Genomic DNA, 125450 nt, shown 5'->3' on the forward strand with positions numbered 1-125450 from the left:
ACATCGAATGACAGTGACATATTCGGGAAGTGTAAGTCATACATGAATCTAAAAATATGTGTATCAGTCCAGTGTGTTCATATTTGTCTGAGTCATGATTGATTTTTGTCACGTGTTGCGATGATCGAGCACGAGGGGTTTTCAAGTTGCCTACCTTAATTGCCTCCATGTCACCGTCGCTGCTGCTGCTGCTGCTGGTGGTGTGGATCAACGGCCGAACAACAACAACAACAACAACAACAATACGTCCGGTTGTTTTTACAACACCTGCACGCACCTGTCCCTTTCACCTCACACAGAGTCTTTGTCTCATGTAGAAGCTCAAACAACCCACCCAAACTAATTTTACCCGACCATTTCTTTCAAAGTGGCCCACGCACACACACACACACACACACACACACACACACACACACACACACACACACACCGACCGGACCCAACTTCGCGCTAAAGACTTGAGGTGTCCCCTCATAACTAACTCGATTGTTTCATTAAACAATGACATTAGTTCCTAGATTGACGTAAACGTCACAACATAAAGATTTTATGAGTTAATGATCACGTCAGCAAAATGATACAATACCAGCCGTTGTGGAAAGTAACTAAATACATTTATTCAAGTACTTTTCTTAAGTTCAATTTCAGGGGAACTTGTAGCTACTTTACTTAAGTTTTTTTTTTTCTCTATCTTTTTTCTGCAACTTTAAGGCCCATAGGTTACTCCTCTACATTCATTTGATAGAATTATCAAATAAATTATAAGGTAGCCTGTTGTTGCTGGTTAAGATAAAACTTTATTGATCTTCAGGGAGAGAAATCAGACGCTACCAATTCAAAATTACCCCCATTTTATTAGATGCAACATTAAAAGGATGTTTGATCAATGAATCAATAATTACAGTATAATCCAAAAATATAATATACATTTATTCTGAAATGGGTCATTCTGCACACTGACTACTTTCTCTTTTTTACTTTGAGTATATTTTGATGTTTAGACTTGTATACTTTAATTTAAGTAATATTTTCATAAAATTTTACTTAAGTAGATTTTTGTTACATTGTTGTTGTTGTATATGTTGTTTATATGGGGTATTTCTATTTTTACTGAAGTAAAAGATCTGTCATAGCCAACTTATGATCTCTCTAATTATGATGCAGATTTAGCTTTAGTGAATGCTCTTTTATTGAGAAGTGTTTTTTATTCTGACTTTTATTACACAGTTGATATTTATTTTTCAGGGTCTACTAAAATGCTCTCTTAATGCAGTAATTTCATTTTAACTGGTTTGTTTTAAATAAATTAGGGATGGCCCAGAGCCCCACAGTGGGAAGCTGGCTGTGTCCTTAACATTGTTTTTTCACATAAATACTTGTGAACATCTGGTGGGGTAATAGAGCTGCTTCACAACATATTCCTGAAGAATCTGCCAGCGGAGCCATAATGAGCCCGTTTATTCTGAGTGCTGCTGGTGAGCTATTTGAACTGGCTGATCTTTTGAACAATGATTCCTTTTGGACTGTCACTTTCCTTAAATAAGACATCTATGATCCTCTGACCCCCTACCCCCATTATCCCCCCACAGAGTGATACACACACACACACACACACACACACACACACACATACACACACACCAAAACTAAACATACATTAAATTCTGCTTGTGCTTTTTTTTTTTGCATTCATGTATTAACTGCTTTAAGCCCTTATACCATCCTATCTTTGTTTTCTCTCTTTGTACCCCAATTATGTTTTCACTGTAGGAATCCATTCAAATGACTTGGCCAGTGGTTCACAACCTGGGGGCCGGGACCCCATAAGGGGTCACAAGAAAATGCTGAGGGGTCAGGAGATGATTAACAAGACATGGGAGCAGAAAAATCCTTTTATGCTACCAACATGCAGTTCTATTGTTTTTTCTGACTTCCTTTTAAACTTATCTTTTTTTCTCATGAATTACTGGAAAAGTTTCCCTCTTCTAGTCTCTCAGAATAAAACAAGAATAAATAAACTACTTTGTCAATTTGGTCATAAACATATGCACCAACCACTATGATCGGTTACAAGTATGTTCCTTTGTTTTAAGGGGTAACATCAAAAAGGTGGGGAGCCACTTAAAAAGCTTGTAGTATCTACCATGTAGGCCTGGTGCTGATGTCTCAAACATTAAAATGATGTAAACAAATGTTTAATTGTGTGAATGCATATCAAACATTTTTAACAAACATTTTTTGTTGAACTTACAGTAAAAAGTTGTATATATATACACATGAAATGCTGTGGATCGATAGATGACAAGGCATAAAAATATACATAATTGATTATTGTGCAGTCCCTCTATGTTGTAGTAATGCACACAAAATGCTAATGATGTAAAACATAATCTAAGAAAAAACCCCCACTAAAACCTGAGTTTCACATTAAAGCAAGATGGTTTCAAGTATCAACTTGTTACCACTACAGGAGAGCAACAGTGTGAAATGCAGCTACAACAGACATGATTTGGTTTGAAAATGGTTCTGAAATGTTCAGAAAATTAGTAATTCTGCCATCGAGAACAGATTAACACTTGAATAATTGTGAATAATTACTCGGACACAACATCGTCCTGTAAGTAGTTATTTGATGGTGCACACAAAAACTATTTCAGGCAGAAAAAATTTGATTACACTTACGCTTGATACAGGTTGATACACTTTGAAACAGTACAAAATGATATCAAAAAACAACCTTTTGGCTTGACTTTATACAAAACAGTTTCTCCCCCATTTACTCTTTCAGGAGCACTTTAACTCTCTGTACAGCACTCAAACTTGACAGTTAATGACCTTACTTTTATTTTAATGTCAAAACACTTACAGTATTCCAGTCATTGTACGTGTACGTCTCGCGTGTGTGCGCGAGGTCTGTCAGAGCATAATACAATCATGTAGCCACATCATTGCTCGAGCTGAAACCGTCCAGCTCGAATGTCTTCCATCACACGAAACAGACACAAAGAAAAGAGAGAAAACTCTTCAGTAACTGATTCTCTACATCTGCGGCCTGCGCTGCAGAATCGCAACTGATGAAAGTCGTGATTCTACTTTCTTCCAAAGTAAGATATCCACCATTTAAATAAAAGTGGTGCCCACTCTGCCAAAGTTAATTTATGATCTTTGTCAGTAACAAGTGAATTGATTGACGACATGAATCATTTATGCGATGACTGACTCCAGGGAACAAGACGTCTTCTCCAACATTTTCAAATGACACCCTTCAACACTCCTCATTCACATAACTGAGCATTCCTGCTGTTGAGTACCTGTCAGTAATAATGCTCACGACTGCATACATTCACTGGCTTGTATTTGACAGCCTGTAACAGACGCAGTCATTCAGAAACTTTTATTGCATTGTTAGAAACGACGCAGTGAGACGTTCACTGCCAGTACCTGAACTAACTTTCCCGAACATGAGTGCAGAGCATCCTGAAATTCTGACCAGGGAAAAAATACTTAACAGCCAAACATCTGAGGAGACAAAACCTACAGTGTATTTGTGTGTTTTAAAACTGGCAATGTAGAGGTAACTTAAATGATAAATTATGGCCTCCAGTTCATAATAAGGCAAAAAAAAAAAAGAATACTAACATGAACAAAAATCATCTGCTCAGATATCTGATGCTACTTAGACATATGGAAATTATGAATTCATGTACTGTGTTTCTGTTTTTATGTAAAAGGAAACTGTGGTCTGTTAATTAAAAATAAAAGTGTCCAGCTCAGGGCTGTTGCAAATACTTTTCTCATCTCTTATTTTTTAAATTCATGGTTTATACTTAATGCAGAATTTCTTTCCCAAGATCTGAGGTCTAAATGCTGTTTCAAAGGCTTCTGCTTTCTCCACACTGTCAAACTCTGAGGAAAATGCTGAAATCTTTATCGATGTATCTATTTGTCGGCCTTAAAGTATTCAAATCAGCTTATAAAATACCCACCATGTGTTTAAGTTACGTTTGCAACTCCCTGCAGGTAGATAAAATCCCCAAATTCACTCAAAGTACAGAGGACACAAGCTCGTTGTCCTCTGTGGTGGCTACGACACCGGCTAAGGTGGATTTACACTGCACCTACATCCCTGTAGAATAACACGAGTTTGTATGTGTTTGGTTGCCAGTGAGAAAAGAGCGTCTTTATCCTCTATTGTTTGGTCTGTTTCAGCTTCTCGATGTGATGACAGAGTTTGAGCGCCGGGCCAAGCTTCAGTCCCATGTACTTCATGATGACGTCGCTGCGCAGCAGCATCAGAGCCTTGCCGTCGATCTCCTGTAAAGAAAGGAGCACGCTGTCAGCAGGGGAACTCATCATGAGCACTTCCTCTCACTGTATTTCCATCAAAATGACATGACTTGATTAAGGTGTTGAATGGTGGGAATTAGAGTCTGATTTTCCTTGAGTATAAAGGGTAAAAGCTCAGGAAGAGGTTATTTAACCAAGCTACTGCTTGATACAACACAATGGGTGAAAACCAGTGTAGCTGACCATTAAACAAAACGAAGAAGAAAACTCATATAAATGAAATACTCACATGTTTTCTGAACAGTTCGACGTGTGGGCCGAGAGTTTGGGGATCAGCCTCTTGGACAAACCGTATGACATCGTCAACTGACCAGGAAGAAGCATCATTCCCTGAACCTTCCTTGTCCTGTTTCAAGTGATCTGGGCCTGTTGTTGAGCTAGCTGTTTCAGGGTGGGAGGGCAAGAGAAAGGAAAGTCCAATCAAACTCATACCTAATACCTTTATCAAAGACTGATTTTATTTATCAGTCTTACAGTCGGGTGTTAATAAGACCATGGGTCACAAATGTTTGAAATTTGTGAAATTTAGGCCGTCCTCCAAAATGACACTGTGTCGTGTGGAGAAAAAAAAAGTTGAATCTGGTTCAGCTACAACACAGTGCGTTGTCATCATCATTTACCACGAGGCCCTGTTGCTTTCTGCAGTTTACCTAGAAACTCACTGCCGCCATGGTGACCCCCACAGGAACTCTGCATTTTATCAGTGTTCAAGGCAGAATTTCTGGTTCGTATTTTCTCCTTGCTGGCTAACCAGAACATTATGGAGACTTCTTTGCATGTTTCATTCAGTCACACTCACATTTGGCCCCATACAGCAGCTCTCAACACACGCCCATGTCACATGCCCCATTCTACCCTGGTGACTGAGTGTGTATGTGTGTGTGTATTTAATCCTACCCTCCACTCGTCTGTGTGTACACATTGGACCAAGTTCAGCCGGGTTGGAGCTGACGCGTCGTAGGGGTGGCGGTGTGTGTGTGTGTCCAGGATAATATGGCCGCTCCTTCTTTGTTGCCCTGTAGTCTGATGCGGTGTGAATGGAGCGGGTGCTGGGAGCGGGATCCTTTGTGGAATCGTCAGTGGACAGGCCATTCTCAGTGTGGGACGGCGGTTCTGTTTCAAGAAAGGGCGAGAGCGTAATTAACATATTGTGAACACAAACAGAAAACAGAAAAACTGCTGTACTGTACTGGACCATACACAACTACTGTCAGTTTAGCACATATGCAAGGGTCAGTCCGTTTTTCTTTTTTATCTAATGGATGTACAGTACAGTCAGTCGTCATGTCTCCCATTCTATAATTAGTTAAAGCTAAATCTAAGAAATTAAAAGCTGAGATTGTCTTTCACTCAACTTCCATCTTTTGACTTTGGAGAAGAGGTAACATTATTTGTTTAATGATGCTATTCCTCATAGCAAGTAGGCCTTAAGCTTTTTTTCTGTTAGTACGAAACAAAAGGCAGAACTATTGGGGGCAGTTTGGACCTAGAAGACAACACAAATAGGACAAAGGAGTTTACAGTAAGCTTCCTCCATCCACACATTTGCCACTCTGACCTGACTTGGTCTTATTGTAGAAGCGTGTGTTGATGTTGTAGGGGCTGAAGGGCTGTGAGCTGAATAGACTGTCACTCTCCAGATGTTGGCACATGTTCTCCAGGAACCGCAGCACAGAGGAGGCACTGGAGGCGGAGGGCAGCTTCACATAGCGGATACCATGCTCTGACCGCACTAGGGGGCAGAACATAAACTGCTTTTAGTCTGTGTGCTGCATGTACACACACCTGCACACACACGCACACACACACCTGCACACACACACACACACCTGCACACACACACACACCTGCACACACACACAGACACACAGACACACACACACACACACACACACACACACACACACACACACACACACACACAGACACAGACACACACAGTATGAATTCACAGCTAAAGAAAAACAGCAGATGGTTCAGGGTTAGCACCCTCCCTTTATAAGCGCGCACATACACACACACACACACACACACACACACACACACAGATTTTTCACCCAATCCCACACTGCACTACACCCTCCTACCCAAGCCAAGCCTGCACAAATCCACAAATTAAAACCCCCCTCCCTACCCAACCTCACCCACAGCCTTCCCAATCTGGCCCCCCAAGGGAGACCCAATCCCAGAATCCCAAACCAGGTTAGACGCACATGTCACTTTTGATTACAGAAACAGTGCTCACATCAGCTGCCGCCACAGGCACTCTTTTATTCCTCCTCTCTTTCTGTTCACACACACACACACACACACACACACACACACACACACACACACACACACACACACACACACACACACAACATTCATGACCCATGAGTGTGAGCTTAAACCAATTTCACCTGGCTGATTGCCTATCCAGGTTATATGGAGTTAGGAATACATTAGAATTTATCCACCGGTGCTCATTAAAAGTGACTTTTAAAGGAATAGTTCAACATTTTGGGAACTACACTTATTTGCTTACTTGCCAAGAGTTAGATGTCGGTATGGCAAATATGAAGCTTCTACCAGCAGTAGGTTCGCTTAGTTTAGCATTGAGACTGGAAATGGGGGGGGGGGGGGTTATAAACAGCTAGCATGGCTCTGTTTATTGCATTTACCTCTGATGACCTCTCCACCTGTGTGGGACTGGCTCTGCAGGAACGACAGCAGCACAGACGGCTGGTACGTACAGTCCACGCAGGCCTGAACAGCTTGCTGAAGCACAGCGTTGACTGGAGCTGGGCCGAAGTGATCCGGGAGCTGCTGCACTAGTTTTCGGTCTAGATTCGGGCCATAGTCACCGTGCTTGTTCACATAGACACAAACTGGGATGTCACAAAGAGAAGGAAACATCAGCAAAGAACAAAGACAACTAGACTTTTTTCAAAACAATAAAATAAGTTGAGTTGCTTCAGCACATACTGTATATATATATAAGTGTACATCCAAGCATCCAGTTTACCTGTGCAAACTACATTTGAGCTGTTGCTATGGTTGTTGTCCACTGAGACATGGCTGGAGCTCAGTCTGGTCTCTGGAGGCGGAGCTGTAACTGATGATGACCCCAGGGACTGCACCACCCGAGGCTTCTTCTGAGGCAAAAAACAAACAAACCCTATCTTTTTAACTCTCCATAACCTACAGAGGCTGTTAGTTAATGATTTATTAAGAGGTGTGTCGTAAATCTTTCACGACTACACATCAACTGCACAGCAGCACACACAGCAGTGCATTTTTACCACGCATAAACATGCACAAAAACTCCTCCCTTCTTTCCTCAAATAGTCCACCTCTGACCTTGTCTCCTCTTTATCAAAACCATTTCTGCCATTATACATAAAACATAAAATGGCAGGGTCACTGGCCCACAGCATAACAGATTACAACTCTTGTGACATCTCACCTTATTCCTCGGCTTGGGTCCTCTCTTCCTGTGTGGTCTGGGGGCCAGTTGAGCCTCAGAGCTAGTTCTGGCAGGGCTCTGTGACGCTCCATTTACTGCTGCTGCCGCCGCTGCCGCCGCAGCCGCCTCAGCCGCTGCCTTCAACAAAGCAATAGTCTGGGATTTGGGACGACGACCTCGGACACCCTTGCGGACGGGGAGGGGTGGCAAGGGGTTGGGCAGTCGGTACGAGGTCTGCATGGAGGAGGTGGAGTTGGATGAGGAGCGACGTGTAGTGAGGGAGGCTGAGGTGGAGGAAACGGGGGCAAGGAGCGCACCAGGGAGGGTAACTGGAAAAATAGGGTGTGGGTTAGACAGAAAGGGAGAAAGACAGAAAGGCAGAGATGAATAATATATTGTTATTCCTCTTGCAAGATGTCCCTGCACTGAAGATGATAAGAGAGAATGATAATATGGCAGTAATTTGGCCATTGAAAGTGTGATATATATTTGAATGTAAATAAATTGTAAAACTGCAGCACAAAATGTCATCCTGTAAACAAACATGCACACAAACAAGATCTTAATTATATTTGGCCTCCATTCATACACAGAGGCTCCAAACAAAGACATTAGAATCAACAGGCATAGTTTGTACCACACACTTCAAAACCACCTTAAGGACAGTACTTTGTTTTGTCCAGTTTTGCCAAAAATGGTGAATATACATTTAGGAGAGAAAACAAAACGCAGAGGAAACATGACTAACCGAGTGGTCCTGCAGAGGAGATTTGTTTTTGATTTCGAGATTGGCAGGTCCTTTGTATTGAGCCCCTCCCTTCACTGAAATCAGAGTCAGAAGTCAGGAGCCCCCAGAGACGTGCGTGTTAGACGATTCATCGAACCAGCAATATAACAAATATAGTGATTATGGTGATCGGATTTAAACTCTTCTCCATTAACAGCACCAGATATTGGATTCTCGGGGCTGATGCCAACGGGATATTAAAAAAAAATCTGTCAACAGTATTTCAGCAAATACTCCCTTTTGAAACATAAACATTTACCATAACATAATATCCTTTGAATTTAGTTATTAAAGAGCTGTGAACTAGGTGTGTTATGACTGGATGGGGAAACAATAACATCAAGTATAAATGTAAAACCTATACTGAGCTTTAATAAACGTTAGATGAAGAAATGTTTGGTTTATACAGCCTGTTTATGGTGATTGACGGTGGAAACTGACAATATATTTTTATCATACTGATATAATAAAATAGCTCAAATCTAGCCAATCAAACTGTATGGGCTCTGGTTCTGTGCTGAGCTACAACCTGCTGATAATATCAGCTGGTTAAAATCCTGGAACATCCTGGTGGCTTGTGCGTTCTTAAACATTGATCAAAATGTCCCAGGTTCAAGTCTAGCTGGAGACCTTTGCTGCAAACTATCCCTCCTTTTGTTCCCCTTGTTTCCCTGCTTCTGCTTCACTATCCAAATAAAAGAAAAAATGCCCCAAACCAATCTAGCAGGCTACTTGAAGGTACTCTGTTGATTACAGATAACCTCCAACTTAAAGACTCCACTCAGGGAATTAATACTATTAAACGTCAATCAGCTTAAGTGTTAAAATATAAAGAAAGTGAGAATTAAGTGTGAAAAAAAAAGCAATCACCACTTTTAGGAAGAAAAACAAAAAACACAAAGCCGTGGCACTGCCTCCCCGCTTCTGTCTTCATTATCCTGCGCGTGACTGTGTGTGATATGATCACATAATCATCATAGGGTATGTGTGGAAGACAGAGAGCAAAAATGAGAGAGTAAGAAAGAAAGGGCGGAAAAGAGAAAGATAAGCATCTCCTCTTTCAATACAAACATATTGTCTGGTGAGAGCAGGGGCCTGAGAGTGCATATGGAAACTCTCAAGGGGCTGAGGCTTTCATTAGAGCCTCCTTCACTGAGGCGATATAGAGCGGCTATGGAAGGTTTACAGTATTCTCTGAGGGCCAGCCGGGGCACCCTGAAAGCTGCTTAATTGGGAAATGAGTGAAAGTGGGCGTAGAATAGAGCAGTGTTTTGTTTCAGAAGGTGAGAGTTCATTTGCTCACCAGGAGCGGTCGCACAAAGCGCACAGAGGAACAGCGACACCAACCTGCACGCACAGTGGCCCGCTTATTCACACTGAGCTAGCAGCCATAAGCCCTACAAAGAAGATCAAAATTTGCTTTGCAGGGTACCAATCAGTATCAGTGGGTTTTAATTCACCGTAGGAAATCTGAGTCAGGGGCCTTCTTTGATCTTTGCCTGATGTAAAACAGAAAATATAATCCATTCACATTATGCGACAGCCACCAAAGCAACATGTACCATTTTTACACTACTGATTAATGTCATATTCTACGATGTACTAGTTTATCATCAAATTTTGCTTTTTTTTTTTTAAACTAATCACCTCTGCATTTCAACTTCAACTTTCAAAGAGAATCTGCTTATAAAGTCATTTCATTCCACACTGTCTGAAAGTATCACATATATTCGGTATAAGCTTGTTCAAGCTCTTCATTTAAGCTGTATGATGTTTACACTGAGTGAAATATATAATCCCAGAATGCTGTGTTTCTTGTGGTTGACCCACTTCATCAAATGGAAATATTCAAAATGTCTTGTGCATCATTTTATACACTACTTCCCCAAAAATTTAGTATCCATGGAAACTTTCTCCACATGCGTTTAAATTAAAACCCAGCGGGTCTGAACAATGTTTGGCTGCACAGACTTAATGATTGAGCTGCAGATGGGAGGCTGCTTGTAAAAGGGTTAATGACCAAACCAGTAGCAACATTCTGCTGCAATTTTAGCTCCTTCACTGCAAATCATGTTTATTTTACATTTTTGTTGACCACTTTTTAAATGCATGATATTAGTGCTGCAAATAACTCTCATTATCAATGAATCCACCATTTACTTTCCCAATTAACTACTGGGCCAATAAAAGGTTAGAAAAAAACTTAGTTTCTTAGAGCCCAAAGTTACTTTTCCAAATATCTTGTTTTTTCCAAACAGCACTCCAAAAAAATCAAAAATGAATCACTTAAAAATCACATCAAATAGAGAAAAGCAGCAAATCTTCACATTTGAAAAGCTAAAACCAGCAAACATCTGGTATTTTTCTCAAAAAATGAGTTTACAATTAATTATCAAAACACAGCAAAATGGTTTGCATGGTGGTTAGATTTTATGTAAAATGTGATTTGTTGAAAATTGACTAAAACGTGCAAAACCATTAAAGTAAACACATCTGTAAAAATCAAGCCACAATAATTAGTCCTAAAAAAAACGTCATCTTTAGCATGCATACAGTGCAACAAAACAAAGACATATGGTACTGATCATGACTATATAATTCCAACTCGACCCATTGACCTGTGAAAGCCGCAGCCTGAGGAAACGTGCATGTGCGTGGATGTGAGTGTGTGTGTTTGTCTTCTGCGCGCATGAGAACAGGGTCGTTGAGAAGTGTGTCTGCTGTCTGGGGGGCGTGGGGGGAGGGGCACCCCAGAGTTGCCTCTCATCTAATTACACCCCCCCCCCCCCCCCCCACACACACACACACACACACACACACGCACACGAAAACACACACACACAACATCCCTACATGCCGAGCACTCTCAGTGGAAACAATCTATTCAGTCACACACACATAAACACACACAGGATGTTCTTTTGAGTGAATTTGTGGCAGTATGAAACTCTTGAACTGCAGATTCAGGTGTGTGTAACTGTGCATAGACAGCAGAGCAGGGGAAGTAACTTAAATAGCTTCAGGCAACAAAGTGTAACCACAACAACAACGTTCTCCTGCACAAATTCTCAAGCTTCAACAACACACACAGAAAAATAATAATACATCACAGTTGCTCTACCGTGACGTGTGTGGACGTTCACCTTTGACAGGTGCATAAAATCAGTGTACTGAAAATATTTGATATCCCTTCCTGGGCCTTTTGCAAACTAATTCCCAAAGCTTTACAAACACGAAAAAAGAGAAACGCATGATCAAAAACACATGCACCTTCAAACTTAATTACAGCCAACAATACTGTTAAATCTCCAGACTCTCAGTCTGTCTGACTAGCAATGGCCACTAGTCTCTTACTCGGAATCTGAGTGAATGCAAGTCATCCCAAAAGACAAAGAGAACTGTGTGAAACAGCGGCTTTAATCATTTACAAGGAGGCTGCTGTGCATGTGAGATGTCACACAACTTTTATCTGAACAGCAGGTTTGTCCTTCACTTCCCTTTTTATTTTACCAAGACAATGAAAGAGTGTGCTTTTTGGTAAAAAAAAAAAAAAAAAAAAAAAAAAAAAACTTCGGGGACAGATTTATCAAATCTAAACAAGCAACACTTAAGGCTCTACGACCGCTTCCTGAATTGACTGAATTCATTTGAATGGGTGCAGCAGTCATTAATGTCAATTAGGCACATTTTTGGAATCTTTCATATGTTAAAATAGAAACAGAAAATATAGTCTCATGAAAGTTTACCACATCTAAAATATAATTATACATTATTTTTTAAAACACAACGCAGGTAATTTAAACTGTGAGCTTAACAAGAAGTTTTTTTTCTTATTGCATTTATCTAAAAGAACAACTTTGTAAACATATCAGACTCACCAGGAAATCCCCACCAAAAAAGCAGAACTTCACTGCTGCCGTTGGGGGTTTTGCAGTAGTAGCAGTACTACTACTAGTACTAGTAGTGAAAGCAGCAGTGGTGGTAGTAATGTCCGTAACAATACTAGTCACTCAGTACAGTTGCTTCCTGGTTCTGTCTCTCTCTTTTAGTCGGTGTTGATTTGTTTTGCCCTCTGTCCACGTCTTTTTTTCCTCTTCTTGACTTTCTTTAAAATAGTCACCTCATCTATACTTGATCGTCTATATTTTCTGTCTCTCTCGGCTGCTTTCTCTCTGCTGTCTCTTCCTTCTCTTTTCTCCCGGCAGCAGTCCACAACAAAGCCCACGCTGCTGCTGCTGCTGCTGCTGCTTCTGCTGCTGGTTGAAACACGCAAAGCTTCCCTCCCAATGAATGAGCAGGAGGAGGAGGAGGAGGGTGTGTGAGTTTGGATTTGCATAGAGGCTGGGAGAGGGGTAAAGTGAGGGAGGGAGAGAGGGAAGGAAGGAAGAGTGGGTGGGTGAGTGGGTGTGGTGGGTAGGGAGGAGGGGAGTTGAGCCCTTTATTCATGTTATCTGTAGGCCATATCGACAGTCTACATCAGTCACCTGCTTCTCAGCAAGCCTCTGGGGGAGGGGGAGATGACTGGGGATAGGGGTTAACGGTGGGGCTCCAAGAGCGGATTGGGGGATGGGAAGAGGGGTGGGTGGGGTAAAAGGTTAAACTGGATCAGAAGGGTCCTGATTGAAACGGGTGAAAAGGTTCAAACTCTTGGAGTTGGTGCACACATAAGCAAGCTTTCTCTCAACACACACGCGCACACACACACACACACACACACACACACACACACACACACACACACACACACACACACACACACACACACACACACACACACACACACACATAGCCTGTCACGGCCCAGAAGGAGGTCCCCCTCAGTGTAACCCTAGCCTATTCAGACATTCCCTGATGAAAGATGGCCAGGTTCAGCGTCAGGAAACAGTGGCATAGTCGGATATCACCCCAGCTCTGGAACAATGTGGAGCAGAGCAGTGCGAGGAAGCCTGCATGGGAAAAGTCCCTTCAGTCAAAGACATCTTAATCTGCTTCTGAGCGGACAAACGGGAGCGCTAACGTTGCACACTCAAGAAGTAAAATAAACTCTTTGATATAAATGAGTTAATAAAAGAGATATCCAGTGGTTTATGGATATATAATTATTTGATATATCTTGTCAGGGCCCCCACAGAGAATTTGATTTGTTTAGCCTTTTACGACCAAAATTCACAGACGGTCGATGATGTTGAAATAAAAGAAGGCAATACATTAATACATTTGATATTTTAGAAAAGAACACACTGATATACTTTGTAGTATTTTTGTTAAATGCATTACTAACCACCTTGTTTTTGTCAACATTAATCAAGTATCTAGAAAATTAAATGCATGTCTGAAAGGTAATTTTAAAATGCAGAATATAAGCTACAAAATGTTTTATTCTGCCTTAAATAACCAAAAAACACCATCCACTGTGCGTCTGTGTCTGCTAACAGAGGCATGCTGCATCCTTCATGCATTATTCAGAAAGCATTATCCTGCATTTTGACCCAATTTAACAAAGACATATCACACCAAAAATAAAAAACGATTCTTACACTTACTGTACAAAAAGGAAAATAATTAGACAACCAATCTTGGCTTCCTCAGTAGCTTCTTACAAAACTGTGTAGCAGGGTCACAACAGGGCAATCTTGATGAAAGCTAATTAGAAATTTTAAATGTAGTAGTAATTACAGAGTCTCTCACTCCTTCTCTCACATGCACAGCTGATTATCAGCTCATTAACACCTTACCCAAGCCCTACTTATTCACTTACATGCATACAAACATTGTTGTCTGGTAATTTACATTAAGCTTTCTTCCTGTTGTTTTTTTTTTCTCTCCAAACTGCACTCTCACACAGGGTAAATCTGCAAGCACAGACCTAACGCTGGTTTCATGACAGACTTTGACTGTAGCTTAGTCAGACTTTAGACGTCTAAATGTGTCTGTTGTATAGTTCCTGGGGAATTGAAGACTTAAAAAAAAAAAAAAACAACGCTGACTGAGAAACCAAGTCAAAACCATTCAGCTCTGTTTACTCCAGCAGAAAATGTTTGTCTACTGGAAGATTTCAACAAGGACATTTCACAGGGAAAATGTATTGAAGAGTTTAACGATACAAAAAACTTCCAGATGTATAAAACCTCAGGGCAGAACAGACCTGAGCTGCTGCGGCTTCTTATTGTGGCGGGACTCTGTACTTCTGTTTACTCGCCAGTCAGGCTCAGGATGGTTTACAAATTAAACTAATGTTGTTCACAACAGCATTTCCATTCAATTTAGGCTTAATTACTTTGAACGACAATCTTCGGCTGATGTGAAGCATCCATGTTTGTTTGGTTTTCAGGTTCAGAGTGAGCCTGCTGCTAGGGTGGCTGTGCAGTCATAAAAAAAAAAAAGTGAGCCATTGTTTTTGTGAAACTTTCCAACTAGCATTACACAAATCTAAGAGCTAAATTATGAATGGTATGACAATATAGATCAGTCTAAAATATCTTCATAAAACTGGCCCCTGGTGAGCTCTTAAGAAGATACAAGGACGTCACATCGTGGCAGCTGCTCTCACCCACAAGGACTAGTGTTTCATTGGCCGGACAGTCTTGTATGGAGCTACATTTGAACTTTAATGTCTTTCTGGTGCATTGAGATATAAACACCGAGTGGACGCTTTGGCTACGTTCACACTACTACGTTTTCGTCTTAAAACGCATCTCTCTTGCTATACTTTTTTTCGCCTCCGATCCACGTTACTCCTGCGCTTTCGAGCACCGAAAACGGAGACTTTTGTTGGCCCCGTTTTAGTTTGAAAAAATCCGGGTTTTGCTGCGTCGTCTGCTGGACGGGCGTAAACAGAGACCTTTGGAGGCGATGACGTAGACACCCGTGGTCGCTCCCCCATTGGGTCTCAACAGCCTTGACTACAAGTGGTGAAAGCGACATGGATCGCGAATTACAAGCGCTACTGACCTTGTTGTTTTTGCTAGCAGCTGTTGTGCAGTTACATTCTGCATTTTAACACTGCAGCTGTCTTTGCGGTTCCTCGTCCGTAGTGTTTATTGCAACAAATCTACTGCAGAGTTTACGCTCTGCTTCCTGTTTACACTGCGCATGCCCAGTGTACATGATTGCTCAGGTATGTATGCGTTTTGAGTTGTGATAGTCGTTTCTGATACGGAGCTAAAACGCTCGTCTGGACACACATTGTTTTTGTGTGAAAACGCCTTTTGAAAATGAAAATGTAGTAGTGTGGACGTAGTCATAACATGACTGCCTCACAGCCTGAGGACTGACAACATGCTCTGACAGACATGTAACTGCTGTCATCCATCAACTAAGAGGAGAAACCCCAGACAAACACACACACACGTGCACACACCTCAGATTGATGAAGCTTGGTGTTCTGGGAACTTTAAGGCCACATGTTGCTCAACCAACAACAGGGTGAAGGGGAGGAAAATGCTGGATGGTGAATTGATGTAACATAACAGCGAACATGAGAATGATTGCTGTTTATTACACCTGCTAAACTTTATCAAAACCTCCAGTTTCAGAATGAAAAGACTCACTCCACAGCCATTTGTCAAAGTGATTTTGATGGATGGCGAATGTCTAAATATCTGCCAAAGAAACTAAACAGCCAAACCTTGAACATTAAGCTTCAGCGTTAGAGCAAATCACATAGCGACATACTCCTGTAACTGCTGAGCGTAATTACCATATAATTACATCCTGATTGATAATTAATAGTTCAGTGCTGCCTGCACGCTTTAACAATATCAATTAAAGCTCTAATTTCCATAGACACATACAGGAAATGTTTTGTGTGAGTGATGTTCGGGGGTCCCGCATGGTGTCCCTGGAAAAATTAGGACGATATAAAAACACACAGAAGGAAGTGGTACAATGTTTTGTTATCTCAAGAGGTCTCAGACAAATTTGCACTTACATTATATTAGGTTATTAATATTTCAAAAGCAGCTATTTTAAAAGCATTTAAACACCAAATGCCACAGTGGACTTCAGCAGCAAAAGCAGAAGAATCTCCTGCAAATGAGTTTTAATGAAAAAGTATTTATGTCACAGATCCAATAAATACATTTAACATAAACTAACATTAATTAAAAAGCTAAATGGAAATAGGTTAACTGAAAAGTTATCGCTTCATCTGTGTCATTTAGGATGACAGCAGCACGTCTTGTTTGTTTTTCAGTGTTTGAAGTTTTTACCACGTCTGACATTTTACTCGTGCAGTTTCTTATCTAATTTAAGCACCAGTGCGTTGGCTTTAGCGGCATCTAGTGGTGAGGTTGCGGCTCGTAGCCAACTAAATACCACTCCCATTCCCAGTGCGTAGGAGAACTATGGTGGCCTTCAGGTAATGGAAAAATGTGAAAGGCCCTCTCTAGAGCCAGTGTTTGGTTTGTCCGTTGTGGGCTACTGTAGAAACATGGCCGTGCAACATGGCAGGCTCCATGGAAGAGGGCCTTCCCCCTATGTAGATGTGAAGGGCTCATTGAAAGCTAACGAAGAAATCACAATAATTTTATTTTTAGTTTCAGGTGATTATACTTAATGAAAAAATAATTAGGAATATTAAATTGCATTTCTGAAAACAAAGCTCACTAAATCCCACACTCTGGTCCTTTAAATATCTTCAGTACTATTTTCTGTTCTTACTATTATTTCATCCAATGCCTGATTTTCTGTTGCTTTGTTTTCATGCTGCCATCTTAGACAAGTTCCCCTTTTTTAAGAGGTTCCCAACCTCAATGGGACCTGATCAAATAAGGATTTATTCAACAAAAATACAAATAAAATAATATTCATGTTTCCAAACTTGGTCAAAGAACAGCCGTCTTCTACAAAGGCACCGGCAAATAAAATAGCTTATTTGAAAAGTCCAAACTAATACTCCAACTGTACAGGCAACATAACAAACATTTTTCCTGGTAATAAAATTGGTAAGGTAATAAAAAAAATTTATGATGATTGATTTTGGGAGCCTGCTTACACTTACTGCTTGCACGTGAGTTATTCTTGTTTGTGGATAATTCATTAAGGATACATTACTAAGCTAACAAGAATCTGAGGTTTTTATAAGATTTTAAAGTTTATAATAACATTACAATACTTTCCTAAAATAAAATGACCAAAAAAACACGTGAGAACAATGCGTAGATTTATTTTGGCAACTGGTGGTATTTCCCTGCACGTCTCAAGAGATATAAGATATATTTTTCAATGAAAAACACAATTATTTTTCTCCAAATAAACTGCATTATAAGAAAAAAGGTCACATCTTAAATATCTTAAATATGTAATTAATTCACAATGAAAAAAATGCCTTTAGATACAAAATAGGACAAATAAGATGTCCCTACAGAAGACTGAAGTATTTCTTGGTTATATTAGATGACGTACGTCCTATGACTCTGGGAATGTGCTACTATCTTTGTGGAAAAATCAGCAATTGTTGTTTTTCTCCAACTGCCAAGCTGCTTTGTCACATCTATCAAAAGAGCAAAATGGAGCCAAGAACAGCTCAAACTATCACACATAAAAAAAACTGCCTGAGGTTATGTTAAGCAGCACTAATATATGAGAACAAGAACTGAATCTGGAATCTATTCAAGCGACTCTGCAGACTGCAGAGTGGAGGTCAGAGCTGCGGGTCACAACCCCACCAGCAAAGCCAGACAAGTCAACACGCAGCAGAGGAAAAAACACACACAGGACGCACAAATGAAATTCAGCCCTCAGCAGTCGCAAACTCACTTGGTTTTTCCTAATTTCTTCTACTTTTTACCCAAACCGGACAATAGAGCAAACATATTCAGGTGTTGACAAAACTTAGGGTCCTGGTCCAGTAAATGTCCAGTAAAATCACTTCCACTGCTCAGCACTCACTGGAATAATTAATGCATAATAACCCTAAAATATAATTAACTGCTAACTAATTAATGAATGTCACACAATGGTATTATAATGTAGTATTCATCATATTATAAGAATAAAATAACAAACACTGACACAGTTAATAATTATGTCATAATTACTACATTTTTTTTTACTTCTGTAAGATTCCAAATGTATATAAAATGGAATATTATTGATTACAATTATTAGTTAGTGCATTAAATATTTTACATAATCAGTGGTGAATGTAACATAAAAAAGTAAATTCATTTACAGTGCAGTTTTTTCATTTTATGCTACTTTATACTTCAACTTTACAACATTTCAGAGACCATTATTGTAATTTTTACCCCACTACACCGATTTAACAGCAATAGCTACAAGTTACTCTGGAGATAAATATTTTACATACAAAACAAAGATGCATATTTTCAGATCAAACGACACAGATGTATATGAAGCAATTAAAATTAGCTCCAGCTACAACGATAAAATGCTGTTTATCTTTTCTTTGGTTCACTGATGTAACATCCTGTTTATATAATAAGGATAATTCTCATTTTAAAAAGTTTAATATTTAAGACATACGGTACTATTAAAAACATTACTGTTTATTATTTACCTATGAAAATGTTTTTATTTCTCTGACTTTGATCAAATTTGTTGCTCTCAAATAGTGACCTGTTACCACTGAAGATGTTAACTCAGGGTCTAGGATCATATGAAAATCACACACACACACATACAAGCCCTTCTGGGAACTATGAAGTCTTTTTTTTATTACTTGTGCTTTTAAATAAACAAACTAAACTCAACTAAACTAAACATTCATGCGTGTAGAAACAAACAAACAAACAAAGAAGTGTGAGAGGGGCATCTTATCTGATCAAGAGTGTCTGAGACATATTCTGATACGAGGTGCAAACTGTGACCCACTTCAATGAGACCTCGTCACAACAAGGCTTCCTGGATTCAAGAAGCTCTGAACAAGGCTTCTCTGTCTCGACAACAGCTCTAGTCTGGCTCCCACTGCCTAACACAGCTGAGGAGAAATATGACCCCCAGTGCCAAGGCTGATGAAGGAGTGCAGGAGGTCAGAGCACAGAACAATCAAGATGGATTTTGGCTTCTCAGTCTTTGCTTCACTCGAAAAGTCAAGAGCTGAGATGTCAGTGGCCAAAACTCAACATACAGCCTGTAATGATGGTGGGGATACATCAGCGTTTGTGCTTGTGCTGCTCTCTAGTGGTGAGAATTGGATAATGTCCTTTTAATATCAGTGATGCAACACAAATCTACAATCAAAACAAGAACAATAAAATAGTTTCTATTGACACAAACAAGCTTTTAACTTCTGATAGGACAATAACTTAAAAGTAATCTGTAGGACTGAACAACCATATTCTGAAAATTAAATGAGTCTCAGTCAAGCAGCACCTGAGCAGTAATGTCCTTTTCTATTCTTTATGTTATGTTAAGCATAATTATTTATAGCTAATTAGACTATTTATTCGATTTTTCACAAAATAGGGCACATACGGGCAGAATTATAGCAGTTTTGTCTTTTTCTGGATCCATATTTATGCATGATCCAAATTATAATGATATTATCAACTTTATAGTACCTGTGATACCTGTGGTATCAGCGCCAGTTCTATCATCTAATGTTCGTGAGACACAAAACTGCTCACAGCACGTGGAACTCACAATCTCTCCACAATAACTCCACACAATGCACAACAAGAAAAACACTACAGGCAGAGGAGCACTTACAGAAGTTTCCGGGCGGCTGCAGGCTGTGTTTCGTCAGGGCGCACCAGCCGACGGGGAAGATGTCTCTGGAGTCGAAGGGGCACCAGTAGTCAAAGGCGCCTCGCCAGCCGTCAAACATGACGAAAATCTCCTGACCTCTGACCTCTCCCACTGTGGCGGGACAAATCAGGTAGGGGTTCTTTCTGTCCACCGCCTCCAGCTTCATACCAGGCTGGAAGTAGTTTTTAGCAGGGCTGGCTGGTTCCTAAACACACAAACATATGTATACATATAAGTGAGCAAATAAATACTGTGATGTGAAAAATCTCTGTTTTAAAGTCAAACAAAAAGCAAAAAGCAAAGTAAACTCTGAACTGAGTCAATCGCATTTTATAGAATGTCCTTTTTAAAAAAAAAATCAATATTAAGTCAGTAATCATGAAAAAAAATATTGAAAGCAATTTAACTTAATGTACAAATGACAAAAAAATTCATTACATTTTTATTGAACTAAACAGCAACATAAACAAACTGTTTTTCTGCCTCTGCTGGCAAAACACTGTGATAAATAAATACTATACATTTTCACTGGGACTGTGGCTGAACTGTATGGGGTGTGATTTGTGAGTGGCTCCCTCTTGTGTCTGTGCTGGTTACTGCAATAATAATTTTCACTGAAAAATTTAAAGATAAACTCTAAATGCTGTTTCGCTCTTTTTCACAAAATCTAAAAATTTAAAGCTAATAACCCTCAGTGCAAAGTTATGGCACCTTTTAGAGTATCGGCCTTTAAGTCATCATTACCTTCTTAAAAGCAGAGGCAGGAGCCATCTCTGCTCCGCTCAGCGTCCGCAGGAGGAACATGGGCCACGAGGAGGCATTCATCCTGAAACCTGCATACGTCACAACAGCACCATTAATAACAAGATATCTAACCCTTTCACATTTCTTGGTGTATCAGTCCATTGTGGGTAATGATGCAAATCATTGAGCCTCATCTCTTTATGTTAATACTGGATTTCTATAAGAGTTTTGGATAACACTTTATTTTACAGGTCTGTAAATTTCAATTTATTTCCAAATAATCTCCTCAAAAGTTTACTGGAAAGAATCAGATAATTTGTAATTTGTAATTTCTACCTGCTAAACAAGCACAACCTTGAGACCTTTATTCAGAGTACAGAGAGTAGGTCTTGGTTCTTTCTAGGGAACTTAAAAGAAAGTAAGTCATTAGGAAATAGTGGACCTGTAAAATACATAAATAAATAATAAATCATTCTTATTTTTTCCATCATTGTGATGAAGCACTTTGACTTGTTGGGTATTTGTCAGGTATTCCATTTGTACAACAACTATAAATTTGTACACATTAATATTAAATACATTCACCATTACATAATTAGAATCTCACTAATCTCTACTTAACACTAGTTACAGCTACATCTAAACAGGCTGATCAGATCTCTACTCCAGTTTAAATCGAGTATACAGTAGCCATGCCAACAAAGTCCATGTGTAAAACTTTTCAACAGAAGAAACTTTGATACGTCACAGTAGGAAAAACACAGGTGTAAATATTAAAATCAATGATGGCTGAATGACACCTGTGCTTTTTCTACTATAGATGCCGGGGTATAAAAAGACTGCCACCAAGTCGGACACTTTCTACTTCCCGTAGCAGCAGTGAGTTCACAATAGTCAGTTTTGGGCATATAAATATGTATGTATATATATCTATTAGTCCACACTTTCTACTTCCCGCTACGGGAAGTAGAAAGTGTGGACTAATAGAGAAACACAGAACACCTGTTCTATTGCAAAATTGTATCATCAATAAGCAAAATGCAAACACATTGTACACTTGTGTCACAAGAGCACTGCGCAGCTGTTCTGCTTTTCTTTTTTTTTTTTTATCTAAAACTGACCCTCAATATTTCTGACTGTTCTGCAAAACCTATACACACTGTTATGTTGTTCCAAAACATTTTCAGGCCAGACACACGTTTATATTAGTCTTCTGAAACTCGTGAAATTGAATCTAAGTAATGTTTTATGAAAACATCAATGGCGTTGGGTTAAGGTGTATGTGAGAAAAATCACACATTTAATACCTGCTATAGAGCAACACTTTCAGAGACCAGATTTTTATCTCTTTCTGCTTTAATTGAACCATACACTTGAGAATACTATGAAAAAAACAAGGGCCACCATATTAACAGGGGAGTGAAAAGAAAAGAAATCTGAAGGATAGAAATATGACCTATAAGGGCTTTATGATAAACTCCTGAGCTTCACTGTTTTTACAGCTTTCTTGCTGGAAATGAAAACTATAGTGTTCGGTGCCCTCATGTAAAAGATAAGCTGTGAAGAAGGAGGAAATCAAATAAATTGCATCTCCTTTGTGAGAGAGAACCATAGGAGATAACGGATCAGACGATCTTAACACAAATGGGATGGAAAAACACATCACACGTCATGTGTGTCAGTGAAGCTTTAAGCCAATCAGCCAATCACGTTCTGTCGTCACAGATTTGGTTCACAGTTGGTGCAACCGCAGGAGAGAAACTGCAGCCGCTTTTCTCCTGCAAGGTTTTAATGTAACCTGACATGGTGAAAGCACCAGAGAAAGTCAGACAAAATTTAAAACCAGTGCATTTATCATACAATGATTAAGACTTTTGTTTGAGAACTGTAATTATTCAAATGTTCCACTTCTCAAACAAACTCTGAATTGAAAAAGTCAGATGAAAAAACATGAATGTCTCAGCGTTGGCCAGTGACCAGTTGAAAGACGCTCACCCAGTGGTGGCTGCAGCATGTCTCCGTTCCTCTCGCAGGTTCCTATTGGCTGGATGTCCGACGAGTCGACCAGCCGCCAGAAGTCGTTTGTGTTGTCGCTACCATCCAGACGCAGGCGTAGACGAGTACCCATCATGCCCATCACCGTTGCAATGCACACTGAGTTAGAGTTGCGAGGGTCCCGTGCTTCAAGTTTCATACCTGCTTTGAAGTCGTTGGAGGGGGGGATTCTGGACTGTAGAGGGACACAAAGACCATCGTTCACTGTGACGCAGTTTGTATTGTGAAGAAATTTTACTCTACTTAAATACCAGTATGATCAAATATCGAAGGAGACATTGTTAAATTGGGATTTCATTTGAGTTGCTCAATTAAAAACACCACAGTAAAAACACTGGACATGGTCTTCACCGTGTCAGATCACTTATCAGTTTTCCCAGTGAGAAGGATTGTTATAATCTGACAGGTTAGTTTACTATGCACACTGGGACTTCTAATTCTAATTTACAGTAAATAAAGGATAAGGCTGGTAATTCTTTCTAAACAAATCCCACAAACAGACCAAAACCAGCCATATATTAGTGCTTTTCTCAGTGCTTGTGTGTCTGTGGTACTCAGCCCATTTGTTCCTTCTGCACACGTAAATCTTTAAAATTGACTGAATGAATTTCCAGCCATAGACCAACAGAACCTGTTTATTGTATCTTATTTTAAAATACACTTCCATGCCCATGTTCATTATAAAGAAGGAAAATGTCACTTTTTTAATATTTTTTGGACAATAAGAGACTAAGATATCTCCAGCTTTGGCTGCACAGACAACATTTTTTAGATGAATCCATTTATTGTTGGTTTTGGTCTTTGCTCACAATAAGAAAAACATAGAATAACACCACACATATCCTTTGAACAGCACCTTCAACTAAGCAACACCTATTTACACAACATCAAAATGAACAGGCTTGTCATATGCCAGACTGCATTTAACAACTTGCATCTAAGGAAACAATACAAAGGAAATAAATGATATGGAGCCTTAAAAATGCATGTCAATGATCAGCTACCTGTTTGAAGCAGGTAGGCGACGCTGCAATGGAGGAAGTTTCTCTCAGGTAATCTTCCCAGCTGAACGGCTCTAGCGGCAGAAACAACAGAAGCAAACAGGGTTAAGCTACAGATTACTGAAGAATTGTTACAGTAAAATGAGAGAGAGAGAGAGAGAGAGAGAGAGAGAGAGAGAGAGAGAGAGCACAGTAGAGACAACCATTTACTACAAGTGCTAAAACGTACTTCAATGAATTAACCAAAACACAGTTTACAAAACATTTTGTTGCTTAAAAAAACACTTTTTATGAAGAAATTAAGCCACAAAGCAGTAACCAGAGTTTCATCATTTTACAAAAAAAGGGGGAAAATGCTCATTTTATGTTTGTTTATGCTACAGATGCTAAATCTGCACAGTTTATGGAGATTTATAAGAAAAGTGCTTTTTGTTAACCCATTCAAGAATTTACAGAAAAGCTGATCACTGTTAATGAAAGCATTGACACAGAACCAGCTGACTGAAAAAAGAAGCTATTAACTCAAAAAGTTTTGTATCAGACTATAATGAAAGGATCAGCAATGAAAAGGAATAAGCCAGAACTCAGAATTGCCAACCATTAGATTTGTCGAGGGCAGAGCCCGCTGTGATGCTGCTCCGTCTCTCCTTCTTCTCCTCTTTTTGATCTGAAATCAAAACGGTGATTGAACCGCTCATCAGCCTGGGAGCTTCAAACACGCACACTGTAATTACTGTGAGAATGAAGGCATAAAACCTGCGTCTGTAATACTTCTGAGTAGAAGCAAAATAAACGTCAGGCATAGCAAACACCAAAAAGGAGAAGTCTGGGAGCATTCTGAGCGTTTTTTTTCCAAATTGGTTTTTCAGTCTGTTAATACATTTGCAAATCAATCTAAGTCCAACAGGACAAGCAGCAAAAAGCTCATTGTGAAGGCCTACCTCTGTGTGGTGTTCGGCCCATGATGACCAAACTTCAACGTGCTGCTGCAGAGGAGGTGAAGTCAGACAGACCGTTACCTACACAAACACTGCAGAAGAGACAGATACAGAACAAAAGCTTCATCCAGAATATTCAAAAATACCAGAATACACAGGCCGACTCTAATGTACGTTCTCATTCTCGTGACCTATTTTATTTGACTATTTCAAATCCTGTTTAAATGTGTTGTGTTTGTTTCATATGTTGTGTTAATGCCTTTGTTGTTTCCTAATGTCCTATGTTAAGCACTTTGCCGTGCTGTTAAAACGTGCTATACAAACTTGAACAGTGGTCATTTTATAATATATCTGTATTCTATTTCCTTTTATTTTATTTTAAGGGTTGGTGATATTTTTCGTACCGTCAACAAATCCAATGAAAACCCAAATACATCAACAATGAGCTGATTGAGCCAACAAATCCTGTCTGTGAGGCCAAAGCCTGGAATAATCTATTCCTCTGTACTATTAAAAACACAATGAGCTGCTCTATTGTAATGAAGGAACACATTACCATGAACACTTGTGCTGTAGTTTGTTTTGACTCTGGGCTAAAAATATAGTCCCCAACAAACGCACTATTTACTCCTGTTTGAGTAACGTTTGCTGAAACCTACAGAGCTGAGCTCTTTTAGAAAGCTACTTCATCCTTTTTAGAAATTAAGCAAAATATTTGTAACACATTTGAAGTGATTTTTGTCTGCAGGAGGAATGAAGGAGCTCCAGGGAACAGTACTGCAGACTGGGTAGGACAGTTGGAAAGCAATGTGAGACAGACTAACATACTGCAGTTAAGGCCTTTTCAAAGACTTTGCTGACAATAATAAAAACAGAATAATATCATTCTTTAAGATACCTACATTCATAATCTCATAATCAAAGCAAATCTTCCATTTGAATATACTGATATTATACTACAATACTGTTTTGCCTCAGTGTGTTTGCTTCAGGTTTCATTCTGTAACTGCCAAAAGTGATAGTTATAAATATTTTACTGATTGGATTACCATAATCCTACAACATCTCATCCGTTACTCACAACTGGGATATAAACTCATATTCTATAATTTACTGAAACTTTATACATCAAAAAGGACAGCCATTATAAAAAGGATACTTTAGAGCCCAATAACAACATCTAATCGTATTAATTGAGCAATATAAGTATGATACAGCATAAACACTGACAACGTGCACACTCATGCTGAAGAAAGGGGAAAAATTGTCCTACAAATGGTATGTGACGTCCACATGAACTCCTCAGGTCAAAATGTTTCAGTTAACAGCTTTGCCACACTAGTAACACCTACTTCTGATGTACTGCAAGAATAATTCATAAAATAAAACTGTTACCAAACTGTTTATGCTGAAAGTCTGCCCCAGAAATCCAGATCAGGTTCACCAAAACTCTCAGCGCAGTCCCCCTGCCTACAAAGTCCGTACATAGCGAAGGCTCAAAATGAAGCAGAGGTATGATCCAAGGTAGCGGAGCATCAAAAAAAAGCGATATATTCCAAATGAAATCCAGAAATTCAAAGGTTAAAATCACTCCAGAGGCCAGACAATGTCTCCTCTCCTTGGGATTTAAAATTTTAGCATCTGCAATGTATTGTGGCTGTCCCTCCCTCTGAGGAACCCTCTGTCTCTGCAGCGAATCCCATTGAGTCAAAAGGAGCCATAAAGATTCCAAGCTGCCATAAAAAGCCATTAAGACGTGTGGATGTGGGACATCTGCTGGCTGACATGAAAAGGATTCCAGCTCTGCTCCTCGCTCAGCTTCAGACTGGTTCAATGTTTGCACTGGTCTGTCTGCCTCACTCAAGAGGGTCAGACAAAACCGCGCAGTAAACCAGGAAGCACTTAATTTTTACGACCTCCATTTCCACTTAGGCTGCCACTGATCTGGGATTAGTGTAACGTTTACAAACCTGAACAGTGAGGGGGTCTGAAAAATGACCCGAGACCTGGTCGTAACTTTTGTTTGATGAGCCGTCGAAGTTATGGTGATACTATTTTTTTCCCTCACTTTATAGTTAACACAAACAGATTTTTGTTATAATAATAAAAACAATACTTTAGTGCATATATTTAGGTTGCATTTTTAAATATTTTACTTTATATGGATATTTGATGCTCACACAAAAACTGTTATTTCATTGTTTTACTTCACACAGTATAAGTATAAAGTATCTGAGAAGCATTTTCCATTGACACCAGGGCTGTAATTAATGATTTGTTTCATTACTAAATCTATAATCAGTCAAATACTTCTACAATTAGTTAATTAATAATGTCTATAAGTCACCTTTGGAACACATCTTCCAAAGGTGTTTGCTTCATATTGCTTAACTTGTCCGGCCATCAGTCCAAAATTCCAAAAATATTCAATTAATAATGAAATAAAACAGAGAAAAGCAGCAAATCCTCACATTTAGAAAGCTGGAACCAGTATGTTTGGCATTTTTGCTTGATAAATAACTTAAATGATAACCAATTATCACTGATGATTCATTTTCTGTTGATCAGTTTTCCATAAATCAACTCATTGTTTAAAAACTAACTGATCACATATGCATATTTTTTTTTTTTTTTTTTTTACATGTTTACAGAATCTAACACAAATATCTTATTTTGTAAATGAAAAGATGATGTTTCCATTATTATTATCCACAGGACATGTGCATATACAGTGATAGTGGATATTTTTGTGCAGATAGGAAAAGAAATAAAAAAGGGCCTTAACTTCACTGAGAATTATTTATGGTAATGGGGTCAAAAAAAAAGTATCAAAATATCAACACAAGCCAAAATAAAGGTTACTTTGTTTTTGGACCAGGGGGCAGCCAGTAAAAACAAATGTCACTTATCTTTCCATAAAAGGCTATTAACTGATTTTTGCCTCTTCAAACTTCAATAAGAGTTGCAACTGTTTACTATTTTCATCATTGTTCAGTCTGACGATAATTTGCTTGATTAACTGATGCATTGTTTGGTAAATGAAATGTCAGAAAATTGTGAAAATGCCCATTACAATTTTCTATATAGGACAAAGTGACATCTTGATCACTTGTTTAGTGCGACCAACGAGATCAAGACCTGAAGATGTTCAGTTTACAAAGAAAAAAAACAAAAAAAAAACAACAAATCTAGGAAACAACTGGTCGATTAACTGACGAGTCGACCTGCTACAACGAAAAATTATGTTAAATTTGAATCCAAACCGCTACAAACACTATTTGCTGCTTCTTGTCTACCCAGTGTGAGGATTTGCTGCTTTTCTTTGTTTTATGTGGCTGTAAACTGAATATCTTTGAGCTGTTTTAATATGTCCTGATTGTAAAGACATTATATTGACAAAATCATTCATCTATTAATCCAGAAAATGATTGGCATATTCATCAATAACGAAAACAATCACTAGTTGCAGCTCTACACCCGAGAACCTGCAGCCAGATAATATTTGACAAAAGCATTTACAGAAGCATAAAACAGAGAAAAAGCAGCAAATTCCCACATTTTAGAAGCTTGAGCCAACAAATGTTAATATCTTATATAACAACTGTCTGATTGTCACAATATTAAGCGTAGACTGATCCATCAACTAATCTTTTTTGCAATTAATTTAAATAATCAAGTCTTTAAAAAGAAGTTGACAAAGTTATTGTAGGTTTAAATCAACACATCTTTCTGTTGACTACAGGGGGAAGTTTCCTTTTTTCTTTAAAAAAAAAAAAAGAAAAAACCGTGACAATAGTGAGATCAAAATGCAAATCCAGACTGGAAACTGTCTCCTCAGCCTCGCCTGCTGTTTCCTCTGTCAGGCAGGACAGTTTGGAGACAGGAGGCTGAGGATCACATTACTGTTGCTGAGAGGCTGAGGGGTGTGAGCCGCTGCAGGGCGTCACCTCCAGGATGGTAACTTAGGCTGTTCTTTCATCAGTATTTTTCTTGATAACATCACTGAAGATGTGATACATTAAAGCTCAGTGGAAGCAGGTAGCACGTACGGCTGATCAATGACAGTGTTTTTCTCCCCCCCTGTTTCATTTGTAGAGTCCAGATTGGGATGAGAGAGAGACTAAATGAGCACAAGATAGAAATGAAATGTGAAGAAAAGTCTGTGACGCATTTTCATTTGGGTTATGGTCACATTTAGTGGGCGGGACAGGGCTCATTATACAGGCTAAACACTGCTAACGTTACATTACAACAACGGGGCGATGCTACGAGGCTGCGGGCTCGCGCCAAACCGTTTCTTAGTTGCAGTGAAATCCTCTGCAGGAATCCGGTAAACAGAAAGCAAAGGCAAATCTGCAGAGTTCAATGTAGCTACTGTACGCACCGAGCTCTCGGGCTGCACAGACTACAGTATAAACACGCTCTGCTATCTATCACTGCATGGACAAATGGCAGGAAGAGCTAGTCAGCCTGTGACTGCAGCCCGGAAAACAAACGAGCGAGAAACCTTGTCTTTCGCAGCACATGAGAGTAATAATGAGACATGAGCCGTACCAACCGTGTGAACAGGGTATTTTGATGGGAGATTCCTCACTTTCTATCAGATGCAAGCCGCCATATTCGCTGCAGCTCCGCGCATGTCCACCACGCAGTGCTGTAATTCATATTTTTCCACTGGAGGTTAAAAAAAAAAAAAAAAAAGAAAAAAAAAAAAAGCAGCGACAGAAGGAGAAGATAATTGATTAGCAGTCTTATTGAGACCGATATTGTTTCGTGTCGGTGTTTGATAATAAACTATATGTCATGTGGAAACGAAAACAACGAACATTTAGGTTGCAGCTTCCTGTTTTGCAGGAGAAGGTGATGAGAAAGACACAGATGACATAAACCTGCAGGGTCTGGCCGGTCAGATGCATGGGGGGGGGGGGGGGGGGGGGAACACAATATTACAAGATACACTAAAGAATAACATGAAATAAACAGACCGTTGTAATATTACGATGAACCAGCACAATTAAGAAAAACAATATTAGTAAATAATTATAATTAAATATAACATAATTTTGACCCATAAAAGTACAAATAGTGTATAAATATTGTGCTACATTAAAGCTTTTACCTAAGTAAGAAGTATTATCAGCAAATTGTAGCCTACTCATCATGCATATATGGTGCTTCTTAGAGTGATTATTATATTGATGCATATAAATGTAGCCCATTGCATAGTTTGATCTGTAAAGGTGCATCATATCTCATTACCTTTATGGATTGTAACCATGTGTTTGTTGGTGGATGTATATTGTACTATTTTGTGTACATTTATAATCTGCTGTTTATGAATTTTGTAAGAAATGTTGGTTTACTTTACTTTTAGGGCTTTTAAACCTCTAAACAGGGAGGACAGATAAAAGCCTTTTAAACTTTTCCTCAGTCACAGTTTGATCAGTGTGCCCTGTCTCTGTCAAATAAACTAACTAAATGAATAAACTTAAGTTCTCTGGCATCAGTAAAGTCAGTCCTATTTTATTTTAAACTTATAATATGTTTTGTGTCTGAAGTGACCGGTAGTGTAATATAGAGGAGTGAAGAGTGCAGTGTTTCCCTCTGAAATGTAATGAAGTAAAAGTATCAAGTAGAATATTAGAAATTTGAAATTTGTCTGAAGTACAGAACTTGACTAAATGTATTTAGTTACTGCTGATTATTATTAAAAGATAACCATTGAATGATCAGGAAATGTTCTGAGTGGATTGCTCAATAACTCCACATACATGAGAACCTCTTCCAACAGTATTTTATAAATAAAAAATTTGGCATCAAATTTAGTTGAGAACGTTTTTTCTTCTTTGACAAGGACTCTGGCCGTAGAGTAACACGTACTGATGAGTTAGGCTACACTGTCGCATCACAAATGCCACTTTGGAAATAGTTAACATTTCAAAACAATAAATGATCATCTAAGAAATTATGATGCATTGTTGAAGCTTATTCTATCCAACAGTTTATAAAGTACTTATATTATTTACATGTCACGTCAGCTACATCAATAAAAAAGATTCTTATATGCAGCAATCCAGTATCCAGTTAATAACATTATGAAAAGGGCCCTTTTGAAAAGGCTATTTTTATTTTGAAAAGCACATTGTTCTGTTAGTTATGTAGGTTCATAGGCTACATACAGTAGTAATATTGGACCTTTAGCCTGTAGTTGTAATGGAGTATTTATTTACTTTACTTTAGAAATGGTCCTCCATCACTGGCGGTTGGACAGTGAAAATAAAGTATTAGTTCATCTGAATACATGAAACATTCTTGTCAGAGGTTAAAGCAGTTTAACATAATCATTGTAATGGCATTTTTTATTTTCTTATTTTCTTGACAACTGTATGATAATGTTGTTGCAGTGACAACAAAGAGCCAAAAGGATGGTGTGGAGGTCAAACACAGCACACATGGCCTCTGGGAGAAGGCTGTGGCTGCAGCATTTCATTTACAAAATTAAAATAAATTAAAAAAAAAAAAACACCTTCTCATTATGAAAAAGACCTAGTGTCTGAAAATCCAGTGAATTCACACTGATTTCGCCAATTAATGAAGTCATGAAGGGGAGGTGTAGGTGGCAGAGAGTGAAGACAAGCTGTAGGAAGATTTTTTAATCAGGGACACATCACTAAAGGTGGTGGGGGGGGACACACAACACTATCAGGAACTGACAGTGTAAAGTCTGTGTGTTATTGGAGGAAGATTGATACCCGGCATGTTTAAGATTTAACAAATTACGAGCTGGATTCCTTTTCCATCCAAGTTTTATTTCATCGCACCTCACAGTGGGTATAAAAACCACTGCCGGAACGCGCCGACGTCCGCGCTCCTATTGGCTGTCCGCAGCGTCGCTCAGAAGAATGACGATTTTGCTGCTATAAGCAGCTGATGCTGAGGCTACGAACACGGAGCCTCTGAAGAACTGTTGACGGTACATGGATACCCCTCATCGGCGTTATGCCTGCGGATTTGGTCTCATATCCATCCGGAGAATAAGTGAGTAGGATATTTGATCGTGTCACGACGCGCAGGCCTCCCCTCCTCTGTCACTCCACATGATGTTTCTTCGTCTTCCCACATCATCATTTTCATGGGCATGGTGCTCTGTGCTTCACAGATTGACCGTTCTCACCTCACACAGGCGACACATCACATCTGCAGGTAACAAGCGGTTCGTTGGTTTAATGGTTGAAGGGCTACGATGGATTTTTTTTTTCTTTTATCTTTTATGTTTTTCGCGTGCGTGAAATTATGTCTAAATGTGGGTTTATGGGTAAACGCTATTTGTGGATGTTGTTGTGCAACACTGTCGTGAACATGGTCCGTGAACTACGTTATAATGTATGCACTGGTTGCTGTGTAGGCTGAGAAACGCGTGGACAGCGATGGAATGGTGGTGCGCTCCGCAACGCAGCGATGAGAGAGACGCAGTTTCGATGCAGAGAGAGCAGCATTACTACCCTCTCTCTCTTTCTCTCTCTCTTTCTCTCACCTCATGTACACGCGCACACACATACACTCGTGCACGCGGACGCACGCACCTGCCTATTAAATTCACACTCCCAAACTCACTCATTCCCGTGGCTTTCTGTGCATGCAGACACCAACAGGCGTTTGTTGCTAGATGAATGTTTCACTCCATCCTATCAATATTTTGAGGACTTTTCACGGTGCTTTTTGCACCTTGTTTCCATTTAGCAGCTGTCTGTCTGATGGCTGCAAGGAGAAGCAGCAGCTTATCAATAAACAGACTCTCTGCTGGATCCATTTTTCAGGAACATTTTTCCTTCAGAATAGGAAATAACGCATCCTGGTTTTCTCCAGTTGCAGGTTTTTAGGGTCTATTTGCTTATTCAGATAAGATACATCAAGGGTGTAATCACTCCCCAGTGGCAGCACCATATCCTTAAATGACTAGCCATGGATGGCCTCAACATCCACCTTATCTCTTCCCCTGGAAAGACTTCGCTGTGTGGAGTGCACACTGCATAGGAAAACGCCCACACAGGCACATGAGCCAAATCAACATTAAAGTGTTTTTGCACTGCTGAATAAATCAAGTGTTATACAAATGAAGTTGGACTGATATTGTGAGAAGCTTTGATGGTTCCACTCCAACAGCATTCACATTACAAAAGAGGCATTTAATAATCGTGGTCAGTTTTTGGATGTGAGACAGGAGGAGATCTAAGCCTTTGGATATAATTGTTCTGAGCCTTTTTTTGTTTGTTTTCTTCCTAAAACAAAATAATAAGTGTGTGTAAATGTAGAATATGCATCATTTTGATCTCAGGGGATGACCACACGGATGTCTGTTTGTACCAAATTTCATGGAAAACCATCAAATAGTTGTGAAAAAACAAAAACGTTGTCATTAGAGGAAAAAATCAGGGGATCACCAGTAAGATTGATCCTCTGAGGACTGTCAAAATTTTATGGCATCCAATTGTTGCAGAGATATTCCAGTCTGGACCAAAGTTAAATCTGTGTAAATCAGACATGGCTTAAATACTGCTGCCAGTTATTATAGACTGTATTCACTGCTGACCGTCATCCTTGCAGCATCCTCCAGGTTGAATGTGGGGCTGATTGGAACAGAAGGGAGGGTGAGTGTGTGGAAGTCAGGCTTAAGTCATCCATGATTTAAATGTGTCCTCAAGGAAATGCTGCCGTCTTGTACATCTAGGCTACTTGTCCTAGTTAGCCACCATCTGTTCCAGGAGTAGCACCAGCATGCTACCGCCTGTGTAAGGAATGATGGGAAGTTGGACCTTGGAGTGACCCTTCGACAGAATATTTTAACTCCTTGCTTTCTATTTTGTTTCTGATCTTCCAGGTACGGCTGTGCGGAGGTTTGGATAGAAACACGAAACGTGAAACCTCAAGACATGGAATAGAGGGAGTTTGAAGACAACTGAAGCAACTTGAGTCAGATCCATAAATAAAAGAAAGTGACATTTAACACACAAAACAAAAAACGCAAGGCTGGAAGAGAGCTGTAGAGTGAGGAAGAGAGAAGCTGAAGAAGAAGAAGGAGAAGGAGAAGAGGAGTGAAGATGGGGTGTGGTCAGACGCTTGCCACGTTTCTCCTGGACTCTACAGTTCTATCCATCAGCCGTCGGTCAAAGCAGGAGTCTCCTCGCTAAAACCCGAGCAGCACATTTCACCTGCTGGAGGAGTCCCCACCCTTGGTGATGTGATGAATAAGTTTGAAGTCCTTGGCATTGTGGGAGAAGGTGGGTGGTTTTACACAGAAGATTTCAGTGCATGTTTGTAGAACGCAAGGCCTGTACGTACAGTTGTTATCCTACAGTTCTGATCCTGGTGATCAGGGCCACTGAGGTCATAATATTTGTCTGAATCTGGGTGTTTTACCAGCCTATGGTTCAGTTTACATTGTACAGTTGTCATGCACACATCACTGTGGTCAGGTCTTGTATCTCCAACATGTCCAGTACAGAAGGTTTGGAATGGGGTGTGTGAGCATGAGAGGTTGGAGAAGTTTGTCATAGATTAGCATGTAATCCTTCCAGACTGTCCTCACATGGAAAATGACAGAGGCATTTGTTTACCATATATTCTCAAGTAGTTTCCAGAGCTTTTATTTACCGCAACTGCAGAGAAACACAGGCTGTTTTCTGAAACAGGCTTGTATAAGAAAGATATTTACTCCTACATTTCCCAGCTTTATAAGTATATCCTATCAGATTTTAGTAACAAGTCTCCCTGATCTGCTCCCATATAATACTCACCAGCCTCTGCTTCTCTAACAGAAATACAAACTATATTCTCTTACTATTTCCACTTGCTTCCATTTTGCATTTTTCTCAACCATGGTTAAATTACTGTCAGTGAAATTCAACAATTTCAGGATTGGTGTTTCACACTGAAAACCTTCCAGCGGCTCAAAGGGCATGATCCATCCCCATCCTGCTGAGGCTTTTAATCTGCAGGAAGTGTCGGACTGTAACTAAACCATGCTTGGAAAAACAACACAGAAGAAGAGACTGAATTAAAACCAGTGTTTGTGTTTAAAAAAAAAAGAGAAGTAGTTGGACAAGAATTAGTGCCGTGGAAATGCACACTGTGGTAAATTCACCATGAGAGCTGTCCAAGCACAGGTACACGCATGTGACTTTAAAACGAAACGCCGCTGCTCATTTCACATCTTCGGCTAACAGCCAATACAGTTTTCTTTTAATCCTGACAACAATCTTTCCCTAAACGTAACCAAATATTTCTGCCTAAAACTAACCAAACATGAGTCCATAGCAGTAGCAGGTTAGAAAACAAATGTGAAGTCTTATAAGTCTTAAGTAAGGCACTGATAAATGATGTCATCCTGCTGATTGATCACTTAGTTTGGATGATTTATCTGAAAATATGAAACTACTCATATCTGTAGATACTTGTTTTCACTGGACAGTGATGACAGTTTTGCTTTTTGTTAGGCCTATATCTATTTTTTCAGTCAGACTTTTACTTTTAAGACAATGACAAGTTAAACAAATAAAATTATTCAGTATTTCCCCACAATATTATTCCCCTCACAGTGAAACCTTCAACCTTTACCTTTACAGTAAATATCTAAAATGAGGTCATGAGCATCAGCCTCATTTTTGTTTGTGTTACGTTTCCATGTTTGTGTGTGTGTTGTATTTCACTGAGAGTGAAATAAATGAGGGTAAAAATTTAAGTCCAACTGCAAATGACTCTCAGATATTCTACACAAAGGTCCTTCATACATTAAACCGTGCAGCCATGATTTCTTCTTCTACTTCAGTCAGTCAGCAGCATTGTTTATGGCTGATTTCAGTGAGTTGTACTGACATTCATCCCTGCCTTCACTCTAATGTGAGAAGACAGAGCAACCAAGTGTTTATTGTACTGTTGATAATTCTCACTAACTGTGATCTACATCAGTGCTTGTCAGCACACATTAATCAAAAAGTTAGATACACAAAGAACTGCAGTTGCATGATGGGGGATTTTCTCCATAAGAAATTAAGAAATTATGTTTTTGTCTGTTTGACTTGGCAAATGACTCCAAATACCTCAGTTCTTGTGAGCCGCAGCCACCAGTGCTATGAAGAGGAGACCCGTCAGCTTCAGAACGAACCCAGAACACTTTGTTGCTGCAAATAGGAACAAAAGACTGTATCATGGTTGCTGAATTCTTTCAGAATTGACCTAGAATCCAAACAGTTATCTGATTTAAACCACTGACTGCATTTTCCAGTTTCCACCAATTTATCTTCAGCTCACACTTAGTTGAGCTGAGGCTGAAGATAGTTGACTTCTGTCTTCATTTTGTATATACACAGTCTACCTCAAAGTTATTATCAAAGAAACAGATATTTAATATCTAATAAATATAATTTCTGATGCAGTTGCTCAGGTTTAGACTTATAATTCAACCAGAAGGATGTCCATCCAAGTCATCGAAGCTCCAACTGCGGCCATTCCCCTAACTATAGAGAAAATACTGTAAACATGTTTCCCTCTGGAACTCTGGAGCCCATTTCACCAAATTTACAACAGCCAGGCTGCAATTTGCAATGTGGGGTCATTTTCTCTCACAATAGTTTTGACACATTCCAAAAATCAAAACAAACATACTTGTAACCCATGCAAAAGCATGTGAGAGCTCTGCACAGGAGGACTCACAAATTAATCTGCAATTTGCGTGCATAGAAAAATGCTGCAGCCATTTGTGATCTGCGTGGTGCAAATCACCTTTACGAAAAAGCCCCCTGAGTGTCTAAAATAGCTCATTCTTTTTCACAACACTGTCACGGCGCAAGTTTTATCACAGAGCATTTGTTTCATCAGTCTCACTGAAAAGCTGAATTACATTCCTGCAGTTTTCTGTCCATATCAAAAAAACATTGTTGTTTTATCTTGTTTCAGCTTTTCATAGAAAACAATGAAAACACCTTCCAAAGTAAAAGCCATTTAGTTACAGATGCCAGTACAACAGAGGAGAAAGGGTGTGACCTCCGCTCTCCTGAAGACACAAGTTGTAAAAACCTTTAAATCACAGCACAACAAAAAAGTTACAGCTAAAATGCACTGCAAGAAAAACAGATGGATTCTAGCCTCCAAACATGACCGCTATATCCAAAGTAAATATTTCAACTGAGCTATTGCCATTTCTATTCAACCATAGAAATGTCACGAGTAACATTTCTTCATATACATCAGCCATCTGTCACTCAAAGCAGCATGGCCTCCATTATGCATAACTTTAAGCCTGGATGAAAATTCAAATGGATGAGTTACATAAAAATTCACCCTCTGTACAGTTGTCATGAAGGGAAAATTAGCTATGAAACCAAATTTGTTTTATGTAAACATCTCTATTTCTGCTGTAAAGTTGGACATTTTAACATGGGAGTCTATGGAGATTTACTCACTTTTGGAGCCAGCCTCAAGTGGTCATTTTAGGAACTGCAGTTGTCTGCACTTTGTTGACTTTATTTGGTTGCCGCTTGGTCCTGACAATGATTTTCATTTGTAAATTAGTAACATGATAAAACTGGGGAAGGAACAATGACTCCTTATTTACGCACAACATCTCGGATTTTGACCAATTGTGGGGAATAATGCATATTATTACCTTGTTATAATGTTGCCAATATTACAGTAGCAGGGCTAACCTGGTAAGATCATGCATTAGGTGAAAAAAAGGAGGATACAGGCCAGTGGAGACAGGTTTTATACATGTGAGACGATTTGTTTGCTCTTGCCTTGTTCCCCAGTTGAATGAACAGTTTAACCTGGAACAGGCACAAAAGGGAGTGAACACAGAGTGTATAAGATTAGCAGCCTTTTGCTAACCTTAGTATGTTGCATATGTGATTTGAATGGCAACAAAAGCAGTTTGGAAAGATATGGAATTTTTTTTTTTACCACAACCAATGCTCTTGTCTGGCCAACAAGCCTGAAAAACAGACCTGAGATCTGAAATATGGATGATCAACTAAGAACATGACGTGCTTAACAAAGACAGAAAGCTATAGGGACACTGTGTGTGTGTGTGTGTGTGTGTGTGTGTGTGTGTGTGGTTTTAGATATCAAAGGTATAAGTATACGTGTGCATTGAGTGTGTGGGAGAGTACATATGCCTCCCCCTCACCTATTAACTGCTGTTTCTCTGGTGGCTCTCACCTACTGCACTTATTTTTTATGACCATGTTTGTCTAAGGTTTGGGAGGCCAAAACATAATTAAGATGTTGAAAGTTAACAACACATCTCAGGCTCACTTTATTGATATTTTTGTTTGTTTCTCTTGATCTCTCCCTGTCCAGGAGCATATGGAGTGGTGCTCAAGTGCAGGCACAAGGTAAGACAGCATTTCTCATTTCTGATGATCCGACTGTCATTTTTATGAAAATAATTCTGGTTTGCATTATTGTGATACAAAGTTTTTGTGTTCTGGTGTATTTTAATTGAGAGATGGAATGGATGGAATCGTAAATATGCAGACAATTAAACAAAACGAAGGTCTGATTGAGCTTCTAGTTGATTTAGCACTTCATACCTCAGAAAAATACAATGACAAAGAAATTTGCTACAAAGAAATCATACAACCAGTTTCCTTCCATACTGTCACCAGCATTTTTTAATTGATGGTGAATGGCTTCAGCAATGGTGTTTTGCAGCTTTCTACCATAATAAGAGGGATAAATACAACATTAAAGTTTTAGTTTGGGTTATTTGTCACCTGGTTGTATGAGGTAGTTATACACAGTGCAGTAGTTCCGGATCAGAGTGTGGCCAATTTGTGGGGCTTTCAGACAGAACGCGATTTGCGCTGCTCAGGTCAGCACACTGCTTGGAGGATTTGTGGAGGGCAGAGCAAATATAGGAGGAGTTTTCCAACCGTCGTCACTAGGAAGAGGGAATCTCCCGCCTGTTTAGAGTCTATCACTGCCAGCAACAAAAATATTGTATTTTTTCCCATGCTAAGAAGCAAGCGATAGCACTCTGCTAATAATAAGAAGAAGGGGAGCAGCAAGGAAGAGGCTGTGGGGAATTTAGGCTTGTGAAGGAGCTCCGTTTCCACAGTAACAGGTTCAAGTCTACTTTCTGTTTACTTTCCCTGCCTGGCTGGATGCCTCGTTTCTATTGGCTGCGCAGGTGTTCTTCACAGAAACGAACCGTCATGGTGCAGCACAAGCCATTGGAATTAATGGCATAATGGCACAGAAGCTGGCTCATGTTTCAATAGGGACAGTGACTAAAGTGACATCTACGTTTAGATCTATGGGAAAGATGTTGGGAAAAGAGGTCGGAAATTGTGGTCAACAGGGAATCCGATGATTGTGATTCTTGTGCATTAGTGGGATATGTAAGGAAGAACCAAAGAGCAACTCTTCCTCGGTGACTGAGAATGTCAACGCAGGATGTGATCAGACTGTGTTAAAGAGGGGTTGGGGTGCATAAACCCCTCATGACAAATATGAATGCAGATTTGAGAGTTCAGTGGTGCAAAAAACCATATAGACATTGGTCTATAGAGATGTGGAAAAAAGTGATATGGTCAGATGAGTCATCCTTCACCATATTCTCAACAAGTGGGCGAGTGCATGTGTGATGTACCTGAATGCTTGACCCCTACACTGAGTGGATCCGGTGGCTCTGTTATGCTGTTGGGGTTAATTTGCTGTCCACCTATGCTCTAATTAATCAATACAAAGTTGTATCAACTCTATTCTATGCTGCATCATTTCTATCCTGATGGGAGTGGTCTTCCAGGATGACAATGCCTCCATCCACAAGGCAGAAAGGGTCGCTGACTGGTTTAATGAGCATGAAAATGGTGTGAATCATATGCTATGACCTTTGCGTCTCATCAGATCTCAACCCAAATGAACACCTATAGCAGATTTTGGACCTATGTGTAAGACATCACTCTCCACCACAATCATCAAAAAACCAAATCAGGAAATATGTTTTGGATGAATGGTGTTCATCCCTCCAGTAGAGTTCAGACACTTGTTGAATCAATACCAAGGCACACTGAAGCTGTTCTGGCAGCACGTGGAGGCCCAACACTTTATTAAAACACTTTATGTTGGTTTTTCCATAAATATACCACCCGTCTGTACGTCACATTGTATGCATGAATCTGAATTTTAACTGACGAAGACTGATGTATAATGTGGGTTCCAATGGTAGTTCTTCGACAAAGTATTTAAATTTATGCCATTAATGTACTTGGTATGCATGAAAGCAAGGCCTGCTGGTGTGACTCATCCAGCAGAGCTTTCCATACGTGACTACATGTTTCCCAGCTCATGTATTGCTTTATCCCGTATCTGAACTCACTTGCTGTTTCTCTGCAGTGTGTTTATTGATCAAAGCAATGTTCCCGACCTGTGGTGTTCGAAGTTGCTAAGTGGAAAAAAAAAATTATAAATTATAAATGCTAAAACTTAGTGTAACAGTAGCACAAGTAGAGTCAAAGTGAGCAAACAGTCAGTCACACAGACATAGCCAGGGCTATATAAAGTTTGCTGAAATTAACCACAATAAGCTATAATGGTCATATCAAAGTAGGGCTGTCAGACTAAAATTGAATGATTGGAAAAACAAGAATATATCTAACACAACCCATGTAGCATAATCCTGAAATATGTTTTTGAATTAATGTTGTTTTGTCCATTTGCGTTACCTCCGCCGCTTAACTAGAGTGCCATTCTAATGTTACTGTAAGGTAGTTGTAAAGTTACCCAACAGGCTCACCTCTGACGATTTTCCACACATTACTTCAAATGGTTTTGTGTCATACTCGTTCAATACAGCTCTCTGGTTCTCTCCATTATCCATTAGCTAGAGAAGGGCAGGAGTCTTCAGGGCAACAGGGCATGCAGGCCAGCACACTGTACTAGAGAACATGACATGGCTGGTTGAACTTATACACTGTGAATTTGAACAAATCATCACTGATCAGTTTGTTTTGGGTGTAGGGTTTTCCATTTTTCTTTTCATTTAGATTTTTGGATATATTCAGTTTGCTCATCTTGGCATTTTCCATCAACACCAATCTGATGTCCTGCCTTGATCATACAGGAATGGGGTTAAGGACAGATTACTGCAGCTGTTATTAGCACCTGTATTCAGGCCTTCATTAATAAAGTGGTGTTAACTAAGAGTTTAATCTCACTAAGAGCAGCAGTTACTGCAAAGGTGATCAACATCATCATCATCATCATCAACAATCAGTCTCTGTCATAATTTATCATAGAACTGGGTATGACACAGTTTACATATGAAATTGATTAATCCTCATATTGCTTGATGAAATATATTAAGTAAATTAGAATATCAGCGGTCAAAAATAAACCGTTTACGGCACACAGAAATAGTGATTAATCAAAGAAAAGTAAGAAATCAGGGGGCTTTTTGGCTCAAGATCCTAAATAACTCAGTTTATCAGTGGCCACCAGTTTTAATAATTTCAACTCTGTGTCTGACAAATTCCAAATCACTAGAATCAGTTCATTAAATAGATTTGTTTGAAAGATTAATTCACTTCGGAGCTTGACCAGAGCTCCGACTCATGATCCCTGGCTTCCAGAACCGGATGTGCTGTCGTTTTGACAAACACGGCAAACTCCCTTTATAATTCTTAATGTTTTAAAAGTTTCCTCACTGAATATTAGGGATGAACGCCGGTTATTAATGACCTGTAAGTCTTTTTAACTGATGACTCTTGAACTTGCTGGGCCTGATTTGTCACACTCACTCTTGAGACAGTTTCAGTGAGTGATAGTCACCGGCTCACCATTTCCTCCTCGCCCCAGTGAAAGGAGCTGACATAATCTTCAGCCAGAACCGCCTAATATAAAATCATATTAAGTTCAGTAGGCTACTTGATCTAGAAGCCTGTATATTAAAAGTTTTGTTTTGCCCTGTCTGAGGACTACGAACAGTTATTTAGTACTGGATTGGTATTATTTTTTCAGTTTTTGTCATTTTTTGCTCTGCTATTCATCCTAATTGTAGCTATGCACATATTCTGCTGACATGTATATTTAGTTGTTATTTATATTTATTGCTGTAATTCATACTTTTTAATGCTATTCATAGTTTTGTTGACATTCATATATATTTGTTCTGACACAATTTTTTTTGTTCTGCATTTATCACTCACTCATAATTTGTTCTATTGCTTCTTGTTTCTCATGGCGTTTTGTGATGTGTTGTTCTATTGCTGCTGTGCCAAAGTAATTTCCCCCCGGAATCAACAAAGGACATACCTAGACTTGGACTGCAAACGAAATTACCTGAATCACTCGCTGAGGGAGTAAGTGTATCTCTACGAACAATCACATTCGTTTGCATCAATTGAACTAGGTAGAGGAATACTCTCACTCACTGACTGACTGAGTCGAGTGTCCCTCAGTGAGTGAGTGTATCCCTGCGAACCAATCACATTCAATGATTTGAATTCGCTCACTTAGCGAGTGTATCCCTACACGTTTCCCCGCCACTGACTGAGAGCTCAACTGAACTGAAAAATGAACAGATTGGGAACAGGAAGTGACTTAATTCAGATTGTTCACCCTAAAGATTTGAACAAATCATTCGCGAATGACATTCCACTACAAAGAGCCCAGGAGAAGAGCCCGATCAGAAGGATGAACCAGAACGAATTCAACATGCTTCATCGTTACAGATGAGAACAAATCACAACACCATAGTTGCAATTTTCACACATAAATGAACAACAATTTAAAAGTGAATTGATTTAAAGGAGCTATGTGTAAGTTTTGTTATTGCTACATTGCCAACGTTAGCATTAAAAGCTTTTTACTTACCAGTCTAGACAAAACGTTGCATTCAGCATCAAACTTCATTCCATTACTTGCAAAGAGCAACACTGTCTATGGGAAAAAAGAATAGTGTCTGAATATGTCACAGACATGAAAAAATATAAGTATATTTTTTAACCATTTTAGCAGCTGTATGTGGAGACAGTGGCATTTTAGTGAATTTTTCTGTCAGACATAAATCAGGAAAAGAAATACAAAATTCCAAAAACCTGCAAACTCTATGTAGCAAGATAGAGCTGGCAATAGCAGCGACGCAGCAGACACACAGCCGGTGTGAACATTCGTGCGAGCCGCAGCAGGTCAGTAAAGCAGCCGTCACTCACATGCAACTCAGCCGGTGTGTTCCTGGCGTCAGGCAAGTAAATCATCCTGGAACTTTAAAAGTAACCATTTTTTTTTATATTGCAAGAGCAAATTAAATAAGTTGTCAATTAACATTTTGATGACACGTTCAACATTAAGATTTGCAACTCGGTGCTGCAAATTTCTGATAAAGGTGAAATGTGTCTCATCATAAATCATTGTGGTGGCACAGAGATGCCCCAGTCTAGAGATCATATTCTCCAGACCTAAAAGGAACATGATTGTTTGGTACAAGACCCCAACAAAAAATTGCATCATTATCATATATTTTATCATATTTTTTCAGTAAAAATGAAATGCAAAAATTTCCATTTCAACTGAAATCATGCAATCACAATATCTGCCAAAGTAATCGCAATATGATTTTTTTTTCATATCGTTCAACCCTATTAACAATGATTAACTTTGTATTAAAAAGTTTAATAGATTAATAAAACTTTGAGTCTTATTTTGCAGATAGACCCACACTCTATATCTTCACTCATCTATAGATTGTACATATACATAGAATAGAATTCTCATTAATGAATCATGGAATCACGTTAACGCTACTGAACTGATCAAACTGAGCCACAGTGAACTACATTAATTGAACTGTTCTGTAGTAAAAAAAAAACAACTCATCTGTGTGGATAGAGCAACATGTTCTGGTTTGATATTTAGTACAATTTTGTTCCTTCTGTCAGTACATTTATAAAATAATGCGTTTGTGGAAAAACACCTAACTCTGCACACAGAGCGAGAGAGGACTACTGTAGGAGGAGTGAAAGTCGCAGCATAATCAAGAAGAGAAGAGAGCGTACAGTTAGGGATGGAAAGGCATTTTTAAATGTTTAATGCTGCTGCTATTCTAATGTGTTTCTGACAGGATTTACATAAAAAAATAGAAAATCTTATTTATTTTTTGGTCAACATTATTGTTTTCCTTATTGTACCCAATTTTATGTGGAAATGAAATGTAAAATGAAGTTCAAAGAGCCTGTGCTAAATAGCAAACAAATGTAGGTTAATACTAACAACACTGTGTGAGAGATGAAGAGGAAATTAAACTAAACTGGGGTTAAACCAGTACGAGTTTGCGTTTCTAAATTTAAAACAGATTTGTTCATTACTCTGAGTGCTTGGTGTTTGTCCTGTGGTCCCTTTTCCTGTATGTTCCATTTGTGCATGTTCTTTCAAAGCTACACTTCATGAAAATTTTAAAAGAGGCATAAATTATATACAATGAGTGAAATTCTAAATATGCAAATGCTTGCATTCTGGAGCCATGAACAAAATGACATGGTAAGCATATGATGGTTAGGGAGGAAGCTGTAGCCTAACAGAAGCAGATAAAGGCTAAACTAAAACACAATCTGCATTATTGGACATGTTAAAATACAGAATGCATGAGACAGTGAATGTGGAGATTGGCTGGCACATTTCCCATTCCCTCTGCCTGTTGTGTGGGGAAGACTTAAGTGTCTGTGCTCTGATTAAGGTCTTTGTTAGCAACAGTGATGTGCTGCATTTCTCTATCAACACAAGTTTAGACAGGAACAAATATCCATTGCATGCACATTTTACTTGCTGTGTTATTGTCAGAAATATAATTTGGGACAGACGGGAGTCAGAATCTCTTCATGTGTGCTTGTTTGCAGAGCTAACCATGGCTACCTGCACAGATGACTAATCTGTCTAAACACTTTACTTGGCTTGCTGATTGTTATTTGTATGCAATAGCTAATATGGGTTATTTTGGTGAGAGAGAAAGCGAGCGAGTGAGAAAGACTGAGCAGGCGAGACAGAATCTTCTAGTTATTGATTAGGACCTCTATTCTGTCTCCAGGAGATACGTCATGTTGTTCAGCTACTGCATGAAAGATGCAAGCAGAGGCTGTAGGGCTACTCAATCAGTTAAATATATGACACATCTAAATGAAATATGATTTAAAAAAATCTGAATATATTCCAAATTGGACAGATCTCTTACGTGACCTTACTTTACTGTAAAGTTAAATAAACAGCTCTCTTTTGAGTTTGCCAACTAGAGCAAAAATAAATATGTAAAGGACTATTCTAATTAAACACCTCCAACCAAAGAACTTTTAATGTGGTTAAAGCATTCTGGTAAAGTGGTCTGCATTTATCTTTAAATTACAATAGGTGATTCTCACATTATCTGTTGTGTCTTAGTAAGGTGTTGTTCCACCTTGAGCCTCTAGAGCAGCTTCAGTGTGCCTTAGCATTGAATTTACAAATCTACTGGAGAAATGAACACCATTCTTCCAAAAGATATCACCTCATTTGGTGTTTTGATGATGGTAGTAGAGAGCACTTTCTAAGATCTCACATTGGTGCTCAGTTGGGTTGAGATCTGGTGACTGTGAAAGCCATTAGCGATGGATTGATGAAGCCTTTTGAAGCATTGAGGCTTTCAAGCCCACTGTGTTGAAAGTGTTCCATTGGGACACATAGAAATACCACCATAAACACTGTGTCAACAAGTGCCTCCATAACTTAGCTTTGAACATTTGAATTCATAACGTCTTCATGCTGGAGACAACAACAAAGCTCCCATCTTAACACAAAGCTTACACATTTCAAGTATCCTTTCCTTGGCTTGAAGTTACTAAGAAGTGACACATGACACGTTTCCCACTTATATAACAGTATAGGGGATTCATTTTCACATGTAGAGCCAGAAACTCAGACCATGGCTTTTTAGCTTTGCTGCAAGAGAGCAGTTATTTTTACTTTTCTCAGCTGGAAGCAGGGCAAAAGAGAAAAGGGTGGCAAAGGGAGAGAGGGAGAGAGAGAGAGTGAAGTAACATGTGAGTGTGTGTGTGATGGAGAGGAGGAGATGCAGGGGGAGGTATTGAATACGGAGACTATGTTGATGGTAAATGGGTCACCCTGTTAGGAGACTACAGCAGACCTGTAAACCGTTGAGGGAATCATAGGAAGATAAGACTGGAGACTCCAAGCACCTGGATAAAACCCAGCCAGATGATTCAGTGGAGACTGACTGTACTACAAAGAAATGAAATGCTATTTAAATGTGTGTTCCTGTATAAATTATGTATACTTTCCAGTACAGTATGTGTTTGATGGAACATTTAATTAGTCAAGCGAATGTGTGCCAGCGCTTGTGCAATGTTCTGCCACTTTATGCAAGTGTTGTATTAGCGTATGTGGGTGTGTGTATGGAGGCTTATGTGATATCTTGAATTTGTGTTTTAGGAGTGACAATAGCACAACCTACACGCTAGCCAGTGTTTCCTGGTTCCTATACAGTATTTCTATGCAGTATTGTAGTTCTGACATGACTTGTTAATTAATTACCAGTAGTTGATCAACAGAAAATTCATTAGCGACTCTTTGATAATTGAGTATTTGTTTGAGCAGTTTGTTGAGTAAAAACATTAATCATTTGCTGTTTAAAGATTCTCACCTTTGTTTAATTTTATTCACGTTTGTTTAATTAAGTCTTTGTAAATGGAATACAAATGTGGTGTTTACTGTTAATCAAGCAATGCAAGTAATTTGAAGCCATCACCTTGGGCTCTGGTTGCTTTTGATAGCCTTTTTTTTTTTTTTTAATTTTCAACCGCATGGTTCTCAAAAAATAATTCACAGACGATACTAATCAGCGATGAAAATGATCAATTGCTTCTGCTTTAAATGTGGTTTTGCCACAGTTTCAGATGCAAACTTCAATCTTGACTTCATATTTGAAGAGCAAAAGGTCATTAGTGTGGTAGCTAACAGGCAATGTGGATGAAGTCCTTTATCCTGGTTTATGCCATTTTAAATCACTATGTATCAAGATCAATTAACACTGATAGTAAATGATATCGCAAAATTTCTGGAAAAGTGAGTGGCCCTGGAAATTGTTCAAAAAACTTCACCATTGATGCAAAAAATCATCTTTCTATGTATATCATTTTATCGCTGTCACATTTGTTCTTGCAAGACTCATCACTTCCAAATTATGACTTGGTGCCTCATGCTTCCTTGTTCTCTTGAATTTTCTGTTGACAACAGTGTTAATTTGGCACCTGATTTTGGTTTAGTTTTAGGTTTAGACATTTTAGTCCAGTTTTCATCAGTGAAATTTAAGTCTCATTTTTGTGATGCATTGTTAAATTCTATATCTTCTTAGCATTTTGAGGCTGCAGCTGTCACTGAAAGCTAAATTTACTGCTTTCTATTGTGTAGTAGGCTATTATATTGGGAGTGGTGAATTAGTCAACAAGGGAGTGATTTGGTCAGAGCCTTAGTCTCGCTTACGTCATGGATTAAAGGTCCTCAACAAATATTTTCTATCATTGTTTTTTTTTACGAAAGGTTTACTTTATGTCAGTGGTGCTCTTTACTTGATAGCTATAGCGGTCTTTCATTGGATATTCAAGTGAAACCTCATTGTGTCTGTGTGTTTGCAACAGAGAATCCATTAGTTGGTTGTACTGTAAGTTGGATCACTGTTGTGTAATTGAGAGAACCAGTATGGACCAGACTGGACATGTACCGAGTTTCTTATGTTTTCAGGGTGTCTGTCTATCTGTCTATCCGTACATGTGTACATTTGTCCGTTCCATTCTCGTAAGCGTGAAATCCCAGTAACGTCTTAAGGGAATTTCTTCATATTTGGCACAAACATTCACTTGGACTAAAGGATGAACTGGTTAATTTTGTTGGTCAAAGGTCAAGGTCACTGTAATCTCTCAAAACATGGTTTTGGCTTCATGAATATGATATTTAAAGGCCACCTTGAGGACCTCAAGGTGACCATATAATTGGACGAAGATGAACTTTTAGTGGGCAAAAGTCAAGTTCAAGGTCATAGTGAACGCATGTTCTTGTGCGATATATCAGTGAATTTCATTACATCTGGCACATACATTTACTTGGGCTCAATGAAGAACTCATTAGCATTTGGTGGTCAAAGGTCACTGTGACCTGACAAAACACATTTTTGGCCAGAATTCATACTCTAATTATGACACAATTTAAATATATATCTAGCATTTTATCTGTTGTGCAGGCAAGTTTTGTACATATACTTAAGGTGCATATAAATACTGTACATACACACATATGCATACGAATGCACATGTATTCCAAAAGACGGCTACAAAAAGATAACCATAAAAACCGTGATAAAATGAAAAACAAAAATACAAAAAATAAAAGCGAAACAAATAAAGAATTGAGGAGCCAGAAGGAAACAGAAAAATCATAATAGTCAAAAAAGGGGTTTTTGAGAGTGAAACTGAGCACGAGTTAAGCACAGGACCATGAGTATAAGAAAGAGTGAAAACTATTCACCATATTCACAACTATATTCATCATTACATAGAAACATACAAGAAAAATGGAGGAAAAAAGAGGCACTTAAGGAAAAACATTCGGTCCTATACCTGCCCCCTTTAATGAGGCCCAATTATAAATAATTCCTACTTTTCCTATTTTGCATAATAATAATGGCCTCTATTTACTGTAATAAATTAATATTAAAAGATAAGTGGGTGTTAAAAAACTGCATCAACATTTCTATGACACAGTATATGGTGTTCTGCTATTTATTATGCCATCTATGGCTGATGCTTCTGTGGGAAAAAGTGAAACATTCAAGCCTTATTCTTTTGTGCAATGTGACAATCAGGACCTGCTCTTGACATCAGCAGAAAATTGGAAAGCCTGACGCTATTTTTAGGTGTGCTGACTTAACAGTGGCTCAAAAGGTAAATCAGTGGGGGTCAGAAGCACCACACATGAGCACGAGCATCATCAGCACATTGCAAGGTGCTGCCACGGAGCTTGAATTGTCACATGTGCTGTATAGGTGCTGGTATGTGTGTTTTTTATTTTGCCTGCAGTAAATTACAGTAATTCTCTTAGTTTGTTATTCAGATTCTTCACTGGAAACTAAAACTTATCAAGATTAAGTTCTGCTACAGCTGTAAATCCATGTTGTTTAATTTCCTTGGACTCTCATGTGAAAATCTCTAAACACACAACTTTGTATTTAAAAATTGTGTGCAGTCAAACAATTGGCTTGTGTGAGTGAAAGCACTGGCGGTGACGTGCGGCTCCTTGTCGTGTGGCCTCTTCTTGACACTGAGGCTGACTCTGTTTTCTGACTCTCCGTAAACAAAAGGACAATAGAAGGACATGAGAGTAGCAGAGGACAGATGGAGACTGGTCTTTATGCTATAATTCCCTCTGGATCACTGTCCTCACCCACTCAAGCCTCAAGGTCCAGCTCTGATGTTGTGTACACGGGTTTCCCATCTAATCAAGGTGGGCAAACGATGTCATGATAGCAAATAGATAGATTTATTCATCTTGTGGGAAATTCAGGTATGCAGTAGCTTACATGACACATACCCACTACCCACCATATATAGAAATAAAAAAAAAAACTAAAGCACAACCTAAAAAGGTAAGAACAGAATAAAAATAGGCATAAATAATTAAATAGAAAAAATCAACTGCACTGCAGTGTTACCAGTCATAGAGGTAGTGCAAAATGCAAATGTAATGTAATGTGCAGAGAAATAGAGCTGTCTCTATGAAAGCATACGTGTAATGGATAGATATAGAGCAGTGCAAATGCCTGAACACTGGCGACAACAGACAGAAAACATCAGCTGTAGTTTCTTACAGATGTTGAAGGGCCCAAGCCTCCTCAGGACATATAGACAGTCCTGTAGAGAGTGTCCATCAGTGGTGGCTGCTGGTCTTATAAGGAGGGGAAGCTCATTTTCGGCCTACATCATAAAATGTGTCTGTTTATTTATATGTAAATTCGCAGAGTGACAGAAAAGAGTCGCCAAACACAACGCTAGTCTTTTTTAACAAAGACAAAGTCGCTGAGGATCAGTAACGTCTCCACATCAACTCCGAACAACGGAATGAAAAACTTGAAAAAATGCTCCGGTGGATGCTTATACTTCAAGATCGCTGATTCGCTCATTTCGCTGTCAATCAAAAAGGGACTCAGCCTCAGACAGATCATCCAATCATCATGCAGAAGCCGAGCGTCCGGGCCAGCCCACTGCCCAATAGACCCCCAGAGACTCTGAGCGTCCGATGGGCGGGACAAAACCCAGCATTTATCCAATGACCGTCTAGTTTCGCTGCAGTGGAACAACCCACTCTATGCTTCCCCATTAAAGTCAGTAGACGCTCGGCGTCTACACTGTGTAAAGCTCTGTGGCGCTGCGGGGATGTATGAGAAGTAGTCGTGGCCGTTACCTGTGATAAGTAGCTGATTCTGAACAAAAGATGAACGTGTTCTAGCGCATATTTAGTCAATGAAATGTACACACAACACTACATATTTGACCTCTTATTTTGTTGACATTTTAGGGGAAGCTGAGCTTCCCTTGCAGTCTTAGAGCAATCGCCACTGGTGTCCATGTTCGCTGACCAGCCCAGTTTGTCATCCAGCTGCAGACCCAGGTACTTATAGGTCCTGACCCCCTCAATGGAATCTCGTTGCAGATGTTGATGTTGTTCAGCTGCAAATGGTTTGACTTGCATCATCTCACGTATTTCTGCAGGTGGCATAGCTCAGAGTTCTACTAAAAGTCAGCAGTGAAAAGGTTGATCAAGACAGAGGAGAGCACAGTTCCCTGTGGTGCTGCAGTGCAGCTGACCACAGTGTCAGATGAGGAGCCCTTCAGCCTGACATACTGTGGTCTCCCTGTGAGGTAGTCTGTGATCCATGTTACCATCATCTCCATCAGCTTGTCTCTCAGTAGGAGGGTCTGGATGGTGTTACAGGCACAAGAAAAAAGAAAAAAAACATGATTCTTACAACACAACTCTCCTTGTCCAGGTGAGAGTAAGGCCATCTTCCATGCCCACCTTCTCCTGGTAAGCAAACACTAGTGTGTAGTGGACCTGGAGTGACATCGGGGCAACTAGCCTCATGTTGAAAACATGCTGAAAGGGGCTCCCCCAGTTCGACAGCACAAGCCTTGAGCATTCCTTTCTGGCACAGTTTCTTCAGCTCTCCTCCCCTGATATTCGTTGTGATAGTGGGGATGAGGGGGTTGCATGGTCCATGATGGCTTGCTGGCAGAATGGAATATCTGCAGCTGATGGGGGCAGTGTGGAGGTGGGGTGTGTGTGGGTGCTGAGTGGGCAGACTGAGGCTACAGTACCTGGGCTGTCAACCGTGTTGTAAAAGTGGTTGAACTGATTTGCTCTCAAAGCATCTGCTGCACTACTGCTTTTCTTTTTGCTGCCTTTGATGGTTTTCATGCCCAGACCTGCCTCATGTTGTTGTCTTGCAACTTATGCTCCAGCTTCCTTCTGTATGACTCCTTTACCTCTCTGAATCAGACTTTGAGTTCCCCCTGCACACGCTTCAGCTCTGCTTGGTCTCCATCTTTAAAAGACCTCTTTTTTTGTTGAGGATATCCTTGACGTAAATATATGTACATTTTCATAATTTAGAAATCATTGCAACTCGCAGGAAAACAGTATGTTTGTATGTGACACTGCCATGCTGTTGCATTTTTTTATATAACACACCATCTGACAGCTTTAGCTCACAAACTTACTGAAATATCAGTGAGAAATGGTAGCTAATGTAGCACTAACTTATACCATACATCCATGACTTAAACACAGAGGAAAGCAATAAAGTAATTCTGGCAGCATTATGGTATTAAAGGACCCCTATTTCACCCTTATCCAATGTTTTAATTGGGCTTGTGATATCTATAAGAAGACATATTTCTGGTTTTAAGTAACAAAAATAATCTAATTGCGTTTTTTTAACCAACATTGCGATCGCGATTTAATATGCGATTAGTTTAAGTTCCTTATCTTCTGTTTATTCAACAAACACAAGCAATAAATCATTCTATATTATGACTAACAGAATATTAAATAGATTAAACATAAGATGTTCTTTCCTGTAGGCCAGGCCTATATGTCATGATGAAATCAGATGCATGAATGGATATGAATGACCTATTTTTATTTAACTACTTCAATCACAGTAGTATATTGACTGATTTGTTTAACTTATGGCCTTGTAAGCATGTAAAATTGTCCGTCGTTATGCAGACATGGTTCCCTTCTTGGAGATCCCAACTGGCAAACCCCCCACCTTGGCCGGCTGCAATGTTTACCCCTGTGTGGTCGTCTGAGAAGTAGGCAGTTTGAAGGTAGCGAGCTTTGAGGTTGAAGTCTTCATTAATTAAATGCACCATAAGACTCTGATAGGGCTCCGCTGTAGGGCTTGACCACATTGCAGTTGTAGTAGCAAAAAACTCTGCTGTTTTCAGCTCCCCTGTGACTCTCAGCTTGCATTTTTTATATAGCTCCGGTATGGCAACCTGGCTAAAATATGTGTGGGAGGGCATGCTGTACCGCTTATCCAGTGCATTTATCAAAGCCGTAAACCCAGGCTTGGTCACCGTGATGAGAGGCATGATATCTTTCCCTATGAACTCTGTTACTGCTTGAGTAATTTCCCCGTGCTATTTTGAATTATGTTCATATGGAGTTATGCTTTCAAACATTTCAGTCAATGATCCTTGTCGGTGGTATTTGGCTTACTTGACACACTGGTGGTTGGCATTTTAGCCATGCAACTATCGCACATGGCTTTGTGGTGTTTTTTTAAGTGCTGATACAGGTTAGTATTGTTGCCCTGTGATGTAGCAACAGTAGCAAGGCAGGTTCTGCACAATACCTGACGCTGTGCAACATCTTCTTTTTTGAAGCCAAAATAGTTCCACACAACCAACGTACTGCTCCTCTTTGACACTAAAGTTTCCGCAGTGCCAGGCTCTGTCGGGCCTGAGCCATTGTACAACAGGTCAAACTGTAGCGTGCCAAATTGTTGCTCCCTCTTTTAGCCAACTGCTCTACTTTCGCTTGCATGTCACATGACCAGAGTGTAATCGCAGCCTTTGTGGTTAGAAAATCACATTTTATCATACCCCGATATTATCACAAATGTGATTAATCGTTCAGCCCTAACCACAGGTAACAGATTGTAGCCTATTAGTGTAGCTTGCTAAAACTCACCGGTAAATGCAAATGGTCATGGTCAGTCAGCGCTGAAATGAGCCAAACAGACTTGACTTCAAATTTGAACTGAAGTGCTCTGGTATTTCAGAAAAAAATAAACTTTAGCCATTGGTCTTTGGCTGGATGGTATGCAGGATTACAGCACATGATCAGAAACAAGGCTTACCCTTTTATTATTTTCCAGTTAAACTGCACAATATTTGATGTCTAAACTGTAGCATTCCAGCTACAGCACAGCCATCAAAACAAAGCTATGTTAAATCTTTAAATCTGCAACCAGACCGGCTTGTAAAATTCTGCAAGGTCAATCAGGCATTCTGATACTTATTAACTATGCAAAGGATGTGCTGTTTTTTGTGTGCAAGTGCCCTGTGGTAAAATAATTGAAATGTGTTCACTGTCATTGCTCTTGTGTTGGCACTGTGAGCAACTTGGGCACACAATATTTTTTTTAATGTTAAGAGTGGGCTGGAAATCAATTTAAATATCCTCACCGCTTGTCTTATTTCTCCTTTTCACCTTTCGTTCCACAAACGCTTTCTATTTCTTACTTCTGCTCCACTCTTAATGTTCTATGTATCTTTTTATCTGTCTGCCTATCTGTCTCAGAAAGTTGTTGTTTAACTCCATAAGTTGTTTTCTTTTGTCATAACATAACTCACGTCCTCATGTCTTCACAGGAAACCAATGAGCTGGTGGCCATTAAGAAGTTCAAAGACAGCGAAGGTGAGTGAAAGCATGAGGGAGGGAGAATAGGAGGGACAGAGAGGAAGAGCCAAACAGCTGTATCATTGCTGTGTCTTTCATTTCCACGCAGAAAATGAGGAGGTCAAGGAGACAACTCTTCGGGAGCTGAAGATGCTTCGGACACTGAAGCAGGACAACATCGTGGAGCTGAAAGAGGCTTTTCGCAGGAGGGGGAAACTCTACCTTGTCTTTGAATATGTTGAGAGGGTCAGCTTGATGACACTATCACTATTATTTCACTGTGTGTCTATGCTTTACACACATTAATTCTTACATTACATATCTCTACTCTGCTGTTTCTGCTGTGACACTATCACTATTATTTCACTGTGTGTCTATGCTTTACACACATTAATTCTTACATTACATATCTCTACTCTGCTGTTTCTACTCTAAGTTTCAGGATGTTAAGACAGCTCAGTTAAGCAAGTGTCACCATGGCAACATATGAACTATGCTGTTGGTGAATAATGGTATTTCCCACTGTGTTGCCAGGGTATCCAGCCAAGTGTTTTTTTCATGACAGGTTTTATTTTCATACTGTACTCTAGTCATTTAGCATGGTGTCCCCTCTCGCTCCCCTGTCAGGGTTAAAAAACACACTAAAACCAGGGAGAGGAATACCCAATGTAAGACTTATCTAGGAAATACTTGACAAGAGATCAACACCATTCATGTTTTAAAGTACACATTCACCATGCCAAGTATTCCAAGTAGTTAAAGCTACCTTTCTACAGGGAGATTTGTGTTGGTTTGCAGAACATGCTGGAGCTGTTAGAGGAACTGCCCAACGGTGCACCACCTGATAAAGTCCGCAGCTACATCTACCAGCTCATCAAAGCCATCAACTGGTGTCACAAGAATGAGATAGTACACAGAGGTGAGGAGTTTATCTGTATGTATAATAAACAGTAAATGGAATTACTGTAAATGCAGATATATAACTCACACAGGCTCATAGGTGTCATGTAGGACACCATTGTCATGTCCCCAATATTTTGTCTGGGAATTTCTACGCTTTAGTGAGTTACAATATAAAATAGCCAACATTAGCATTAGCAGCTGTTTACTTACCAGTCTTGAAGAAACGTTGCGAGTTCGGCATCAAACTTTGCTCCTTCACTCGCCAAGAGCTTATCTCCAGCGGTGGAAAACTGTGCCAATGTTAACTCTTGTTCTTCTTTTATTTCTATTACTTAATTTCTTCTAGTGAAGTTAGGTCTTTTCTTCTACCGAAGTCAGCATGCTAATTAACTCAGTTAACTTAGCTAACTCACGAGCGCCGGCCGTTCGACCAGTCTCGTCACCTTCCCCGATACTACGTCACTGCGGAGTTCCGTTTGCTCTGAAGAAGTCGCGCTTCTCTAAGGGCTTATTATTATATATATATATATGATATTATTATTATTATTATTATAACCTCTTGTATTGTAAACGCAACGATGGTTGAGGCTCTTGGCAACACTGGTAAGTAAACAGCTGTTAATGCTAACGTTGGCTTTTTAGCCTAGCAACAGCGAAGGCAAAGCAAGCCTTCAAGGATAATGATGGTCATATTCAACATTTTCCTTGTCGTCATCAAATGCATGAAAAGTCTAAAACCAACAATGTATTAGTCTAGTCTAGTCTTAACAACAGTTGTTAGGTCATTCCGATTATGAGGCTCTAGTTGATTATAATATTTTTTAGATCTGACATGGAATTGTAATTCACAAACTGTAAGCCAACAAATATAATCAAAGTATTTCCCCAATGTTTTCTTTTCTTTGGCACTATGGACAAGGCATTAAGACCATCATGTTGGAAAATAATATAGAGAAAATATTATTTTTAGTTTAGTTTCTTTTCTTAAAAAACAAAAAAGTAACTTCTAAAATCCTGATTATTGGCCTGTGCCAATAAAAAATAAAGGCATTTGTATGGAAAAATATGTAGTACAATTCATAGATTTAAAAAGGCTGTAAAAAATAAGGTGTTAGATAATTATAAAAGAATTGTTTGATATTCCATCATAATCAGTTTGATAAATAACAATTCATGATATGGTATTGTTAACTGTATCCATGTGTTTGACAATGACATTTGATAAGTGTAAGAACATGTGTAGCCATGTCTATTTATAGTTATGATCTGAATGGTCTAGTAGAAGTCCAGTGTTGGTATAGTGTAAGTCTACACCTTATACGGTCAAAATTGTAGGCCTATATCATAATTTGTGCACTATGGTTAAGGACCTATTATGTTTGCAGAAGAGGTACACCAGCACTGCTATGCATATGGTGTTTGTCTTTCTTTTGTGTTTTCTTTCGTTCTTTGTCGTTTGTAATATATTTTAATAGACTGATATATAGATTTTAAAAAAAGAAGCAGCAAATGAAAGTCCTTTTATGTGATGTTTCATAACAGTGAACTGGGATATGGTAGGATAGTGACACAAATGAAACACGTTGTTTACAGCCTTTTGTCTGTGTCTCTCTTCCAGATATAAAACCTGAGAACCTCCTCATCAGCTCTGAGGATGTTCTCAAACTCTGTGACTTTGGTGAGTCTTTGGTCTTTCTTTGCAGGAGCCATATTGTCACACTGAGTTGTTGGGAGTTACATATGCAGTGCAGTGGAACCATACAGTCCCTGCACATTTCCTCTGTCAAATAAAGGTAGTTGCTTGTAAAAATCATGGTATTTGCCTACCAGACCATTTTTCTGTATGTGTAGATTCATTGTGATGCTGTCAAATTATCTGTGATTTTAGCAGTTAAATCTGTGATTTCATTTTGGCCAGTTTGGTTTCTTGGGCTCAATTCATTTTGAAAAAATCACACCATTAATTTGTCACCTTGTAAGTTGCATATTAGAAAGATGCCACTGGGAAGCAGCCAAACAGGACTATAAAATGAAAAGGTTGTTAACAATTATCTGCCAAAGGTATATTTCAAGAAAGTCAGGGGAATGTTAGGCACCTGTTTGCCCTGTAAAATACCAATAAATTGTACTGATACAGCATAGTTTTGTCATTTTACAGTTTCCCAGGTGTATATTCTACGTTTGGATGGGTATTTGCAATATCACATGGTCAGTTAGCTTTGCATAATTGGCTAATGCAACCCTGCTGAGTCAGCTGGGGTGAGATTTGTTTGTTATTCACTGTTGGAGCTGGCATTCTGTTTATTGTGATTTTTCATGCTTAAAATGGACTCTCTGTACACCGGTTATCTAAAGCACAGTCTCAGGCCGCCTGCAGTGACATAACTAATTAGAGTCTGGTTACATGGGATGATGACCATGTTGTTACTGTAGCTGTCCAAATAATTTGAGCGTTGCTTTTACTTTATTCTTACTAATTACCCATTTATACTGCTATGTGAAGGACAGTAGAGTGTCTGCATATTATCACAGACTACTGGATTTCTGATATACAGTATCAAAGTCTGTGTGATTGATTCATTTCCATGTTACTCTGGCTCAGGTTTTGCTCGTAACCTGTCTGAAGGAACAGATGCCAACTACACTGAGTATGTGGCCACAAGGTGGTACCGCTCACCTGAGCTGCTGCTGGGGTGAGTCTGAGTGCGTGCGTTCGTGCGTGTGTATTTGTGTGTGTGTGTGTGTGTGTGTAGGAGACTGAGTGAGAAACAAGGAGAAAGCTTTGCCTGTTGTCTGTTGCAAATCATTCTCAGTATTACTTTCCTTTCTTCTCAGAGCACCATTTTTGTATAAGATAGCATCAGATAGGGACACACCGATACATCATTTCGTCTCCTCAAGCTGTTTCCAATACCTCAGTTTAGGATATACGAAGTACCTGTCCAATACCAGTGCTCTAGTTTCCCCAAATTCAACTCTCTGCAAAGAGCGCACCAGAATCATTTTTATGTAGGGTAACATGAGGCCAGGGACTGATGTGGCACCAAAATCTTAACTCAACAGTCAGTATTGATGCTAATATTGATCTGGCATAGTGGACTAGTGCATCCCATATATGAGATTGTGTATGTTGTTTGACATACTAAAATAGGCCACTTATACTGTAGATACCAGTACAAAATTAGCAGTTGAGGCCAGTTTCCTTAACTGGATTCGACACACCTGGCACATCTATGTCCAGCCATATCTGATTTATTGTCACTGTCTTGTGAAATTATGAGTCTCTTAAACATCAACTTTCAAGAGCTAAAGAAACAGCCGTGTTTTTCAGCTTCATGGCAACGCACTCTCAGATAATTCAGTATGGTTTTAATTCCGCTCAAGCTATAAAGGAACATTGAATCCTCTGTTTTCACAATAATCATTTGGACAATAAAAAAAATCTGAAGATAATGTGAAATATGTTTCACAGTTTCCTCCAGTCCATGGTGACTTCTTTAAATGTCTTGCTTTGTCTGAGCAACAGTTCAAAACCAACAAGATATTTAAGATATTCAGGAAAAAAATGTAATTTTGCAGTTCTTATTATCACACATTCAGAATTGGGGTCTGTGGGACACCAAACAATGATGAAGTAAAGTCAGTGTCAACAAAACACAAAGGTTAAATGAAGTATTGTCCTTTGTGGTTAATATCACCCATCTGATATTTCATACAAGAGTTGGATTATTTTTGCATGTGTGTTTGTGCTCAAGGTTGAGTCCCAGAAACTATTTTGTGTAATTTGCATATTCACATTTTTCATCCTCATTTGAATTCTCATTTGCATCCTCATTGTTTGAATTCAGATCACTGGGAATCGGGTGTTACTCTCTTCCCAAAAAAAGGGGGACGATGATTCACCTGCTACTTACGACTTAAGACGTGAACCATCGTGTACACTGTATCCTGAGATCAGATTTCTGTTTCACAGTTGTTTTTGTTGCTTATGTAGCGTTTGAATCGTTTGCTGCATTGAATGTCCATTCTAGCTTGGAGACAGCGGAACGTCATCTAGCCTCACTGCTGTAGCCTGATTTAGTAAATGCCCTGGAACATTTATTGAGACAGTGTTTGAATGCCGCCCACTCAAATACTCTCTCCCTCCAACACCACCGCTCCTCTGCTTCTCTGCTGCCAGATCTCTCGCCATTTCTCACCAGACTCCTCAGCTCCATTCCCTCAGAAATGACCATCTTCCCTGTGAGCATCTCCATCAGAAATACTGCATCCGTTTTTTGGTTTTACTGCACCAACACCACTAATAATCTTGACCCCATCACCATCATTCTCCTAATCATCTCTTTATTTCGCTGAATTTATTTTCACCCCCTATCCTCGTTCTCGTTTTCATCACTGTTATCAACCCTGCTTTCTAATTAACAAGATGGTAACGTGGCATCATTGATGTGGTGTTTTTCACTTAAATAATATTCAGTCTCCCTCTCTTTCTATGTGTCTCAGAGCTCCCTACGGAAAGGCAGTGGACATGTGGTCGGTGGGGTGTATCCTCGGGGAGCTGAGTGACGGACAGCCCTTGTTTCCAGGGGAAAGTGAGATTGATCAGGTCGGTGGGCCCCAAGCAGTGATGGAACAAGTAGCTGATTATTTAATAATAATTTATCAAATAAAAACCTCGTATTTGTAGGTCCTACTGTTTGTAGCTTCTCCTCTGCGAGAACTTGCAGCTTTTCTTTATCATGTCTTTATGAAGTGAGTCTTTTTTTAAGGTTTTTTTTAACAGTTGCTCAGACAGAATAAATGGTTTGATTCTTCTGTATCTGACAAAGAGCCAATTTGGGTATGAATTTTTTTTATGTAGATAGAATTTCTAAAGGGAGCATTTAATAGTGTTGTGAGTCCCTGTGAGGCAAAAAAAATCACAGTTACAGTTTTTTGGATTCAGCACCTGGACAAGAAAGATGTGCATGTTTGTTGTTCAGACAAAATAAACACTCAGAAGACGACATTTTGGGCTCTTACAGTGGTGATCATCATTTTCCCTACTTTCTTACATTTTATAGAATAAAAAAGTACAGTCAAATGTATTTATTTATAGCCCCAAATCAAACCCTCAACACAAGGAATTGATTAATTTAAAAATTATTTAATGGATGTACCAATAAATTTAAATAATCATTAGTTTCAGCCATAGCCCCATGCCACCATGAGTTTATGGATTTATGTATCCCATCTTCACATTTCCACCAATTGTGAAATGTGAAATTTATGGAAACAATATGGAATTGGTGAATATGGTGGGACATCCTGATTTCCATTATTATCATTTCCTGATAAAGTACACTGTATCTCAACAACAGACCAAAACAACTAAAAGGAGAGAGAATATTGGACTCACATCCACCAGGTGACCAGGAGCGTGACTCCAAATGATAAATAAACGATGAAGTTGATGTTGACTGCTGGACATTTAAATAAGCCATGGTTTGCTAACGTGTTCTCCATATCATATTCATAAGATGATAATATGTCGTGTATGTTGTTTTTACAGTTTGTTGCGCTGCCCCCAACTCAAGACAGAATTAAATAATGCAGGTTTGAAGAAAGGAAGACACACAACGTAGAGGAGAATGTCACCTCTTAAAAGTGATTAAAAGATTTAAAAATGAACCAAATTATAGGATTTTTTAACAGTGACAACAGCAATATCCATATAGTTGACAAATAAACACCTTCAGTAGCTGTTCTGTTGCTGTTGATCATGTCATATGATCTTCTTCAGCAGATAGAGTTTGCATGGAAAAATGTAGATGCGATGTGCTAAATTGACCTTGAGGTGAGATTGTTTTTTTAACTGCTTTTTCCAAAGGACAAAGTACGTTGAAGTAAAATACTCATATTATTTTTATAGCTATTTTTGTAAATGCGTATTTATATTACAAAGATTTTTGAAGGAGAGTTTTACACACAGTGTTCGTGTTAGGTGAACGAATACAATTAAGTCTATTGTCATATGTTTAACTATGACGCTGCTTCTTTTCATCTCCAGCTCTTCACCATTCAGAAGGTTTTGGGTCCACTCCCTGCAGAGCAGATGAAACTCTTCTACAATAACCCTCGATTTCATGGAATCAGGGTAGAAAACCTTTTATCTTTTATCCTTTCTACAGTCGCTTGTGTTCTTTTTCTCTGCTTCGTCTTCTTCTTTCTCCTCCTCCTCCTCCTCCTCTCTGTTTTTACCTCCTTTCCTTCTCTCTCCTCTCCAGATCTGTCTCCTCTCTCTCTTTCTCTCGCTCTCTCTCTCTCTGTCTTTCTCTCTCTCTCTCTCGTGGCAGTGTTCCCAGCACCATGACTGAGTGGATTGCTGTGACTCATGAGATAGGTGGTTGGTGTTCAGTTTAGCAGCAAGAGAAAATGTCCCAGAAGGCCGAACTAGTCTTTGTGTGTGTGTGTGTGTGTGTGTGTGTGTGTTTTTGTGTGATCCAGTGATTGATTTCTGTGTGATCTGAACTGTGTGCTACTTTTTACTGGCACAAACATCTACTGTATGTTGGAAATCCTAATAGTAATTTTCAATGCAGAAAAAAGTTCAGTTTGGATAGGAATTTCATCCAGTGTGTGTGTGTGTGTGTGTGTGTGTGTGTGTGTGTGTGTGTGTGTGTGTGTGTGTTTGTGTGTGTGCCAGTTTCCCTCAGTTACTCATCCTCAGACTTTGGAGAGAAGGTACCAAGGCATCTTGAGTGGTTTGATGTTGGATCTGATGAAGGTAAAATACCAAGCAGTACTCCAACTCCCTCTCTAACTCAAACTAATCTATCCACTTATATGTTATTCTTTGCCAATTATTAATATTTATATAGATAAAATTTCGATACACAAGCCACTGGAATAAGTTCCCTCTATGTGAATGTCTTTTTCCTTCAGAACCTGTTGCTGCTAAACCCCACTGAGCGCTTTTTGACCGAGCAGAGTTTGAACCATCCAGCCTTCCAGCCTCTGAGGCAGGCAGAGAGAGAGAGGCCTCCTCCTGCATCTCCCAACCCACCACGCTCCTCCAAGAGGAAAACACACCATCATGGGGAGAACACAGTTCCTACAAGGTTAGACTACATTCCTTTATTTTTTACTTTCTGTCACAGCTTCCATCTGGAGTCGTGATTTTGAATGCCTTTTAGTGAACCCTGGCACTTGAGCTGAATGATATGGATTGATCACAGTATACTGTACGAACTCTCCCTTATCCGTCCCTTCCTCTGCCCCTCCAGGAGTCACAGTAAGAGCACGAGCCGTCGCTCCAACAGTAAAGAGTGTTCCAGCCTCCCTCGCCACGGAGACCTCCATCACCTTGGCAACGAGAGTTTCCTCAATGGTAACAAACCGGCCCCGTCCAGTTTAAGTCCTACACTCCACCCCAAGGGCCAGTACATGTCCCAGACCCTCAATCGCTCTGCCTCATCCAACAAAGACCTGGCTAACAACAACCTGCCACACCTCCTCAGTCCCAAAGAAGCCAAAGGCAAGACAGAGTTTGATTTCAGCTTGGGACCTTCCCCAAAGCTGTCGGACCAGGGGCATGGGGCGAAGTACGGCCACAGCAAACCCAGCTCCTCTCGCTCTCAGCAGCAGCAGCAGCAGCAGCAGCAGGCCGTCCGCCACACCTTCCTGGAAAGCAAGACCAACACACTGCAGTCTGGAGCAGAGAAACAACATGGCCGACATGCCCACAGTATGGCCGACTCTGCCCATGGATCCATGTCGTCCTCTTCTAAGAGTTCAGCCTCTTATCTCAGCCTGTCCAAGAGCCACAGCGCGCTGAGTGATGCCAAATCTGTAGGAAACCTCAGCGATGGTCGACTCCACCCAGATGACCCAAACTCCAACACAACAGCAGGGGTGGGACCCAGTGCCCGCTTTTTCCCTGCCAGCTGTTTAGACCTCAATGCTCCTTCAGTTCCTCCAGGGCCGCCTGGCAGCCCCTCTGCCCGACACAGCGATCGATCCGGACACAGCCCCGCCTCTCGTAGCAGTGGCAATGTCCGCATGGAGAGCAGCACACTGGACTCCTCATCCAGACACAAATCCAGACATAAACCTCTACCACCAGGTAGGTTTAAGAGTCAAATTTGTATTCAAGGGTCATCTTCACTGTCCTCTGATTGTGACTGAATTTTCTCCAGGGATAGCTCGTTCAGTAGCAGGCAGACGAGACCATTATGCAAGATAAGTCTCAACAAAGCAAATTCAGGATACAACCGGTTCACAATCTACCTGTAAATTAAAAAATAAATACATTGACAAGTCAAAAAGAGGTGCGCCAGCAGGCAATACTGATGAGTCAAATTTGTCCAGCACAAGACAATATAATATAACAGCATAAGATAATATAAGCATCATATGGCTATTGTAACTAGTGCCTAGTGCATCGTCAGTTTGTACTATTAGTACAGTGAATATAGAGGCAGATGTGGAACAAATCAGAACTTGGATCACATGTAATGCTGGCATGGTTAAATGTTTCCAGTTCCAGTAATATGTGTGGATATGTGTAGATCTTTGAAATATGATTAGAAATGTAACGTTTTTGGAGTTTTGGACTGTTTCTCACCTTTTATAGACTTCATTTTACTTAATCCAATCTGTCCTCTCTTCTCCAGAGGATGCTGGTGCTCCAGAGCTCTTAGACCCAGGAGGAGCAGGGATGCCTTCAACTCACACTCTGCCTTCTCCACATGAGTCTTATCATTACGGCCTGGGCTACACCTCGCCTTTCTCCTCTCAGCAACGGCCTCAACGCCACTCCATGTACGTGAGGAGGGAGCGCCACCGGCCTCACGGGGTCGAGGGTGGGATGGCGGGCTTGCCTGCACCAGGGCAGGTGATACCGACACGAGCCAGCAGCCTGCAGCTCCTCTCCCCCCAGCTGCAGCACCGGACCACCCTCACTGGACACTCAGTGAGCTCTTCAAGAGAGGACTGCACTGATGACATGACAAGGGTTAGTGGCAGACAGGCCTGTGAGTGTGTTGGTAGTTAAAGGAAACATTCACCCTAAAATACTTATTCCCAGGGATAAAAGGCCAAATGCAGACATTACTATGTTAATTTAAGCATCAGGTCAGAATACATATAGACAGCGCAGGGTCGTTTTTATCTTTTGTTTTGTGAGTAATAAATTAGTTTATCATTTATTTGAATGCAAGGCAGCTCAGTTAAAGACATTCACAGTTATTTCAGTTGCTTGCCAGTCATGGCACTGATCTGACAAAGAAATGATCTTTTCTGGCAGCTGTGATAACAGCAACATCTGTGGCTGGTTGAACTTTCAGTACGATTGTTATTAGTTTCACCAAGAATTCGTTAATAAAACAATTTTTTACAAGCAGTTGCAGCTGGTTTACAATCAAGTTTACCCTGTACAAGTAAAACTTTACAAGTAATTTGTAATTTTTTGAATTTTGAATTTTTCTTATTTTCAAATTTTTTAGGAGTAATTCTTATTTCTTAGATATATAAGTGTATTAATCCCAAAAGGGGAAATTGGTTTAGTCGCCCATACACAATAAATGAAACAGCCACAAGTCAGACTGGTTAAAACACATGACATATTATGACAACATACATGACAAACTATTACTACAATTTTATCACTAACTTACAAAACAACTAGCAAGCCAACAGAACCACAACGTTAAAAAATAAAACTATATAGGTACAACTGATCGATTGATAAGGGGATAATCATGAGTGATGGACCTAAAACAGGAAGAAACAAGAGCCAATAGATAGACAGTTAACAGTGTAGCCAGCAATTATTACTTATTTTACTTATTCTTTATACACTTCAACTCAATTTCTCCTTCAACACCGCAGAAGTCCATAAGAGACCATAATGCAATGCAGCCACAAGATGTTGAGTTTTCAGGAAGTTTTGGAAAACTCCATCTGCAATTGAAAACCACATTCAAATGCATCAAGTCAGTGCCATTTTCTTGGAAGTGTTGTAAATGATTCTGGGATTTCTGGGAAATTACTGAAGAAGAAGACGATGAGGCAGGCTGATGAAAAATGGGTACACGGACACTAATTACCTTTCCTGAAAAGCATCGAAGCTCACACATCCAAGATAGTAAACAATGTGAGAGTGCCAAAGGGTGGGTTTTTTCTTTACTATATGCATTGCAAAATGTGGGTGTGTGTGCGAGTATGGGTATTTCACGAGATGGTGGATGTGTGCAGGGACTGTCAGTGTCTCACATTATCATTACCACTGCTTCATGCTGCGCCTGTCCGTCTTCCCAACAGAGTGAGCAGTCCCCTAAAGACATGAGCCACCCTTGTGCCCCCATCAAAGACTCTGCGAGGGACAACAATGCTGCTTTTCATACACAGCGCTCTAAAAACGAGGTCCGACCCCCTGACTCCTCCCTACCTCCAACCAGTTCACCGAACACAGACAGTAGCTCTTCTGACCGCTGGTTTCCATAGCTTTTTCTGTTTCTACTCAGGTCAACAGCTTCACTGCACGTTGTCGCTGGTATAAATGTAACCTCACTGAAAAGCTCTAAGATTGTCCCGAATGTCTTGTGATGTGAGCCAGTAAAGAATGTGACAGCTAACAATAAGTGATGAAGTGAGATTTAATGGGATAATCAATCACAAAAAGATGAAGAGACTGAGGAACTTTGTGTGGTCCTGTGTCCATGTGTGTATTTGTGCGTTTGTGTGTCTGCATGATGTGTGTGTGTTTCTTAGGTTGGTATGTACCACGACCCTCATGGCGACGATGGAGGTTCCTCCAAGGAGAACCGAATGATCTTCACTGAGTCCATGCCTCGGAGAGTAGGCAGCTTCTACAGAGGTAAGGAACAGGCATCGCCATATATGCAGTATATATATTGTATACAGTTTATATATGGGAAATAAAATCAAATAAATGGAATAAAGTAGAATAAAAGATATCCTTTTGCAGATATTTGGTCATAAACCAAAGTATTGGGCAAATTAAACTTTGACCATGTGTTGGCGCTAGAGGAAAAGTCTGGCTTTCATCAAATTGTTACAACTCATTCTCGGGTGGACACGGATGGCTGTACAAAATTTAATGGGAGGCCGTTGAACAGATGTTTCAGTAAAATGAAAAAAAGTCAACCTGCTGGTGGTGCCAGAGGAAGAATCACAGAACCAACAGAGACAAACTGTAGGATCAGTAGGATTCATCCTCTGGGGACCAAATACCTCTGCAACATTTCATGTTTTCTAATAGTAGTTCAGATATTTCAGTCTGGACCGAAGTGGTTGATTGACCAACCAAACGGCATTTCTATCCATAAAACCACCTGACTAGCACGAGTAAAAAATAAGATATAGTCTAATGTAATAAAAAAAACACTTTAAACTTTAACACTTTAAAAAATATGGTACTGTTAAAATGCAAGATCTAAGCAAACAGCATATTTTCTTTGATTAATTAAGCTGTTATTTTCTCAAATAGCCTTAAATTGAATTTATTAAAAGGCGGTGGCAAACAGAGATGTTTAAAGCCTCAGTTTAATAGAACTGAGAATTGGAACTAATGTGTTTAGTTTTGACTCTGGGAATAGGAAGCAGACGCGTCTAAAGCATTAAGTTCTTTATAAACAGTGGAAAAAAACAGACAATTATAGAGAGAGGAATCCAAAAGAAAAGAGGCAGACAATGCAGACATGGTGTATTTTGGGAAATGTGAGTGCAGAAAAAAAATACATGCAAAATAACTCCCAAAATAAAATAAGCAAAACACAAGGCATGTTGTTCTTATAAAATATACCAACAAACCCTTCTCAGTAAAATCTACACATATGTAAACTGTAAATTATTTTCTCTCCTCCTTGTTTCTCTCCAGTCCCTTCACCCAGACCAGATAACTCCTCCTCTTTCCATGACGGTGTCGGGCAGGGTCGAGGGCCGGTCGTACCTGTTGTTCCAGGAGACCCTGTTGCTATGGCCAACCACTCCAAACGCCAGACCGCTTTTGACTGGTGAGAGTTCATTTTTTTAACCGGCATGGCGTGTTTTTTCTTCACTGTAGCTTCAGGCAATGGTACAAGTTATACTGCATCAGGGAGCTCGCTTGACTTCAGCTGAAGTGTCCACATTTATAGTTGTAGAACTCCCAGCACACATTACTAGACATTTCTGTACTATTAGCCACTTTGCACCTACAATTCACAGTGCTTTGACTATGCAGACATCAGTAGTCATCATCAGTCGACACTGAAGGATGAAGAAAATTTAACTTTTTACTTTTTCCTCTTTGCTAAGTGAGGAATTCAGCCACCAGGTCAAACTATCAGACATATTTTCCTCACTGTCATGTGAAATTCTCCCACAGTGCTAATTAAGATCCATTACATTTTACAAGACTACTTTGTGGTTCTGCTGGAAACACATTACAGTCTCTAAATTACTGAGGTGAAATGAATGAAAACACATTGTCATGTGGCACTGTCATTTCATTTAAAAATACAGCATATTTTCCTCCTTTCGTTGACTTGAATAATCATTATCTGACGTAAAGCTGAAAGCTTAAAAGTGAGAATTATTCAAACATCAGTATTTTAGGACCAGTGTCTTTTCTTACTGTGCATGTGTTCTGTTCATGACATTATCTATTTGGAGACATACCTTAAAGGAAGTCACCATTTAATCCTGAGCTTGTAACTACAAACATGAGTCATATGAACAATTCTCCACATTTGCCGCGTAGGACTGCTGCAGAAGCGATGGTCATGAATCCTCCAGAGCCCACCAAAGAGAAGGAAAAACAAGGCTTCTTCAGAGCCATTAAAAAGAAAAAGAAGAAGACACAAATAGTAAGATCATTGAAGTCATCACCTGTCATTTCATCTAGCGCATATAAAAATATTTCCTTTGTCCATAGTATATTTATATTTTAGTGTGTAGTAAATGCCGATAAGTTGGTGCATCTGAAAATGATTATCTGTAGCATTCAGTTTCTTCTGGTGTTAATGTTTTACATACAACACAGTGAAAACTGTTTATGTGAATTTAAAATTAAATTTCAATTTCAATTTAACAAAGGGACAATGTGCATGACATTGATCATTTACCAGAAATGAAAAGATGGTTGCACTACATTTAGCAAAACGCTAATTTCCATCTGTAGTCCCACATTCAACAAACTAACACATCACGAAAACGACAGAATACAGAAAATACAGGGACCCAATATATCGAAACACAATGTGTAGACACTAAAAAGCACAAAATACAGCATGAGGACACAATAACAACATTTTTTAAAAACCGCAATAAAAACCCTGTTTATCTTAACAGTCAAATATTCATGCTGTGACTGATTTCTTTTCCCTGTATCTATTCTGAAGGGTTTTTTCTTTAAATGGCTGAGGTTCAGGTGCTGCAGCTGTTGTTCTCTTTGCTGGCAGAGACGTGTGTTGAGAGTTGTGGCTGTGCATCTTCTGCTCCACAGACTGACATGGAGGACGGGAGGAACCCCAGCATCAAGAAAAGTCTTTTCCCCCTCTTTAGCTCTAAGAATAGCTTAAAGCACAACTCAGCTGTCAAAGTCCTACCTGTAGTCGCCTCGCCTATGGTACAACACCAGCCTCCTGCGCCCTACCCTGCCTCACCAGTAATCTAACCTCGACACTACGGCTGCATGTTAACTCATACTGCACTCACACAGAATGACCTGGTTTGAAATCCTCTCAAGCGCTTGATGATTGATTGACTGAGACATATTCCAAATTGAAAGGATTTCAAATGCGTTTTGAGTCTAATACTGCACGCTGTTTGTGCGTCCATTTTGTCTTGCTGTAATGTGTGTCAAATGCAGTCACCTTGCATTCACGTTGCACCGTAAGACATTGATTTCATGCTACGCTGTGTGCTGTTTGTGAGGCCAACACCTCTGCACATTGAGACTCATCCTTTTCAAATAAATCATTGTATCACATGAGGGTCAAGAACATATTCAACACATTTACAAGCACACAAACCAACACACGTATCCAAACTCATACTGCAGACGAACAAATTTTAATAGGAATAGTTCAGTATTTTTGACAATTTGTTTCTTCGCTGTCTTGCTCAGAGTTTGATGACTCTCACATCTGTGTATTAAATATGGAGCTCGAGCCAGCAGCTGGGAAACAGCTAACTGTGTGGAATGGTAATAAAATGTCGTAGCAGCACCTCTAAAGTGCATCTTCTTATCTGGCTAACTCATAATGTTAGTAATAAATTAAATGAGTTATCAAGCAAAATGACAAATATTTACCAGTTTCATCTTATTAAAAGTGAGAATTTGCTGCTTTTCTTTGTTTGGTATCATAAATTTAATCTCTTTTCATTTTGTCTGTTGATCAGACAAAACAAGCATTTTGAAGACGTCATTTTAACTTAATTATTAATCAAAAGATAAGCAACAAATTGATTGATTATGAAAATGATTGTTATTTGTAGCCGTACTGTTTATTATAATTTGCCAGAACACATTAGACACAAGACTCTGTATGAAGTCATTACTAATCACCATCACCACCTCCTTGTGTTTTGTCTGGGGCTGCCAGAGGGGTGCATGAAGAACTTCACCAGGATTTGAGATGCAATTTGACTGAGATGTGTTGTGTAATGAAAATGACTATGGCGACCTCGCCGTAGAGAGAATAAGATTTACATGAAGTAAATATTTTGGATAAGTAATCACATTCCTGTATTTTGTTTCTGAAACGTTAGGTTACTGGTATCGGACAAGAACACCTGTCCCTGCAGAGGAGCTCCAAGTCTTCCTCTCATCACGGCAGCCGACGGAAAAACCGCGAGCGATCCCGGGACAGAGACCGAGAACGAGAACAGAGCCGGGACCGAGACAGAGACAGAGAGAGAGAACGGGAAAGAGAAAGAGAGAGGGAAAGGGAGAGAGAGAGGGAAAGAGGGAGGGAGAGAGAGAGAGTCAATGACTGGCCACCAGAAAAACCAGTGGACTCACACTCTCAGGTGTGTAGATAGCTACTGGAGGCCCAGAGCACAGTCTTTCCTCTAAATGACCGTATCATAATTCCATGTTGATTTTTCATCAAAACAGCCTCTTATATCAGTCACACGTATGTAACTTATATGTAAACCATATGTATTATATGTATTTGAGTCACATAATAGCTACTTGAGTCACAAATATCTACATCTATGATCTGTTGCCCAAACCTGAGTCTGAGTTCATTTAGTTATTTCAATGACAATATTAGACCATAAACTCTTACATCACTGTATAAGACATGTCAGCCCCTCTTAATGGTATCCACTTTCCAGGTAACTTGTCACACAACTTAGATTTGTTGAATTGTGACAGAGGAGGACTAGGAATCATACTTTTTTTTTTTTTGTTCTCTCCTACCAGAGCCAACCACTCAAGTCACTCCGCAGGCTCCTTCACCTCTCACCTTCATCCTCAAATCAAGGACAGCCTCCTCCTCCTCCTCCTCCCGACCTGCGCTTCCAAGCCCCCCTCCCAAACCCCCAACAGCCTTCCTCCAAAGCGGGCTACCCTGAAGGTCGAGGGCATGCCGAGAGCAGGGGGCACTCTGGGGTGAGCAGCACCGCCCAGGCCAAGAGTCGCAAGGCCAGCTACCCCCTCCCCGGACAGATCGAGTCCAGCTGGCACGTGTCTGCTTTACAGCGGGCAGAGGGCGCTCAGTTCACCCCAGAACAGCTGGGCATCAAACCGGGGCAGAACGGACCCACGTTTACCCGAGCCTCCCGCACCAGGATGCCAAACCTCAACGACCTGAAGGAGACTGCGCTTTAAAAAAATCCAACCCAAACCACACCACCTCTGAAATGGCTCCATCCTGAAAGCATCTGCCCGACGCAGACATCATGGTACTGTAGTAAAAGTTTACATGAAAGCCTATTTCACTGGATCAAGTCCTCATTCGGAAACGTAGTTATCTGTTGATGCTCGTGTCTCTGAAATCTACCAAGACTAGATGTTGTCAGGCCAAACACAAACACCAGTAAACAGTGTCGTTTAGGGAATCAGAAACAGGAAGGGGCCCACTCCCTTGTGGGATGCCAGCACTGTATCAGTTGTACATTATTCTCTCTCTACTTAACAACGTTAGAACATCAGAATAAGCTGATCTTTCCTGACAAGGAGACACTGCCCATGTGGCCTCTTTGCTGCCATCTTCTGCTCACAGGACACTACTACAACACATCTGACAGCCGCTGTCACACCGTGGCCAATAAACTCAAATGTTTTTCAAGCTCTGATATTTGATAAGAATAAAAAAAAAAAAGAAAGATTTATATCAACATTATTTATTAAATATTTATTTGTTTTAAATTCAAGGATATAAGCTATAAATGACACAGTATGTAGGCTATATGGGAATATTATAAGGTAATATAGAATTAAATGTGTAATTGCAAGAGCTTTAGTTTCGACACAAAGAAATGCATAGATATTTATGTGTTGATAATACAATATGTCACAAGGAATATTTAATAATGGTGAATGTCCTTTTTTTTGTTCAATTTGATATGTTATTAACAGATTTTCACATTATATCATGTTACTTTTACCCTTTTTTTCTGTTTGTTTCATCAAAATGTAAAGAAATATTGATAAATACTTGTTACCCAAAGTGGAAAAAATGACACCTAGTACAAATCTGCCCATCACCCTCATGACATCAGTTCTGAAGTTTCGTGACTAGTCGGGCTATTTGTCAACAGGGTTTGGTAGCAGAACAGCCAGAGTGAGACTGGTAGACTCTGTGCTTTACATTGTCAGTTCACTTCATGTCCCACTCTTGGTGTCATCATTTGAAAACGAGCCCCATTTTCAGCTTTTCAGTTCTTTTATCAGTGACAAAGGCTTTTCCAGCTCCATGCTGCCATGTTGGTTTTGTCTACAGCCTTAACAGCAAGTAATCACCACACAGCCCTGGTGAAAAGTTAGCCTCTGATACAACATTTTTAAGTGTTTTAAGATAGTAGGAGAGTACTCTGCAAAAAAGCATACCTCACCTACAACCTTTAAGATCTTAAAGGATAAGTCTGGTCATATTCCATGTGTTTGTTATTGTGACAAATTGAAATCTAAAACCAACAGCGAAACAGGCTTCAAACAAGTTTTGTCTGTGGTGTAGCTTATTGCTCTGTACCATAGACCTCTACTGTTGTCCAAAAGCACATCAGTGAGTTTATTTTGAGCCACCACTTTGCTGCCATAAATACTTAGCAGAGCGCTAAAATAGTCCCCAACAAATACTATATTTAACGTTGGCCAGCTGTTTTAGGAAATTATTTAGATTTTTTTAGCAATGAAAGTTATCAACACACATGATGAAATCTGCCAAAAGTGACCTGTTTTTAAAGATTTCTTTTTCAGTAAAAGCCGATGGGCCTGGGACTGAGAGCCACAGACAGACATTTTGATTAAAGTAAAGTACAAATACCACAACCTAAAAATACTCCATGACAAGTACAAGTGGAGCATTCAGAATCTACTTACATAAGTTGAACCACAGAAGTGTTATTTGTTAATGTACTTTAAGTTTCAAAAGTAAAAGTAAATGACTTCTAGGACTGATATTTCCTTATACAAATTATTTGGCTATCAATATTGTTGCATCAGTGTATAAGCCCCATTTTCCTGTTGTCTAACAGGATCGTTCCAGGTCATCATAAGTCTGAAGGGTCATGAGATGATTCATTTGATAGAAAATGAGAAAAAAAGTTCAGCTAAATAAATTTGTATTTACTTTTTGTGAATACAATTTTGGATCTTTGGGCCTCAAACAGTCAAGTAAATTAAACGATTGAGAACTTTGGAAAGAAAAGTCGCTCTTTACTTAAAATACTAACAACTCATAGACATATAGACAAATGTAGGCACTTTTTATAGGCACCGCTTTTGTAAGGGGTCATACACAAATAAGGTTACTGTTTCAGTCTTTAACAATATATTGTATTTATTAAAGACCATCACATGATTTTTTATGTAAAATCTTAATCTGAATTTATTACTCGTGTTGTCAAATGATTGTAGGAGAGTAGAAGTATAATATCATATAAAATGCAAATACTCGAGCAAAGTGCAAGTACCTCAAAGTTGTACTTACGTACAGTAAATGTACTTAGTTACATTCCACCACTGGCTGGTTTCAGTCTTTACATGGGACTTTGTCGACAATAAGAAAAATATGAAATAACACCAGATGTATCCTTTAATGTTTGTTTACATTTTCTGTGTGCATTTTAAAATCTTGTGTTAGCAAAGTTTTTGTAAATGCCTTTTGTAAATCTGAATTTCATTTTGCATTACTAGTTTTCTTTTCAACATCAACAGTCACGATCAGGGATGATTTTACTTAACTCAGTTGTTCATAAAAGCATTTACTTGTTGTCTACTGACCTGTGGATGATTAAAAAAAACTGAGTTCTGTAGAACAAAACACTATTTGTGGCCTAGGCAAAGTATACTGCATAGTTTTTCTTCCAATTTCACTTGTATCCTCTGAGGATGGATGCATTTGTGCAAAATTCAAAACATCTGTGGACTGAAGAGAGAATTTGAAAATTGTATGTTTTATTCCTCTGTCGAATGGATGAAAAAAACAACATCAACAAAAACAAAAACAAAAAAACACAAAAAAAAAACAAATGAACCAATTGACTACATGGCTGATTGAAAGCAATAATATTCAGAAGGAGACTCAGACTGATGCAGATTGTACTAGCCAAATCAGTGGCTGGTTAAATTGGAGCCAAATATAGCACAGACAAGGATTTTCAGCAGGAGACTGTGATTAATGCAAGAGAAGTGTCCACATATAATATCAAGACATTGCTCTGCAATACATTTTTTATTTTCAATTTGTCCTTGAACATGATGCAGGGCAGGTAAAACTGCCCCATGTTGTGTATTATGGAAAATCCTGGTTGCTAATGATTGTAAATGACTGCTGACGTGGGTTTGTTTATATCATTAATGCGACAGAGTGATGACAAAGCTTGCCTTGCCAGTGACCTGAAGCCTTACATTAGCTTACTCACTCCAAATGGAAATTGAGGCTTCAACCCCCAGCAAGTCACATACACTGAGAACTGAGACGAGAAAAATACGAATTTTGTTCACAAATATGAATGTGTTTCGTAAAACATCAGTTCTTTTTTCATTTTAGCCGTTTCCCACTTCTTACAGGGTGTAAATAGAAATAATAGAGTGTATCTATACTGACCATTCTAACTTTAAAAATGATAGGGTCTCATAATAAAAGCCAACTGTACATTTTTGAACGGCTCATATGTTTGTTTTGTAGTACACACAGACACAAACATGGACATAGATGTGAGACAAGTATTAATTTACTCAAGGAAATGCAATGCAATGTATTCCCAAAGCACCATGGGAAATTGAATTAAAATGATAGCAAAAAATTCAGGCGTTAACCTGAATACAAAACCACATCTGAATATTAGTTAATTTTTCATTCTGTGATAGTTTTTTAAAAAGTGCCTTAGGTAAAAAATTATGAGTGTTTACAAAACACAAAGAGAAAACAGGAAGTGAAATCAGGCATATTTAAAGAACAAGTCTGGCTTTATTCTACATTTTTTCTTATTGTCAACAACTCCATAAAAAGACCAAAATAAATGACATTCTAGTCCTTTTCTCAATACTCTCCTAAGGCCATTTGTTCATACTGGAAAAAAAACTCTTGAAAGCAGAGGGTCAAATTTACATATTTTTATATTCAAAAAAATAGGTAATTATCTTAACCGCTGAGGACTGTAGTTTTTAGCAAACATTACTATTTCAGGGAACCATTTTCAGCTGTGGATTAATACAAATTTGATACACATTGAGCTTTTGAGTATTTAAAGCAGTAGGACTGTGTATATTTATATGCCAATCACAGTCAATTAACCTTAACCTTCAAAAAGCCCTTTGAAGTTGTCAGGATCGGCCAAAATAACCTCACAATAATGGTTTTTAACTAAATTTGTCCACACAATCCTAGACATGTACACACACAAAAAAGAACCACACAACAACACACACACACCAGTACACGCAAATACACCACAGTGATTTACCTTAAAGTTGCTCTCATACCTGAGTCAACAGGCTAAGAGTTAATAAGTGCAATTAGCCAATCAGGATCAGCTTTGTCCATTTCTGCCCAGTAACTGTCAGTAGCACCTGCTGAGACACTGGTTGCTATGGTGACTGTGGCCATCAAGTCGAGGGAAACACACACACAATCCCCTCTCCCCAGCTTTTCAAATGAAACTTCTGTTTGAAAATTGGATCACAGAGGGAGAAGTGCCCTATTGAAAAGATCACCTTACCACTGCCGTCCCAAGACTTCAATAAAGACATTGGCATCTTTTATATGTACCTACAGTTTACGGTTGAAGTTTTATCACAGTTTAGAAACTCCCCTCAGCTCTGTTGAGGGCAAGAGCTTCAGAGCTCAATTTAACATGGGTGTCTATGGGAGCTTTGACAGCCCTCTTGGCACTTAGGAGGGATTTCCTCAAAAACTGTAAAAGATATCAGAATGAGACCAAAGCTGGGTGATACAGGACATAAATCTCTACGTTTTCAATACAAAAACATCAATGAAGGTTGGAAATTGTGTATTCACTCGGTCTACTGGATCCATAAAATCTCAATTTACAGTCTTCAGTTACAAAATGAGCCTCAAGTTACTGACATAAGTAGCTGCACAACAGCCAACAGGAACAGGCATAATTCCAGTAACTGCTAAAACGTCTGTCGACAGCATCAATTTCACACATTTATGCCACTTGAAATGTTTGTCGAATGATTCGTCAGTCGTTGCACTAACGATACTTTTCGCTAAAGAGCTAACATTAGATGTTACTCACCGGTCTAAAAGTTGCGAAACTGCATCTCTTTCCTCTCAAGAGCTGTCTCCAGCAGTGGGAAGCCAAACCAGGATTTACTCGTGGTTTCTTGTCAGGAGTGGTCCTTCGGGATGGAGATCGTTTACAAGGAGCTTCAGCCATTTCTGTGTTTCTGTGATGTTAGTCGGGAGCTGTAGCTAACTTCAAGCTCTGCAGGAAGTTCTTCTTCTTCGTGGGACTGAGGGCAGACCAGACTAGACGCTCCACTGAGTCACACAGCATCTAGTGTCACAAAGTGGTATTACAACTCAGGACAGGTCGGGGCTAGCTGACTAGCATGCTCATTATAACACTGAAATACAATAGATGGAGGTCTTGATCAAGAAATATTTCATGATCAAGACCTCCATCTATTGTTATTGGCATATTATCATTATTTACTAAACACCTTTTCAATGACAACGATTAAGTTCTGAAAAAAACTAATGTACATGAGCTGTACTACACTGACAACTTCCTCACAATCTGAACTGTCAATGTTCAGTTCACACTAAAGCGTGTGTAAGGTGAACACATCTTTCTCCGAGGTCAGTCCAAGAAGACAGCAGAAAGATAATCAGAGAGCAGTGTGTGTTAATATAGATCTGATATTAATTAGCAGAAACAGTGATATCTGAAGTGAATCTCACCTCTGGAGACTCTCCTTCCCAGGACAGGAGGTGTTGTTCCCTGTCGCTGCCCTGGGCTGCCTCTCCTGGTATCTGGGAGGGAAGACAACTCGCTATTCCTCCTGCTCTGTCTGGCAGGTGTTGCCAGGAGCTTGGAAGTACTTGGCACTGGCTTAAGGAAGAAGGTTTTGGATCAAAAATTAATTTTATGTTTGCAGGAAATGATAATACACAATATACTTAACCACAAGCTATGGGACACACGCATGTACCTGGGATGAACTGGATTAGGTGGAAACCGGAAGGCTGATCCCGCCCTTTGTCAGCCTACCAGTCTCTGTGTACAGCTGCACACCTGCTGGGTCCTGAATGCAGCTGAGATGGCGCCTCTATGTTCTCCATATGTCCTAGATGCAGAGAGAATCCAGCAAAGAGACGTCCAGGGTGACGTGGCGATCCTGGATAAGGAGGGCCGTCTCCTCTGCCCAATGTGTCCTCCTCCAACAGTGCAGCCTCCACTCCTCCCAGGAGATCCTCTGGATCACCTTGGCAACAGTCAGGCTCAGCATCATGCGCTTCCCCTCCAGGTAGGACCACCGCTATGCCTCAATGAGAAGGCAGGCACCTCCAGGGGTCCACCTCGAAGATGCAGCGTCATCAATCCGGCCACCATCTTGGAAAGCCAACATACCAACATTGGTAACCCAGGCAGCTGTTTCAGAAGCAGCACCAGCGAGCTTCTTTGTCACCTGGAGGGAGAGAGAGACAGAAAGGTTTCAAATGTCAATATCACAGCAGTGGTGTGAAAGCAGCTGTAAGAACATGTACTCTGCCTGAATTAAACCTCAGTCTAGAGAAAGTCCCTGGTGGGAGGCACCCGTTGGGAAAGAATACTAGAGATGGCTGTTGGACAGATCAACCAGTTACACATACAGTGCATTTAGAAAGTGCTCACTTTTTTACATTATTACAATCTAATAACTTGTTAAATTCATTCATCAATGAACAATGCCAGCAAGATGGCTGCTAATGCTAGCAAGCTGGCCCCCTCACTTGTTATTTTGCAATCTTGTAAATTCATTCATGAATGACCAATGCTGTTATCATCATTATCATTTATTGCAGCTATTATATATCATTGTTAGCAATGTCATTATTTTCACAATTATTGTCTGGTTGTCACAGCTGCTAATGCCCCCCACAAGCTCAGTCATTTTGACCCTAATTTCAGCCTGTATACATGTATGGGGTGTTGTAATGTGCATGACTTACCGTTTCTTGCAGGTATGGTTCTGGCCCGAGGTGGATTCTGCCATCCCTATGAAAACACAAAAGGAAAAATAAGAAGATGTCAAGCAGCTCCTCTTGACTATGAAATGTTTGAAGCAGTCTAAGGACTTCAGAACACAAAAGATTTATTCATCATCGACTTAATCCTCATTTAGCATATACTGTAATAACAAGACTTAATGAATAAATCTAAACAAATGTACATGTGAAGAATTCGTAGAAGAGATTTTTATATATATATATATATATATATAATATATAATATATATATATATATATATATATATATATATATATATATAAATAAAAACACACATTAGTGGTGAGGCAACACAAAAACACATGTTACTAAAAACTCTGTTGCACTGTTGATTCAACTACTTCTTTTTATTAAGCAAACTTACATATGACAGAGAAATTCAGCTTTAACTTCATCCACAACTGTATTTTGATTTTAAATAGTTAGTTGATTATAAATTGTACACTACAGTATTTAATTAATCCATTTATTACATTCTTTTATACATTTCCAGTGTTGTAAATTGTTTAAATTAATGTAGTTTATAATGTCCAATAAAGTTATTTATGAAGCTCTTGCTTTAACTTTGTTGCTGGTTTTTACAGAGCACATCTGGTATGAATTTTCACAATAGTAACATGTACAGCATTGTGTGACTATTTTTATGTTAGCTTTAATTAACAACATAAATACTAGAATTGTTTAAATGTTGTCCGACAACACTGACAATGAAGGATCAAAAACCTTGCTGATGTTACTTGGTAAATACTTTCACCTGTGGAGGTGGTGACAGTGCTAAAGATGATCCATCACTTAATCACAGTTTAATATTTATAAATTCTGTTCTTAAAAGTGTTGCTACTATCACCTGTCAACAACAGCAGAAATGAAGTTGCAGGTAAGAAACTGAACCTGTGAATACTGAAGACAGAGAATAATAAACAAACTCATCAGCAGTTAGTCTGTCATTTCATCAGAGGAAGCTGAACTGGGAGTGGTTTTCTACCATCATCATCACAGCACATTAGAGAACTAAGGATGTCCATGAAGTCTCCCTTCTCCACAACCAGATGAATGGAAACTAATGGGCTGCTCTGTACACGAGGTCCTCCTTCTGTTGGCACAGATCACTCGGTTTTCACAGTGTGGAAACCTTTCAAATGACAATAAAAGACAAACACTTGAGTTAAGATGTGGTGGATCACAGTTAATCACAAATATCTATCAGCTGTCAGTATAGGTGAATGAATGTCTGCTTCAGTTGAGGACTGGTTTGAGTTTTAAATGAACAATCTTCTATATGACAAATATTTGTCTACACATTTTGTATACGTCACGTTATCTTAACTTGAACTATAACGATGTCTTGATGGATAATACATTAAAACATTAACGCTACGCATTACACTAACGCAGATCACTTAAACTGTGTCACACGTGGAGAAACAAAAACCAAACGTCGTTTGATCGATTAAATTCATCTTTTTATTGGGCTTTGACTGAACCCAGGTTGACACAGGTTATCAGCCCAGCGGGACCAGGTACCGTTAGCATAGCAATCGCTAAGTTATCAGCTAACGCTAGCACTACCTGGCTAGCTTGGTTCGCAAGGTGTATCTTCACCTGAACTGTGATATAAACAGGGATGCTAATTTTGGCTAGTAAAAAATAGGCTTGAAACAAAATGTACTTACCGGAAAAACTGAACCGCTGATTCCTCTGAGTGTCTTTTATAACAACTGAACGCCGAACAAGATATTTTCAGGCAAACAACATGTTGGAGCTAACTTTGATGAACTGAAAACACAATGACAAGTCAAATATCCGACACACCGCTCTGACCTCATATCCGGTGTTGTGCCAAAAAGTGATTTCCGTCCGCGGGGGCGCGCGCAGCCTGTTAAAGCTGAAAAGCGCAGTTTCTATGCCTCTACAACTGCTTTCATCTGGATCAAACAGCCATTACGAACAAATACACTAACTCTATGTCCGAGCTAATAGTGATGTTATGTATGTGGGAGACGATAACGTTTATTTCAACAGAATTTGCGGCCATAAACGTGTTTGCTGTTTATAGTGTAATCAGGCATGATATTAACGTGATTACAGTCAATAATGTTATTTTTATGTTTGTGTGTTTGTTCTGATATCCTTGTTAAATAGACTGTAATTAACATGATGTATGTCTGACTTATGTATGCAATAAAGACATTTGGGACTGAAAGGGTTTTCTGCCCCAAAATGACTTCAAATCACTCACCACAATTATGATTTGAAGATTATACCATAACCAGTACTTTTCACTAGTTCAAAACTGTGTAAAGGGACAATGCAACGCATAAAATGCAGTTTTTTAATTTGCCAAAAATTGATTCCTGCTCCCAATTTAATACTGAAAGGGTTTTTCTTCCACAAAATGACTTCATATCACTCATCAGAGTTATATTTAGAAGATTATACCATAACCAGTACTTTTCACTAGTTCAAACCTCTGTAAAGGGCCAGTGCAACACATAAAATGCAGTTTTTTAATTGCCAAAAATTGATTCCAGCTCCTAATGTTGGACTGAAAGGGATTTTCTGCCTCAAAATGTCTTCATGTAACTCACCAGAGTTATATTTAGAAGATTATACCTTAACCAGTACATTTCACTAGTTCAAAACTCTAAAAAAAAATCATTTCTTTTTCACGTCTTTAAATACTCTCTGTACTCTGACATATTAAAATGCCAGCAGGATGCAGTTCTGCAATTATTATGGTAATTTTAAGAAAAAAAGGCAGAAGCTCAAAATGAGATCTTTTTTCACATTCCTGCATCTTTGGGTTTTTCAATAGCTAATGTATCTCTTGTGGAGAAAAAACTTGGATTGTTGTCTGTCAAATTGTTGCTGTACTTTCCAGCTCACTGCATGATGTGTCTGTCCTCCTCCTTTCTGGAAAAAGGTAATCTTCCCTGAAGAGTCTTGTGATAATAATTACCCAAGTGCTGTGATAGGAACTTTTATTTCACATTTAATTTAAATGTAAATAAAAATAAAATTCATAAAATTTAAATTAATTACTATAAATCTATGCTTAGAATATAAAATCTAATCATAATTTACCTTATACTTGTATTCAATTTGTGATGTACAAACATTTGTATTTGCCCATTTTATATTATGGGCAGTAGATGTCGCACTGTTCACATGAAGTGTCAAGATATAAACCCTTTCTGGCACCACTTTGCTGAGAAAGTAAAGTCAAAACCTCTAATGCTGTGGGACTAACGTCCAGTACCAGCCAGTTGATTTCTTCAATCAAAGAAGATATAACAGCCTGGGGAAATTTTGCTCACCGAGTATTTCATTTACTGACTGTGGACTGCTCACAGAGCCAGGTTTCAATTAATTGCAGTCATGATTGTTTTTGGCGTGCTTATATGAGGCACTCATGGTGTGTCCTCCCAGTCCCCGTATATGGGCAGTGTTTATATTATGACCCAGATCGTAGTTAGGGGAAAGGGAAGCAACATATGACCAGGTGTTATTGGTAAATCAAATTTATTGCATAACCAGGAGGGTAAATAAGTAAACAAAGAAACAAACAAGGTGAAAGGACAGCTAAAGTAGGGGAACAGGGCAAAAATGGGTGCTGCTTAAATCAAAAACAAAATATAACGAAAAGAGGACTCTACCTTAGGAGAGCTGCAAAACTCAATTTCTAACCTTAAAAGAAAGATGAACCAAAAGAGCCTAACTATACTATCTTAACCAACTAAAAAGACAAGCAAGGCAGCACCCCTGTTCCTAATGTATCTACAGTCTTTTTCTAAGGGTGTGATGTACAATCAGAATTTTAAACCTAGCCCAGTCCCCAACAAATCACTACCAGTATCTCAAACCAAATCACAAATTACACACAAATGTTCACAAAGGAGGTACAGAGGAGAGCTGCCTAGTGTGAGCTGCCACGAATGTTGTGTGGCCCGGGCTCTTAAACGCTCTTCTTCTGAATGCTAGAATGGCTGCAGTTGTGGTGTGGACTGGCAGGACCATTGCCTCACCAATACGGGAAGCCAGCATTGGAGTTGGAGGTTCCTCCTCTCTGATCAGACCAGTCCCATCAGGGAGTCCCCGCAGCCAGATTAGCATACAGACACATAGTTACCACACTCTAAAATCCAGGTGACTGGGCTCAGTTGAACATATTTTTATATCATGCAAAAAGTTTGAACAAGAAGGAGCAGAACTGATGACACAATTACAGAAGATTGCACCAGTAGACGATAACATTTAAAGTACAAGAAAACTCCTGAAGAAATTTTGAATGAGCCTGCTGCTTGGTGCGTATCCATCATACACGTTTCAATCTCAGGATGTTACTTTGAGTTTCATTCATGTTGTAAAGAATTATCCTAACTCTGACCTCAGTCACTGCAGGTATCCCTCAAAAAGCTCTTTGAAACTATGAGGACAGGCCAAAGTGATCTCACAATGATGGTTTCGAACGTAAATTTGTTCCCACAACCATAGAAAGACATGTATACACACACATGTACATGCCCTAACAGAAGTTCATCTGCAATAAAGCTACTGTGATTTCTCCTGCTAGAACAGAACAACATAGACAACAGTAAAAAATGCCCTGAGTTAATCAGTCTAATTAGCCAATCACAGTCAGTTGTATGAAAGTTTGGGCAGCAACTGCTCTTGTGCACTTGTTTGTGTCTGTCAATGTGCGTGTGTGTATTGTCGTGTGTGGCAGTAGAGCTGTCTAACATAGATCCTCCAAAAAGCGTGTGGTACCAGGTCAAGACACTACAGTTAATATCTATATGGTGGAGATGGTGTTTGTGTGTCCGTCAATGTATGTGTGTGCGTGGTGTTAGAAACTGCCTAAGCTTAACCCTGTCAGAACTGGCCAAAATGACCTCACAAAAATGGTTCTTAAACAAAATTGTCCTCACAATCCTAGAAAGACATGTACACACACGCAAAGGACCACAAAACAACACATACATGGAAATTGTGGGATTTAAAACAGTTTTTCAGATTTTCTTTTGAGGAAGATTTTTTTAGGGATGGCAGTTTAGAGTGCGTGTGATGTCATCCACTCTAGCGCTGAACATTCCATGCAATACATACCCATTATAAAATCTGAAACTGTCACAAAATGTAAACTGCAATTTTGTGAAAACTGTAATAATTGTCAAAATACTTATGTGTCCCTAAAAAGTCTCAAGTTCTAAAGAGTTTCAAGTCTCAAGTCATAATAAAGTTAAGGAATAAGCTGTCATGCGTTGGCCACACAAATAATATTTTTTCTTAGGATCAGCTCATTGGTGGTTTTAGTATTTTTGTTTGATTAGTTGACAGTAAGAAAAATATAGGATATCACCAGCCTTACCCTTCAAGGAAAATACAGAAGAGAGACTGACTGACTGAGATGTCCTGAGCTGTAAATTCCCTGTTTACCATTACATATCAGGAGAGGCAGATACAAATTCATTGACCTGACACAGAAAGGACACAAATGTTTTGGAAGAGCTTGTCTCAGACCTGTGGATACAACCTCCATAGCAACGCTGCCTCTCCCTCTTCATGCCTAATTATTGCTTTGAATTTATGCCATTTCATTGCAAATGGAACAATCTATTTAAGAACTCACCAAATTAAAGCCCCCAGTGTGAGACTGGTTTAAAACAGACAATGGTGAGTGGAGTGAATGAAAGCTCATTGAGCATATCAAACACATATTTTAATGAAATCACAAGTCAGACCGTTTTGTTTGTATTTAAAAAAAAAAAAAAAAAAAAAGGTTTAAACAGAACATTTTTGTCTCAAATTGTGGTTTTGTATGGAGTAACTGGAGTGGGCCAAATCTGTGGATGTAATATCAGAGCACACTCTTTGACGATGGGGCTTTAGGTACAGATGAGGTTTTGGGACAAGGCCTCGGGGACAGTGGGAGGAGAGGTTCAGATGCATTTGTTCATGCAGAGCAGAAGCTCCAGGCGCAGAGCAATGCGTGTGTGCCATCCGAGGGGAAGGATGCGGATGTAGCGAGCCACGATGGGTGGTCGCAAAAGGTTCTGCACAGATGATGAGCGGTCAGAGTTTCCATAAAACACCTGAGGAAAGAGAGAAACACAAGGTCAGCATGTTGTTTATGTTAGACTGACTGACTCAATACTGTCCGAATATACTCTTGTCATATTAAAGCTACTATAACTACTGTTAATAATTGTAGTGATGATGATGACCTTTTTGCAAAAGGTCATGGTGATGTCTTCAAATTACCAACAGTCCAAAACTAGGAAAAAATTCAATTCACAATGAAAAAAAAAAACCTGGCATATTCACACTTTTAAAAAGTTGGAACCAGCAAATGTTTGGCATTAAATAAAATAATTAAATGGTTTATTATTCTTCTTCAATCAACTGATCGAGTAATCCACTAATTGTTCCAGCACTATAACTTTGATAACACATGATTTTACCGTACAAGAGTGCATTGGTGAAACAGCACAAATAAGAAAGAAATACAGTGCGTGTTTAAAATCTAAATAAAAATCTATTATAATGACATTAAAATTACATTTCTATCTACAAATGTAGACATGTTTATTTATGTCTGCAGAATTAGGCCAGTCATTAACAAAATTATTACAGATTTCATCAAGTTTTGTTATGGCATTTCTATCAGGACAATCAGTGTCATATCTTCCCTCTAAGGTGTGATACCAGTGATACCAGTTGTGTCTGATTTGTCTGAGTTCAACTGACCCTGTTGTTTCCGGTCTGGTCTTTGTAATAGATCCAGTTGAGATTTTCGTCCGTGCGGTACTGAACGCTGTACTTGGTGATCCACTCGTCAGCGTCACAGCGGCCCTGAGTGAGGATCCCTGACACCACCATCACCTCCCTCAGGTCGATCTGCAGCCACTGACTGCTGTCCTGGAACTTGGACAGCCAGGCACAGCTGGTGGACAAACACACACATACTGACTGTAATACTGACAGCAGTGTGCCAAACATGCAAGCTGCTATTGTCTGACTATGGTTGTACAAATTAGAGCCAAAGAGAGAAGACCCATAACTACAGCTAGTGTAGGCCCTTTTTCACAGCAGACGTTTTAACTTGTCATATTATGAAAAGCACATATGTAACTAATTACATTACCATTGTCCCATGACAGTGTGACAGTGAGCCAGCATGTACAATACCGGGACCCTGACACTGAAGCAGCTAAATTTATACTCATTTTGGGGTATTCAACAGTTTTTGATATTCAGTGCTAAGGATACATTTTAGCACACATTGTTTTGTATTCACTTTATAATTTATTTATACATTTAATTCTTACCATTAATATATCACACACATACAAATAAATAAATCTAGGTTTTACATTTTACATTCAATCCACTGATTGTTGCACATCAGTCGATTGGTGGTCATATAATATTAGAGGAAAAAAACTTTCAATACTGAGAGCTCCTCACAACTCATTTAGCATTTCTATTTTTCCTGTCCTATTTATATTTTAATGTTTTAAGCCGGAGCATATTGGCAGGTCAACCTCACCAAATGCACCTTATGTAATGAGACATTTTCTTTGAGGAACTTTTTTTTCTAATACCGTTCCTGACAGATGGTAAGTGCCAAGATGTTTTTTCATTAGGGTCTTTCCCTGAGAGAGAACAACCATCTCTGTTAAAAGCAACATTCTGTGAGTTACAAATGAAAACACATTGGTTTCAACAACCTCACTATCAGAGATTAAAGATACACGTTGATAAAACTGCAGGTATTTTGTTTTCAATGTTTAGACCTACCCAAAACCCTGGGTGTTCAGACGGGCCCTGCTTGGGAGCCATGAGGAAAACCAACCGGTGTACTGGTCCTGGTTGGAGCAGGTGATCTGGTCTGGATTCACCGATCCAGCCTCAAAACCTAGAGGCTTGTGGTATGGACACTCTGCAGGAGGACCAGAGACAAATTTATAACAGATGTATTCATTTAAATCACTTTTGTTATTTTAGTTAATATCATTTTTCTGGCTACAAGGATTTCAAGGTCACCACCCCGATGGAGGAGAAAACAAACACATCTGCTTGCAGCTAAAGCGGTAAAACACTGAAACGTGACCAGCAACCAGTGATCATCACTAAGCCTCTCTGGATTCTTAATTCTCCATCTATCTCTATGCTTTCCTCTCTCTTCATCCTCACCCCTGCCAACTCCCATCCTCACACCCTCCTGCTCCCAAAGCCCCCGCTGTTTGCAGCCCCGGTGTGATCCATATCCCCGTACTAAAAGCCTGCAGTTTAATTCTCCACAGCGAGAGATCAGTGATGTCCATTAGGGCGGCAGGCAAACAGATGGTCATGTTCTACTCTCCACAGCTTTAGCACCGTGTTGCTCTCATGTTTTGATCTGTCAACCTGCCCTCTCACTAACATTCAAACAAATGAGAGTCCTTTGTTGACTTAGCAAATTTAGAAATTTATGAATGGGAGAGATGAGAGAGATGCACATGAGGGAGTTTTTTTCCCCCCCTAAAGTTTCAGAAAAAAGCATCAGCTGTGAAACTGTAGTCGAAGTAACCTGCTGCGCTTTTGTTTACTACTGGCTTAAGCCTATCTGGCACAGGGTCACATCCTGTCTAATCCCAGTATTACAACGCACACAGCAGCAGCAGCAGCGTCTGTGTGAGTCAGTCAGCAGATAAGTGTTTACATAACATAACAGTAACGGGAGCAACTCTGAAGTCCTCCCTAATGTATTTCCCAACTAAAATTAAACACAATGAGTTTGCTGGATTCATGAGAAAACCAAGAGGGGAGACACACGAAGAAGAACCGAGGAGACGTAAAGTCTGATGCAGCACAGGAGAGAGTCTTTCTCACTCATCATCTCTCATCACCAGGTCCATGTGGTGGATAATCACCGGTTTCTGTGATTGTGCGATTGGTGCAGTCTATTACGAGCCCCGTAATCTGAGCATCCCGTTCTGAGATAATGATTATCTACTGAACTTCTTTCTCCTCTCCGTCTCCCGTTGCCATGTGATTTGTGGCTCAGTTGACACAAACATTGATTCACAGAGGAAAACCCCTCCACCGCACATCAGCTCTGCCACCTTCCTCTCCTCAAGTCTGAGATAATTCAAGTGTGATCTTTATATCTCAGGCTCACCAGTGGAAGCTGTGGTGAGATTATTTTGTCAAGGGCTGTTTCTGAGATCAAGAACTAACTTTCACTTTCAACTACTCAAAGTGAGTCGTTTTTGGTTTGCATCTGGATCCATGTACAGGGTTTACATAGTGAGACAGAGCATCTCTGGGTTTTTCTGAATATGACCTTCAGCACATGTATCCCATGATTGTCCATATCTGTCTATATTTTATTTGTTTTGACAGAGATGAAGATCCAGACGCAAACCACACTTTCTGTTGTTGAAAGAGTGAATTTAGAGGATTGTGCTGCCTTGGCGGAGGTATTTCTCTCCATCTGCATCACCTTCCCCGAGGATGTCCAGTGGAGCATGTCTTCCCTGTGGTGTCAAATCTGGAGTCTAATGCACTCATGCGTGTACATGTACATATACAGATCCCCCCTCTCTGTCTCTATCACACACACACACACACAAACTGTCCATCCATCTGCATGGTAGAGCTTATAAGATTTGTTGATTTGTCAATTAGTCAACCGACAGGAATTCTATTGGCTAAACTGAACTATTTGTTTAAATCATTTGTCAAGGAAAATGCCCCTAAAATTGGTGGTTCAGCCTCTCAAGTGTCTCATATTATAATAATTTGACTTTTCATAAACCAAAATAAATCCATTAAAGAATAATAACAGCTTTGCATGTTCATGATCTGAGTCTAACCCTCCCGTCACAATTTACTCCACGTTGTAAGTACTATTATTAGTTCAATGGTACAATTTGATCATGCATTCATCAAAAGTCACTTAATTAGTGGGTCACAGAGTGGAAATCCCTGCTCAGTGTGTGGTAAAGTGTCATTTCTTACACTAAAGGAAAACCAAAACAAAAAAATCAGTTTGAGATTTAAGTGCACTAAATGAAAATCATTCATTTTACTGGCACAAAAAAAAAACACTGTGTGTCTGAACTGTATTTAATGGTCATTACCTGGCATGCAGTCCACTCCTCGCACCATGGAAGAGCCGGACGCAATGGAGGAAAACTCAGTCGGGGATTCTCCTCCTTCACAGTCACACTTGCAAGACCTGCTGGTCCATGCCTCGGACACACCCGTCTCAAAGACACACACGGACAACATTCAATAGATGCCCTCTAACATAACATCGTCAGAAATACCAAAAGTATATAAATACATAAATATTGCTATATATTTAGATTGAACGGTTTAATCCAGGTTCTAATTCCAGGGTTTTATTGAATGAAATTCATTTGACATTGACAAACAACAGCTGAACAAACTCTAATCTGAACATGGCTCTGTTGTGGCTGATCCAACTACATTTTATGCAAATTGTACTGATTTAAGAGTGAAATCATCTCTGACAGTTGTGCTGTGTTGTTGAGGCTTCTTCGTACCTCTTGAGCATAAATGCTGACGAACACTGTCCAAGCAGATGAACAGAAAATAAAACAAGGTCCAGGCAGCCGGTGAAGCGCAGAAGAGGGAAAAAGAAAGACGAGTCGCTTATTTTAGCAAACAAAGTCTGTGCCTCAATCTGTCAGTGTAACTGCATTAAAACAAAAACAGTTTAAATGAACACAACACAGACATAGAGAATCGAGTATAATGTCACCAAACAAAAACATGGATGATCCTGAAAGAAACAAGCGAGGAACTTGTTCGACATTTGAGATTTTTTTTTAAAGTTTCACCACATACTAAATCTGAGGCAAATATCTACAAACATAGATTACAGGTTCATAACTCAACAGAGGCACAAGGACCAGACTATTAAGACTGTAATCGTACCGTGAGCCCCAAGAAGAAGCAGGGTCAGCAGGAAACGCTGCATGTTGAGAGCCATCTTCCAACCTGCTTCAAACCAGACGAGACCGACCGCAGACTGAGCAACCGAGCTAGAAGTGATAGAGAGGCTGGATTACAATAATCCACAGGACACTAATGGCCTTACCTAATGCCATCCTTATCTGACAAAGCCCCTCCTGCAGCTGTTCACCCACCACCATCAACACCAGCACACTTTCTGGGAATCACTGCACACGAACAGGGGTCAAGTTAAAAAGAAACCTGCGGAAAAAACAAACATATAAGGCCAGTGTGGTCAGTCATCGTGTGTGGTGTGTGTGCATGTGTGTATGTGATGTGTGTGTGTGTGTGTGTGTGTGTATGTGGTGTGTGTGTGTATGTGGTGTGTGTGTGTGTGTGTGTATGTGGTGTGTGTGTGTGTATGTGGTGTGTGTGTGTTGTGTGTGTGTGTGTTTGTGTGTGTGCGTGTGTGTGTGTTTGTGTGTGTGCGTGTGTGTGTTGTGTGTGTGTGTTGTGTGTGTGTGTGCGTGTGTGTGTAACAGAGTCAGTGAGAGAGAAGAATGGTCAGAGGGTGGTGATGGCTTATGCTGGGCCTTGTGATCCATATGATTGACCAGAAGGTCAAGGATTTGCCAATTATATTGTCATGTTAAAAAAAAAAATCTAATACAAAATCTAATAAAACAAATTATATGATAGATGCATATCTGTTGTAACATGTTCAAGTTTAAATATGCATAACTGCATATTTAATTGAGTCATTCAATATTTTTTGCTTACATCAGAAAAATTTAATTATTTGATTGTCACATGAACATTAGACACCATTAAAGTATTCAATACAAGTGTACACCAGTATAAAATCTGCTTGCAATTCAACATCCCCTCTAAACTTGAATCTACAAAAAGTTATCTATAAATTCTCGCAGCTGAGATTTTCTGAATTTACTGTAAAATGAGAGAAAAGTGCCAAAAAAATCTTTAAAAAATAAACCTCTATGAATTTCTCTCTCCAATGACGACAAGAAAATAAGTCACTTCCACTCTCTTTGCAAAATGCAGCCATGATTAATATCTTCTATTATCTCATGGATAAGATCAAAATGTATTAACAAAAGATAAAAAACACCTTTCAATCACCAAAACCCGCTTCACTTGTAGATAGAACATTTAGTGAATTACCTCTTGATATTTTTTACATCCTAGAAAAGATCTAAAAAAGACATAGTATAACAAATTAATATTACATTTCCAGACATCATGGAGGTGAAATTCTCATATAAACATGCTGGAATCTATCTGTTCTTAGAAGACTATAAATGATTTAAGTGGTTAAGTGCGATTTTAAAAAACATGTGTTTTTATATTTTTTAAATAGTTTTCTGCATTTTGAGGTATATCATGGAAAACATGGATCAAAATAGGTAAGTGACTGTTTTTTATTTGATCATGGCTTTTCTCTGGACTGTAGATGCTCAGGCTGAAGACGTATGAACTCGCACAGAGGGTTTTAAAGGCAGGTGTAATTAAGCCTGATTGAGCAAAGCCGTTTTCAATTTGCGTTCATTAAAACATTCGTCTTACTCCTCGCACACTCTTTGCCTCCCTGCTCTCATTACTAGTGGCCTCATGTATATATATGTGAAAAAAAAAGCTGCTCTACATTTAAATTCTTTTTTTTGTGTGTGTCTGTTTGAGACAAAACTGACCCAGCAAAATGAAGGCTTCTGTCCAAGCAACACGAAGGATTCCTGCACAAACCAAGAAGAGAAGTCGAGGCTACTCCACTCGCATCTACAGAGCTCATAAAGAGGTCAGAACAGCAAAAGCAGTAACTTATGTGGATGTATGGTCTTTAGAAATTAACCAAAGATTCATGGTTTTTCATAGGAAGACCTTTAACACTACAGTAGATCAAAAATCTTTAGTGCAGGTTACAATACTTTTGCATTAAGACCATGAAATAGAGTCATCTGCTCCTAAGTGATACTCAAAAACCACCTGTGATTTTTCATCTCTTCTGCAGGTCGGTCCGGCTGCAGGGATGAGGAGTCCAGACTTCCTGGCCAGTCGGCTCGGTTTTCCCAGACCAGTCCTGCTCAGACTGCTGAGCTCGGAGGCTTCCCGGCTGTCAAAAACAAAGAGGGTGAAAGTCATCACTCTGCAGGAGATCAACGCTGCTGTCACACTTATACAACACAAGATCTGCACAAGGGCTGCTGCATGAAGAGTTGGACTTGATCTAAACTAAATTTTACTATTTTATTATCTAATATTAAAGAGTTTCTTTTAATCTGTTGCCTTTTTTACTCAAAGGTTTTGCATGGTGATGCCAAGTCAGGAAGTAAAATATTACTTACACAGTTAATGATTTATGGAAGATTATGCACATGCTTTTCTGGTTGCATTTCTCAGATATGGTGCATTTTTAAAATGCTGAGGTCATTTTACTGGTTTTTGGCGAACATGCTCCAATAGGACACACCTTTTACTTATTACTTGAAGTCTTTATGAATGAATGAATGAATGAAATTTATTCGAACAAACGTGCAAGAATATATACAACCAATAGTAACAAACAGAAAACATAATGCAGGAAAGGTAAATGATAATCCTCAACAAAAAGAAAAAAGGAAAAGTAGCTTTCTTGCCGACAAGCTCGAAAGGGAGTAGGAAGAAGTAAAAACGTATTTACTCCTACCCCCCAAGACAAAGACAAAGTTTAAAAATTTGAGGTAGACTGAACTTTCACTACCTGGTTAAATCCAGTTAGGTCTGGTCTGCATTTCGAAGTTGGAATTCAACACCTACAAAATAAAGTAGGGTTTGATATGAGACCTATCTACTGCTTCCTCAAATGACGGCAAGTCTGTCGCTCTCAAATCCCAATTTCCAGTTTGATGTGACCGGTTCTTGAACAACTGTTAATTAAAAAATTTACTACTTAGACTATTTAATTACTTTAGCCACACATGTGGACCCAAACCCACTATGAGGAGTGGGTTTGGGTCTGAATAACCCTCCAACAGCCATTAAAAGGCGCCAGAAACAACTTTTGAATTAAACCTAACCTACTTTCCTGGCCACTGGTTCTCCCATCACGACCTCACTGACCTCCTCCTTCTGAGGCGTGAAGGTCAAATTAACGATACATGTGGCACAGAAGCTACAAATGGACTGAGTTGGAAATCGTGGGACACTTGTTGAAGTGAGTCGTGGTGGCAGTTACCTGGGAAATATGCGGAACAGCGGCTCCTCCACGCTGTGATGTGGTGACGACACCTCCGCCTCCTCCGCGCGCTTGGAGCGCCCCCCCCCCCCCCCCCGCAGCGTCCATGCGTCTCTGTATCACCTTTTACACTCAAACCTTTTCTCTTAGCAGTCATTTAGAGGACATGTAGCGTAACCTTTTATCTGCGAGTTTATTTTTTTTAAAGTTATTTTTCGTGCATCGCATGGATTACAGTGTCCCATTCATGTTTTCCGGATCGCGCGGATTCAAGCTGCAGGTAAGAACCATCAAAAACAAACTGGTGATTTTTTTTTTTCTTGCCCCGGATGCGTAAAACAAGCACGTCTGGATTATATATGTTCCTGTAGGAAAATGATGCACAATAAGCAACATTTACCCGCCGATTTTTCTTTTTCATTTCCCTTGATCTGTCAAAGGCAGGTGCTGTTTGAGATTGAAGCATTAGCAGTCATTGATTTAATCCCTGTTATTGTGGCATATGTTTGAGATTAGTATTTTGAAGCCTAGTTGTGATGCGCACTGCTGGCAATCATTAAGGGTTTTAATAAATTGGAAGATAAACTGGATAATTTAGCGTGAAGAACATATCTTTATCATACATGCCACATAATTTGATTTTATATCTGTATTACACAGTTTGATTACAAGCATGTTCATCTATGAATCTACCCTGACACCTACAGCAAACTGACATGTGCTGTGACTGCAGCTGAGAGAGGTGGTGAACCAGCTGCTGCTGTGATGTGATGTGAGACTGGCTGAAAACCCTGAAGCAGAGAGTGAAACACACTCACTGGTTGATGCAGCATGACAACAGCCGTGCTCTTACTCTATCAGGTCCCTGTGCCATCCTCACATGCCACCAGCCAGATGTGACCCACTGCTACCTGTTTGTGAACCTGGGACCTCTCTGCCGATCGTCATGGGATGTGGCACCTCTGTCGCCACGGAAACGCAAGGGAAAAGAGTGGAAACAGGTGTGGCTGGTTTGCAGTGGAGCGCACAAAGTGTTGCTGGCTCAAAAGGCAGGTAGCCGCTGTTGTTTCTCCAATCATGCTCCATCCAGGACTGACTCATGTTTTCTTTGTCCTGTCAGCTGACAGGTTTTGACATTTGAACCTGTTGGAGAGGTGTTAAAAAACACAGTGGCATCAAATTAGAGCTGGCATGTTCATACACCTGGTGTGTAGACAGATAAGCTGAGCACAAATAGGGCCTTAAGTGTTAGATACTAATTGGAGAGCAAGCTCAGACATAAGTAGAATGGGGCTTTTAGCAAAACCTAATAAAAGAGAACACGGAGCAGCTCTTATTTCTGCCTCCTTACACAGACTTTCAGTTGCTTTCACAAATTACATTTAAAACCTACACACACTCTGAAATCACAGTATAGATCCTCAAATATCAACTGTCCTCTCCTCAGTCCAGATTGAAAACTCGAACTGAAACAAGCCAATAATAGACAAATTCAGCAACTATCTTGATAACTGATTAATCATTCCATTCATTATTTCTTTAATGTTTGCATTAGCATGAGCCAATGCCACATAACTCAACAATATATACATACCTTAAAGCACAAAACACAAAAGTCAACAAGAAAATACACACAGGGCAAGCAAACATGTCTCATATTCTCTGTTTGCAGCTTCTCACATGTAAATATCTGCACATCTGAAGACATTTTCTTGGACCCTCTGAAATTGTGAGGGGCTTTTTGTCACTAATCAATAATGAATATAATCATTACTTGAGCCCTGTTAAATACTAAAGATAACATAATTCCTGTTGTTTGTTTCTATGTTTTTATTGCTGAAGTATTGGTCTTCCTCTTCCTTTTATTTCGTTGATCTCCTCAGTGAAGCAATTTGCAACATAATTTAGGAAGTGCTCCTTAAAACAGTGTATTATTAGATTTAGTCGTGGCAGCATTGTGATTTTCTATTTAACACATCTCAGTGTCACCTTGTGTCGTAGGAATGTGATAATAATATTTTTTGCAGTTGTACATTTTCCTCAGACTTGTTACACACACACACACACACACACACACACACACACAGACAGCAGATGTTTGACAGATGGTGCTTTTTCTTTCTTAGCAGTCTGTCTCCTCGCCTCTATTTAATTGGTGCAGCTTCTCCTGAAAGCTCTTTTAATTTGCTTTGTTTTTCCAGTCCCGTTGTTTTGTTGCTCGTGATCTCCCCTGTGTCTTGTTATCTCTGTTACTGTGTGTGTGTGTGTGTGTGTGTGTGTGTCTGTGTGTGTGTGTGTGTGTTGCCTTGCACATGATTTTATTCAATTATGAGTCTTGGTCTGAATTGTATTTTTGTCTTCCTCTCACAGATGGAACAGTCAAGACTCCTACCCCGGCTCTGAGTAAGGACCCTGCTCATCTCTCAAGATCAGTCTGCGACATACGAGTCCCAGTGTGCATGCATCTCTGTGCAGACTACAGTTTTACATGTTCACCCGATAGTGAAAAGATACAGTTAGTAATGCTGGACTCTCACATGTCATATACATGCACTCTATGTACAGTATGTGACTCAAACACGTCTCTCAGCTGAATAAAATGTAACAGGTGATTTTTTGTTGTTGTTGTAGCTATGAAGGCAGCCGTTCTGATCCAGCGATGGTACCGGCGCTATGTGGCCCGTCTTGAGATGAGACGCAGGTACACCTGGAACATCTTTCAGTCGATTGAATACGCCGGAGAACAGGACCAGCTACAGGTGACTGTCAGCGCAGGCATCCCCCCCCACACACACACACCCACCCTGCCTATAAACTGAAATACACATTTATGTTGATTTTCATGTATGCTTAAATACTTTTTTTTCCTGTCTTCAGCTCTCCAGTTTCTTTAGTTTCATGCTGGACAACTTCACTCAGCTGAACGGAAATGGACCAGGTCAGGAGCCAAAAATCTTTTTATCCACAGGAAACGTAGATTAGTTTGTAGCATGTGTATTGAAAACTCTGAGTAGCGTTGATTTTATTTTAGAAAATATTCTTTTACTTTAACAGTGCTGCCATTTGGATGTCATGTCACATGTTTTCTTTAATACAGGATCTTCATTTTACTTTGTTATTTTGCTCTGAAAGTGTAAAGCACTCACTCATAATAGCACAGTCAGGGCTCTGTGTGTTTCAGTCATACTGAAACTAAATTCTATGATGATATTCTGTATTTTTTTTTTAGCTGTATACATAATTTTTTTGCTTTATTTGAGGTTAGTGCACTATAATGTTAAACTGAACAAGTAAAGAATGGAGTTTTCAAGAGATTTTTAGGTAAATATAAATAGTGGCAGATTAAATTTTGAAAATACAGTAATTTCAACCAGTCATTAGTTGCTGTTTAATGGTTGTTGTTTTGAACATATTCCAACACAGAAAGGTGTTTTTATATAGATATACATTTTTTTCCTTCCATCAAATTATCACCAGTGTTATTCATGCCACTGTATTTTGGTCTAGATTAAAAAACCCATTGCATATACCCTGTTGCTTAGCAACTGCTGTGAATGTGGAGGCTAGTGTTGGTTGGTGTGTTGCGCTCACACAGCTGTGGCTTAAGTGTGTATTGACCCACTCATCCAGCTAAAAAGCACAATGCTCCATTGACAAGCTAATCCTTAGGTCAGCTCTTATTGCAGCATCCACAGCGCATCGGTTTTACATTGAGTCAGTGATGCAAAGAGCCCAGACTCTGTTGTGTCTGTTTATTATATACAGCAGCCGTGTGTGTTTGTGTGTGTGAGAGACAGAATAGAAGCCAGTTAATAGACACTAAGGGTGGAAATTGACAAAAGACTTACTAAATAGAAATAGGCCTGTAGGTAGATTTCTGTTCATGTCTTTTTTTGTGTGAATAAATTAGAGGCCGTCGGTTTTTCATTAGCATATTGGAGTGGTCTTTTAATACAACAGTGAGGTCACACAGAGCTGGACGTGGTGTTGTGTCAAGCTGTTTATTACAAGGAACTACAAATTAAATCTGTATATTGAATATGTTTTAGTTCGGTGGGTAAACACTTCATTTTTTACCCTTCCTAAAGATTTGACTGCATCCATGTTACTTAAAGACACAGTCTGATTGCTGCAAGTGTTTTTCTATACTTTCTTCTTCCCTGTTAAAACCTGATGCTTAAATTGCCCACAATACAATTTAAACAATTAAATTCATAGCTTTGGCACACCTGGAGCCATGAAGACCTGCAAACAGACTCTGATGGATGAAGTCAGTGGAGTTCCCATCGTAGATCTTCATCATGTCTGACCAAGATCCATGACGGATCAAAACATTGCAGTATTTAAAGTTACAATGGGAGCATGAAACAGTGTGGGGATTTTACTTTGACCTGATCTATAAGGGTTGGGCGGTGACTGTTCTGTGAGATCTGCCATCAGAGAGATTTAGTTAGTGTGCCTTGAACAAGATAAGAATGTATGTTTATGAAGCTCAAAAGACATTGTGAGATGAAGTGTTGAGCTCAGTATGTTGACAGCTCCACACACTGTGACCTCCAGACTTGATCTCCCAGCTGCTGGACCCGGTGGTGGACCCCTGGTTAGACAGAGAGACCTGCTACAACCTGATCCCTGTTCCAGAGTCGTACACCGGGCCCCGACTGTCGTTTCCTCTCTCCATCTCTGACACCAACGCCCTGCTCAGTGCATTTAAGGAGCAGCAGGTACCGACTGCGTGTCTTTGGTCTTTCTCGCTCTCACTTTTGATTGTCTGTTTTTTTTTTTTTTATTTTGGGGGGACTCATTATATTTCTTCCACACAGGCTCTACATGCCAGATATGTTCTGCAGCTGCTGTACGAGACCAAAAAACTCCTGAAACAGATGCCCAACATCATCCACTTGTCAACATCCTACACCAAAGAGATCACTATATGTGGTGGGTGACTTGTTTGCCTTTTTTTTTTTACAGAATACCCGCAAAGGAGAAAGAAAAGGAGTGTGCACCTGCTACATAGAGTAAACAGAGCCGCTAAGTAAATGAATGACCTGCTTATTGCTTAAATGATCGCTGATGTCTGTAAATGTGTATTAAATACAGTTCACTGTATGTTAATGGCACTGTTCCAAGAAAGGAGGCCTTGTTTATTTGCACACTGATAAGCCACTTGACTCCACTTCCGCGGCTCCCTCCTCCTGCAGAGTCGCATCTCATTAAACTCAAGAATACTTGTGGCTGCAACAAAAGACACACACACATGAGGATTCCTCATTCAGGCTTCTCCATTGCTTTTATTTCCCATCGTTTGGTACAGGTGATCTGCATGGGCGCCTTGACGACTTACTGCTCATATTTTATAAGGTAAATCAATATTTTTTTTTCTATACAACAAATTTCTTTAGAGTCACTCACTATTTATTTTGCAGCAAAATGATGTTTCATGCTGATACACAAAAGATTTAAACGAGCAAATGTTTGTGACAGCCACATCTCTAAGCTCTGATTTTACATTTGTGACAGTGTGTTGACTTTGCGTTGCATGTTGCTGTTGTTCAGAACGGCCTTCCCTCTGCGGAGACGCCGTATGTGTTTAACGGGGACTTTGTGGACCGTGGGAAAAAGTCGATCGAAGTGGTCATCCTCCTGTTCGCCTACCTTCTGCTTTACCCCGACTACATGCACCTGAACCGAGGAAACCACGAAGACCACATAATGAACCTCAGGTGGATAGGAAGAGGAGTTGAAGTGAAAGAAAAATATTTATCGGTCTAGGTTTAGAAGCGTCTCAGTGTGATGTTGTTACGTTGTTGTTTCAGATATGGGTTCACAAAAGAAGTCATGCAGAAGTACAAGGTACAGTGAAGTCATGTAGGAGACTACTGTTGCACATTCTGCAGGTTTGATGACTGTCGCAGCTGGCAGAGCCGGGTTGATAATGGCTGCAATGTGAAATGAATTCCTTCTTCTTCTTCTTCTTGCTTTTTACTGTGTGTCACTGTGTGCAGACTCACGGCCGTGAGATCCTCCAGCTGTTTCAGGACATTTTCAGCCTTCTGCCGGTCGCGACAGTGATTGACGGGAAGATCCTGATCGTTCATGGAGGTATATCAGACCAGACTGACCTGGACTTCCTCAGCTCCATAGACAGGCACAAGGTCAGTGGAATGAAGCAGCCAACCTTCATCCTCTGCCCCTCTTCTATACTTGCTCTTTTAACAGCAATAATCAGTTTGGGCCACTAGATGTCAGAAAAACGCTTTTTGAAAATGCACAGATTCAAAGCCACCACACGTTAGCAAACAGCTGGTTCATATCCAACCATAGCAGTCATTTGGAGGCATGCTTCTTTCCATTTATTTGTGGTCTCTACCAACTTCTGAGCAAATGATGTGTTATCAGTATTATTATGGGTTATTAGCCTTCTACATGTTGGACTTTCTTCAACAGCCTGTTAGTAACTTTGCTTGTGTAACCCTAACCCAACACGGGATTACCAACAAGCCGAAGCAGAAAGCAGTTGCGCTTGCCTTGCTGTATATATATACATTTCTTAAGTCAAGGCTCCACAATCACAAATCACCAATTTGCCTTTACAATCTGTATAACATTTTGTCCATTACCCCCTATCCTCAGAGACTGGAGTCTGTTTGAACCTATTTTTAGACAAGTACCTTTATTCTCACTTTATTTCTGTCTTCCCTCCTCTGCTCTCCCAGGTGAAATCCGCCCTGAGGTTTCCCAGACGCAGTTTGGAGCAGCTGGACCTCGGTCAGTCCTGCAGGCAGGCAAAAAGGATGAGATCGACGGACAGCTCTCGTCCCAGCAGCAGTCGCAGCCACAGCAAGAACCAAAGAACTCCCAACCTGAGGTCTGACAGCACGGCAGCCCACAGATGCTTACAGATGTTACATTTCAAATGACAGACCCTCATTCTGCCCCCCCCTTTTTTTTTCTGAAGAAAGAGGCGATGCGGGCTCAGCCGGCAAGACAGCGCAGCTTCCACTTCTTCCTCTTCCTCATCCTCCTCATCTTCCTCTTCGCTCTGCTCTCCTCGAACGCCATCGTGCCTCTCGCCTCGTCCGTGCCCGTCTTCTCCCAGCATGCCTTACAATATCAATGTCCTCCAAGTGCCTTTCCTGGACTCTCTGTCCTCTGTTCCCCCTCCTTTACCTCCGCAACATGAACGAGAATGGAAACAGGTCAGAGGAGTGGAGGAATGAGTATTGTTCAACTCTGCCCCATTGTGATGTGCTCTGCGTCTTTTATCAGCTTTCTTCTTTCCTGCAGATAGTGGATATATTGTGGAGTGACCCTAAAACCCAAGAAGGCTGCAGTCCCAACACATTCAGAGGAGGGGGCTGCTACTTCGGCCCTGATGTCACCCAGAGACTGCTGCTCCAACATGGACTCCAGCTGCTCATCAGGTCCCACGAGTGCAAGCAGGAGGGATACGAGCTCTGTCATGGCGGACAGGTAGACGGGAAAGCAGTAAATGAATTAAAATTGTCCAAAAGTCTCCAAATGTCTGGAGTCTGGAGAAATAAATGTGTCCGTGTTTGTTTGCTCTCTATAGGTGATCACTATTTTCTCAGCATCAAACTATTATGAGGAGGGAAGCAACCGTGGTGCGTACATCAAAGTGGGCAGAGAACTGGTTCCCCGCTTCTACCAGTACCAAGTCAGCCGCACAACACGCAAACTCACCCTGACACAGAGGTACTGCAGGGGTCTGGAGTGTAACCGCTCACATTAACCACAGCTGGGTGTAGTAGCACTGAGGCAGTTAGTCAGTTAATGGATCAGCTCATTTAAAGACAGATATATAACAACTTTTTTGGCAATAAACTAATAGTTTAGGTAATTTATCATCTTTTTCCAGCCTCTTCACTGTGAGGATTTCCTCTATTTGTCTGTTTTTATAATTGTGATAGACATTTTTCACCATTTTGTGACATTTTATAGACGTAATTCTTAATGGATAAAGTGATTTAATAACTGACAGATTAATCAGTAATGACAATAGGTGTTTGTAAATGATGTAAGACAGCTCAGTCGTTAGTTAATGACTCGTGTTTAACTTTGTCTTTGCAGGGTACGAGCCGCGGAAGGCTCGGCTCTCAAGGCCCTGAAAGAGAAGCTGTTTTCCCATCGCACTGAGCTGATGGCAGGCTTCCAGCAGCACGACCAGAATAACACCGGTGACCTTTACCCACTCGGTTTATTTGCCTTTCTTATGAACATGTATTTAACTCAGGTTGACACATATAGTTGTTATATGTAAATATATCTTTTTTCAGGAAATGTGTCAGTCAGTGAATGGGCTCAGGTGCTGGAGTCTGTGCTGAGACTGGACCTGCCCTGGAGGACACTCCGTCCACACTTAACCCGTCTGGCAGCAGATGGCAGTGTGGAGTATCAGTCCTGCTTCGAGGATATGGAAGCGGGGATTCCTCTGCCTCAGGTCAGAAGCAGAGCACTGGAAAGTAACCAACTACATTTACCCAAGTACTGCTGCTTTGAGAACCTTGTATTTTAATCGTTGGAGATTTCATACTTGTGCACATTGTACCTTTTACTCCACTACATTTATTGATAACTGTAGTTACTTGTTTGCATCATGAGTGTTTAAATATTGATGACAGTTTATTCATTGGTTTTGTTTCAGTTTAAGAATTAATTTTTTCAGCATGTAGCAAAACACGCAGAAATAATATATTGGCATGAAAACAATGCATTCAGAAAGTATTCAGACCCCTTCATTTTATTTTGTTATGTTGCAGCCTCATGTTAAAATCAAATGTTAAAAATAAAATTTCCCCCTCATCAATCTGCACTAAATAGCCTTTATCAATAAAGCAAAAACTAAATTTTAGAATTTTTTCCAAATTCATTAAAAAGGAAAAACTGAAATATCACACTGAGATAAGTATTCAGACCTGTTGCCATGACACTTGAAATTTAGCCCAGGTGCTTCCAATTTCTCTTGATCCATTTAGATGATCAACCACCGGAGTCACTACCAGTCCAAACTTTTTCGTGCCCTTTTTTTCTTCTACAGACTCAGTCACATCCAGACTATTTAGAGCATTCAAATACTGCTTACATTTTTTTAATGAGTACCTTTGGATAATAATAATAATAATAATACTTCCCTTTATTGAACATTTTTTGAGATTTTTTACTTGTACTCTTGCAGTACTTCTTAGTACTATAATGTAGTACTTCACTGCTGCTAATAATCACATTAAGAGGCTTAGTTGTCTTCCATCTATTTCCTTTTCCTTTTCTCTCTTTGTTCTTTTAGGTCACTCCGAACTTGGCTGACACTCTGTTCAGATACAGGACAGACATTGAGATAATATTCAACATTATTGACAAAGACCATTCAGGTAAATAACAGCTGTATCTCTTGGGAGACAATGTTTCAGTAATTTGAAACGTATTCCTCAAAATTAAGTCTGTGGGTGGCACGTGTTACATTCAGGTCTCATCTCCACTGAGGAGTTTCGTCACACCTGGCGTCTTTTCAGCGCCCACCTGGGCGTTGACATCGACGACAGAGCCATCGATGACCTGGCGCGAAGTATCGACTTCAACAAGGACGGCAGTATAGACTTCACCGAGTTCCTGGAGGCCTTCAGAGTGGTACACAAACTGGACAACAAGGATCAGCAACTCAACGGAAAGATTGATGGAGAGAAGTATTCGTGAAGGGAGAAACCTGAACATTAAATTGCTGAAGTCCTGCATGATCAGCAGAGAAAGTAATGGAGGAAGGAAAGCAGGAATAAGAAGACACAATTTAGTATTTCTTAAGCACCTTTAGACAGTTGAACACTAAAAAGTGGTAGAGAGTTGGTGATGTACCTACAATTATTGGTACATTTTGTCAATTGTTGGTGTATTAACTGGAGTTTGTTACCATCTAGTAAGATGATGTTGGTAGCAGACAGAGTCCTGAGCTTAGAGGTTCACAGGACACAAACCCAAGCAAACGTCAACCAAGTGAAAAAAAAATGCTAGAAAAAAGGGCAACTGTAATAATCTGAATAGACTTGAGGCTACACATATTTTAGGTGCGGTTTGATTTAGTGCAGGTGCAGACTTCTGAGAAACACGTGAACAACAGAAGTACCAGTGCAATGCAGCACAATCCAATACAGCTGTTCTGCCCCGAAGTCTGCTTTAATAATGCTGATAATGTTCAGCGTTTCCGACACTGTCACAGAGGTGTTAATTAAGTCATATGTTTTAGCAGTGAGGTTATGGTTATTGGCGGTGTTGTACTGGACTGGATTGTACTCAGAGGTGTTTCTAATATTCTGCCTCCTATGTGTGTAAGTAGGAGAAATATAATGTATAATAGAAACACATAGGCCTAATGAAAAATAGAAACACCTGTCAATATAATTGATTGTAGTCCAGTATAACACCACCTTTAACTATGACCTCAGTAATGAACATGTGATTGAACTTACACATTTCAGACAATGTCAACGAAAAAAAAACAACATTATGAACTTAGTTAAGGTGGAATAAATGACAGAGCTGTTGAATTCAGTTGCAATTAGTTGCACAAGTGTCCCTAAGAAAGTGGACATAGGTTGTATCTCAGTACTGTAGTATTGCAAGTATTGATGACTGAAGGCTTCAGCATTGGAAAAAATGCTGCTGCTGAAGTCAGGGTTTCAGCTGGTATGTGTTCAACTGTTGGACTAAAATTGAATAAAAATGTTATTGTTGTTGTTGTTTTTTAGACTACTTGCAATTTTGTGTGTGTTTTTACTCTGTGTGTTTCAGTCCACATGTGTGTTCCTCTGGCATCCTGCCCACTATAATTACCAAACGATGAGAGCAGTTAAACAGGCGCAGGCATCCTGTCAGCCTGAGGAAATAATAGGTTCTTACTTCCCTGAAGGCATTAACCTGTGCAGCACATGCTCACACACTCTTATAAGTGAAGGGTGAGAGACAAACAGGTGTGGAGAATAACATTTTTTTTTTTGCCAGGGCTCTTGGATATTTGGAAATCATGATTTTAATCACTTTATTTAATACAATGAGTAACATTGTTGCTACGACTACCACCACTACAAAACTCCTCATCCATCTGTCAGAGTGTTTTGTGAATATACTATCTCAACCCACCCTCCTCCCATCTGCCTCTCCTGTAGTAATCCCACACCACAGTCTACGCCCCCCCACCCCCACCCCTCAATCTTCAACCTCTCATACACTCCCCACTTTCACTCTCAAAGTACTCTCCTCCCATTCCTTCCCCTCCACATCTGACGAGAGCTATCCCAGCTCTGTAGTGTCATCCTGGTCGCACACTCCAACTGGAGCTCAGATGGGGCTCCTGGCAGCTCTGGTCGCTCTGCTCTGCATCTACACTCCAGGTATTTCTTCAACTTAATTTTCACACCTGTGTGCTGTTAACAGAAGCAGTGTTTTCAGACAACCGCAGGCACTCACTGTGAGACTGTCTACAGCGTCTGTTGCTCAGGGATGCAGTGGCTTTAGAAACCTGGAAAACGGGAGAACATTTTTCCGTTACAGCGGACTGCTGGTGATCTTCCGCTGTCACCCAGGCTACAAGCTCCATGGATACAAAACCAACAGCTGTGTGTCTGGGCACTGGTCCCGGGACCCACCAGTCTGTGTTGGTGAGGAGCTTCATTCATGAGTATACTGTAAACCTGTGATTTTTCATTTTGCATTTCTATTTCTGTTTTTGTCAGTAGATTTATTTAGGCGCCTGATGGGGATTTAAAGAGAGACAACAACAAAGGCAACAGAGGTTTCTGATCAGACTAAAACTTTGGATCTCTTTCCATAATATTCTTCCCCTCTTTCAGGCTCCGGCTGCTCCAGCCCGGGGCTGCTGACCCACGGGACGAGCAGCATGAATGAGGATGGCTCCTGGGCAGCGTTCAGCTGTAATAGTGGCTTCCAGCTACTTGGGCCCTCAATGTTATACTGTAAGGGCCACAGCTGGAATGGCACAAAGCCTGTATGCAAAGGTGAGCATGAAAAAAACAACTATAATAGTTTCACATTTTGGAAAGTTACTTTGCTTATGTTCTGTCTTACCTAGAGTTAATGGGACCCAGGACTATTTCTTGGTGTTAATTCTCCCATATCCATTAACTCTTTATTCATGTCGGAAAGTTGCTCTTAACCATTTGATCTCTCCTTTTCTCTCCTTGTTAGAGTCCGACATGATGAGCTCGGTTTCAGGCGTCAGTGTGCTGAAGCCAAACATACTCCAGCACCTTCAGGCGGCTGTAGTTCTGAAGACCCAGCAACAGTCCCACTATGACGTCCTGTCTAACACAGCTGCCAAAGAAGCAAACCTTAAATTTGGCTTGATGTCTCATACACCATCACAAATGTCCAACAGTGAGAGGATGAAAGTGACTAACCTCAAAGTCCGCCTGCAGCAGCACATTCAGATTAAAGTCAAAGACGGAGTCCAAGCAGCTCATCATGAGGCTCAACTTCAGGAGGCAAATGAAGCCCAAGGGTCGGAAACAGGAAGTGGGAGGCACGGCTCAGAAGAGAAACCAGAGAAGGTGGACAACGTTACAGAAACATTCGCCTTTAAATCACATCTAACTACTACTGTCTCCTCTACCTTATCATTAGTGTCAGGAAGAGAGCGATCAGTATCTTCACCACCATCATTCTCAACAGCTCATACATCAACTATCACTGCTGCCACAAATACTACGTTCAAGCATACTCTCCCAACTGTGATCCGATTTGGAGAAGCTGTCACATCCCAGGATTATGTGACGAACTCTGAAGCAGTAACGGACTCTTCACAAACTGCAGGTGAAGACCAACAGGCCGGAACCGGCCTCCAGTATCCGCCTTTGTCTCAGCCTGGCTCTGTAGATGAAGAGGAGCCCACAGAGACTTCAACATACACTTTATCTCCTTCTGTTTATTCCATTTCTATCAGTTCTCTCTCCGTTTCATCTCCTGCTTCATATGCAACCCCTGTGTCATTATCAAACCCCCTTCCCTCCTTGCCTGCCTCAACTTCCTCACGTCCCAGCTCCACCGCCACGTCCAGTTTAAAAACACAAACGCCCAATGTCACCCTTCCATCAAACACTTCCCCCAGCGGTGAGGCAAGATCTCACCAGACTGAACGCCACAACCTCACGATGAACGCCTCCTCCGCACCACCTCTGACCCTCAGCGGACGACCTGTGTGCCCGTACCCACCTGTGCCCGCTCATGGGACCTTCCACTTTCGTAACGTAGAGAATCCAGGTCCCGGAGCGTACAGACATTACATACAGTACGCCTGCTACTCTGGTTATACACTGGCTCATGGAGACATACACAGCTACTGCCAGCGGGGGGGCACCTGGAGTGGAATCACCCCTGTTTGTCTGGGTACGTGCTGCTTCATGACTTATTGATCCTTCGATTCATTTGAAAATGCTGCAGTTGTGCTTATTGACAAGGAAAGGGAAAGATGTGCTGATGGGTACGTGCAAAATATTGATTTGCCATTAATCCAGATCAATAGCAATCTTTTATTAATTTATTGTGCTGTTGTTTATTGTCGATATGAGGGAGTTTCTTTACCAGAATTTTATTTTAGTTCTACTTTTCAATATTATCGGTGGATCCAGGAGCAGTCCTAACAGTTAACAGTCCTAAACTCAAAGATATTCAATGTATTATCACATAAGACAAATAAAAGGCAGAACATCCTCACCTTTGAAAACCTGGAACTAGGTAATGTTTGGCATTTATGCTTAAAAATGAAGTTAACAATTGGAACAGTGGATTGACAAAGAATTCAAATCAAATTTGCAATTTTGCCAATTAATTTTCTAAATAACTTTTTTAAGCAAACAGTGTCAAACATCCCCTGGTGCCATTGTCTGTGATGGTGAACTCGACCCTGGGTTGGTTATGTTAAACTTAAATACTTGATAAAACAACTTTTCAACAAATGCATTCAATGTAAACCAAAACAATGAAGGACTTACAACTAGATTTTGTCTCAAATAAAAATGCACAAAATTGAGGATGGAGGACTTTGATTAATCAAATTATGTTGACCCAAAGGACATGGAGTAAAGCTGGGGTTTTGGTGCCCCTGGAGGTCTGGCCTGTCTGGGCAGCCTTGGAAATTACCCCTGAACTGATCCATCCTCCATCCTTACTGTTTTTCTCCAGAGTTGACGCCATGTTCAGTGAACAACGGCGGCTGTTCCCAGCTGTGCACTCACTCCCAACACTTCAACCAGAGCGCCAACCAGAACCACACCAGAACTCAGTGCCACTGCAGACCTGGATTCACTCTGCTGGATGATGGGCAAACATGTCGAGGTGAGCATATTCCTGTTTCTTTTTTTCCTCTTTCCCCAAAGCTTTCACTGTGACTGTAACATTCTTCCTGGATCCTCTGTGGACGCCCTGAGCTCTTCCTAATAACATCACAGCCTGCACCGAGGCGTGTTACAGCACAGCAGGGAATCTCCTTCACGTGTTTTTTGTGTTTGATGTTTCATGGCTCACAGACAAACATAAGTGAGCTGTGAAATTTATGGCAGCGCGATCACCTTGTAGCACTTAGAAGCCTGACAGTGACTGTATATATCGTCTCAAGTTACACACGCCTGCTCACAGACAACCTATCATTTGTGCGAGCCATCGGTGGACGGTGTTGATATTATTTTTGAACAGTGTTATTATCAGTGTGAACTTTGACAGGTAGTGCTGTCCAGAGATCATGGTTTGGCTGATTATTGTTTAGTTGAAGCCTAAAAAGATTCCACTGCGATGACATAACGCTCGTAAACGTTCCCGTCTGACGGAAAGTGCACATTTATTTAGGTCCTCATTTCAAAAGAGAAATGTCAGAAAATGAAAATATGTTGAGCCATTAACACAGAAAAGGAAGGTATATCAAAAAACCGGTGCTTTCCTAGATGACAGGGCCACACCGGGAAAACAAGGGCAGAGCTGATGCACAAGCTCGTCCTCCTTACACATCCTTGTTTCCTGTGTCTGCAGAGCAGGAAGTCAGACAACATCTGTGTTATGGTTTGCTCATAACAGGCAACAACAACAAGCTAACATGGACACACATCAGTGAGGTTTCACATTGATTCAGAGCAGCAGAGAATACAACCTTTCATCTTACAGCTCTTTTCTTTCATCTCCATGCAGCCTGGACTCTGTGTTTTTCTGTGTGTTTTAAATCTGATTCATTCTGTCATTCAAACCAGTGCAAGATGTGTAATTTATGTATGTAATAATTATTGCTTTCGCTCATTTCAGATTGTTCTTGTTGTGGTGTGTGTCTGTTGGAATGTGTGTAGATTTAGATGAGTGTGTGGAGGTGCAGCACCAGTGTCAGCAGAGATGCATCAACACATTTGGTTCTTTTAAGTGCAGCTGTGATGAGGGCTACCAGCCGGGTCACGACCAAACCTCCTGCCCAGGTGTGCGCATGCGGCTGTGTGTCTTTATACATTAGTGTCTGTTTATGTCATTTATGTCAAAATGTTTTTCTGCATCACTCTCACTCTTTCCAGATGTGGATGAGTGCTTGCTGCCTGTCGCTGTAACAGGCTGTGTGTTTGGCTGTGTTAACACTCCTGGAAGCTTCCATTGCCAGTGTCCCACTGGCTACAGCCTTCAGTCGGCAGCCAGCCACTGTCAAGGTTGGCGAACACTTGCTAAATATTACTGTCAACCATGTCTTCCTCTTTTTAGCCATGCTAGCAGCATGCTAGCAACATGGCTGTAGGGATGATAATGTTGGTAAGTCAGGCCACCACTTTGATTTGGATTTAAATATCTCAGCATAAGACTTGACTTTGATTACACTTGGCCTTTGTTTCCTCCATGTCACACAACTCAAATTTGAAAATCCCAGTTACTTACCTGAAATATGTTAAGAATTGTATTCCAAGTAGATTATATCCCAAAAAATCTAATTATTTAAACATAAAGCAAAAGTGGTAAAGTAGGTCCTACATTACAACATTCAGGGTCATTTTAATTAGAGTTTATGAGACTAATTTTTACACATTTAGAAAAGCCTCAATACTTCTTTGTTTCATGTGCTGTTGCACTTTCGATAAAACGACTATAAAATTGTCACCTTCTCCTAAACTTCCTTTTCTTAGATATAGATGAGTGTGCTGGTAATCAGGGGCTTGGGCCATGTATGGTGCAATGCCATAACTCACCAGGATCCTACCGATGCTCCTGCACCTATGGGCACATCTTAGCTGGAGACGGACACAGCTGCATCGCCGAGTGTCCGACTGGATACAGGAAGCAACCAACACCACCTGAGAATTCAGCTGCACAAGCTCTTAAGGAGGAGTGTGTAGGTAGGAAAAAAAATTAAAAGCTAAAGTTATTCCATGTATGTTCCTTTATTTCTCCATAGAAATCATCAATAAATTTCTCCAACTTATGTAAAAAAAAAACTGAGGTTCTCGGTTTTGTCCTCAGATATAAATGAGTGCCATGAGGAAAGGTGTGAATGGCAGTGTGTCAACCTGCCAGGCTCTTACCGCTGCATCTGCCCCAGAGGATACACACTTCAGAGAGATGGCAAACGCTGCAAGGGTCAGTGCGGTAGCAAAATTAAACTATTTTGTAAAGTGCAAATATTTAATTCATTAAAAAAAAAAAAATCTCTCCTGTCCTCCAGACATTAATGAGTGCAGTCGCAGGAATGGAGGTTGTTCCCACCTGTGTTTGAACCAGAAAGGTGGGTACAAATGTGCCTGCCCAGCCACCCATCGCCTCTCCCCTTACAGCTGGAAGAAATGTCTACCGAGGACAACAGCCAACGCCGCTGGCTGAGCCGCGCAGTACACCCGACACAAGTGTCTCCTGCTACTGCATGTCACAGTCCTGGACGGGTTTTCAAGACCGTGATGAGTGAGGAGTAAAGGAGGAGACGTGTTATAGTGGCCGGGACAGTTCAACCAGACATTAAAATTGAATGTAAAAGATGCATTGTAAAACTCAAAGTAAATAAAGAACATAAAAGTGTAATTTTGTCAAATAATAATCTCCTTATTCTGAAGAGCTACAGTGTATTGATGAATTATTAAAGTGTTTGTTATTCCATTTCTAATTCATGAACACTATAATTCAAAGATAGCGCTCTTTAAATTTAAGATTGTGTTAGCGAAATACAAATTAAATGAGGTGCAACCCATAGAGCAACAGCTGGAACTCTGATTGGCTAACTGTTGTATGTTAGCAGGAGTCTGACCAATGAAAACTCTTACTACAGCTAGTATTCAAAACTATATGTGGCTAATAGATATATAGATTAATGATAGGTCACCATCTTTGGTTAAATGGCTTTATTATTGTATGAACAGATTATGAAAATGTCATAATAAACATACTGTTCTGATGGAAATGAGGCACAACTGCATTGTTAAAATAAATGAACAGGTCTTTCAATGTTAAATAGATAATCTGCATAATGTATAATAATAACAGGTAAAATAATTCTATGTTTAAATATATCTGTATTTCTTTTAATAGTTTTATGTAAATTAGTTAGCATTAAAATATATTAACACATGTTTCCTGCTGTTTTGTTTTCAACATCAAAGCACAGGGATGAAAGTTGTTTCACATTTAAGCAGAATAACCCTCTTGTCAGACTTACAGAGACCTTATTCAACATACTCTGGACCTCTCTGTTACTGTATCGATACCTAGCCTTACATATCCATTGTATACTGTACCGTGTATATACAGTATATAAAACACTGTTATTAACAGGTATTAAAGCTGACTCCTACCCATACACAGCAGAAATAAACTCATCCTCACTCTGCACAAATGAACAAACCTTCCATACGTTTGAGGTCCATGCAAAACGTTGACTCGCCATATCAGTAGCATAACCTCAGGTTGACATTCATACAAAGAAGGCTTCATCTTCACCATTGCACAAAACACACAACACATACACAGACAAGACAAAATCATCTTGGTATTTAAAGAAAAGTAAGATCATTGTTCCCCTACAGGTTATTATTAAAACAAGACCACAGCACATAGGAGGAGGTGAAAATGGGACAATAATCTCCATCAGCACTGTATTATAAAAAGCCTGGGAGCTATCAGAGGTTATATTTTTCATTTGTGGGGGGAAATGAAGTAATTTGAGGTTACAAATTGTTTTTATAATTTATATTTTATTATGTTTCCTTCAGCCATTACAATATAATAATTCTATTATATTACTAAATACAAATCAAACTAAATGTTAATAAAGGAAGAAAATAAAAGTATAAATTATTGATTTGTGGGACAATGTGTGCACAAATGATCAAAATGTTTACTCTGATAACTGCTGGGCGTATGACATATTCAGTTATAAGACAGCCTGTTAATATAATATTCTCACAAACACCAAGGACACTGAAACGTGCTTATATCTTTGCAAATGTCAGCTGACATAAGATGCATGTTAGTAAGTCCTGTAAACATACGTTTTACAGCAAGTAATAAATAAGTTCACAGTCCAGACCCACAAGGAAAAAAATGAATTGTTACTTAGTGGTTTGCAATCAGCTGCCGAGGCTATGATGTTATATCAATGTGTGAGAGCTACAGAGTTTATTGATTATTGATTGAGGAAATACTTACAAGCACCACATGAACTGTATGAGCTGACAATGAGAAGCGCTGCTGCCTCTGAGCAGTCGATCCTTTCGTTATATAACGTGTCTCCTCAGGTGTTTAGAGCAGAGAACAGGAGCAGCAAGACACACCTGTCTGCTTTTTCACTGCATCAGACAGCTGGAGCTTGGCAGGAAGTCCTGGACATAAGTGATCACCGCCTTTGACAGATAGGTCATGGTTCCATAGCTGCCACTGGGGGCGCTATCATAGAAAAAGTTGCAGATTCCGGTCGCTGGATCCTTCTCAAGGAAATAATCGCTGGCACTGTGGGATTTCTGGGAATGCAGAGGTAGAAAAGGGTGAACCCAGGTGCACAGATACATGGAAACTTGTCAAAGGAAAAAAATGTATCTCTCGCCATCAGTACCTGGTCATTGAAGAAGAGGTCATTGGCTAAATGCAGGATGCGGTCCACGTGGATAATGCCACCGATGCTGTCCACGTCCACGTCAGCCACCAAGCCCAGAACCAACACAGTCTCCACGAGCAGCTGCCGGTACTCTGGCTGAGGGACATGGTTCAAGACAGACTCCACCTGCACTGCAAACTTGATCTCTCCCGCTGTCATCTGCACAGAAAACACAGAATTAAACACACACCCACGCACACACACACACACACGCGCACACACACACACACACACACACACACACACACAGGAAGTCATAAATCTAGCTAGCTTTAGCTGCAAGTCTGAAAGATGCTACCTCTCTTGTGGTAGAAGAAGGCAACACATATCCATCGATGGACAGGCCATGGCACTTTTGCAGGATCTTCCAGACCTTCTGGTAGAAACCCATGGGTACTCTGTTGATAGCTCCGTCCAGCCTGCGTCTCCTCAGCCACTGGCCTTGCCTCTCCTCCCAGTGCAGCTGTCCGTCTCCAGGACCAGGGCCCACTGGGGACAGGATCCCACTGGGGGTGGAGGGGCTGCTGCACCGCTGCGGTGCGACAACAGAAAGAGGCTGTTAGAACATGTTTAATGGATCACTCTGCCTTAAATGTATTCCTGATATACACCATTATTATACTTGTCAGTGTTTGTTGCACACAGGCTCAGGGATCAGTTTCACTTCTCTGTTAACTGGCATCATGTTGGAGCTAACTAACCAACGCTGACTCAAGTGACATCACTTGAGGGGATTTCTCAGATCGTTTTTTTTCCCCCACATATGCAGCGGCTCTCCCCGAGATCACCTGAACAGACTGATGTGGAAAATCTAGACCTGGATTTGAATCAGTCTTCCTAACTACTGAACCCGACTGCATCATGAGGTTTACGACCGGTGGTGGTGAAGAGAGCCTATTTACAAGATACAGTTTACTGACAAGAGTAATAGCATATATAGGTTTGTGATGCCATAATAAATACATGGAAATAATGTTGATCATAGCAGTCATATATCACATATACGCACACACACAAAAAATAAGGCTGTGATCGAAAAGTCTTTTTTGCCTGGAAGTATCTAAGGGGCAAAGCAGAGGATACACTGAACCTTTCTTTACGAGAGGAAAGAAGATAACGCCGTCCCACAGTTCCTTGGCGATGGCAATTGATGTTTTCCTTCGAGGTCGAGGAGAAGTGGTTAGGATTTTTTTTTAACTTTTCGACCGCAGCCTAAGTTTTAACACTGTCCGTGCAATCAGTCATGCATATCGATCTCATGCTCTATTACTTATACAAGACACCTGAGCAGACATATTAGAGGACAAGACTGGTGTTATTCTGTGTTTTAGTGTTTTTAATTACTTTAAAGAAGACCAAAAAAAGATTAATTGAGCTCACTAACAGTCTGATACAACAACAATAATAATGATAATTTAGGTGCTTTACATGATTTTCAACAGGTTTACAACATTATGAACTAGAAATTAGGCGGTATAGCTCTTATTGTTCAAAACATAAGAGAGGAATGGCACTGCACTGGCTGACATATCGCCTTATTATAATACTTTTGTTTTGTTATAATTGTTGGTCATTTTAGGACATTTGTTGACAATGATTTAAAATAAAACTATAACATCAGCCTTGTCCTTAGATGCAGCAAAGCACGAGGAATCTTTTAGTAACTACAAAAAATATGAAATCTTAAAAAAATAAAAAAACAAACAAACATACACACAGTCTAACTACAGCGTCCCTACGCAGGACAAACCCGGGATCATACGAAGCGGATGAGGTGAAATGGTTTACCGTGGAGCGAGGAGAAGTGACATTGCTACTCAAGGAATGACCACCGCTGAAGATCTACACGTGGATATGGATGACAGATGACAGAGAACGGTATGACATGGTTCACATGGTTCTCATACTACAGTCATGACGACACCGCAGCCACACAGAGCAGCTCAATGTTACAATCTGTGAAGTGAAAAGCATAATTCAACTCTTGAAGACTGATCACAAGAAAGACCATTCAACAAACAAATGATAACACTCCATATAATGAGTTATGAGGGAGTGCTACTTAAAAGCGGCTTAATCAACACTCTGATTGTTTCACAGGCTCATGAATTCATAGAAACATTATTTTAAATTTCGATACTCTTCTGAAAAAAAAAAAAAAAAGACAATTACTATGTGATACTTGGAAGAGAAGCAAAGCATGTTCTCCTACTGATGTGTGATGAAGTGAAAGACGATCCAGATATGGAGGACGCTGTGGCTCACAAAATGTTAAGAGCCAGCGAGCGGGTTATGAGCAGGATATAGCCGGCGATTTGGTTGTTTAGACTGAGGTTAGAAACAGTCACATGCTAGATATTATTATAAATCCAACCCACACTGAGAGGCCGAGAGTCATCCAGCTGCAACCAAAGGCAAGAACACTGTTATATAGATAGATGGATAGATGGATAGATGGATAGATAGATAGATAGATAGATAGATAGATAGATAGATAGATAGATAGATAGATAGATAGATAGATAGATAGCTCACAAAGCACACATCACAGCATACATTTACAAAGCTGCAAACTGATTATCATCCACTTTCTTTCTTTTCTAATGATGCCTCTCACCTGTTTTATCTCACTCTTTAGTTTGTGTATTCCTGTGCGTTCGGTCTTAGTGGCTCCAGTGTGGCCAAGTTCATGGATGGAGATGGCAGGACTGGTGGCTGTTGACTGGATTGGGCGCACTAATGAACAGAAACACAGACAAACAAGACCAGGTCAGAACCTATACCAGCATATAGCAGGGATTTTTTTTTTAAGCATGACATTATCTCCCTGGGCCAGAGCCATTAAAAATGTGATACAAGCACTCCATCAAATAGTTATCAAATATCTCAGTCTGGACGAAAGTGGTGGACTGACCGACAAAACCGCCATCGTCACACCTTGGGCCACGTTCTCAGTTCTACTTGATTCTGGCTCATTCTGACCTCATTCGCTCTCATTCCCTAATTTCTTCTCCTCTTCTCACTCAGAACTAAAGACAAAGAGAGACAAAGAAAAATGGAAGGAAAAAAAAAACTCACTACTCCTCTCCACCCCAAATTCTTTGCCGCTGAGGATGTGATGTAGGAGGTTCTTCATGCCGAACGGACTCAGGCTCATCAAACTCTCAGATGCCTCCTCCCCTACAAAGGTGTGACACGGTTTTTCATTTTCACCTGTGCAGTGTGTTGGTTTGTGTATGCTCACGGTTGTGCGTAAGCTGGTGCCCGGTTCTCCTACCAGAACAGTGCAGGCTACGAGCCAGCTCAGTGGCCATCACTTGCATGATGAGTCCTATCCTGAGTCGGAGCATGTCCCCAAACAGAGCAGGCTGGGAGCGCACGTACATGGCGAGATAGACCATGATTTCCTATAAGACAAACGCGCACAGTTCGCAGGTGTTAGGAGAGTGTCTGGAAATAAATTCCTGAGGGCAGTCCAAACGGTTAAAGACTTACCTGAGTGAGTACGGCTATACTGATGTCCTGACCACTGGCTTCATAGATGAGAGTGTTCAACTCCTCGGGAGGAAGTGGCCTGAGAAGAAACAGCGAGGAAGAAGAGTTCATTTATTTATGTGGTAATTAATTCAACAATGTGAGCACAAACACACGTGTTACAACGACTTACACTGTGATGACTCTTTCCCTGGGTTCAGGAGGTAGACCCACAGTCAGCTGCTTGTGATGGGATATTAGATCAGTGCAGGCCTGAGGAGCAGACAAATACAAATCAACTGGTTAAAAATAATCTTATAATTCAGTGACTCTGTAGCAAAGTTTTACCTTTCCCCCGGTTTCGACCACACAAGTTATTCAGCAGGTATTGAGTGTGTCGCATCATTGCTCAGTGCTGAAGTCAGTGTTACTACTGGCCATTTTTTTCCATGGCCAGTAGATGGCGTGATGTGAGTTTTTGTCCAGTGCTTAAACCAGATGGAAGATGCCAAGAGCATGATTTCATAACGACTTCAAATGTTTTCAACCATGAATGTTATACGTTTTGTAGCCTATATTTGGGACCTTATTGTTGAGATCAGGACAGATTATATAAAGGTGGTTTGAATATGAATGTGTGTCAGTTATATGAACTATGCCATTATAAGTGTTCGCCTCTATTTAAGTGGGCTCAGGGAATCTGCAATTTCTGCAGGTTGGATTCTATTAATGCACATCCAGCCTGGACAGGTTTTTCACGTCAAAAACTTTTAGGTGTGTAGCATCACGGGTTATTTACAGCCTGCATGCTGTTGTATGTCAGAACTATATGCAGCTGACAAAGAACTGACTAGCTCCTGAGCCACCCTGTTGGCTGCTGGGATAAAAATTAAGAAAAATGACTATGACTTCTGACTGACCTCAGCGAGGACCTCCACCCTCTTGCGTAGTATTCCAGAGATGTATCTGATGAGTCCCCACTCTTTGCAGGCTCCAGCTTGTACATACAGCTCCTCCAACAGTGAACGCACACTGACCCCGCCCTGACCAGGGCCTGACAACTCCACCAGCCAATCAGCTCCTCTGGTCGTGAGAAGAAAACCACATTGTTTCATTATTAGTGTGCCAGACTACTGATGAGCTATGTGTGACTGCATGTTTGAAGTTGTCTCAATGTCCATACTTCATTACGTAGAGGACGTAGAGGATGTCGGCCTGGTCCTGCAGAGTGGGACACTCCTTCAGCTGCCTCACCAGCGCAGCAAAGTCTGTGTTGCCCTGAGAGTCTCGAGGCAGGTGCAGATCAGCGGCACCGTGGGGCTTGTGAGGGATGTCAGTGTCAGACTAATCCACTTCAGAGCATTACTGAAGTCACAAGAGAAACAAGTATCAGCTGTGCCTACCTTGGGCTGCTTTGCCTGTGGGCCACGCTGAGGGTGAGGAACTTCAAGAAGGTTGAGAGATCTGCGGTGTTTGTTCATGACAGGAGCCACAGGGAGATACATGGAGTACTCTGAAACATACATAATTAAAACAATGCATCACAAAAAACAACAGGAATAGTTTATATTTCTGGTGGACTCACATTTCTTCTTCATCATCTACCTGTAATGATTTCCTACGTTTCCAGTAAACCTTTTGACAACACTTTGACGATGCATTTTCACTCATTTTGTTCTTTTTGCTGCCGGTTAAACTTGACATTGACAGGAAAGAGCAGACAGAGCAAACAGAGCCTCCAAAGCAACTTGTCTTGTGACTGCATTGCATTATGGGATTACTGTATAAATTGGTGTTATATTATAATTTTTTTGTCGGTTGAATGTAAAATAAAGGTTGTATGTTTTATCCAATATGTCTTTGGTCATGCAGTCTAAATGAAGCCAGCTACTGAAGAGAATAACAAAGCTGCAAAAAAACTTAGTACTTACTGCTTAACTTCCTGTACCACAGCTTCTGCTTTGACAGCCTCAAACATTTGAGAACTTTTGCCACTTTTAAGGGTTTTGTATGAAAACATGTCTGTATCCCTTAATGTAAGGTATTAAAAATCTCAGGTATAGTGTGAGCATTTGAATGAATCGTTTTAAAGCAATACCCACTCCGACCCTGTACCTAAGATGATAATACTTCAGGATAACTCACTGGGCATGTTCAGGCCCTGGACCTGGGCCATGAGAGACAGGATGTCTCTCGTGGTGTGTTCAGCACTGAAGACATGGTGCTGCCCCCCCTGGATGGGAGGAAGGTGGCTCTTGGTGTTGGTGCTGTGGAGGAGCTGCGTGAGGTACTGGTCAAACATGTCTCTGGAGCCCTCTGCAGTTAAATACATCACACATTTACTCACAGTTCAACTTCATTAATCAAATATGAGTGAAAGGTACACACACGCACGCACACATTTTGTTCATGGCTAACTACCTGAGCGCCCAAATTTGTTATATTCCTCTCCATAGTCGTCATTATCCTCCTCATCCTCATCCTCGAGCAAGCTGTCATCATTCTCTTCATCCAGGAAGCTGAGACGAGTGTGGAATGAAGTGGTCTGGAAACTGGAAAGGTCTGACATCTGCACCCTGCAGTAACATCCACACAAAATACCCACAATGCACTTGTAGAAACAGACTTTCTATTAACAGTAATGGTATGAAGTCCTGTGTCGCAGATGGAAACAGACCTCGCTCCGGCAAAATAGCCATCCTGTAGTTTCCTCAGGGTTGCTAGGATACACGGATCAATCGCATCTCCATCTTCAACTGGACATAAAAAATAAATAAATATTGTGCGGCGCGATGAAATAATTTGACAAAACGGCAACATGGAAATGAACAGAATACACATTCATGATCACAGCGTGTGGGAGAGAGAAGTCCATCAAAACTTCCATTAAGACTGAACTCAAAATCAGTGCTCCAAAACTATAAAACATTATAAATCTGTATGAGTATGTACTGTAGCATGCACGCTGAAGAAGTGACAAAGTATAAGCTACTCAAAACTGTCACAATGCAGACATAAAAAACAGGGGGAAAAAATGGAGGAGCCAAAAAAAATGGAACTAACTGTGGACATGAATGTATACAGAGAGATAAAAACACTCAGCCACTCAGTTCTGCTGTTGGTTTTTCCAGTGGTCATTCGGTATTGCAATAAAAAAAAACTCCTGCGGCCCAAAAAGCAGCACCAACATAACAGAAACCTTTGTCGAACTTGTGAAAGGAAAAAACAAAACATTGCCCTGTGTCTTTGTTAAATTTAACTGGCAGTACCAGTGTGAAGTTACAGTTTGATTTGCGTCCAACAGCGCAAGGTTCATATGCTCTATATATTAAATACACTATACTAACTATTCTATATGTGTACTATATGGAACAGTTAACAGTTATTTGATTTGGGTTAACAGCCTTATTACCCAGCATGCTGCGGGTGATGGGGAAAGTGAGCGTGGGTCGTCCCGTCATCCTCCAGCAAGAGGAGAGATAGGCCAGCTCTGTTCGTAGCATCTCCACAATCATCTGGTTGTCCAGTGCCAAGTAGAAATGATGCTGATCCAAAAACTGGACAGGGAAGAAGAAAATAGAGAAACAGTCAGAAAGAAAGAAACCAAAGTATTAACTGTTGGTGTTCATTCCTTCCTCCCTCTAATATATAGCTTCATTGTTGTGATTTTGAACATCACAGCATCTCAGGCTAGTTTTACCTGGGGGGTGAATATATAGAAGCGATTTCTGATCTCGTAGAATTTGGACGTTCCCAGAACTCCGATGTGTCTGTAGGGCCTCCCACTCAAATTCAGTTTCTTGCAGTTCCCTGTGGCAATGACACGAGACGATACTCTTACTATCAAACAGACACAAACACACGCCTGTACACTACAGAAGCGAGTAGTGCTTTGTGCTTGTTTACCCAGTCTGACGTAGACGTGGCTCAGGATGCGAGCAGGCATGACCCTGATAGGCAGAACTTCCGTCACGGTCTGGACCGTTATCCCATGATCACTTAACAACTCCTGGATCTCCTCGGACTCCGCTAGAACGCAAACTGACACACACACACACGTGTAAAAGGAAATAAATCATATCCTTCCTTCTATGAGGAAATCTCTACATAAAACAATGTTAACACCAGAAAAACATTCGAAAATACGTTGTGAACATCCGTGATTTTTTTATTTGATTTGATTGATTTGATTTATGCACTGTCAAATACACAAAACTTGACTCAAAAGACACAACTGACAATGCAGAATTGAGTCTGAGTAAAAACAACCAGTTGACAGCAGATAAACCCTGTTTGTTTAGCTGCAACAAGATGATCAAGGCTGTCGATGCAACAAATTTATCCAGGTGTGAGATGAGCACTACAGACTAAGGAGTTGAAAATAACAACTTCTTGTTCCAGATTTTCTCTGTTTTTCTGGGATTCCACATAATTTTTAATCCAACATTTTCCTGACACTCTTCATTGATCACCAACCTTGTACCACAACATCCGGCTTGAAGTTGGTGGAGAATCTCCTGTTGAGAGGATCTATCTCTCCTGGTGCTAAAAACCCCTTATAGCAGAAAGAAAAGGAGAGGCAGAGACAGGGAAGGTGAATTAATACAAAGGCAGTGGTTTTACTGTATGTAAATATATAAAGGAGAAGTGGTGTGTTTGGCTTTCATGGACATCTTGTAGCAGTGCCTTTTTTATCCTCATTTAAAATATAAAACCCATATCATTTCTGATTTGTGACACTGTCCATTGCCTGTGACAGGTGAAACAGTCGAGGTGGTGTCCAGGCACCGTGTGAATACCTCGGCCAGAAGACAGCCCAAGATGTAGAGCGACTGCCCCCACATGTGCGGCAGCTGCCCCGTGGCCACTCTGTCCACTGAGTGAGGATTGCTGTACTCCTCCTCCACCTGTAACAGGCAAAATATGTTCTCAGTCTTATTTGTTCCCTGACACTAGTTTTACTGCTGACAGGCTGCAATAGGAATAACATGTTTTTATGAAGCTGCTTTCGATCGACTTGTTGGGTTTGTTGGCCCATATAATTACAACATGGCTAGAAGACGGGGGGGGGGGGGGGGGGTGTGGGATACCTTGTCACGTGGCACAGAATAAAGTTCAGGCACCAGTTTGATGCCGTTCTTCCCTCTGATCAAAATGCCCTCCAGTGCTTCACGGTATTCCTGCACCTGAGCGAAAGCACACAGTCATTCTCCATAACTCCATGACTGTGGATATAGTAGAGACTGCATATGGATTCTGGGCCAGTGCGCCTTTATTACCTGCACTTGGTCTTCAGCAAAGATACCGTCCAGGATGAGATAAGTCCAGAACACAGGCCATTCACATTCGATGTTCTCAAACAGTTTGAGCTCCGCGGGGTCATAGTGCAGCCGAGACGGGTCCTAGTGGGACGACAGCCGGGAACTTGAACTTTAACTTATTCTCTCATGTCTTACTTCCGGTGTGGAGTAACACCAACACTATTCATTTTACTGCAGCAATGAAAACAGAATACCAACACAAGGTTTCAGATTTTCAATATTCAAAATATGTTACCTCTTTAGGACAACGATATCCATCCCTGATGAAGCGGCAGCAGCCGAAGCGACCCTGAAATTACACTGACTGACTTACATGTATGTACAAGGTAAAATTATAGGGTAAAATACTAAGTTGTGTACTGTGTTTCTGTTCAGAGTCATCACAAACAAATGATCTGTTCTTCCCATTCTTAGACTGTACCTGCAGTTTGCCTATGATTTCTGACTTAGTGATGGCCACCAGGTCAGCGTCTTCAACAGCAAAAGCGGGGAAGGAAATGACGGACAGAAGACCAGCGTCTATCTCCTTAGAGGTCGAAGCTCTCGGCAGCATGGAGCACAGGATGGACTGAGGGAAATCACACAGACACGCTGAGCAGACAAAAAACGATGAGCAGAGATGATGCTGAGATGGCTGGAGGAAAAGCCACCGGTACCTGACAGTGTTCCACTTCATCAGGCAAAACATGGATGACTGACTTCGGTCCTCCGTGGGCACCGAATAGATCCAGCTCATCTATGGCCTCCAGAGCTGCCTGCAGACCCCACCCCCGCCCCCAAGCAGCAATATACATTTTATACAAGATTGGTCTTTAATGTGTTCTACATCACAAATGCTGACAATGATAAATGGGATCTGTGGATCCTGTACCTTGGCCATCCCTACAGAGCTGCCATTGAGCTCTGGGATGCCCTGGTTGGTCTTGTCACCTCGCTCCCACATCCCATAATCCTACAGGGGGGAAAAAGGGGATGACATCATTTCTTATGCTCTGGGCATCACATTCAAAAGAGTACTGCACCGATTTAGCATTGAGCTACATCAACTGTCAGATTAATAATGGAGAGTTTAAGTAACTCAACGCAGCTGAACCAGAGGTATCAGCCATGGCGCCTTCATTACCCACAATTCAAGTTGACCACATACACTTGCTTTCTAGGAACCAACCTCTCCAACCTCTGATAATGTTACTCACCGCCACTTTGTAGGCAGCTTCTATGTAGAAGACCAGGTTTTGGATAAAGGCTACCTCATCCAGGTTTGAGATGATGCGCAGACCTGCACGATAACGTCACACACTCAGCAACCAAATGAAATTAAAGAGTTCAGTGGTGAGGTACTTTATCTCTATCTAATAGCAAATAGTAAAAAAAAGCAACAAATATAAGCAGCGCTCTGCATCACTGCTGTACCTGAGGCTGTCATCTGCGCCAGCATCAGCAGGTAAATCGAGGTGGCATCCACCTGGAGATGCCCCCACTGGTCATCCAGGACCACGGTGGCACAGGTGGGAGTGTCATATTTGGCATGCAAGCAGTCCTTTGTACTCTGGGTGTGTTTGAACTTCTCCACCTTCTCCACCTGAGAACACATGAACATGCAAAATATTGTCATTTATCATTTCACTTTTTTATTTTAGGTGTTTATAAGTATTTTTTGGGGGGCATTAACATTAATTCACAGTTAGATAAATCTCAAGGAGTGTGTTCACATGCACACTCCCACTTATCTCCACATCCTGTTTCTGATCACATGGTTTTCACATCCTTGTATCTGTGACTACAGCATTATTAAGGTTTCTGATCACTGTCTGCCTCTTCGCTTCATGGCTCCCTGAGCACTGCAACATTTTAACACTCTATTGTGAATTTCGCATATTTTTCATATTTCCAGTATCAGAAGGTGAAACAGTAAAAATTGTTTGTTTGGTTTTCTGACTAACTACATATGTGACCTGAGGTCAACGTGCCCGCGCAGACAGCAGCCGACTGTGGCCACAAACCTGGGTATGTTGTTTGCATAAAACACGCAGCACCCCAGATAACACAGAGCCGGTTTTTCTCAGAACCACAACACCGGCTTATCGGACATCCATGGCACCACGGCATGACGTTAATGTGTGCAAACACAAACGAACATGTAAACACTAAATGTGAGCTCAGGTGCACCTTACCTGCCTCATCATGCACTGCAGAAGCCCCTGCATCAGTTTGACCACGCTCTGCCAACAAACAGCAACACCTCATCAGTAAACGACAGATGTAAAAATCAAACAAAACGTCACTCTGATCCAAACAGTTTCCCATTTTTTAGTCCAGTATTTGATCATACTTTTATTCTAAACATCAACGTGAGACTGAGATATTTGTGATGTGGCACACACCAAAATATTATATATAAATATTTAACCCAACAGGTAGAACAAACAGACACTGGTGTACACATTAACTCTCTCTCTCTCTCTCTCTCTCTCTCTCTCTCTCTCTCCGTCACAAACACACCTGCTCCAGTTCGTAGGCCTTGGCCTTGTCTTCATCGCGGTCTGCGTTCTTGCGGTAGGCCATGCCGAGCGCCCACACAGCCAGGACGCTGTACACATTATCCCTCACCCAGGCATCCTTCTTCTGGGCACTAGCAGGCAGGAGTCCTGTCACCGGGTTCTGAAACAAACGCAGACACACATTCATTTACGTCCAGGGCGGGGCCGGACATGTCGTCCTCACACTTAAGATCCTTTAAGTTCCTCGATTTCATTTCCTCAACACGTTTACAGTTTCTGTTTGATGTACCCGTTCATTTCTCTGTGAACCTTTTCCTGACCAGCCACTTTAATTAGGATAAGAGAGGATCTGACAATAAATCAAAACGTTCTGGGTTTTGTTCCTGTGTTTTGCGTCTCAGGCAGGCTATCCGAACCATCTGCAGACACTACTCAGGGTTTATAAAAACACTCCAGACAGAATCATTTCAGAGCTGCAGCTAATAATTATCGTTATCGATTTATCTGGCAATCATTCTCTTGAAACCAAACCTACAGCCTAGCATGTACAGTACATGCTCTGTAAGGAATGCTGGAACTGTTTTCTATCAGCTGTGAATACTGTGGGTCACAGCGTTAAACTTAGACAGCTGTTGACTGTGAACTCAAGTGCTGAGAGATAAAGGTGCATAGTTTCCCGGTCCTCAGCCTATTTCTCAGGGTGAACTTTGTTCTGGCCTTGTTTACCTCTGTGCAGCTCAATCTGGTTGAACCTGAACCTATACAGGCTACAGGACATTTGCATATCCAACACGTTTCTGCAGGATAAGATGGAGGACTTGATTACAGAAACACAAAAAGCATACAAAGCTAGACACAGCTTAAAGCTCCTGTGCATGCAAATGCAGTGGTGGAAAGTAACTCAAGTATACTGAACCTCAGTAAGAGTAAAGTTTGTGTCTTTCCCTTTAAAAAGCAACTTCCTTTTTTTAACACTCCTGAAGAGGGTGTTTCCGTATTTCCTCGACTCGATAAGCAACGATTGCTGCAAAGTGACATTAAAGTCTGGTGGGTAACTTCTAAGTACACAGAGTTTGGCTCGAAGAAGAACTGCTTTACCAAACACATGGCTTATACATTAATCAGCCTTCATCCAGAAGTGATGTAGCTTTACACATTGTCAAAACCAAATGATCTTTTCCTCTGTGTCATATATCATATATATACCATCAATACAAAATTAAAACAACAAACAAATTATGATGCATTATTATAAATAAAATAGTTAAAACGATGCTAACATGGTAATCATAACATTATTACATTATTCTCAAATGAGTATACTGAAGCTGAATTAATTAGTTGATTAATTTGTTTAAGTCATTTTTATGCAAAAAATTTCAAACTGGTACCAGCTTCTTAAATGTGAGTATTTGCAAGTTTCCAAGTATTTTTTGATAGCAAATTCAACATCTTTAGATTTTCGACTGTTGCTTTGACGACAATATGTTCACTCAGGCTTCAGGAAATAATGATGTGCCTTTTTCTGACATTTTATACACTGCACAATCAATCAATTATTAGGGAAAATAACTGTCAGACATATTGATAATGAAAGTAATTGTTGGTTGCGGCCTTACAATTGTTCTATGATGGAATAATACTACCTTACCTGATGGCCTGAGTGTGTCAATTACTTGACATGAGGAAAAAATGTAAGATTTAACATGATTTACAATATAAACTAAAATAATGAGATCTTAAAACTTGATTTTGACATAGAGTCTCTCTACCAGACTGGGGATGCAAGATACAGGACCTGAGGATGTTGTACTTTAGTGGGGGCAAATTCTAAGACATTGGTTATTAAGCAAGTTATGTAGACCCAAACAATATGTGGTGAACCTGGGGCTTGAGGGGGCCTTTCCTGGATGGTAGCCCTGCATTGGCTACTTTAACTGAAGCAAAATATCTGGGCACACCACCGTGTAAATGTGTCTGGAGACAGGTGCACAGCACTGACTTCTCTCCTGTGTGACTGCACTCACCTGATGGCACAGGATAGTCTCTTGGACCAGCCTGGCATAGCCATCCAGCCTCACTCCTGAGTTACTGCGGCTCCTCATCCTCACCGATCACTGCACACACGGCACACAAAAAAAAAAAGATGTCCGGACAAGTATACAACACTGAAATCTGCACATATACGTCATGGTAAACACGGCGGAAGCCTACCATGCAGTGACCCATCCTTCCAGTCCTGCAGCGCGGAGTTGATCTGCCACCCTCCCCGCTCTGCAGAGGCTGCTCTCTGCTAAAGCTTGCTAGCCGAGTAGCATCCAGCTGTTTTTTACGACAACATTTAACATTAGGTTCACAGCCTGGATTCACACGCACGCGCCACACACTCGCACACAGAGAGCTGTCCCGGTCAAAGTGCTTGGTATGTAGAGTTGGCACTTGCAGATTAGAATACGTGAAGTGCCAACACGTCCGTATGCAAGTGTACATCCACTCTGAGAAAAATACATTATGTCCCTGTTGTTTGATCATTTGACGACAGGGGTCGCTTTATAACTACTGTTTCTTCCCTTTGCAAGGTTTCAAGGCACAATTCCCAATTTTCCAAAAACACGCTTATTTTTGTGGCATCTTTTCATATAAATGCAGTATTACAGAAAGGGGGGGGGGGACACTACAAGACAACAGAAAAGAAAGGAATGAGATGAGCAGATAAGTGAAGACAAAAATGCAAATATAAGAAGAGCAGTGATGGTGATGGTGGTGGTACCATAAGCGGAGCGAGGGGTGAGGTTTATGCGGCTCCATCCCCAGATGTTTTCCCAAAAGCCCTGAATCTTATATGAAGATTATTATAACATTATTTATATTTATGACTTCAACTTGATTTAATTTCCTCTCAGTCTCTGGACTTTATTAGTACTGTACTGGAGAAATAGCCATTTATATTATTATTTATTTTTGGGGAGCTGGTTGAGCCATCAGGGAGATGAGTGAGAGAGTGT

The 125450-nt window shown here is 40.2% G+C and overlaps 6 protein-coding genes and 1 long non-coding RNA gene across 20 annotated transcripts; 3 read left to right on the forward strand and 4 right to left on the reverse strand.

The window, feature by feature from the left end:
• Positions 1 to 2179: 2179 nt before the first annotated feature.
• scml2 (Scm polycomb group protein like 2) lies at positions 2180 to 29873 on the reverse strand. Of its 4 annotated transcripts, none has more exons than XM_056380947.1 (15): positions 29859 to 29873; positions 29591 to 29706; positions 25036 to 25124; positions 24693 to 24761; positions 24098 to 24168; positions 23034 to 23268; positions 21039 to 21127; positions 20256 to 20499; positions 7796 to 8124; positions 7355 to 7481; positions 7011 to 7217; positions 5906 to 6079; positions 5245 to 5460; positions 4577 to 4728; positions 2180 to 4314 (listed from the first exon to the last, which is right to left on the reverse strand). In XM_056380947.1, the coding sequence occupies exons 3-15, from the start codon at positions 25055 to 25057 to the stop codon at positions 4189 to 4191; spliced, it is 2061 nt and encodes a 686-aa protein (XP_056236922.1). In that variant the 5' UTR covers positions 25058 to 25124; positions 29591 to 29706; positions 29859 to 29873; the 3' UTR covers positions 2180 to 4188. The 4 variants fall into 4 exon arrangements, with proteins under 4 accessions (XP_056236922.1, XP_056236896.1, XP_056236913.1 ...); XM_056380921.1 differs by having other exon boundaries at positions 7355 to 7484; XM_056380938.1 differs by lacking the exon at positions 29859 to 29873 and having other exon boundaries at positions 7355 to 7484; positions 25036 to 25080; positions 29591 to 29702.
• A 1880-nt stretch (positions 29874 to 31753) lies between these two features.
• On the forward strand, positions 31754 to 74255 carry cdkl5 (cyclin dependent kinase like 5). Of its 5 annotated transcripts, none has more exons than XM_056378920.1 (21): positions 31754 to 32070; positions 33911 to 34310; positions 38386 to 38420; positions 54003 to 54048; positions 54140 to 54276; positions 54829 to 54949; positions 56552 to 56611; positions 57536 to 57626; positions 59437 to 59539; positions 60983 to 61069; positions 61619 to 61699; positions 61858 to 62033; positions 62199 to 63037; positions 63588 to 63928; positions 65236 to 65337; positions 65686 to 65791; positions 66815 to 66950; positions 67679 to 67784; positions 68423 to 68545; positions 69691 to 69951; positions 70352 to 74255. In XM_056378920.1, the coding sequence occupies exons 2-21, from the start codon at positions 34274 to 34276 to the stop codon at positions 70757 to 70759; spliced, it is 3396 nt and encodes a 1131-aa protein (XP_056234895.1). In that variant the 5' UTR covers positions 31754 to 32070; positions 33911 to 34273; the 3' UTR covers positions 70760 to 74255. The 5 variants fall into 5 exon arrangements, with proteins under 5 accessions (XP_056234895.1, XP_056234913.1, XP_056234876.1 ...); XM_056378901.1 differs by having other exon boundaries at positions 31757 to 32070; positions 68423 to 68584; XM_056378910.1 differs by lacking the exon at positions 31754 to 32070 and adding an exon at positions 32080 to 32235 and having other exon boundaries at positions 68423 to 68584.
• Positions 74256 to 78167: 3912 nt separating this feature from the next.
• On the reverse strand, positions 78168 to 79641 carry LOC130171112 (uncharacterized). Its single transcript, XR_008828078.1, has 2 exons — positions 79509 to 79641; positions 78168 to 78967 (listed from the first exon to the last, which is right to left on the reverse strand). It is a non-coding gene; the product is annotated as an uncharacterized LOC130171112 (long non-coding RNA).
• A 1161-nt stretch (positions 79642 to 80802) lies between these two features.
• On the reverse strand, positions 80803 to 90928 carry rs1a (retinoschisin 1a). Of its 2 annotated transcripts, none has more exons than XM_056382061.1 (7): positions 90805 to 90928; positions 88786 to 88892; positions 88392 to 88417; positions 87963 to 88089; positions 85636 to 85777; positions 84583 to 84778; positions 80803 to 83927 (listed from the first exon to the last, which is right to left on the reverse strand). In XM_056382061.1, the coding sequence occupies exons 1-7, from the start codon at positions 90816 to 90818 to the stop codon at positions 83775 to 83777; spliced, it is 765 nt and encodes a 254-aa protein (XP_056238036.1). In that variant the 5' UTR covers positions 90819 to 90928; the 3' UTR covers positions 80803 to 83774. The 2 variants fall into 2 exon arrangements, with proteins under 2 accessions (XP_056238036.1, XP_056238044.1); XM_056382069.1 differs by having other exon boundaries at positions 88786 to 89064; positions 90805 to 90901.
• Positions 90929 to 92134: 1206 nt separating this feature from the next.
• Positions 92135 to 102793, forward strand: ppef1 (protein phosphatase, EF-hand calcium binding domain 1). 4 transcript variants are annotated; one of them, XM_056382100.1, is made up of 19 exons: positions 92135 to 92312; positions 92740 to 93081; positions 94403 to 94435; positions 94664 to 94791; positions 94910 to 94970; positions 96593 to 96756; positions 96856 to 96970; positions 97347 to 97393; positions 97589 to 97755; positions 97849 to 97885; positions 98038 to 98187; positions 98749 to 98900; positions 98991 to 99231; positions 99320 to 99505; positions 99606 to 99748; positions 100124 to 100230; positions 100330 to 100493; positions 101337 to 101421; positions 101517 to 102793. In XM_056382100.1, exons 2-19 carry the CDS (start codon positions 92913 to 92915, stop codon positions 101741 to 101743), a joined length of 2376 nt encoding a protein of 791 aa, XP_056238075.1. In that variant the 5' UTR covers positions 92135 to 92312; positions 92740 to 92912; the 3' UTR covers positions 101744 to 102793. The 4 variants fall into 4 exon arrangements, with proteins under 4 accessions (XP_056238075.1, XP_056238066.1, XP_056238084.1 ...); XM_056382091.1 differs by having other exon boundaries at positions 92894 to 93081; XM_056382109.1 differs by having other exon boundaries at positions 92894 to 93033.
• A 484-nt stretch (positions 102794 to 103277) lies between these two features.
• Positions 103278 to 109084, forward strand: si:dkey-163f14.6 (uncharacterized). The gene is made up of 10 exons (XM_056378986.1): positions 103278 to 103431; positions 103525 to 103698; positions 103891 to 104055; positions 104246 to 105442; positions 106238 to 106390; positions 107386 to 107508; positions 107602 to 107730; positions 108199 to 108408; positions 108533 to 108649; positions 108735 to 109084. The coding sequence occupies exons 1-10, from the start codon at positions 103383 to 103385 to the stop codon at positions 108887 to 108889; spliced, it is 2472 nt and encodes an 823-aa protein (XP_056234961.1). The 5' UTR covers positions 103278 to 103382; the 3' UTR covers positions 108890 to 109084.
• A 302-nt stretch (positions 109085 to 109386) lies between these two features.
• On the reverse strand, positions 109387 to 124969 carry phka2 (phosphorylase kinase, alpha 2 (liver)). Of its 3 annotated transcripts, XM_056378957.1 has the most exons (33): positions 124660 to 124969; positions 124473 to 124562; positions 122447 to 122605; positions 122119 to 122166; positions 121358 to 121526; positions 121141 to 121223; positions 120816 to 120896; positions 120601 to 120699; positions 120366 to 120512; positions 120180 to 120233; positions 119903 to 120025; positions 119714 to 119809; positions 119423 to 119530; positions 119100 to 119178; positions 118530 to 118664; positions 118324 to 118433; positions 118036 to 118180; positions 117301 to 117379; positions 117045 to 117199; positions 116769 to 116939; positions 116027 to 116136; positions 115807 to 115943; positions 115544 to 115706; positions 114817 to 114896; positions 114645 to 114723; positions 114427 to 114556; positions 114228 to 114329; positions 113767 to 113885; positions 113528 to 113551; positions 112938 to 112991; positions 111448 to 111681; positions 111108 to 111308; positions 109387 to 111015 (listed from the first exon to the last, which is right to left on the reverse strand). In XM_056378957.1, exons 2-33 carry the CDS (start codon positions 124548 to 124550, stop codon positions 110842 to 110844), a joined length of 3726 nt encoding a protein of 1241 aa, XP_056234932.1. In that variant the 5' UTR covers positions 124551 to 124562; positions 124660 to 124969; the 3' UTR covers positions 109387 to 110841. The 3 variants fall into 3 exon arrangements, with proteins under 3 accessions (XP_056234932.1, XP_056234941.1, XP_056234949.1); XM_056378966.1 differs by lacking the exon at positions 113528 to 113551; XM_056378974.1 differs by lacking the exon at positions 112938 to 112991.
• Between the last annotated feature and the right edge of the window lie 481 nt (positions 124970 to 125450).

Source organism: Seriola aureovittata, chromosome 1, assembly GCF_021018895.1.
Source record: "Seriola aureovittata isolate HTS-2021-v1 ecotype China chromosome 1, ASM2101889v1, whole genome shotgun sequence".
Lineage (NCBI taxonomy): Eukaryota > Metazoa > Chordata > Actinopteri > Carangiformes > Carangidae > Seriola > Seriola aureovittata.

Bases quoted from the DNA above. Each gene is read 5' to 3' on its own strand.
- scml2 (XM_056380921.1), bottom strand. From the start codon at position 25,057: ATGGGCCGAACACCACACAGAG. The intron at 21,128-23,033 runs GTGAGCGTCTTT...TGACGTATGCAG, and splicing joins CATGCTGCAGCCACCACTGG to GTTTCAGGATGAATGCCTCC. The intron at 4,729-5,244 runs GTAGGATTAAAT...ACCCTGAAACAG, and splicing joins TACACACAGACGAGTGGAGG to CTAGCTCAACAACAGGCCCA.
- cdkl5 (XM_056378901.1), top strand. From the start codon at position 34,274: ATGAATAAGTTTGAAGTCCTTGGCATTGTGGGAGAAG. The intron at 38,421-54,002 runs GTAAGACAGCAT...ATGTCTTCACAG, and splicing joins TGCTCAAGTGCAGGCACAAG to GAAACCAATGAGCTGGTGGC. The intron at 67,785-68,422 runs GTAAGATCATTG...TCTGCTCCACAG, and splicing joins AAAAGAAGAAGACACAAATA to ACTGACATGGAGGACGGGAG.
- rs1a (XM_056382061.1), bottom strand. The intron at 85,778-87,962 runs GTAATGACCATT...GTCCTCCTGCAG, and splicing joins AGGAGTGGACTGCATGCCAG to AGTGTCCATACCACAAGCCT. The intron at 83,928-84,582 runs GTCAGTTGAACT...CTCTTTCCTCAG, and splicing joins ACCAGACCGGAAACAACAGG to GTGTTTTATGGAAACTCTGA.
- ppef1 (XM_056382100.1), top strand. From the start codon at position 92,913: ATGCCACCAGCCAGATGTGACCCACTGCTACCTGTTTGTGAACCTGGG. The intron at 93,082-94,402 runs GCAGGTAGCCGC...TTCCTCTCACAG, and splicing joins AAGTGTTGCTGGCTCAAAAG to ATGGAACAGTCAAGACTCCT. The intron at 100,494-101,336 runs GTCAGAAGCAGA...TTGTTCTTTTAG, and splicing joins CGGGGATTCCTCTGCCTCAG to GTCACTCCGAACTTGGCTGA.
- si:dkey-163f14.6 (XM_056378986.1), top strand. From the start codon at position 103,383: ATGGGGCTCCTGGCAGCTCTGGTCGCTCTGCTCTGCATCTACACTCCA. The intron at 104,056-104,245 runs GTGAGCATGAAA...TCTCCTTGTTAG, and splicing joins CACAAAGCCTGTATGCAAAG to AGTCCGACATGATGAGCTCG. The intron at 105,443-106,237 runs GTACGTGCTGCT...GTTTTTCTCCAG, and splicing joins AATCACCCCTGTTTGTCTGG to AGTTGACGCCATGTTCAGTG.
- phka2 (XM_056378957.1), bottom strand. From the start codon at position 124,550: ATGAGGAGCCGCAGTAACTCAGGAGTGAGGCTGGATGGCTATGCCAGG. The intron at 120,700-120,815 runs GTACAGGATCCA...TGGGGTCTGCAG, and splicing joins GCTCTGTAGGGATGGCCAAG to GCAGCTCTGGAGGCCATAGA. The intron at 111,682-112,937 runs GTAAACCATTTC...GTCGCACCGCAG, and splicing joins TCACTTCTCCTCGCTCCACG to CGGTGCAGCAGCCCCTCCAC.